Source organism: Botrytis byssoidea (assembly GCF_014898295.1).
Source record: "Botrytis byssoidea strain MUCL 94 chromosome Unknown BBYS_002, whole genome shotgun sequence".
NCBI lineage: Eukaryota > Fungi > Ascomycota > Leotiomycetes > Helotiales > Sclerotiniaceae > Botrytis > Botrytis byssoidea.
In genome coordinates, this window is record NW_024065843.1 from 2,091,284 (window position 1) to 2,231,946 (window position 140,663).

A 140,663-nucleotide genomic window follows, 5' to 3' on the forward strand; every position below is an offset into this window, starting at 1 on the left:
GTTGTATGTATGTAAACAAGGTTGGATGAATGGATCATGGGTGTAGTATATAATATACGCAGTAGGTAATTATTATAAGTTAGTCTCGGGACTAACCTAACATATCGTGCTTGCCCAAATCCCTAGTAATGAGTACTAATGAGGAATGACATCCATCCCACTAGACTTCTACCTACTCTCCCGTCTGCCATAAATTGACCTTTTCCTCTCCAGCATCGAGGTAAGGAAGAAGCTGGTCTCTCGGTCGTAATTTGATGAGAACGCTGGCAAGTACATATGTATGGGAGATGAACGAAAGAAGCTTCCATTTTCCGTGCAAGTCATCCATCATACATGAATGAAGTGTCAAGATTACTTTGTGTTACATGTCTTCCTTTTCTCTTCCTTTTCTCTTCCCATGTCCATACTGGTTGGGGGAGAGAGGGGGGGGACTTTTTTTTTTTTCTTACAGCTGGTGCAGAGTGGTGCAGGAAAACCCACAAAATCCCTTGTACACGAGACCGTTGGAAAATGGAAACATAAGACGGGAACAGTGGGTACCTTGTATGTAGGGTATTGCTTCTAGATGTTTTGAAGCTGTGTGCTATGCTAGCCCGTGAGAGTGTGAAGACTAACTCAGCATTTCAGGCTCTCAGACTTTTGGGAGTTGGTTCATGATTGGAGTCGACGTATTCGGATGTGAGGATTATTTTTGTATACTAGGTACCGGTAGGCACGGAGCTCGGAATACATGCAATGGAAGGTTCCTAGGAGTTCTGTTTCATATTATGTGAATCGAGACTGGATGTTTAAAAAGGACATGTTGAACACACATCCATCTGGACCAATTTCATGCTTGAATCTTTGGCTCATGGCGTCGTATACTTTCAGAGAATGCCGGCTGGCTGTCAACCGTTGAACACCGTTGAACACCGCTGAACACCGGTACCTCATAGCTTCCTCTATTTCCCATGGTTCCTTTGCATGGGTTGAATACTCCGAGGGAAGGAATTCTTCAACAGCTCACTTGGCTCATTTATCTGCTACCTATTTTGCTACTGCTCTACGAGACTACGACTCTACTACTCCATAAGTACTTGACACCAACGCACTCATACTTCATTCATCCCCCCTGTGTTTCAAGTCTTCACATCTCAATTGTCAGCAAGCACATAGGGTTTATCGAAAGAACAACATACATATGCCAAGCATGCGTAGTGATGGCAACATGAATGATTTCCTTTCGACCGACCAGGTATATGATATATCACACACAGACTAATAAATTATGGCGTGTCAATGACCACTTGAACTGGAATATGGCTGGCCAAAGGGGGAAATCCGGCACACCCAGAAAGAGTCCGTCAAAGTTCTTCTTGACTGACGATGGATGAATCGAAAATTCAATTCCACATTCGGTGATAAGGAGCGCGGGTAGAAAAGTTTTGTGGATCGTAATCTTCCACATGGCATGTTTTTCCATCACACGCTTCGCATTTCTACAGAGGTATCCCTTGAAAGAGCCTCATAGGGCGGTGGGACGAATACGGAGTTATGTACTCGCTAGCCTGCGACTAGTCACCTACTGGCATGGTAGCGGTATGTATGGTGGTTGTCGCCGGGTCAGGATTGTGCAATATTGTATTGTACTGTGTTGTATTTGTATTTGTATTTGTATTTGTATGTATAACATTTCGATGATCTGTGGGATTCCTTTCTCATGTCATGATCACTCTTTGGGGGAGAGCATCGCAAGTCGAATCAAGAAAATATTGCTTTGGACATTAGTAATCATGAAGATCACCTAGGTACCTAGTCGTATTTATCATGTGATATTTCCACGATACCTGGGCATTTTCTTACACCACAACGGTTTATTATAGTAGTGGCAGCGTATGGATAAATATATTTTATCGTTTTCGAGGGACAGATGTAGATAATTGTGAGCCAAATTGCACACAATACAACACAATCAATGCAATGCAATGCAATGCGATCAATACATATCAGCCTACCTAGTACACCCATTTAAAGAGAAGAAAAAAATTCACACACAAATTAAAGAAGGGGGAAAATGGCGCGATAGGGTTCTCTCCCATTTACGCCAATGATATATATACAAATCCCAAAAAAGACCCTGAAAAAGGAACTCTGACGAAAGAAGCTGCACGATGACTTCATATGTCTTACCTTACTATATGCCTCAACCAATGAAATGGATTCCCGCGCACACTCCCCTGAAAATGGGCGGAGAATCCGTAAAGTTGTATAAAGGCATGAACATAAGGAAGGTATGGATGGAAGTGTAAGCCAAAAAGTACTGAGGTTAGGTAGGTAAGGCAAGGTCAGGTTGAATTGGGTGGTTATGCAATTGTGCTCGAGCAACTAGTCATCAATACCTAGGTAGGACCAGTAGATGAACGGATAATATCGAATTTAATATAAAAATTTCATCTTCCTATCAGAATTGGTCGGATACCTAGCATTTGGGTGTTCCATGTATATATCCATCAGGACGGTCGGATATCTGTCGTACCTGGTCTACCATAGAAGCTTTCCATCATCTTCTCTATCTAGTATCTACTCAGACTCAGTGCCCGGTATGCAAAAGTCTATTGCATAGTGACATGGCATACTACCGGTATCTCCCTAGTAGGTCGCAGTCCTTCTTGGTAGGTACTCTGTGTATGATTGCGCGGGAGTGGAGGTTTCTTACATATCTTACATACAATTACTAGTGCTCCTGTATCTGTACAGGCCTATTAAATGATCATGAAAGCAGGAAGATAAGCCTTCACCTGCCGACCACGACCAGAAAGGAAGAGAGTCAAGCCCTTTCCACCCATTCCCATTGTCAATCCTCTAGAAAGGGAAGGAATCTTCAGATCTTTTTCCGCTTCCAGATTACTCGGGGGTTTTCGATGAACGTGCAAATTTCCAAATGTCAAATCCAGTCAGATCGATCGATTGAATAATCGACTCGACAAAGTACTGGGTCAGCCAATTGATTGATGGATGGATGGATGGATGGATGATTCACATTCGACGAAATGAAGAAGCACGCACGGTATCAAAAAGAAGAAGAAGAAGAAGAAAAACCAAATTGGTGAGGCGGTCGTCATTTTCTATCATATCAAGGTCTACCTGTGGAACCGGCGAATTCTCGTACGATCGTGTACACACACCACGCGCCAAGTACGTTGCTAGCATCTGAAGAAAATCAATCCCGAATGAATGCCGTGTAATTAATTCATTAGTATGTAGGTAGGTAGGTAGGTAGGTAAGGTAGGTAGGTAGGTAAGGTAGGTAGGTAGTTAATTATTGTCTTTGAAAACGCTGTAGCCGCAGGGAATAAGAGACGGTGTATGTATCTGGTGTGTATATTTAGATGTAGATATATAAAGTGGTTGGTGTCTGTCTCACCACAAAAGTAAACATATGATTTCCTGGGATGGGAAGATTGATTTGCAATGAGGAAAAAGCACAGAACTCCTTGTACATGTCAAGATTGTCAAGGCGGCGATGAAGATTACTCGGTTTGTATCACGAGATGGCTTACTCTAGAGTATAATGAATAGGTAATAATATTATATCTCCTAGGTACCTACCTACTGGCTCGCTATCTACGTAAAATTGCAGTCGATATCAAGACCAACTTCATCTCCAGCATCTTTCATCCACCGACACCAGTAATCATTACACTGTCGGAAGCCTTATGATATCTTTCTCATGTTCGGGTGAGTCGGCTTGACGAATCGTCGGTCATGATTCACAAACAGAGGGCTACGAGGTAACTAAGGATGAACTTGATAGAAGTTTGTCTGCGTCTATGAAAAGGTTTCTCAAGTTCTCCAATCACCGGTGAACCCATGAGTGAGATTTGATTCCATACATATCAAGCATTGGACGACATGTTTTGCCAAGGGGTTGCTCGGATCTATCCCCCGGTTCTTCCTTTCCTAATTTAGCTGTTTCAAGGTCCCGATAAGGAAAGAAGCTCTCCCCGCTTTCTGGTGTTCTGCATTGATTCCCTTCCCCTTCCCCAGCCATTCTATATCGTAAACACTCTCTATAACAATCAGCATTGAGCATTCATCCTTTTGCTCGACCTTCCTACTTCTTCTCTTTTGGACAATTCTGAATCTTTTGGGGGAGTTTGTTATTCATCGTAACAATCTCCGACGATCTGGCACGCAGGCAAAAGAAGACTGCTGCACGTCCGAGATCTTATCCGCAACGCCTTCCTCTTCATTCTACTCCTCCACCTTCATCGACTCTCATCCCAAGAATACGAGCAAAAACTAAAGCCAAAAACACATTCGCAAATTTTGTTATTCCCCTGGCTGGGCTTCTAACCGCGGTGTCGACGCGTCTATACGATATGGGTGCCTCTACCCAGAAGCCGCATGCACAAGGACATGTTGGCGTAGCAGAACGAGTACTAAATATGTGCTCTTCGTCGCCGAGACAAGGAAATGATGAGGATTCCGAAGAGGCGCCACTTCTGCGAAAGGAGGCCAGTAGTTCCGAGCACTCATCTTATTCGACTTCCGACTCTTGGAAAGCCAAAAGTCAAAAGGCAAAATTGAGATGGTTTGTTCAAAGTACCATGGGGGTTGTGGGGGTTTTATTGGTAACAATGATCATTGTCACTGCTTCCCTGTTCTTCACCGGTATGAATATTTCTATTCCTCTCAAGCACCATTACATTGCCTTCATCCAACTCTATAATTCAAGCATGCCCTCGATACCACCTTCTTGTAGCACTATTCCTGTATGAGATGTGATCACTGACATTTATATCCATGCCTAGTTCGTTCACCTTCAAAGCAAATCTCTCAGCAAAGCACATGCGACTCCGCAGCATGCGTTCATGCCGCTTCCGAAATTCTAAACAACCTTTCTCCCAAATACACAGAGCTTGATGCGTGTTCGAATTTCGAAGAACTGGTCTGTGGTGGATGGAGAGATCATCATGATTTGAGACCTGATCAAGGTGATGCTTTTACAGGAACAATCATGAGTGAGAATTCACAAACGTTGTTGAGGCACATACTTGAAGGAGATTATCCCAAAGAATCTAAAGTGAGCATTTTCTGACAGCAGCCATCTAACGCAACTAATTCTATGATAGCACTCGAGCTTCTCTCCCGCCATGTTGTCATCATCTCCCGCTTCCCTGGACGAAGAGAATTTTGATAAGCTTAAGGCAGGCTATAATGCATGCATGAATGAAACCAAGATTAAGACTGTCGGCATCGCTCCTTTACAAGAAATAACGCAGCAAGTAACAGATATGTTTTCGGTTAAAGACTACAAGCACTTGCTCATGAAGTCAGAGGACCATAGTAGTCTTACAGACACCATAGAATACATGGCTAAATTGGGATCTTCGGCACTGATATCATCCGGTACCGGACCTGATGACAAAGACCCCGACACTGTCATCGTTCAAGTAGCACCGCCCTATAGAATCGGCCTTCCATCGAAAGAGTATTACGACAACGAAAAGGTAGTAAATGACTATACTCAGACTATTGCACAAGTCATCCCAAAGTTTCTACCAGAGCATCCAGAAAATAAGGGTCTTGATCGTAGCAGCATTACTGCACAAGACAAAGCAACAGACCTTGCCCGTGATGTAGTTGCTCTCGAAAAGAAGTTAGCTGCTGCCTCTCCAAACAACGAAGACAGGGATGATGTCACGAAAACTTACAACCCAATGTCCCTCCAAGAGGCTGACAAGCTGACACCACAAATTCATCTATCCAAAATGATTCATAGTTTGATTCCTGCAGATGTTAAACTCGATCGATTGATCATTGCATCGCCAAGTTACATGCACGCATTATCAGAAGTACTAAAGACTACTCCAAAGGAAACATTACAAACATACTTCGTATGGAAGCTTATTCAGACATTCTATACAGAGATTGAAGCAGATGAATTGAAGCCATATCGAAAATTTATCAATGAGCTTCAAGGAAAGGATGCGGATTCTCAACCAGAACGTTGGAGAACTTGTGTTTCGCATGTTGATGATGGACTTGGTTGGATTTTGAGTCGATTCTTCGTAGAGAAGGCCTTCTCTGCCGATGCCAAGGACTTTGGTGATCAAATTGTCTCTGACATCAAAGAGATGTTTATTGAAAAACTCAAGGCAACTACATGGATGGATTCTAGTGTCATTGATTTGGGCATTGAGAAAGTACACAAAATCGTTCAGAAGATCGGATATCCTACACAGGTACATTTAATATCCAAAATGATGATGAAAGAATCTATATACTAATCAATGGAAACAGAGCCCAGATGTCATGGATCCCGAGAACCTTCACAGTTACTATCAATCTGTTCAGGTATCGGATTCGGCTTATTTCAAGAACTCCTTGAACATGAGACGGTTTGATATTGCACGTGAATGGTCAAGTCTAGGAAAGCCAGTCGATAGAAATGAATGGGGTATGACGGTACCAACAGTGAATGCTTACTATAACCCACCTGGAAACGAAATCGTTTTCCCAGCCGGTATAATGCAATTCCCAGTTTTCGACGTAGCCGTTCCTCAATATCTTAGTTACGGTGCTTTCGGCGCTGTTTCTGGACACGAATTATCCCATGCATTTGATTCTACTGGTCGTCATTATGATCAAAATGGCAACTACACCGATTGGTGGACACCATCTACTGTAGCTGCATTCAAAGAACGTGCTCAATGTTTCATTGATCAATATGGCAACTACAGTATTCCCGGTCCAGATGACAAACCTCTTTACGTCAATGGTAAACTCACCTTGGGTGAAAATATCGCAGATGCTGGAGGACTTTCTGCTTCTTTTGCTGCATGGAAGAAACGTCAAGGGGAGAGTAATGAGAAGAACCAAAATCTTCCAGGATTGTCGGAACATTTCTCACAAGATCAGTTGTTCTTTGTTAGTTACGCTAACTGGTGGTGTGGAAAGACCACGAAGGAAACGGCAATCAATAGACTCTATACTGATCCACATGCACCAAAGTGGGCAAGAGTATTGGGTACAATGGCTAATAGCCGAGAATTCAAGGAGGCTTTTAGTTGTAAGGAGAAAGAACCGGTTTGTGAGTTGTGGTAGGGGACTTTGGGAGTAAGGGTTTGATGGTATGATTGAAATGGGTGTTGGATTGTGGGAGTTGTAATATGGAAACCGATGGACAAATTGTATATTGGTATGTGTATGCTTACGAATATGGCTATGGGGAGTATGATTCGATTGGGAGGGAAATGGGTTTGGGATAGGTAACAAAGATGGTTAGGGTCATTGGATGAGGATTGCCCATGTACGAATATATTATATGCACAGGAATTGAGGTGTTATTGTTCATTACTGTGATAATTGTGTTGGTGAATGTGTTTGTAGGGATTTATTGTATTGAAAGTAGTAGATCGGTAGGTGGTAGGTATCATACTTGGAGAATTTTGAGGTAGAGAATGTGTTTCTTGTTTTGTTCCGTGTGAGTTCTCGGGGTTGGTGTTGTGGTTGTGGTTGTATTGTGATGTGATGTGATTGCAGTGTAATGGAACCTACCTTGTATGTCTTGGAAATATTAATCACGTTGATGTATATTAAGTAGTTAGTATCGTATATATATAAGGTAGGTAGGTATTCACCATATTATATCCAGAATCTCTAGGTAGTAGGTAATAGTAGATTGGGTGGGTATGGTTGTTAGTTAGTTAGTTAGGTTACTCTTGCGAGGTTTGAAGGGGAGGGGGGAGAGGGAAAAGAGGAGGAATCCCCGTATTTTTAGTTAATAGTTAGAGACTAGTAGCTACAAGCTAAGATGTGAGGGAAGATGTGAGGGAAGAAGGGAGAAATAAAGGGTTTCGGATATTATATACTAGGTATCTAGGTATTCTTGGTGTTGTTGTTGTTGTTGTTGTTGGTGGTGGTGGTGGAGAGGATGATGTATGAATGTATGAATGTATGACTCTTTTCTTTTGGGAGGGGGGGGGGGCGATACAGGTGATGTAGGATTATAGTTTTGGAGAATTTGGAACTTGGGAGGATTTGGGGAGGATTTGGGGAGGAGGGTTGAAAGTTAAAGGTTGAGAGTTGAGTATTGAATATTGAGAGTTGAAAATTGAAAATTGAAAATTGAATACCAGAAATGGCTTTGAGCTTTAGATCTCGTTCGTATTCATATAGGAAGGAGTAGATAGTCTGTAAGCTACCTAGGTAGGTAGTAATAGAGATGTTATGTAAAAATATATAATATACAGTAACATAGTTTAACACTGAGTGGCCCATATCACCAAGTAGCCCACTTTCATTTTAATTCACATTTTCAAACTCATATTACTCAATAACAATTAAATCAATTAACTAAAACTATTAAGAATCTAATAATTTAGGATCTATTATATTATTTTGATAAATTCTTATATTATATTCTATTTTTTTATATTTATTATAATATCAATTAGAAAATACTTTTCTATCAAAATTATCTTTTTTTTAATATTTATTATATTAAATCTAAATATTAATTTTTTATTAAAATAATATATTAAAAGTCTTTTATTTAATAAATATTCCTTTTTAATATAATTAAGTTTTTTTTATATATCAATATTTATTTAATATTTCATTTATTATTTAAAATATATAAATCTCTATATTTAAAAGTATATTTTTATAAATTAATTTCTTTATATTTTTAGTTAAAATTAATATAATCTTAAATATAAATATAGAAGAATTTGATTAATAATAAGTTATTTAAAATTTAATTAATATTGATTAAAAAAGAGCTTTAATTAAATTATAAGGGGTTTAAAAGATTTATTAATCTAAATTGAAAAAAAAAGAGATAGATATATAAATTCGAATATTTAATTTTGAAAATATAGTTTTAGGATTAAATAGAATTAAATTTATTCTTTAAAATCCTAATTTTACATTCTGAAAAATAATTGATTCTTTATATATAATTTTGAAAATTATAAATAATTCAATTTTTGAAATATAATTAATATATATCTTAATAAATGTCAAGGTACGGGTAAAGACTTATATTGTACTATAAGAGTAGAAGAGCTATAGAAAAGTAAGGCCCTATTTATAAGAAATAGAGCACACTAATAATCTATACCTAAAATATAAAAGCAACTATAAAACATATAGTTGGCATTATAACAATATCCTTCGCTCAAAGTAATTGATTTATAATCACAATCAAAATACTCTAATTTCTATTATTAAATTAAAATAAACCTTTTTAGAAACAATAATTAATTAATAAAGTTTTTTAAATCTATTTCAATCTCATTTTGAAGATATATTTAATATATTTAATATAAGTATTAATAAAGAATCAATAGAATTAGAAGTAATAAATCTTTTGAAACTGTCACGGATCGCACCCAATCGCAATTGCGATCGCTCACGTGCGCACTTGCGCACGTGTCTGATCACGTGTACATAGCTAGTATATAGGAGCGCTCTACGAGCGCTTTGCTCTCGATTCTGTAGTTGTAGATTCTAAGGATAAATTGTACCCTGCTCTCGCAGTTCTTCTAAGGCAAAGTGTCACAGAAACCTATTTAAACTAATAGATCTGATTTACTTGGATTTACTAAATAAAAGACAATAATTACATTTTCCTAGTTATAAAGATTTTCAATAAATTACCAAAATACTAAATAATATTTCTATTTGATTTAATAATAAAACTTATTTTCATTATAATAATCGAGAATTTCTTTGAATTCTTATTATTTAATTTCTTTATATATTTTATTATTTCTTTTAAGAATTCAGCCTTGATTCTTATATAATTTGATAATATTGATAATATTCTAATCTGATAATCCTGATAAGCAATAGAACAATTGAAGTAATAAATTATGGAATACTAAAAAAATCTTGAAACTAACTAAAAGTTGAAGTAAACAAGTATATTTGTAAACCTTAAGAATCTTATAGAGATTATTCCATTTATTATTATCCTTTTTTATTAAATAATTGATTTTTATATTCTTTATACTTATCTATACTTTATCATCTTCTTTATATAAAAAAGTATTAATATAGATTTTGTTAATATAATCTTTATATTTCTAAATTAATTAGATTATAAATACTTTTAATTTAATTAAAATAAAATCAAATTAATTTATAATCTTATTAGCTTTAAGAAACTTTTATTTATTTTTATATAATAGATTTGATGAAATAAATATAAATAGCTTAATATCGAAATATAGATAGAAACTATAATTAACAAAAAATAGGAATATATTAGTGATTTTTGATATAATATTATTTAATATAAATTCTATAAATAAAAGTTAATTAGGTTAATTATTCTAATAAAAGTTTATAAAGATATAAAGATATTATTTGATTATAATATTGATTCTTTTTGTTTAATTATTAGATTTAGAATAAAACAAAAAAAATCGTTTTAAAACAATTAATAAATATTTGAATAAATATTTCCAAAACTTAGAAATAAATTGTAAACTTTTATCAGATATAATATTATTAAATATATTATATAAGCAATAGATCTTTTTAATAAATCAATCTATAAGCTTCTTTATAAATAGTTTTATAATTAATATAAAATATTATATCTTGGTTAGATAATAGATAACTATAATAATATATTAATATTTCTTTTCATAATATTTATTGATTAATAATAATGTAATATAATTAATAGAGATATTGAATTAGGAATAAAACAATATTAATAATAATTCAAGGAATCCAAATATAATAAAACGGGAAACTTTTATTTGAAAACAAAATTAATAAGTTTATATAAATATCTTAATCTCTCTTGATATATTAGGCTATTAATATATACAGAAAACAAAATCAATAGTTTTAATATAACCAGGATATTCAGCTAATTTAATTGAATATATTCAATATATAATCTATATATAAAATTTAATAAAAAAGGGAATAAAAAGATAATTATAATAAAAGATTTTATTATTTACTAATCTATAATCTTATAAGACTATTCAAAGATTTTTTTGGATTTCTAATAATTAATAACAAGCAAAGGGATTTCTAAATATTGTATATATAATGATAATTAGTTTAAATAATTTATATATTTTATTAATAAGATTATTAATTAGTTTATTGGTATTGGGAATAATCATATTCATTAGGATTATAATCAGATCTAAATTATTGTTTGCTTATTGAATAGTATTTTTGAATATAATAATATTGAATATTCTTTTTAAAAGAATTATTTATAAATGGTTTTTGATTCGATTGTTATTAGGATTAATATATATTAAGTAATCTTTTATTTTGTAATTTAAAACATTAAGGCAAATAGCTTTATAATTGAATTGATATATAATATAAAAGTTAAATCCAGATAAGAATTCAGTTTATTTAGTTTATTATTAGTTTAATATTTTTGTTAATATAAAGTATTTGAGATTCTTATAATTAGTAATAATCTTGAATAGCTTTTAAACCCTATATAATTCTAGTTTTTATTTCTTTAATAATTTTATAATAATTAGGAATTTTTTTGTTATAAATCTTATAATTACATTCAATAGTATTATATTTTAATAAGAAATATATTATTAAATATAGATATTTTTTATTATTATATTATAAAAAAACACTCTCTACAGTTTAATTAGAAGTATTAATTTCTATAATTGTATAATAACAATAATCAAATATAATAAGAATTAAAATAAAGAAAAAGGCAATTTTCAATATTTTGAAAATATCTTTTTGATTAAAGATCTAATTCTATATCTTTTCTTTTTTTAGAAGGCAATTAAGGAATTCTATAATCTTAGAAAAGTTATAAATAAAATATTAATAAAAATTAACAAAATCGAGAAAATGCTAAAGATTTTTAAGCTTAATTAATAATTTTCAATTGAGTATAATATTGATTTTTTCCAGGTTCATTTTTATATCTCCTAAAATAATAATCAAGCTGAGATACTTAGTTCTTTTTGTTTCGAATTTATATTTATTAATATTAATCTATAATCCAATATCAATTAATTATTGAATCATCTTATGAATATATTTCCTATAATTTGTAATGTTTTTAAAGTAAATAAGAATATTATTCAAATATATTATATAAATCCTATCTAAGAGATCAAAAAGAATATAATTGATAGTTCTAAAATAAGGCAAATATATTATAGAATTCGAAAGATATTATTAATAATTTAAATAAATCGAAACAAATAATGAAAGCAGTTTTTTATTTATAGTTTTCTATAATTTATAATTTATTAAAAACAATAATAATATTAAGCTTAATATAAATTTTAATATAATAAAGAATATAAAGAATTTCTTTAATTAATAATAAAAGATACTAATTCTTAATAATAATATTATTTAGTTTTCAATAGTTTTAATAAATTCAAATATCTCCTTTGGATTTGATAATTAAAAGGAATAAAATAATTGATTAAGAATAAAACTCCTAAATGAATTCTTTATTTAAATTATTATTAAACTATCTATAAACAACTTAAAGTTTGACTAGGGATATTAAATAATCTTTATTATATAATAATTTTTTATTTAATATAATTTCAATCTTATAATTCTAAAAGTATTATAATAAAAATTTATTAGTAAGAGAAAATAGAAATCCTAAATATAGATTATAAAGCCAGAGAGATAGTTTATCTTGAATCTTTATTATAAAAGAAATAGATTGATTTGTTTTTTCTATAAATTTGTTAATATTGTTATTTATTAAGTTATAATATAATTGAATAATATTTTCTATAATTATATAATATAATTTATAAACTTTATCTAATTTATCCTAAAACACTTTTGTGATATAAGCATTTTGATTTTTGCAGAATTATATAAAACTATTAATTATAAAGAACTTTATATTCTATATTTCGAATTAAATATTTTATAGAATATCAAATAATTTGTTTAAAGAGTTTAGTAATATTAATATATATAATGAGAATAGAATATTTTGATTTTATAATAATTTTCTATATATTCTGAAACTAGTAATTATTTGAATCGGAATTGATTTCAAAATTAATCAATTCGGAATTATTTTAGTCTAAATATCTGCTTTACTATTAATATAATGAATATAATATAGATTTAATTCAAATAATACTTTGAAATTAATAATATCAGAATTTCTTTGAGTATTTAAAGTTTTAATAAATTCAAGGATTACGAATTAATCTCAGAATAATAACAAAATGTTTTTAAAGCTTTTATTAATGATTTCCTTTATAGAAATTGATTTTGAGATAAGCTTTTATAAGAATAGTTTAGAATTGATTAGTATAATTTTGCTACTTTTTAATAAAATTATTTTTTGATTATTGATTATATCAGGAATAATGATTACTATAGAATTAATAGAATAATAATATCTTGAATAATATATAAATATAAATTTGAATATTATTATTAATTAATTAATAATAGGGTTATAGTATTAAAGCTATAGAAAACCAAGGATTATAGAATCTATAATTAATAAAATAGTGATATAGAATAAACCAATCTCTTTATAATTATTGATTTATATATTTAGAAGTATATATTAAGAAAGAATATTAAAAAGCTTTTCATTAATTAGAAATAAATAATAAATATAAAGAAAAGGATATATAGATATATAAAGCTTGAAAACAATTTTTCTATTAATAAAGTTATAGCTTATAGCTCTACTATCTATAAAACTAATAAATAGAATAATTATATTAGATATAAGAGAAATTTCTATTGAGATTTTAAAAGATTTGCTATTTATTAATTTAAGATATAAAGAATCTCTAGATATAATCAATCTTTTAATCTACAAAAATAAATTTCCTATAAAAAACCTTGATTTGTAATTATAAACCAAGATTAATCTTTTAATATATTTAGCTAAAGAATTGAGTTTCTATTCTTTTCCAAATAAATAGATTCCTTGATATATTCTCCTAAATTAATTTCTTAAATAAAATTAAAAGGAATTGGAGAAATATAGTATAACAATATAACTAAAAAATAATTAATAAACAAAAACAAATTCTAGTATAAAAGGGTAATAGTATTGTAATAAGATCTGGGGTTTTGATATTAATTAATTACTAGAAAATAATTGATATGAAAAATATATCTTATATTAATATTAATATTAATATTAATATTATACTTTATATTATTAGCTCTTTTTTCCTTATAATTTCTTTTAATATAATTAGATTTCTTATAATAAAAATAGAGATTAAGATTAATATATTATTTTCAAATATAATAAAATAGGGGATACTGATTTTATTAAATAGTATTTAATTATATAAAATTGCTAAAGAGATTAGATATAAAAGAAAATATAATAATAATCTACTTTTTATTATAAGATTTTGATTATTTATAATTAAAATTAATATCTTAGTTCTTTTATTGATTATCAAAATAAGTCTTTTCTTCCAAATTATTATAAATATCTTGCTACCAGATTATCTATAAATCAATATTAATAATAGAAAGTTTATTAGAATAATTAACTAAAATATTAATCAATTCTTATAAAATCTTAAGCTTGAGATTAATAACTTATTATTCAATAGTTTTCCTGTATTTCATAATAAATTGTTTGAATTTGATAATAAAGTTACTAAACAAAATCTTTTTTATTTTATACTTATTATAATCTATAAAAACCTTATATAAAAAATCAAGGATTTGATATTGTTTATTCAATTTATATCAGATGCTTACTACAATACACTATCTAAAAGATTAGAGATCAGAATTATATGGGTTATTAATAATTATATCAAAATATATCTGATTATTTATATAAATAGAGCCAAAAAATAAATTAATAAGGAATATAATCTTTTGGAATTTCGATTTATTTTTATAATCTATAGTTAAATAATAATCAATTATATTATAGAATATTATATATTAATCCTAGCGTTTTATAATATCTTGCTTATTATTATTAAACTTTTCAAAAATAATAAACATTTTCAGTAAAATAGAATTTATAGATTATTGTGAATAGCAATTTTCAATATTTCAATTATATTCTTCAACTCAATAATCTTTGAATAAACATTAACAATTTAAATTTATACTATAGCAATTTAGGTTTATAATAAGCTTATAATCGATTTAATTAATTCAAATATAATTTAAGTAATTACAAAATATATAATATTTGAATTATTAAATAAATCTATAAATAAAGAAATATCAATTTTAATAAAATTGAGAATATAATTCAAAAAAAGAAATTATAGAAATAAACTAGATATAGATACTTAATCAACTATTTTTGAAATATTTCTGCAATTATAAAACAATCTTATAGAATTCCTGAACAATAATAACTAAAATATATAATAAATCAGTAATAAATATAATTAATATAATTGGATTATAACTTTAATAGGGATTTAATTAAAATAAAGCTATAATAGTTTTTATAAAGATAATACAAATTATCAAAATATAGGTAAAAATTTATATTATATTATAAGAATAGAAGAATTATAAAAAAGTGAGGCCCTATTTATAAGAGATAGGGCACACTAGTGATCTATGCCTGAGACACGAAGGCAACTATAGAACATATAGTTGGCGCCGTAACAATAAATCCATTAATCTGAATATTATATAAACATTTTAGATTACTAAAATAATTTGTATCAAATGATTAAATTAAATGATTAAATTAAATAATTTGAATATAATAATAAATATATATATTTAATATTATTCTTTTTATAATATATTTAAAAAGCTTTTGATTTATAACTTTTATATCTATTTAATATTAATATTCGATATTTGCTTTTTCTTTAATTCTTAATATATTTATCAAAATATTTCAATTATTCTAAATCTATTTCATTATTTATTTATTTATTAGATATAGATTTAATAGTTCAATTTATAGGAAAATCGATTTTAATATATCAATTGAAAAGATAAATCTATTCTTGAATTATTAGAAATAAAAATATAATTTTATTTTCCTTATTATTATATATAATTACTATAGCCCATTTCTTATTACCTAATTATATTGCTTTACTTCTATCATTTCATTTAATATTAATTATTATTATTCCAAAATATATTATATTTATTATAAAATCTATTTTATTGAAATTATAGAAATTGTAATTAAAAATATTGTATTTCGCTTATATATTCAAAACTAATTGAAATCACTTTTTAATAAACTTAGGATCTTTATAAAAAGCTCTTTGAAAATTATAAATACAATTAAAATACATTTTTAATTCAATTCAATACTTTATAAATCAATATACTCAAAGCTTTCCAATATATTTCGCATTTTTTAATTTAAGAATATAATTCACTATATCTTCTATATTCTTTAATTTTAATAAAAATTCTTTTAAATCTATATTAAATATATATTAAATAATCATTTTTTCTTTTAATTCTATAATCTTATAATTATTAATTCGAATTTCTATATAAAAAAATAAATCTTTTATTTTATATCGAAAAATTATATAAAAAATATTATAAAATATAATAGTTTTTTGAATATTTAGTTTTTTATTTTTATAAATAAATTCAATAATAAGAAATATATAAGCTTTTTGATTATTCGAATTTATTATAGATTATTAATAAAATATATATTGAAAGAGAAAGATATAAATTGAAATGAAAGTGGGTCACTTAGTGATATAGGCCACTCGGTATTAAACTACGTTATACAATATATAATAAACACATTATATCATCCTCATCTCCATCTCCTTATCTTTTGGTATTTCCTGGTGAGGGTTGATTTTTGCTATTTATTTATCGATTTATATAACTACTAGGTATTAATATATATCTATATCCGTATCATGTCCTCTCGGTTTCTTTATTATTTGAAATTGCATCCCTGAGTGCTGATGTTTATATATATTAATATTTTTAAGTCTCTAAGCCTTTAAGCCTCTAATCCTCAATTTCTTAATTGCTGAATACCATAATACCATAATACCTAGGTTTTTTCGAGAGAGGGAGAGAAAACTTAAAAGGGATATACGATGTATGTATGTGTGTACGAGTAGAAGAATTGAAATAGGGATGAAGGAGATGGAGTGGGGGGGCGGACGGAGGGAATAGAGAAGGGGGGGTAAAGAGAAGGGGGATGGGATGGGATGGGATGGGCTAAGGAATGACATGGAGCAGGAATAGAAAAGAGGAGGGAATAAGAGGGCTTGTAAGATAGGGGAATAGATGGATGAGGGGAGGGCAAAGTAGAAAGATGGAAAGGCAAACGAAAGAGAAATATAACGTGGTTTATCATCAAATGGGCTATATCATTGAGTGGGCCACTTTTCCCTTAATTTATATTTTTAATTTCTATACACGATTTATCAATTAATTATTATAGAATCAATTAATCAAGAAGTCTGAATCTTTTTTATTATTAAAGTTATTTATAAAGATAAAAAACTAAGTATTTAAAAAGCTTTTAAATTCTATAATATCTTTTATATAATTTTTCAATATAGAATGGATAATTTATTATCTTATATAGAAATTCGGGTGAATTATTATAATATTATAGAATTAAAAGAGAAAATAATTATTTAATATATTTTTGATATAAATTCAAAAAGTTTTTTATTTAAATTAAGAAATATAAAAGATATAGTAAATTATATTCTCAAATTAAAGAATATAAAATATATTGGAAAGTTTTGAATATATTAATTTATAAAGTATTAAATCAAATTAAGATATATTTTTAATATTATTTTATAATTTTCAAAGAGTGTTTTTATAAAGATTTTAAATTTCTTAAAAATAGTTTTGATTAATTATAACATCCACTGCAATATCATCTTTTGACTCGCGATTCTATACTTTCAATAACATAAGCTTTATAATAAATATAATGTATTCCGAATAATTATAATTAATATTAAACACAATAATAAAATAGGTAATAATATTAGATAATAGAAAATGGGTTTATAGTAATATATATAGTAATAAAAGAGTAGTAAAATTATATTCACTATTTCTAATAATTTAAAAATAGATTTATTTTTTTAATTATATATTAAAATCGATTGTCTATAGATTAGATTATTAAATCTATATTTAATAAATAAATAAATAATGAAATAATTAGAATAATTGAATATTTTAATAAATATATTAAAAACTAAAGAAAGAATAGATATAAATATTGATATTACATAAATATAAAAACCATAATTCGAGTTTTTCAAATATATTATAAGAAAAGAATTTATCTATTTAAATCTAATTATTATATTTAAATGATTTAATTTATTATTTATATAAATTGGTTGTGGAATAATCTGAAATATTTTATACATAATCAAATTAATGGATTTATTAAATAGATCATCAAATTATATTTCGAAAATTGAATTCTTTATAAGCTTTTAAAATTATATATAAAAAATCAATTACCTCTTAAAATATGAAATTAGGATTACAGAAGAATAAATTTAATTCTATTTAATTCTAAAACTATATTTTCGAAATTAGATATTCGAATTTGTATATCTATTTCCCTCTTTTTTGATTTAAATTAATAAATCTCTTAAATTTCTTATAATTCATTAAAACTCTTTTTCAATTAATATTAATTAAATTTTAAATAACTTATTATTAATCAGATTTCCTTATATTTATATTCAAGATTATATTAATTTTAATTAAAAATATAAAAAGATTAATTTATAAAAATACACTTTTAAATATAAAGATTTATATATTTCAAATAACAAATAAAATATTAAATAAATATTAATATATAAAAAAAACTTAATTATATTAAAAAGAAATATTTATTAAATAAAAAACTTTTAATATATTATTTCAATAAAAGATTGATATTCAAATTCAATATAATAAATATTAAAAAATAAAAAATTCTAATAGAAAAATATTTTTTAATTAATATTATAATAAATATAGAAAAACTAAATATAATATAAGAACTTATCAAAATAATATAATAAATCCTAAATTATTAGAATCTTAATAGTTTTAATTAATTGATTTAATAATTATTGAATAATATAGATTTGAAGGTATAAATTGAGAGAAAAATAGCCCACTCAATAATATGGCTCACTCGATGATAAACCACATTAATGGAATGATATGAGATAAACGAGAGAAGAGAGATGGGAGAGTCAGTATAATGAAACGTATTCAGCAATTTGCTAAAGTCTAGTACGCTATCATCAAAGGCTAGGGGCTAGGTAGTATATATAATGGTCGGATATGTGATTGTGATAAATTATATTGTTAGAGATAGAATGAGTTGAAAATGAATTGAGCCACTAAATTCCCAATCTGAGATTTGGATTCATATCCGATACATCTGCTTTCAATACAACTTATAGTCCACTCGCCACTCAAACGCCATCCATACGCCGAAAAGCCGAACCCCCCAAAATTATCATCGTCGTGTACTCGTGCATGTATGTCATGACACACAAATCATTATACACCTTCTCTTGTCCCTCTCATTACCTAAAGCCCCCGGTTAATCGAGAAAGTCATGTCCATTTCCTTGCTGAAACAAGATGCATGTCCCGCCACTAAAATACTTCAATATCTAGAGGATCCCAAACCTAATTTCTGTTTCTTAATTCGTGGAATAATCCCAATCAAGACCAATACAGCACAAACAATAACGGCCCAGCTCTTAATATGCAATGCGTTAACATTAAAAGGTGTCCACGTCGCCGCGGCGATTGTAGCCAGCATTAGGAGAAGAACGAGGTATCCACTTAATCGATGATATTTATAGATGGATTTTGCGGTTGAAATATCGCCGTATAGAGAGGGGGTGAAGTATTGTGTGAAGCCGACTAGGGATTGAATTAAGAGGAGTATATAAGTTATCAAACCCACTAAAATTATTAGTATATTTTCAGCTCTAAAATCTGATTAGAAATACATACGAATAGCATGAGCTGATTCAAAATGTGTTCCATTGTGTGCGAATTTATTGACTTCGATAACGACAAGGCCGGCGATTAGAAGACTACCAGCTAATGCATTTATTCCCGCATGTGCGATTGTACCCTGACGTTTCTGTGTAGCGGTATGTGTAGGTTGTAGAATGAGGATTCCTTGAGTAAGAACCAAGAGGGCGGCAGAATTGAGAAGAGGATGTGCTGAGAAGAGCATTAATGGGTAGAGAAATATGCTGGCCCAGATATGAGCTACGAGGAGGAGAAGTCCAACTTGAGTTATGATTGCTGTACCTATTGGAGAATTTGTATTAGCTATCGCTTTGTGTTGAATTGAATTTTGTGAAGGGTTGAATTACCAAGTGCAAGATTCCAGTAGAGTGGACGTCCTTCTTGTTGTGATGCATCGCCGGCTCTTCCGATTAAAGGCTCATCTTCTCCATAACCAGCTTCGTAAGGATCTGGGAGTTCTCCTGCAGCTACTCGAGGATTTTGTGGTATTCCTGTTGAGGAAGCCATATTATTGATGCTCTGAAATTGAGTAGTTCTTCTCAAATGCTTGGATGTATGGATTCCAGACTGAGATGAAGATTGAGATAAAAAACGAAAATGAAAATGAAAATGAAAATGAAAAAAAGATAATCGGGTAGTATATGTCCTACCTATATAAATACCTGGTACTTATAAGATCCAAGGCAGCATGAAAAAATATACATACATTACATGGATTGATAGATCGCCAACTTGTTTGTAGTACGATTAAAAGTAGTATAATGGCGTCAATGATTTGGATTGCGGGGAGAATGAACCAATCATTGAGCTTGCTTCTGTAAGCACTTTCTATGTTGAGATATTGAGACATTTCCATCCGTCTATCACGGAGTCCGGTCGCATATTGCGTGTCATTGAAATACGAGGATGGGGCGAAGGGTAATAAGTAAGGAGAAGAATTGGAAATGTTATACATGTAGTATATCTTCATCATATCCATCTACCTAGTAGGTATGAAGAGAAGAGGCGAGAAGAGAAGAGAAGAGAAGAGAAGAGAAGTGTAATGTGATAAGAGGAAATGTGATGAGCTGAAGGACGAAATGATATATAAACTAGTATGTAAGTACTAATCCTGGAGTTCCAAGGTTGAAGATGTCAATCCAGAATGAAGTATCTTTAGGTTACTCTCATCGTCCTAAGTTCCCAAGCTGTCACTCAAACAGAAAAGTACAGTAGTGTTGTCCATATATGTGGTGAATGTCATCAAACAATATATACGACAACGACAGGATTCATACATTTTATCATACACTTCATCGGATCCAGTTCAGATTAAAGAATAATAAGGTTAAAGATGGATAAATGTTCTTGCTTGATAGCGGGGCTTATCGGAGGACTTATCGGAGGACACCGATATAGGAAAATGGTATTATTACTCGATGGAAATTGTAAATTTCCAACATCATCTAAAACTCTCTTTTGTTTACTTTCTCTTCTTCCTATCCTTCTTCTTCCTCTCTGGTCTCTTCCTCAAACTACTTTTCTGTCATCCTTCGCCGTGAAATCTTTTCTTCAATACCCAATTCAATATGACTTTCGAAACCGAATACAAGACGGAAGATGTTGCTGCAACTTTGGTGGCTTCAGATCAGATTGATACTACTTTCCGCTCATCATGTATTGGTAAGTGATACTTTCCAAGGTTATCTTCTGTCGCGTGGCTTGAGACATGAACGGCTGGAAGTTTCACAAGCCATAGATCACTCAAGGATAGAAGCTTAAGAACATAAGAGGAAACTCTTGATTCTTTCAGTGAACAACATGTACAAGTCTATTAGGCTAACCCTCCACTCTAGATCTGATATCTGGAACTCTTGGTGGAAAAGTACTTTCATTCTCAGATGAATGGTTTGCGGAAGCAAACAATCTTCTTACTCCTACCCCACCCATCAGCCAACCAGGAAAGATGGTATATTCTGGTGCCTGGTATGATGGATGGGAAACACGTCGACATAATACTGAACCTTTTGATTATGTCGTAATTCGTCTCGGGGTTGCTTCCGGAACAGTCGAGGGAATTGAAGTTGACACAGCTTTCTTCTCTGGAAATAATGCACCTGCTATTTCCGTCGAGGGCGTGTTTAGTGACAGTGATGAAGAAGTAATTGGATGGAAAGGTGGTCGAGGAAAATGGGAAACAATTCTTGGTCTACAAGAGTGTGGTCCTTCTCAACGATTCGGATGGAAACTTGCCGTTCCAACCACAAAAGCGTACACTCACGTGAGGCTCAATATGTACCCAGATGGTGGAATTGCTCGATTCAGACTCTTTGGCCATGCCGTACCGGTTTTCCCAGAAGATAAGAATGCCATCTTTGATTTGGCCGCCGCTCAAAATGGAGGAGTTGCTGTTTCTTGTAGTGATCAGCATTTTGGAGTCATCGCCAACCTTATATTGCCTGGACGTGGAAAAGATATGGGAGATGGTTGGGAAACCAAGAGATCTAGAGGAAAAGATCATGTGGATTGGGCTATCATTCGATTGGGAGCACCAGGAACCATTGAGAACTTGATTGTCGATACAGCATTCTTTAGGGGCAACTTTCCTCAAAAAGTAAAGGTTGAGGCTATAAACTGGAATGGTGAAGGGGAGCCAGGTTTTTCAGCTGAAGGATGGACCGCAGTTGTTGAGCCCAGTAAGACCAGTGCTGATAAGGAGCATGAATTTGAATCCTTGGCGAAGGATAAAACCTTTACACACGTCAAGCTAGTTATGATTCCTGATGGAGGAGTAAAGAGAATTAGGGTTCTAGGAAAGAGAAGTGTTCAAGTGAATCATTAGAGGCATAATAGAAATGTTCGAAATCCTCTGCTGTCACACAAAATTTTACTCTCTTCGATGACTTTCATCTCTTCACTAGTGACGGAAACTTTGTCGCAAAGCAGTACTAGGTATTTTGTAAACTTTGAGCATGGCATTCCCTCCTCTCTGATACAATGGTAAGCAATTAATTGAACATTTTCAATCGCCTGCCTTACATATGTTTGAAGTCTTAGAAAGATTCCACATGTAAACATTGAATTACACATTACATTGACAGAAAACAAAATAAGGCTGAATACTGCCCAGCCGAGCCAGCCTGCATCCTTCATGGTGAAACCTTGTAAACGCTTGGACCAATCCCAAGATGACTTCTATTATGCGACCCTTCAATCAAACATGCCCCCGGCTCCGACATCATAATAAATGCAAGAAAGTCCAAGTTACAACTTACCACAGTAGCTTCCCTGTGGAACCAACAACAGTTCCAGAATTTGTTACACCTCCTTGAATGACAAGATCTGCAGGAAACAAATTCAATTCTCATAAGGTCACAACAGATGTGTACAGGTTGTATGCAGTCTTTCTGCTGTTGTGATGGACATCGAGGACCATAATGGAGATATAGGTGGATTCGGGGAGGAGAGGGTAAAACCACGACCACTACCTGATGATTTGCCCAAGTCACTTGACGATCGAAAAAATGTATCGGCAGAGTATGCACCTGAGACTGAGATGTATGATGCATGGCAAGGTATGACAGTTCAATGTAGGAGGGACAGAATCAACCAACTAACATCTTTAGGACAATCGCAATTCTTAACAAATCCTGTTCTTGCTAAACCACTCGAATTCAAGAATCTCTCACTCGGAACTGACGAATTCGAAGATGATATTACAAAACAAGAGATAGGGGAGAGTGATAATAGACTCCTGGAAATGTTGGCCGCTCAAGCAGCACATCGGGATGGCTCAGCTAGTGAGGATGAAGATGCTGTGGCTACTGATGAGAAGCTTTCGCTCGAAGAGAAGAAGGATATATTGCAAAAGGCTTTGAATATGGCAGCTAGCAATGGAGATGTTGATCGCATAGAGAGGATTCTTCAAGGTAAAGCAAAAGACCTTATTGATTTGGATGCGCCGGATGAAGAAGGTACAGCGCCATTAATTTACGCAAGTTGTTTTGTGAGTTCTGGCCACGTTTGTCATCTAGTATGAAGCAACTAACGATTGCGCAGGGTCATGAAGCCGTTGTAACAGCACTATTAGATGCTGGCGCCGATGTCGACAAACAAGATCGAAATCAATGGAGTGCTTTGATGTGGGCAATGACAAATCGACATAAGGGTATAGCGAAGGCACTTCTAGATAGGGGCGCATCTAGAGATGTTAAATCGTCAACGGGTAGAACAGCATTCGATTTTATCGCTCCAGATAGTGAAATTGCCGATTACCTTCAGGATGGCGGTTATCACATTGGCAATGCTGGAGTAACGGACGACTTTTATAATCCTGGATTCTCCCAAGACCGATTCGAGGAGGAAATGGCAGAAAATGAGATGAGGCGGCGAATGATGATGGAGAGTGCTAGAGATTTAGAGGTTGACTTGGGTAATATGGGTATTGATGATCAACCTGAGTCACCAGAGGAGCTAGAAGAAGAAGGACAAGATTTTGATTGGAGTCGATGTTTACATGATCAAATGTTCGTGTTCCAGGAAAGCGAACTTGGTCGAATCCTGGATATTATCATCACCAACATGTCTCCTCAACGATCGCCATCTCAGAAACCTGTGCCGGCGAACATGATTTTCCTCAGCGCCAGGTATGCTCATTATCATGCAAGTCATGATCTTCTTGCCAAACTCCTCATTAGCGCAATGGATAAGATTAATGATGTGGTTGAAACGCACCAATGGGACATGACGATATTGGCTTTCTGGATTTCGAACGCTACATTATTATTACATTATCTGAAGAAAGATGCTGGGTTATCTGAGTCAACATCCGAATTTCAACTTCAGCTTGCGGAATTAATCAATGAGATATTTATCTTGATTATTCGAGATGCTGAAAGGAGAATGGACAAAGTCCTTGATTCTGCCATGTTAGAACATGAAACTATTCCAGGATTTGAAGACGTCACATTTCAGAATGAATGGAAGCTCTTCAAAAGAAAAACGACCGTCAAAGAAGTACCGATTGAAAAAAGATTCCGACCACCTTCTCCAAAGGCAAGGGCTAAACCTTCACCTCGCAATGTCACATCTTTATTATCCTCGACTCTTTTTGTATTGGATCTCTATGATATACATTCTGTCATTACTTCTCAAATATTGGCGCAACTGCTTTACTGGCTTGGAGCCGAACTTTTCAATCGTATCATGTCTAATCGAAAATACCTAGCACGAACCAAAGCAATGCAAATACGTATGAATGTATCTAGTTTGGAAGAATGGGCGCGAACGAACAATCGACAACCTGAGCATTATGAACATGGTTCCATGACTTCCAGTGGAGAAATGACTGTTGAGGCAACGCGGCGACATCTCGCACCTTTAGTTCAGTTGCTACAATGGCTACAATGTTTCTCATCTTTGGGACAAGATGATCTGGAAGCGTTAGTTGGAACATTACAACAACTCACTCGACTTACACCCCAACAACTAATACATTCGGTAAAACATTATCGAGCCGAAGTTGGAGAAAAGGATTTACCAAAAAGTGCCATGAACTATTTAATCAATCTACAAGAAGAGCATAGATTAAGAAAAGAACGTCAAAAACGCAATTCTCAAGGTCTTCGCATGAGTGCGCCATCTACACCAGCTAGAAAGGGAAGTAGTAAACCCTTACCTGATACCCCTGATTCGAACGGTCGTGGTGGAAAACCTCAATCTCTAGATGATGAATCGTTTGAGGAAGATGACGGTGCACCCGAACATCTTCTTCTAGATCCAGCCCTTATGCTTCCATTTTCGTTACCCTCGAGTACGGATATGTTGATTAGTTATGGAGCGGGATTTGGAGGGGTGAATAGAGAGAGAGAGAGAAAATATATACCCACTGTTCCTCCGGAGTTTTTGGCAAAGTTGGATTTGAGTGGAGGAAGAGCACATTCAACGTATCATGAGAGAGATTGGGAGAATGAGGAGCTTTGATGAGTATGAGTGGTTGAGGAGAATAAGTGGAAAGTCGGGAGATAGAAGATAGCATTTATCGGTGGGCAGGCAGCATGGCGTGGCGTTTTTGTTGGCGTTTGTCATGATGGATGATGCTGGTGCTGGCATACAATGCTGAACAGTGTCAGATAATTTGACATGGATTTATGTCAAATGGTGGAAATCGTTTTTCTGTGCGCTTCTTTGGAATGAGAAGAGGTAAAAGAAGAGATAGAATTGGAAGGGAGTTCAATGCAGTGTGATTGAATAGCATATTCTTATATGGCATGATATGAATGGAAGCTTTTTTTGTGTTGTACGCAATAGAGATTTGCATTTGAATTGTGTGTAAGAGGAGAGGGGGGTAGGGGAGAGATATAGAAAATTTATCAATCTTTCCATTATTTATTTTTGACTTTTTTCTTGGAGAAGAAATTATGATGATTTCTGGCTGCGGAATTGATAGGTATGTATATGTATGTGCGTATGTGTATGTGTAATTATGTGTACATAATATGTGCATATATGTGTCACGCTCGTACTTCGGAGCCGGAAGGAGGATTTTTATTTGACTTGATATGATATGACATGACATGACTTGACTTGACATGATATGATATATATAGCACGGGATAGGATTTGGAGCTTGGAAGGAGGAATGGATGGATTTATGAATATATGGATGGATGGATGGATGCCCGACGGGTAGGTTAGGGTAATGTAGATTGGTGATATAGGTAAATAGTGGCGGGTTTGGTGGTATGCTGTATACTGTGTGTGCGTACCATATCATATCGATTGCGTGTATATGTGTGTATGTTTGTAATATATGTATGTCGGAGTGACATTCTCGTGTTTTTCTCCGAGGGTAACGTGAGGATTTGTGTGACTTATTTTGTAGGTAACGTGATTTATCATCGAGTGGACCATATCATCGAGTGGGCCATTATTTTTACATACAAAATTCGTCTGTGTGTAACCATACACTTTCTTTATTTATTGATAGAATTTTTTAAAAATTAAAATTATGAAATTTAATTATATAAATACTACAAAAATCTTATTATTTATTAGAAATTCGAATTAATATAAGAATTATTATTAGGAATATTTTTTTGTAATGAAAATCGTGACAATTTTCACATTTTTTAATATAAAATGAAAATATTAATATAAAAACTAGATTTTTAGAAAACTAATCTTTTATTATTATTTAATCTTTTTTTCTTTTTCTAAAATAATGATTAGTTATTAAAATACGAATATTCAAAAAGCCTTAATTTTGGTGTATTTTGAAGTGGCCCACTCGATGATATAGTCTACTCGATGATAAATCACGTTACTTGTAAGGGTGGATTTTGTGGTTGTGGTTGTGGTTGTGGTGTATAGGGTAGGGTAGGGTAGGATAGGATAGAATTGGATAGAATTGGATTTCGCTTGTGTGATATTTGATTAGGTGGTGAGAGTACTGGGTAGATATAATGATGATGATGATGATTGTGAATGATGAGGTTATTGAAGTTTAGGGTTTTGTTATAACGTGGTTTATCAGTGAGCGGGTTATATTAGTAAATAGATCATTTCGAAAATCATTTAAATCAAGCTTTTTAAAATATTCATATTTTAATAAATAATTTTATTTTTTATTTGAATAAGAGATCTTAAAAAATAATTAAAATATAATTTTTTTATTAATCTAATTTTTATAAAATAATTTTATTGTTTTCTATAAAAAAAAAGGAAATTGTTATGATTTTCATTACAAAAAAACTATTTTTATAATAACAACTTTATAAATTCGAATTTTTTAAAACTAATTAGATTTTTAAATTTTTTATATATTCAAATATTTTATATTAAATTTTCCGAAAATTATATTTATAAATAAAGAAGGTGTATAATTATATATAAATGAATTTTGTATATAAAATAAGTAATCAATTCACTGATATAATCTGCTCACTAATAAACCATGTTATACTGAGTACGTTTGTACATATTGTTTAACTTGGGTGTATAGGTATAGGTACTTGAGTAGATAAATAAGTGGATAGGGAAGTAGGTGACAGCTTGAGATGATTGTTTGGGTCGAGATAGGATGGATAGGGGGTTGGTAGTTGGTATAATGAATTGGATACTCGTATGATATTGGGAATCTAATTATCTACTAGGTACTTAGGTACTAGGTAAATTGGTGGTATACGAGTAGGTAGATATCTTGATAAAGTTCAACAGCAATGAATAGGTTACTAGATAGGATAGATAGGTACTTATTAAGATATTGGAGATGAAATTTGGTTTGTACAAAATTCATATAGTGATGTTATATGTTAAATTATTTGTTCCTTTTTCAAAAGAATATTGGCTTTTCCTTTTGAAGGAGGTGGATGGCGTGGATAGGTAGTAATGTGATCTTCCATGTCGTGAGAGGTTGGGGTAGAGGTAGCGAGAGTATGAATGACTAGATACTTAAGAATTAGTTAAGTTAGTTATTTTGTTCATGATTAGAGTTTGGGCTTGCTTGGTTTCTTTCTGTGAGATATATATATATAATATAAGCTTTGTGGGTGCGTGGGTGCTAAAACTAGTCTTGAGACTTTGGAGAAGGTTTGGATGTTTGGGGATTGGGAGTTGGTGTCTAGGTACTAGATACTAGATACTAGGTAGGTACTGGTGGTACGAGTGGCCACCTTCTGTTTTGGTAAGGGCTGAGGTATCGAGGGTATCTGGTTTGTCTGTGCATGGATGGATGGAGTTGGTGTTGGAGGGAAGCTGAATGGGAAATCAAAAGGGAATGGAATAGAGAGAGGGCTGAAGGGCTGATGGGCTGATGGGGAAGTACTAAATAGATAAAGAGGCGAAATATAGGAGACTTATATCCTTATATCTCCAGTAGGCGCCTGAGTAAGGATATATAATTTGAGTGAAGGTGCTGATATTGCCTTGTGCCTATTTACTACACAATATAGATATCCATATATATAGATTTCGTATAACTTATATGAAATAATACATATTTAATAGATGGGAGATTTACTTTTCTACTTTCTTTTCTTTTCCCCTTTTTCTTTTTCTTCTTCTTCTTCTTCTTCCTTTCCTCCATAATAGAGTTCTAAATCGACCGTGACCAGTATGTCAAAAGACATGATAATGATGTATGTAATACCATGGGACCGACAAACCCGCGTATGGCCTTTTTTCATAGCGATCATATATGTTGAAATCACACATTATCATGATATCATTGTTGATCGGATGATATTAAGTATATACTTCAACACGTTCAACATGAAGTTGGTATATCATGATATGGATCGTTGGCATGACTGGTGATGGATAAAAATGACTATGAGAATTTAAAGAGACGGTCATGAAGAAAGCCACTTCTTGATATTGATCAGGAAAAGGTATGGTGAGAAGACTGTTCAGAGGGAGTGCGTGGTCAATGTTAGTCCACCAGATTCTACCAAAAAAAAGTCAAGATGGGAATTTGATGTCAACTATCCATAGGTAGTGCTGTTTCTTTCTATTGAAGAGTAAATGATGTTTTGCTCTTTCTTCTCTACTGTATATGAACGAACGGTGACCTCGAAAGAATAAGTCGATTGGGATAATCCATAATCGAATAGTTATCCAATATCGATTTCAAGAATCAAATTTCCACCTCAATGATTTCAGCTACATAGGTCCAACAGAGGAAAAACAAAACATTGATCTTTTTACTATCAATACTCTGTTTACTATCTATTGATCGAGTACACGGATCTCCAGGTTACATCTCTACAGAATATATCAGAGGTTCTTCCTCTAATAAGAACAACTGAAATCTACATCCGAATTACCTCAAGCTTTGGGAGATAGATATCAAGCCGAAGAGACGAAAGCACCTCCTCCAATCCAAATATATATTTCAACCCAAGCACTTATTCCAATCCGCCTGTCTGCCTTTCATACCTACATGAAGCTTGCCCAGGATTACAACACAGCACTACAGCATTACAATCATCATATCAAATCACAGAGAGTGCCCACCTGCAAGCCGTTGCATAGCATAACACAACACCCGCATCACAACATTGATATCTTACGACCAGAGCACCGAAAAGTGACATTGCTACATGCAAAAAGCGAAGAAGAATTGGTCCATCTAATAATCTATCAGATTTTCTTCAATTTTCCTCAATTTGTGTTTTCGGGGTGAAACTTTCTAATATACGAGTTACCTTGCCGGCATATATTCTTCGGGTCTTTTGAATCTATCTTTCTTTCTCTCTCCCCCTCTCTCCCTCCCTCCACAACAAAAACAACTAAACAAACAAACTCGAATCTCTTCACCTCAAATAATGAACCATGGCACTCAATGTTCAAAGATTCGGAAGTTTTAGAAGTACTCGCAAGAAGTCATCTAACAATACCAAAAACAACATTAATACTAATAATACTAATACCGGTACCCCACAAGTTACGACAAATATAACAACCAATAATGAGGGACTACCAGGGCCACCGTCAGAGCTAATTGCGATGAGATATGAAGATATGTTCCCTGGAGCAAGGGCACCAATTCCCGTTACTGTTGCACCTCCACTTTCTCCACCTACAGATACGCATCCTGCATTGCGGCCACGATCATTACTTAACCAAGGTCATGAACTAGGAGCTTTGAAGAAGGAGGATAATACAAAGAGAGATTCGGGTCTTGCACCTACCACCAGCACAAGTGCTCGAGATTGTGAAGGAGGTTCTATTAATCGTCACTCTTTTAATACCGTCGATAATGACAATGTCTTGGGAATCAATATAAACTTTGATTCAAAAGTAGCCATGGCAGAACCAAGCAGCACAAGCTCCACTCCACAAGTTCAATTGAGCGATGTGCAATCACCCGCATCACTAAAATCTCCAAGTTTTATGAATAATGAAAGCTTGGGGTCTTCTGCAGGGTCCCTGAAACGATGGAAAACGAAAAATGGTAATTCCAAAAGCCCTACCAAGACTGGTAAATCGATGGAGATTCCCGACGAGCAATTTTCGCCCATTACCACTCCCATCCCAGGTGAAAGTTTATTAGAAGACGATTTTATGCAATCTATGTCTTTTTCCAAAAGAGGGAGTATCATGTTAGGGGGAAGAAAGCCAATAAATGCTCAAGCGCGCACAAATGCGACGCGAAGGTGGGTGGGATCAAAGCCCCGTAGCGTACCAGCTAATTGTGCTGACGAGAGACATTCATTAGACAACCTAGCTTTTCTATGTTAGCCACAACGTCGCCATCGATCAAAGTATTGTCGGACGATTTGGAAATGGAGTCGCAAAAGGTCAGATCTATGTATGAGTCGGGGTCGGGCTTTGACTGGCGCGATGGGAAAGACGACACAATTGATAATCGTTTAGCAGCTGGAGGGGATTCGATACCCGAAAGACCTGTTACGTGAGTGTGGAACTGCTTACTGATGATTCCGCTCTCCACTAATTAATTTTAGGGCAAACAGTTACTTGACTCCCAATGGCATTGGCGTACCACAACGATCCGCGAGCGCATTGTCGAATAGAAGACCTGCCGAGTTAGCTGGAGGCATCGAAGATTGGGAAGATGTGAATGGGAAAGATGTCGATAGATATGGTTTCATTAATAGCGGGAGGACTACCACCAGACCTGGCACACCAGAACCCAAACCACCACAGCGAGTGTCGACTGTACTTCAATTGGCTTCCGAGGCACCACGAAGAAAGCGAACATTTGGTCGATCGCCATCTACCGCGAATGCACAGAAGGGATTCAGGCGTGCGCCTAGTCGGAAGGTTTCTGCGAGGTCATTGAAAAGGACACAGGGGGATAATGCGTCAATAAGAAGTTCGCGAAGCTCTCAACTCAGACAAGCTGCCAACCGATTGCCAGGAAATAAAGATAGAAGGTGGATGGACGAAGCTGGTGACATGTTGACTCTGCCTCCTGGCTTGGCTGATATTGCTGAAGAAGTGGAAGGGGGGAAAGGGGCAGAATTAATGAAGAAGAAAGAATCGGAACGAACAGAGAAATGGAGGAGAATGGCTAAGATAATAAAGGGCAAGGATGGAGAAGGAATGGTTTTCGAATTCGACACCAAAAATTCCAAATTAATAGAAAGGACATGGAAAGGGATACCAGATCGTTGGCGTTCTGCAGCATGGTATTCTTTTCTTGCTAGTTCGGCAAAGAAGAGGGAGGATAGCGCACAAGAGGGAGATATAATCCAAGCTTTCCACAAGCTACAAGATCAAAGTTCGGCAGATGATGTTCAAATCGATGTTGATGTTCCTCGGACGATCAATAGTCACATCATGTTTAGACGAAGATATAGGGGAGGTCAGAGATTACTCTTTAGAGTTCTTCACGCTTTATCACTATACTTTCCTGCTACTGGCTATGTTCAGGGTATGGCATCATTGGCAGCTACTCTTTTGTGTTATTATGACGAAGAGAAATGTTTTGTGATGCTGGTACGCATGTGGACTTTGCGTGGACTAGAGAAATTATACGAACCAGGATTTCCGGGTTTGATGGCTGCTTTAGATGAGTTTGCAACTACGTGGCTAGATAATGGCGAGGTTTCGGCTAAGCTGGTAAGTACTTGATGTCCTACTTCTTACATAATATACTGACTGTGATAGAATGAACTTGGCATCGAACCTACAGCATACGGTACTCGATGGTATCTCACTCTCTTCAATTATTCTATTCCTTTCCCAGCTCAACTCCGCGTGTGGGATGTCTTCATGCTTCTTGGAGATGAAGATCAATCCTTACCCTACAGCAAAGAAAGACCATTTGCAGGTGGCTTGGATGTTATTCATGCTACTAGCGCAGCATTGATCGATGGCACGAGAGACATACTACTCGACAGCGATTTCGAAAGTTCAATGAAGGTCCTCACCAGTTGGATCCCAGTCAAGGATGAGGAATTATTGATGAAGGTCACGAAAGCAGAGTGGAAGTTACATCGAGGGAAGAAGAGAAGTTGAATTTTGATTCAATAGTAGAGAAGAAAAGATACCCCATTCGATTTTATATAATCGATATCACATAGTCATACATCTTATCAGTGTATGACTGACACGATGAATATTTTCCTTTGTTTTAATGCCTTAATGTTTTGGTGGTATTTTGTCCACTTCTTGTTCGATTTTGTTTTTGTTTTTGTTTTCGACGGAGTTGTCGCAAGAGCGTGTTTTTACTACTGCATTATACCATACGTGTTTGGGATGGGATTTTATTATAGTTGTTTAATCTGTTGGCCTCCTTTGAGGAAGAGAGGAAGAGAGAAGGAGATGATGGGGATTATTTCTTTACTGTATTTTTATAATCGCTCAGGAAAAGAGCGTTTCCAAGGGAGGATATATGGTCGAATGGCCATAGATATATCTGTTTCTTTTTGCTTACAGGAGATTGACTGCCTGGTTATTAATTGGAATGGACTGGGAGTTGGATGGATGGATGGATGGTTAAGAGAAGAAGAGAGGTTAATTAATGGATGGAGAGAAGAAGAGGGGGGATATTGGGGTTAGTCGATTCTTTTTTAGAGGGATGTAATTGTTACTTTTGAGATGAAGATGAAGATAAGGATGAAGGGGAATGATGTGTTAGATTTGAGGTGCGTGGATCGTGTGATGTGGATCGTGGATTGTGATGAGAGGAAAGGGGGAAGGGGAGATTGAAAATGTAGTATGGGGGAATGATGAGATCGGATGGGATACAATGGAGAGCTTTAATTGTATTATGTATTCTATCGTATATCGTGAGATATTATGAGGGAGAGGGGAACAGAGGGGAGAGGTAAGGAAGTCGAATGGAGATAGATAGTATAGTAGATAGCAGATAGAAGAAATTCAAAAGAAAGATATTGAGAGAAGAGAGATTGTATTTGAGCGTGTGTTGCTTTTGATTGATTGATTGGTTGGTTGGTTGGTTGGTGAATAACTGAGTAGTAGTATTACCTTTTGGGGGAAGGGGGAGGGGGGAGGGGGGGAGGGGAGGATTTTGGGTCTTTTTATGAGGGGAAGGGAAAGGGGAGGATAGAGAAGGGAGGGGGAGGGGGAGGGGGAGGGGGAGGAGGAGGGGGAAATTGTAATGTGCTATGATCTGTGTGAATTTGGTTATAGTATTTCGGAATGGAATGGATTGGGTCTGTTAATTCATTGATGTATTGATTTGAGAGAGTAGATGAAAGTGTAGGGATGATGGAGCGGAGATGGTGGGATTGAGATTTATGTATGTATGTGTGTATGTGTGTATATAGTGAAGTGTGATATAGTGAGGGTGATTGGTGATTGAATATTATTTTAAAGAAAAGAGGAGGGGGTTTTAGGAAGGGAGGAAGGAGGGGAGGAAGGGAGGAAGGGAGGGAGGGAGGAAGGGAGGAAGGGAGGAAGAGAGACTATGTTTATTATATGATTGGTTGGATGGGATAGGGTAGGGTAGGGGAGTGGTGCATTGGGTGTATGATGGGAGGGATGAAGGTTGAAAGGTTACTAGGTGTAGGGTGGGAATGTAGATGGGAAGATGACAAAATGGGAAAATAGGAACATAGAAAGATGGGAAGATGGGAAGATGGGAAGTTTAAAAAGGAAGGAAAGGGAAACAAGTAATGTATTATTATTATGAAAAAAAAGGAAGATATTTTATGGATTTGTTATATAAGGAATGGAGTATTTTAGGAGGGATGGGGAGGATGGGATGGGTCAGATAGGGGGATGGGCTGTTGAATATTTAGTAGTGTGGAGGATGGATGAAAGAAGGAGAGATGGGGAGATGAGATGTGGTTTGAAAGATTTGGGGTTTGAGGTTCATGAGAGAATAGGGGAAGGGAAGGGAGTTGGTTGTGTAGATGGAGAGTGCGAGTGGGAATGAGAATGAGAATGGAAATAGGGGAGTAGATGGTGATGGTGATTGTGATGTGTGAATAACGTATATAGTATATTATAGTGAGCAAGGTAACCTGGGGGTTGAAGAGGAGATTGGATATCAAATTTGGTATTGAAGAGAGCGAGGAGGTGAAAGCTAAGAATTTTAAGTTCTACATTTTAAGTAATAGGTTATAGATTATAAGTTTATCTGAACAAATCTGAGGGGCCGGCCGGAGGGTATTTGATGATTAGGGATTGTATATGAACATACAATATATATTTGAAATATACAGAGAGAATGGAATAAAGGAAAGAAGATAGGATTGCATGTTCTGTATGTCTATTGTATTTACCTCTATCTACTAGAGAGGTGGAGATTGCGATGGAAAATTAAAATCTCAAATAGGGGTAAATGGGGGGATGTAAGATATATATGATTTACGAAAGGAGTATTTTTCACAAGTGATTTTGGGGATTTCTTTTTCTTGTGATGGTGATGGTGATGGTGATGGAGACGTGTGTGGAGGAATGGGAGGATGGGGATGGAGATGGTAAGTGATTGTGTTGTTACTTGGAGGAAGATGGGGGATGATGAGATCTGAGAGGTTCGAGGGAAGCAAGTAGAGGAAGAGGAGAGGTTGTATGTTTAGTAATGAGTATACAATGTAGACACTGAGGAGTGATTGTAGCTAGGATTAAATTGTTTGAGTTTCTCACGTCTCGTTATTTTCTATCGGGAGTCTGTCAGTGAGAATTTTCAGCATTGAGGAGGGATATCAGGACTGCGATGCTGTTTTTATTTGTATTGTTACATAGATATATGGTTATTGGTATAGAGCCGTATGTGTATATGATGCGTATTTGATTGGTGGAGTCGAGATACATGTTTACTTATCTAGGTAGGTAGGTAGGTAGGTAGGTAGTGTATGATGTTGTATGATATGATATAATATGGTTGAGAATCTTTGATATTAGGTAGAGGAGAGGGCTCAGAGGGTTTAAAGGAAGAGGGAAATGGATATCTCGTTTTGTCTACTCTGTTAGTAGGGGGTGATGATATAAGAAAGGAGGTTTGTGATAATGTAGGAGATGACGTGGTGATGTGTGTAGTTTGTTACGATATCAATTGGAAGGAGTTTGATCATTCATGCCATGAATCATGATAGACAATTATATTATAGGAATAAGGATATTTCGATGAAGAGCCTGACATAGATTCAGAGATTCTAGAATTTCTAAACGAGAAAGCAAAGGACCAGGGAGAAAAAAATCCTCTAAAAATTATGAGAAAACATCCATACCAAGGTCCTGTGAAAGATTTCCGCACTCCTCTTTTCGTTATTCTGGAGAGGATATTCTAAGTCTTGTGGATTATAAGAATATTTTATAGAAATGGACGGGTACAATCACTACGGATGAACATTTAAATCGAGAAGAAATATCCACGAGGTCGAATATTCAAAATTGTTCCCGAAAGAATCATATTTCAATTACTGGAATCAGAAGAGAAGGACTCTAATGGGCGTTGCACACACTGTGCAAGACCTATTGTACTCAGGATTATGAATATAAAGAGGAATGCGGGGAAAGCTTATGAGATTTCAGAGATCGCACAAGGGCAGGGCTTCAATGAGTGTGGTGCTTGCGTGTGTACAAGGTACTTGATGTGTTGTTTTGTCAAGTTGGTATGGGTTATGAGGTCGAGTTGTGAATTTCGGACTATCGGTAGAGTAGTCTATGCGAGGCGCATGTTGATCTTGAGAGATATTCCCTCGTAATACATGTCCAAGAGATTGCAGAACATGCCAGCTGATTCAACGACGGTATGAGTTGGTAGGAGATCAACAAAATTGCATTCATGCTTCGTTGTTCTGGATTTTCTCAATGATTTGTTGTTTCGCGCTTGAGAAGTGGTCGGGAGATTTTTGCGTATTGATTTTGAATTAGAAACGTATCTTGAAGTGAAGAGAAGACGAAGAAGGATACCATCTTAGGTGGGATACACGATAACTGATCGAGAATCTTGATTTATTTCTAATTTCCGCAGCGATTATCTCATACTCATGGGTCGCTTGTGGATAGGTAGGAAACCTCTTCAAAGCAGATCCTGCAGATTTCAAATATGTGTATATATATAGGCACCGCAAAGATACTCGGCCTTCCTACTAAGCATTGGAGTTGTCACCGAATGAATGCACCTAGACCTCCGCCATTCAATTCTATTCCACTAGGAAGAGTTGATTTTGTATCTAAGGAACATTCATGCTACCTCACTGTCCGTATCGGAACGAAAGAAACGTAACCTGTTTGTCAAAATATGTGAAAATTCTTCTTCTAGGCGCAACGGGAAATCTAGCTTGGGAAGCTCATCAGTCTGAATGGATGTCTTTGAGTCTTTGAGATCGCGGAAGGAAACGTTACGAGTAGACTCGATATCTATCCTAACTGCCGTACGAGGGTATACTTTGTAGAAGATCATAAATATAGCAGGTGTATAAGTCAAATGGAGACAATCTGGACAATTAAGTAAACCTGCACAAGAAACGGTATGCGATGTTGTTATTGTAGTAAAAAATAGAGGATAGGAGGGTTGAAGTATTTTCTTTGTCGTGAGATGAGCATTATGGAGTATGAGAGGATGGGGGCATGGGTGAATTTTATTGAATTTTATTGTGAGTATTGGCATGATGGATTCCTGTTATCCAATCAGAAACCATGCCTACATTATAGTATGCACAAGAAATCATGGAACAATATCGAGCTACTTGTGACATTGGAGAGAGAGTTCCTACGGGGCAAAACTATGTCGGTGACTGCCATGTGTTGCATTCATGGCGCTAATCGATCACCAATAAACCAGAAATTTAAAAACGGGGAACTTGAAGATACACTGCAATGTTATGATTTGCTGTTCTTGCAAACACTCCTCCAATGTTTGACTAGATGGTTGCTGTATAGTTCTTGGGCCAGATTGTGTCTAGACTTCTGAGTTAGTTTTGTGGATGCACATTGAGGTATGAGGATGTTGCTGATCGTACTATAGGAATGGGAATGGGAATGAAATGCAAACAGGATTTGAGTGGGTAAAAAGGCGGGTATGAAGTCAGCAGAAATTGAAAGCGATTTTTACAAATGCTCCAGGGAAAGGTGATGTCAGATTACCCATCTCAAGCCCATCGATCCTCCCTGGTCGCAGAATTTGCGCCGAGTGTGGCAGAGGAAACTTCGGAGATGGACATTATCCACATGAATTTTGTGCTTTCAAGCAGGGCTTTTGGACGCATTAGAAGAGAAAAGCCTTTTGCCTGTCGTTAATCAGCTAGCCAGACTAAAACGTGAGGTGGACTAGCAATTTCACCCTCCTCGCCGTCTACAGAACGCTTAGGTATTCGGTGTGGGAATGCAGAATATCTTGAAACACAAGAAGACTGAACATTTGAGGACCTCATCTCCGCTAGATATGCTATCCGTAATATTCGAGCAGTTCCAAAGTCTTTACAAGATGTTGTACTTGCATAGTGACGATGTCAATTGTACCGTGCTCGTATTTCAGCTACAACTGAGAACTTTGTTGTGACTGAGCATCAGAAGTAAATGGCCGTGGTTTCGATTGACTTTGTGCTATTTTTCGTCCTAGCCTTCTTTTTCTCATCAATACAGATACAAGCGCACCAGAGCCAAGACGTTATCAGAAAGATGGAGAATATGAATCGAGCTTCGATTCGAGACAGACAGTACTTACTGTTCTCAAAACACGGGCTTCAAAATTAAGGAGAGGGAGGATGTGGGTACGATTAGAAGTGGCAGACGCAATCTTTTGTGGCTCAGCTATTGAGGCTTTTTGACGTGGAAACTGGTGTCATTAGAATGGATGGCAGTGTCGATCTCAGAGCTATGCAGTCACTGAACCACTAGGCTCCAGGTGCTTTCCGAGCACATGGCTGACTCGTAGCGGCATCATGGCAGTTTAGGGCACCGGTCACTTGGAAATTTTCCGGGGCAACGTCCATTCGCACTCTTCCCTAAAGGCTTTCTTGACCGGTGTTGAGTGGCGCATAAATAATTTGTGACTAAGATGGAAGGCATCATTAGACGACGACAACGCTCGTTCTGGAAGTGGTAAGATGATCATCATTGTTCAAGGCTGAATGCGTGTTTTTGAGGTTACCTGAAAGTATAGTCTCATGTTGGCGCGAAATTGTTTATGAACGTTGGTGGTTCAACAGGCATTCGTATTCACTGGGATCCATCGTGGTTAGCGATAGAGTATTTCTAGACACATCCCTATTAGTGTGGAAATATCAGGCCAACAAATCAGCATTTCAAGTCCTCAGGCACACGAGCTCTCTTTTCCTTTTGGCGGTTGGAGGGGAGGAGGGGTGTCATCGTCCCAGGGGCCCCAGTTTATGTCAATCGAATCGAAGCGGGGTTTCCACATGAGGAGATGGACCGGGTGAGGCAGAGATTTGGTTGAGGACGTGTATCGTATCAAGATCGCATTGGTCTGTAGAAGACGTCTTTAGCCTTTCTGAACTACAGCTAGAATGGATTTGGTATCTGATCGACGCAAAAACTCCAAAGATGGGTTGTTGATTCGCCACTGTTAAGGATCTTCAAAACTCAAAGTTAAAACGTTACGAGTGCAAGGCGAGAGAATGATCAACACACAATGCGATTTGGCGAGGATGCGCAGATTCTTATCGGATGGCCTGTCAAATGGCGTCGGCTGTGATAAATCGGGCACGGGCTTTCGCCTAGACTTGCAAACTTGTAGATCTCCGAACACCTTGTTCCCCGTTCCGAATGTGTTTCTTTTGGGCAGTAATAACAGGTGTAAATAAAATACCTAGGTATTGAGTAAAAACTTTCTCATTGTGGGTTTTTGTCCCGATTTTTAATATAAAAGAAAGAGAAATCGTATGATTCAAGAAGATCTACATTGTCTAGAATCGTATGATGGTAACGAGATCTACAACATTTGATTCGAAAAGTAGATATTCTCAATCTAGATCATCTTTTACACGTGACGGAGCGGACTGACAGCATCAAAGAGGTTTGGTGACTTTGGCCAAAGATACCTAATGAAGTCTGTATGTCGAACCCCGCTAGAAGAGTGCTTCCGAATTCGGGCATCACAGCTTGAGCTTTCTGGAACTCAAATTTGAGGACTACGTCAGTGTACGAAGCATTCAAGATCAATGCGATAGCAATGTGTGAGCGTAAAGATGTAATCAAGAATTCAAAAAACATAGACAAAGGCCAACAGTTCTATTCGTCAACGGCACGGTTTTATACATGAACGGGAAGGCTGAAATTACTTCAATTAGACTGGCACTTTGACCTTTTGGAGGCTCGAGTTCTATGCATAATCGTCCCTTCGCAGTAGCAATCTCATAAGCACGAAGAATGAAAGGATAGCAAGGACTAAAAGGAACGAGGAAAGCGTCAACCAGGTTCATGGGATACAAGGTATTGAACGGGTGTTTGAGAACCTCTACTTCGTAATGTCTCAATTTGAAAATCTTTTCAAAAATCGAAGTAATTTGATAGACTTCAAACTTTCATGCTTTAATAACAGAGCTCATTAAAACTCCAACTTGGTTCTGGTTTCGGTAACTTCCGAGGTTTCGGTCATTCATTTTACATATTCGAAATACTTTGGTAATGTTTGAGATTAGCCCCCCAAAATGCGTCATGAGAAGAATATTCTCGAACATTCAATATCGATAGAATGAATTGTTTTATTATACTTGGATGGGATTCAGTGTGTTGTAATAGTATGGCTCTGCTCTTTTTTCTCGAGAACAAATCTGTTTTTCCACAACTACACACCGCCTCACCCCTTTTCTATTCATGTCTTTCTTGAACCAACGGCGTGAAAATTAATTTGATCGATTTAATATCAACATATGCACACATGAAAAATCTTGAAGGCAAAGATATAGACGGCATCACAAAGCTAGTAAGCTAGCCAGTACCTACGTAGCATTTCGGGGATGTTGCATCAAGCTTCAGTACCAAAAATTACCCGACGCCCCTTCATCTCTCACAAAGTTGGCAGGCGCCAAGCCACGGCACCCGTGATCTTCTGAAATTTAATGTTGCTTTGGGATGCTGTCCGTTCGGAGAAATTGATTGCATCGAGGAGATTCGGGTTGGTTACTGTATTTTGCAATTATTTTGTTCTACAGTAAAGGAATAAGCATGCAATCATATGCAACAATCCCACGCGCTGTTGTTTCCCTGCCAATGATGATTGCTATTAGAAACAAAAAGGAAACAATAGAAGCCTAAAAACCCCTACTTCATGTAACCAGCTGAATCTAACGCCGACCTCGGGAGCTCAACCGTGCCTATCATAGAAGTTTCGACAGGAATTTACCAGGTACCAGGTATCCAGATATACAAGAATGGAAAACAAATCTTGAAATCAAGTAACACGAGCATCGAAACTTTGATACTCACCAGTCTTTTGCTTTGTGTTGACGCGGTATGCCCCAACTAACAAGCTCTGACCATTTCACTATAAGGAGATTGCCAATCAATGGAGACTCAAAGAACCTACAGTCCTGGCATATCACAGGATAGAACAGTGCATTGTCGGAAAATAAGAATTCTCCATATTTGGTAATTAGAAGTCTCTTCTCTGATGTCCAACTACTAACCTAACATGGCTTGTAGCTCCTAACTCCTAATCAAGTATTAAGTGACAAGCTCTAAACAAAGTTGGTAAATGCCGAGGTAATAAGGTTTCGCCTACTACAGTAGTTAATCTCTTCACAAATCCTGAAATGAGCACAAGTGACAAAAGGATATTCCATCGCCATCATCATTATCAGGTCAGATTTGATTATCTGGGAGATGAAGTGGTCCTTTCATAACGGAGCTTAGCGAAGATTTGATGCTTATTTGAAGCGAGACCCTATTTGGTTGGTCCAGACCCGGCCCGGTCGAATTTGATGATCTGCCTTGTGTTTCAAAGAGACAGGATTTAACGACCACCGATGAACGATCAATACAGATCTTTCAAGACAACCAATCAAAGCCTGATTATAAGGGACTCCAAAGCTGTAAATCATACAAGGTAAGAGATTGATGTGGGAGCTAAGTCAGTCTCGCAATTGTATCGAGTATGGGGCGACCTGACATATGGACACTAAAAGATGTAGACCAACCAACTACGTTTTGAAATGCCAGTGATGAGAAGAACCTTCATCCTGGACGTGATCGCGCACTCCAAATGGATGACAGGCGGCCATGCACCTCCCACCTCCCACAACCCTTTATCCCTGCAAACCTTGAGGTAGGTGATCGCGCTTTGAGTAGCCCCTCCTTCAACCAACGAACGGGCAGCCTAGTCATACGTATACCGTATTGGGCGAGTGGGTGATCACTCTAAAATATGAGGAAATTTCCTCCTTACCAGCTTTTAGCTTACATACATCGGTAATGCTGTGATTACTCAATTCCCTCATCAGGAACACATTCCCTCGAGCACCCGAAATGGGCTCTGACCATTTAAGACCCTAGCCTTGGCAGGCATAAGCTTCCATTGATGCATTCGACTGCTTCTTCTGTGGCCCTATGGACAACCTCCCCAGTCCATAAAGATACTCCGCTACTTCGTCTCCACCCCAATCTCAGCCCCAGGCCTCGGGATCCAGAACCTAGCTGGTAATCGACCATTGGCACATTACACTTTGTATTCCAACCTGCCTTAGTGAGCCAGCAACACAAGCACCTTCCTCTCACACGCACATCTTTATGGTCTACCACTGCCATTTCGGATAAGGCATCATTCCATCCGCGTCATAAAAAAGATCGGGAGCTTGTTCATTTGATACATTTAAAAGCCTTGTTATTACCCTTTACAGACATGGAAAGTCAAAACAGTAAACTCGAAAAGCGAGGTTTTCACTTGCCCCACCATCCTCGTTGTTTGTAATATCGGACCTCGACTTACCCCTGCGTATTTTTTATTCCGCACTATACAAACAATCTCGAGCTCAACGGCAATTTCACTTGCCTATTCCAAGGTTGTTATCACTATCCGTACCGAGCGTTTAGTGGGATCATTCTTCAACGCTTGCCTCTCCGCTCTGTTCTTTCTGGCTCACAACCAGTCGATCTTGTACTTCTTTTTGGCAAGCACACGACTTTTGTGTACACACCAACTTTTTCCCTGGCGATCGTCCCTGCAATTAAAGAACCTTTCTGTCAATTTCCAGATCTAGAGTCAATACTCGTAGCCCTGTGATTGGCGAACCCAGATCAAGCTCCACAGTCCCACAGATTACTAGCATCCCGAATCCCGGATTCACCTGGAGTACTTGATACTCACGGCTGAACCTAGACATTCAATTACAACGTACGAGTTGACAATTATGGGTGAGAAGTGTGGGGGGTGATTCTGGTTCTACATAAAAGTTCGACTGGTCCATTTGCTAGCATCTGCCTATTTGCACCTCGCCGTTGTCACTTTAAAGGTGCTTTTTCTTTCACACACACATTTATATTCCCTTCTTTTGGCTTCAGTGAATGCCTACTTCCCGACATGTTACTCACGATTAAACAGCCAGTCCATCACGGCTACACGTCTTTTCATGACTATTCTCCACCAACACCACCATCTAGCTCTCGTTTCCCCCCGGCGGTGACAACTACTAGCTCTTCAGTCTCTTTACCAACACCATCACAATCTCTTCCTTCTTTAGCACTTACAAAATCAACAAACATGTCCACTCCTCATCGTGGATTACCCCCCATGACACTACCGCAACCACCGCAACCCCCGCAGCAAGCAGTCCAGGCATTGAATCAGCCAACGGGCTCTTTACAGTTACCAGCTCCGCCTCAACAATGGCAAGGCGCTGAAGAGTCAATGAGGAATTGGCTTCAAGCAAAGGCCGAAGAGGATAAACGGAAGCAAGAAGAAGAGAAAACGAGGCAAGAATCACTGAGATTGGAGCAAAGAAAAATCGAGCAAGATATGCTACGAACGTCCCTGACGGGAGGAATTCCCCCGTACATGATTCCCATGGTGTTTGCCGGAATGGGTGGTGGAAATTTACCTAACGCTAGCTTAGAATGGGCCCAACACTACATGGCTCAAGCACATCAACTGCAACAGCATCAAGCCCAACAGCAACTAGTGCCTGGGCAGAGTCAGCATACTTCACCAGAGCAATTGCAGCGTGGAGACTCTCGGCCGGTATTTGGAAGTCAACATCCAGTTCCTGTCACTTTACCCTCGACACCTATCGGACCTACCGGCCCAGGATTTCTTCCCAATTATCAAATGTCTCCTGCCTCAAGATCTAGGCAGACTGCAGGATCTCTAGCTAGAGCGACTGCAAATTCTCAACTCCCAAGATTAAATACAGGAGAAATGCTCATCCAGCCACCTCCAGCAGCTTCTAATATGCAAATATTACCAGGACAATCGGGTCATCCATTAGCACAATCGCAAAGCGCCCAGCAGCAACAAGAGCCCCAGTCTTCGCCCTCAATTTACTTTCATCATTGGCAACCACCCACATCACAAGCAGGTACGAGCAGCACCCATCAGCCTCCGACACCCTCAGGCAAGCTTTTATAAATCTCCTTTTATTCATTGTATTAATGTTTGACTAGACCATGTTTCTTCACCAAAGAAACGAAAAGCGACAGGGCCGCAACAACCAGCCCCGCATCCAACATCACTGCCACAATATACTTCCCCTTCGTTCTCACAGACAGGATCTTCGGTGTCAGGTACGCCATCAAGCAGACGCCGTGGGCATTCAAGGAACCGAAGTGACGTTTCAGCCCGTGGAGCTGATTCATACGGCCGTCCTTCGAGTCGCCATAGACACACTGAAAGTGGTTTCAGTACTCAAAGCCTAACTTCACCAGTTCACTCACAGAGCCAAGAACAAGCTTCAAGGTCTGCAGAGCCACGCAGGCATTCAGGCGGCTCGAATACCGTGTCATCTTTGCTCGAACAAAGCGATTCTAGACCACGCGCGCACTCTCAAACCCAAAGCCAACAAAGTCAGTCTCAGCGAGACCGAGAACGTCACTACTCTGGAATGTCGGAGATTGGACGCGATGAAAGGACCATGGAGGGAGACGAGGCACGACGTTCTGGAAAGCGAAACGATGGAAGAAATTAAACACGTTTCAAAGACCTGCCGATCATTTACTTAACCGGAAATACTATTCGCCAACGAATTTCCCCAAAGCCACAAGATTTTACAACTTTTTTCAATTCATCATCATCGAATATGCTTTGTCCATATACAGATGTTCAATTTCTCTTCTCTTCTTCGCTTCGATATTGATTGTTTAGAGGATACCCATTACTTTGCGCGCCTTTTACCTTTGAATTTTACTTAACACTTTACCTTCTGCGCACCGAGCTCTTTTCTAGGGCGTTTTTTTACATTCTGTATATCATCTTTATTACCTGTTGACAGGGAATTCAATTCTTGTATCACTGATCCCTTCTAGTCTTCTTTTTTATCTTTAAATTTTGGTTCTGTGTCTCAGCAACACAATTTCTCTTCAATCCCGGCACTGGAATTCACAGGGCTGGTTCAAATTACATGTACATACTTATTTCTATTCTCAATCTTGTGGTGGATGTATATCCCAATCCGGGCAGGTAAATATAAAGGTTCAGGTCTCTAGTCAGGAGATTGAGGTGCGTGGGAAACCAATCATAGGTAGTCAGGTGCCAAAGAAGGACCTACGGGGTTGGCCTGCACATTGTGTCAAGAACATAGGCAAATCGCCCCAAATGAGAAATCAAATTCAAATAAGCAATATCTCAAGAATCCTTCGTTCCAAATTTCCCAATTCAAAGTGTTCAGGCGTCAAGAATCGTGCCAAGTGCGTCATGGAGCCTAATGAAGGCAGGAAAAACTTACTTCTTCCTCAGTCAGCCACTTCAACCAAAAACGCGTACTTTCATCCTGGTCTGGACCCGGAAGAGGAAATGGTCATCAAGACCCATGTTTAATAAGAGCCGCAAGTATTAAATGGCAGGCTGAAGTTAAACAGTAGAGAAATAACGAATATAATTATGCGTGCTTCAGCGCGCAGGGAACCGAACCGTGGTCAGCGCGGAAATGGTAAGCAGGGGTTCTCACGGCTTATATATTAACCTTTGTTGAGCTAAAGTGTATGTAATTACAATCTTCACCAAGTTAGAAAGCAACATGGTTGTGCAGTAGTTTATACATCAATGGGCGCGTACAGATACCTTTCGGTATCATGCGTACAGGAAAAAGCAAAAAGGGTGGCTACAGGCCAGGTACAGTGCATGTTCTAACGTATTAAGCTTCGCACGAGTTAGAGTCAATGCAGAGTATCGCAACTCATCCCATTGCTTCCTCCTTACCTAGCGATGGATTAGAAGAGGGGTAAGAAGATAAGAACGGAACTTTGCCAAGCTTTCAATCTGCCAATCTTCGACTATGGTCTCGACCTGCACTGTCAAATTTGAAGGTCTCCTGGCTCGAATTAGCCTTATTAGCAGGGTTCCGCAATTTCGTGCATCGTGGAACGTTCACATTCGGGATGCTACCATGGGTGTATCATATCCTCATCAGGATATCCGCTCCAAAGTCGATCTGTCAACGTGTTTTGCTACATACAGTACGAATACCACGGTGGTGCAAGAGCATGGATCTCTCGTCTTTCCCTCATGGCTACTCAAGGATCTATACATTGTCAATTATGCTGTTTTCGTATTGTCGGGAAACTTTCTTTCTTCATCACATATTACCAGCCGTGTTATATTCAATCTATATAATTTTAAAAAGGTAAGCAAAGCACTATAAAAAACAACCTAATTGGAGAATAAACATTCTAATCAGTACCAGGCCTTGTAGCATATAGATTGAAATTTACATAACTTCAAGCCACAAGCTACCCAAATGATTTCCTGACCCCAATTCTAGACGTTCCTCAAAAATCACGAAATCAAAACAAGATCGCACTTATCGCTCTTTACCCCCTTTTAGGTCTGGCGTTTCTCGAACGGAGATGATCCGAGAGATTGGGCAATGGACGTGTTCGGCAGGGCTGCAGATCCTTGTCTGGCACAAGGTTTGTTAGATTAGATTGTGAGAGATTACCCGATTTGTACGTGGGGTCTAGTGGAGATCGTGTTTCGAATTAAGTGATGGTTCATCTCAAAGCGGTAAATTGTGATGAATTCATATCGTTGTTTAATATGTTTTTTGATTGCATTTTGTGAATAACTGCAGGTACGGTTGAGAAAAGGAAATTTGATCGTGTATGCGAATGCTACTGGATCGCACATGGCCAAGGAAACCTAGAGATGAAATGAGGTGATGAATCTTTCAAAGGGATTTCTACCACATGTGGATTTGATTAGAAATGGGAGGATGCATTCTGGAACGGGATAGTAACAAGATATTTTGGCCCTTCGGTAACACTCGAAACGGAAAATAGCTGCATACATTTCGGGACGAGAGACCAGTCTTGGCGACCCAATCTTACCCGTCACAAAAGCATTGTCCATAGGCAGTTGAGATATATGATACAGATTGCATGTATATTATTAAGCCTACAATTTGACCTACATCTACCCGGAAAATTTGAGATAGCTATTGATAGGATAGGAACGTTGCAATTACGACATCTAACAGTTCTTATCGGTGTTGATCCGACAACATGTCCATGTTACCATTCCATCATCAACTTTTTTATGTATCTTACTTCCAGTACTACTTACTGCAGGTTCAATCCCGAACGGCGACGTGCCTTTCTTCGGCAACAATCCCCCGACGGAACAATGACACGAATTTCAAACTTCCGCTTTGTGTGTACACAGCATCAGACTTGTACATCGTAGCTCGCAGCATGAAAACACCGTGCAAAACACGTGTATTTCAAAGCGTCAAATTGTACTACAACATTGATATCCTCCAAGAACGGTAGGTCGTGGGGAATGGATTTCCTGCTCAATTAAGCGAGGCCCCTTTCACTCCGGCTCACATTAAATAGTCTTCACCTGTCAAAATAAATGTTGTACTCGGAAACAGTCTAATTCTATCCGGAAGGCTCAAATGACAAACGTGTCAAAAATAAGGTCACAGTCTCGAATGATCTCCTCGAATTACTAGATTGGAAACATCCGTTCATCAAACATACTTCTCTAACTCTTCTGGAACCCCAAATCTTCTATCTCAAACCTTCTTCTCCACGGACGCGCGCCTCGTACCACAAAGGCTTCCAAACACCCATGAGATCAGATCTACGCCAAGTCATCACATATAGGGTAGAAAATATGTCTCTCAATTTCTCCGAAAACCCTACGTATACCGGTAGATGAGTATGTCATCAAATAAGGCTTGTTTGCCCTTATTGTCTCAAAATCTTATTGAGATTTGGATGTGTGTAGATCAGTGGATCTGATTTCGAGGTGTAAGCGTTTCATATTTACGAAATGTCGTAAGTACCGAGACGACGACTCCACATTGTAGGTAGACGATGTAAATCAGTGGGTCGCGAACACGAACTTGTGAGTCTAGATTTTGGTCCCTTGATTTTTGAGATGAGAGAGACGGAAAAATTGTTTTGCGATGGTGTGGAAAGAGATGTTAAGTTGATCTCTCTATTGTAGATACTAGATAGAACATTCTGTAGGTAAATTGCTGGTTATCTTCCCTCGCGGAATGAACAATTGTGACACAATTGGCATGAGTTCATTTGGAAACCCCACTTTCGATGCTTTTCTGTCTAGAGAGAGGGGTATCTGGACTCTGAATCTGATTTGGGTGTATCATGTATGAAATTTGGCTCAAGAACAAATTTGGCCGGCTCTATCTCTGCTTAATCTCGTTGTGTGATCAGTATCTTACATGCGAATGGTACGAGTGTGCTGTGCTTATTTCGGATGATAAATGGAAGTTCAATTCAAGTCCCGGAATAAATACTCGCGGATAGACAAACACGACTGCGCGAATTTGAGTACTAAATAAATTCGAGGAAGTTGGTCTGGCTTTCAACTGCTGAATATCAAGGGATACCGAGAGAGACAAGTCTATCATAGTCAAAGGGGGTCTTCAGCCATAAGCTGTGTCGCTCAATTTTGTATCATACCAACTGTATCACCTTACAAGCAGATCAAACATAACTCACTTAAATCCCAGCATGAAGCCTAAACTGATATATACGAGGTTTACATATATTTTGTAGATATGTCGCCCTTAATACCACAAGGTATTACTTTTGCCGTTATGATGGTTGATTTTCAGCAAATTCTATGTCTCAGTCATAGTTCCTCCTGCCTGTTTTTGAAAAGAAGCAATGATGTCTTCTCCCCTTGAAACTCAGTGTATTTGCTGAAACTCCCACCCATAAACAACATCTACACCGCCCTGTCTTTACGCGTCCCATTAATTCTCATGCCTCTCCAGTCATCTTCTAATTCTGCTCCCGCTTGGCTGGCTTATAAAGAACGACCATGTCTGTCCCGTTTTTCAACCCATTGATGCCCTCTTCAAGCGTACGTCCACCCTGAATCTTATATTCGAAAATCGTATCTCTTTTTGTCGATTTCGAATGATGTGGTTTCTCCTGTCTTGTGGAACCTGCGCCGGTTTGGCATGTTGTGGATGCAGCAGGCTGTTGTGTCATCTCAATGGCGGTAAAGTGAGGAGGATTTGGGGACATGGTCGTTGTTTCGATGATATAATTGCCCAAGAATATCCTGAGGGGTCGGAAAGCAACGGTGCGATAAGATAGTGAAGATTTTGGTGTCAGGATCAAATTGTTGTGATCTTTAAATGCAAGTTGGGATTTAAAATTGTTTTTCTGACTTGCAGGCAATAAAATGACCTTTCAAGATGGGAGTTTTGTGATTCTCGATGAGATTGATACTAGTGCGGAGGAGGGCTTGATTCCATTTTGTTTATTTACCCTCATGGATTATTCTTAATGTTATATGTGTGACTTGGCTGAAAGGAATATCTGAAGAGTCATGTTTATGAATCATGAGGCATGAGTAAAGTTAAACTGTAAATGTATGTTTGGTCAGATTTTGCTAATTCACTATCGGTAGTGTACAAATTACCCATGCTCATGATCAACCAAATGTTTGAAAGTTTCAAACTAGAGTGATACAGCTTCCTTCCTTCGTTTCTTTAACAACCTCTTCATCTATTGTGTCGTCAAGATAACAATCCCCAATAAACCTATACAGCCGAGCATTACTACTTTCACTGTCAACTTTTCTCAATACGGAAGGCGAGTTGGAATTATTCAAGACCCAGACCTGATCGCCAGTCTTTACCTGCGGGTAACAAAGGCCCATCTTTCCGTTTCTGGTGACGTAGAAGCAACGACCCGTGCTGGCTATCTCAAATGCCCTTCTGTATTCTTCTTGTAACGTCCACACATCTCCGCCCAAGAATTGGTTCCACTCTTCCATACTGGGAAGATCGCTTGTCTTGATTTGTCTCCATCCACGGTGACGTCCATACAGAGACACTCCGTCAGCTATTTTGGAAGCACATATGGCACGGGATAGAGCTATGCGAGCAGAAACCTCTCTACAAGCTCCTAATATACTTTCACATAAGCTTTTCCAATTCATTAGTATACTCTTCAGCGACTCCGCCGGAATATTGACAGTCGGCAGTAAGGAACCTACGATCGAAATCGTGTCTAGCCACCGGCCTGATACTGAGAGTTCTGGTCCGTGAATTTGAAATTCTCCGAATTTTTTACCCGAAGCCTCACACAACGTGGATGATGAGATTCTTCGGATCACAGCTTCGACTTCCACGAGCGGTATGGTAACTGAAAAATCAGGAACCCATGAAGGGAGATTTGAATGATCCGAACCAAATGCAGGTCCTATCATGCATCGATAATCATTACCGGTCTCTTGCAGCATCAGTTTGAACACTTCTGTGTACACTTCGGTCAATTTGGCGCTGTAGTTAGGCCGATACGACTTCATGGTCAATGACTGAGCCATAGCAAGAACCGAGAATATTCTATCCCGCGGCTCCATACAAACTCTATTTGAGAATGTCAGAACAATTTCATAGAAAGGGCGACGTGTTAACTCTGGAAACGCTCGTATCGTGTTCTGGTAGTAGAGAGAGTGATCTTGCAACGAATAACCTTGCCTGTATCTTTCAATCAATTCAATCTGCAAGAAAAATTGGTCAAGGGTTGTGATTTTGAATCTAGAACATGACCCGAGACTGTTCTTGCAGTATTGTGTTTCATTAAAAGTATGGCATTTACGGTTTCTTCGAGCCGAGATCAACGTGTCAAGACTCGAACGCCAATTCCCGTAGCATAAAACAGGATTGGGAGATAAAACCGCCTCTTGAACAGTCCATGATCGCGTAAACCAGGTGCTATTGGCTACTAGCAGAAATCTGTCCCAGAGATCGTTGAATTCACTGTTCTTCCCCAAAAAAATCTATCCAGAATTTGCTTTGTAGTACCCAACTAACTCATGATGGTGCTTGTTATCCGAAAAGTTTTGAATCAATTGAAACGGATTCCCTGTGGCAGGAATATTATTGGGTGGCGCTCCAAGCCATATGTAAACAAGTGAGCACCTCGAAAATATCTCTCCTAGATTTGCTATTTGACTAGCTTTCTCATCCAGATCATTTTGGTCTACGCATAGAGCATCAATCCAAAGAACTAACGTCTCTTGCGGCTTTCTGATGTGCCGAAGACTAGTAAGTAAGCTCTCATGGATAGAAATTTCGTCCCCGTCAACCTTGATGTGTTCTGTGGAAATTTCCGTACCCCAGACATAGGACAAGCAGATGTAACCATTGGCGGCTGCAATGTCTATGTCCTCGACATGGATCGTCGCACAAAGTTGTTGGTTTCCAGTTCCAGATTCCAAATGCAATAGCCTGAACTTCGGCTTGGCTAAGCCTTTGTGATCTTTGTTTGTGGTTGAGTTTTCCATGGTTCTGTTGTCTTCCGGAGACGTTGGAATGATGCCGATGATTTTGAGAGTTTCAAGGAGATGAGGAGAAGCAATGCTGCAAATTGTTTAAAGAATAAATATTTGATGATAACATGACAGATGTTCTAGTATAGATGCCGAACTGACCCTATTTTGTTCTGAAAAATTAACTTGGGATTGTTGTATTTGAATCTGTTCGGAGAATCGCCAGTAAATCTATGTACCAATGTCTAAGTAAAGGAAAATTTCCATAGGGGTTCTTACTCTCACATTCACAAACCCATAGTAAAGCAGAATCAGAATCATGAAGGCATTGATTCATTCATGATTCCTTATGACTGTGTTTCATGATGCCTCAATATAGGCTAACTTGCCGATTTGAGATTTGGATTGAATCGTCATTATGACTTGAAGAATCGAGCCTTCATTGAACAGTCAGTCATTGCTACAGTCACATCACATTGGATTCATCGTTACTAGTTTCGAGTTGTCTTGTAGAAGCGACACCTGACTCTATGTAGGTAGTACCTGTATTATCTCCTACCTTGAGTCCATCGCGAACAGAGAACATTATACCAACACACATGCACACTCATGCCAGGATCCTGTCGTCAAGTCGTACAGTCAACTAACGGCCCCCGAAGCGAGAACTATGGCCTTGGGACACCAGGAAGGCTCAAGAAATGGCATTCATAGAAGATCTTGACGTGCTGTGCCTGGCTACATTCTACCGGCACTTCAACAACCTTTGCCTTAAGCATTTGCGGAAGAAGACTTGTCGACCATCGATTTCGACCGCCGGAATCTCGAAAGTCGAGCCATTTTCATTGGTTTCGTTGCTGAAATTATAGCACCAAATATGTACTTGTGAAAGTCTCTTCGCAAACTGGAAGCTTCGAACTGAAGAATACCGTTATTGTTGCATTACCGCGTGTTCTCGCATCGCATAATCATCGGGGCCTCTTTTCAAATGACGAAGTACATCATTTCACTTGTAAGATATCTCATGAAATAAAACACTCTGACAATTTGAGTTTTCAATATCGTCGTCGTAGTACAAATCCCACTTCTCTTGTGGTCAGTTCATGCTAGTCTATATAAGGCTTAGCTCATCCGCCCCGCTTTTGCAAACGTCAACGGACTGACAAACTTACAACTCCCGAACTTTGAGCTTTTACCGTCAAATTGTATGCTCAAATATCCCTCAATGACCATAAGGCGACTTGGATGCAAATTAAAGAGTTGGAATGCCTCCAGAGTATACAAGTATATCGACGCTGAGGAAAGTTTGTGATCATTGTCGAAGAAGAAGTAAGTCTTTTGCAGATACCCACACTTTTTGATGCAGTAAAGGAGTTCCGAGCATTGACCAATCAAAGGAATACGATGTGATGGGAATTTCCCATGTAAGCAATGCGGGAATGCATCATTAGCATGCAAAAGAGAACACATACCGAAGAGAAGGGGACCCAAACGTGGAAATGGTAGAGTGATCAATGAATTGAGAGCTCAAGATGGCGGGGATATCGAAAACTTTGCGGAAGTCCGTGTCTCGGGCTTGGGTGGAAGCAGTACCGGTCCAGGCTCGTGAGTAATTTCAAGTAGTTCTCCTAAAGCAAGTTGTATTATCCCAGGCTGGCAAGGACTGTTGAACTCGAGAAGGTATTGAAGAAATGTTTGAAATTGGTCAAACTTCAACAATCGTCACGGGGATTGTAACCTGTGGGAAAATTCTCTCTATACCATCCCATTGGCAATTGTCCATCAGCTGATAAGTATTATAGAGTGGATATCGACCATTGGGTTTCGGATACTGCTAGCTCTTCCGCCGCCCAAACATATGTGGGAAGACTTGCACAAGATCCCATCATGTCGGATATCTCGACCATTTTCAGTGATGAGCCAAATAGTATATTTACGACCGATCAATTTAGGCCCATATGTATTAGCTACATGTATCTAATCCCGAAATGCCTTGATCTTTTTCTTGAGCATATTTACCCAATTATGCCTCTAGTGCATATGCCCACTCTACGAGCCTCGATAAATCGGCCATTAGAAATGCACGAGAAAAACCTTCTTTACTCGTTATGTGCCATCACTTCAACCCATATGTCGGGTAAAAGCATATCAGCTCCAGGACCTCCTTCGTGGGAAATTGCTGGAAGATTCTTCCTTGACGAGTGTATCATGATTCGACAGGCTTATGACTTCATCGAAGACAAATCGTTGTCTGCTGTTATATCTTCATATTTCGTATCGACTGCATTTTTCGAACTGAATCAGTCTAGAAAATCTTGGTACTATTTGAGAGAAGCAATGACAATGGCTCAAGATATAGGATTGCATGAAGAGCATAAATATTCTGGTCTTCACCCTGCTGAAGAACTGTGTCGTAGACGAACATTTTGGATTCTATATGTTACAGAAAGGTAAGTCCACTCCATCCAAAGATATGAGGTTCTAAATTGGCCTTAGGTCTTTTGCGATTCTACGTCACAAGCCTCTTACCTTTTCGAAGACACCAGCTCTGCCCTCAACTCTACACGATTATGAAAGTCCAGAAATTCATTCTGGGTTTATGCACCTAGTACAATCTTACCATCTGCTAGACTCTAGCTTTGTAGATTCTTGGAACGAAGCCTCTGATGCGCCAGTCTCGACTCTTACGTATACAGCGCTTCAACAACAATTAAATCTTCCTCACCCTTCTCACTTGTCCCTTACTACCATACAGAAAGCTGATATTCTCGTCACCCAGCAATGGCTTCGCTTGATTGTTTGGCAATCTTCAATGCGTCAAGGCTTGCTCTCTTCCACTGCCGTCGATGAAAGCATGACTTTTCGATATCCTCTAGACATCGCTCACTCTCTCCTGAGTGTCATATCCTCAGTACCCATAGCAAGTATAGAAGTCCATGGAATGGGTATCTTCGAGAAGATTTTCGAGATTGGTAACTCTATGGTAGACGTTATGCAAGCTTATGGATCACAAATTCCACACGAAATATATGGCATTTGCCAAGACCCATTTGATATGTTCGTGAGGACATTGAGCCAGACACCGAACTCTCAACGTCAATATGCAGCTCTTCTGCTCGCCAAAGTAACTGAGAAGCCGGAAATCCAGAGGTTTTCTCATAATTTGACGAAAGTGCTATCCATAAATACCGTTCCTGATGCGATTGAATCGAATTCAAACTTGGTGCCACATATGCGCGAACCGCAGTGGAGGGGAAGTATTGTAGGCGAACTTAAATCTGATGACGATGATGCGGTGCGCAGGGTAGAGGAAGAACGCCACGGACAGACAGACAGCAATCCGATAAATGGCATGGCGTCATCAGCAATTCAATCTGGTAACATAGGGAGCAGAGGAAGCGAGGTATTCATACTGCAAGCTCCTAAGTGATCCTCAAGGATACGCTCACTACTTGCGCGAGCAGAACTATCGTTGGAATTCCTTACCAATCCTTCGATATATCGATAGTAGCCGTTCTATCATTACATCGTTCTTTCTAAGATAGCAAAAACAATATTTGCTTCGGAAAGCTACGGAAAAGTATGCGGAACCGACGAATCATCATCAATTTTGAGCTTAAGCTGAGTTCTCTAGGGCCACTTGAAGAAAGATAGACTTCGATCTTCCGGCCGCATTGGACGGCCGCGAAGGATTATTCGACATGTTTGATCATCTGGGCCTTGAGGCTGGGCATCGAAAGGGTGGATTGCACGAATGTGGGTTACGTTAAGATTCGATGGCACGAGAACAGTTTATTTCGAAGCGAAAATACCATCGTCACAACCGTGATCAAATCGTGCTCGTTGGGTTAACAATATAAATTCCTCTTTCAAATAAACATTAGACGGACAAATTAATCAAACACTAACATTCGGATACATACAACCCGAAATAACCGAGATCTCCTTTTGCACTAGAAGTGAATGAATCTTCGGAAATGGAGGATTAGATGGGAATACAAGCGAGAGACATTGAAACATTGGCCCATCGCACGTTCCAATACCCCGGCAAGACAACGTTAGAAAAGTGTCACGACGGTTGCATTCCGCCTACCGACGGTCTACCACCATTTTCTGTGTTACGTGATGTTATTCAGGTGAAACAAGTGTGTTATCTTTCGCTCGTCATGGACAGGAGAAGCTTGCGCCATAGCTCGAGGCAAACTTCCGGTGTAACATCATCACGTTACTACTTACTTTCTTTTTTTTGGGTTTCCCAAATATTTCGAACTATACATAGATATCCGTACACTTTGCTCGTGATCTTCTTACTTCATGCATCCCCCCTGTACTGATGGAGGTTTGGTGTGGCATCAATTGTGACTATGAGGTCATTATCGCGAATCATCGACGTAGCTAAAGCTTTGGTACAATGCTTTTTTCAAGCGGATAGTTATCTTTCCGATTCTCTCGGCTCCAGCGAAGGATGAGGCTGGCCCGACGTTGATGTAACGTAATGGCGAGAAGTATCTCTATCAGACCTATATCTCGGGGTGACAAACTATTCATTTGGCTGATTGAGTGACCCAAGTAGGTTTCTACATTTCGATGTATCCGTAAATTTCGATTGTGAAGGTTATAGAGAGTAGAGAATAGCAATGTATGTAACTCTTACTGTCGTCAATTGAAGTGATTGCGGCAGTATAAGATCTCGCTTCCTCCCCCATTCTCTACTATCAAACATAAACCTCTCTTCCCTTGAATAATCATCTGGGCACTTTCTTACACATGCAAAATGGTATCTAAGATCAAATTCCTAGCGTTCATTGCTTTATCTGTATTACCCATACAAACACTCGCATTTCCTGCTAAAGCTTTCGAGGCAACTACTATAAACTCCAAGATCGCTTCATTAGCCAAAGCTGCATATGAAGAAAGACGTGCAAAACGCAGCTCGCCTGGGTTCAATGCTGCTGCTCAAATTATAAATGTGTCCGGGGAGCATGCGTTTGTACCCCCCAGCCCTAAAGATATGGTGGGTTTAATCCTTCAGACCTCCGCATTTTTTGTGCTATAGTGAGTCAACAGTATCGATTCTAATACTTTCATTAGCGAGGTCCTTGTCCAGGCTTGAACGCGTTGGCGAACCATGGCTTTATACCTCACAATGGATTTGCTACCATTTCTCAAATAATTGATGCCAATGAAAAAGTATTTGGAATGGTAAGGATTACACTTCTAAGAACTGCAGATCGATACTAACCGTTCCGAAGGGAGCAGATTTGGCCATATTCCTCACGGTCTACGGCCTTGTCATGGACGGCAACCCTCTCTCTCTCAATCCAGGTTGGAGTATTGGTGCAAGCCCTACTCAAGGACAAAATATTCTCGACAATCTCTTCGGTCTACTTGGTGCTCCTCAAGGTCTAATCGGCTCGCACAATAAATATGAAGGCGATACCTCACCCACTCGCGGCGACCTTTTTGTCTATGGTAACGCCTGGGTTCTTCAAATGCCTCAATTTCAAGAACTATTTGATCTGCAACCAGATAAAGAGACTGCCAATTACGATATTAGCATCATGTCGCAGCTTCGCCAAATCACTTTCGAGAGAAGTGTCCGCACAAATCCGTATTTCTTCTATGGTCCTTTCGTGGGCATGGCGGTCAGTAATGCGGCGCAGAGTTTTATCTATAGATTCATGGCAAATCATACTGCGGCGCACCCAGAGGGGATATTAGACCAGTTCAACCTGAAGAGTTTCTTTGGCGTCACTGGAGAGACTGGATATTTCGAAAAGAAAGACGGATGGGAACGCATTCCACCTGGTTGGGGACGACGAGCTATTGGTGACGAATATGGCATTCTAAGCTTAACAGAAGATATCTTATATTTGTATATCCCATCCCTCTTTCCCTCCTCCTGCCCCCACAACCAAAGAACCAAAAAACATAACTGACCTCCCCTCCCCCAAAAGCGCATCCGAATACCCCAACACCCTCACCGTCGGCGGCAACACCGGCACCGTCAACTCCTTCACCGGCGTCGACTTCTCCGATCTCACCGGCGGCGTCTACAACCTCGAATCTCTCTTCGAAGGCAACAATCTCGCCTGCTTCCTCCTCCAAAACGCACAATTGACCGCGCCCGATTTTCTAAAAAATGTCTTTAGCGATATCACCGAGCCGCTGGGTATCTTGTCGTCGACGACCGAGGGCGTTTTGGGCTCCATTGGAGACTGTCCGCAATTGATGGATCCGGATCAGTCGAAGTTTCAATTTTCTTCGTTTCCGGGGTCGGGCGCGACGCTGTGAAAGGGTGGAGTAGGATAGAATGAGATGAGATTGGATAAGGAGGAGCAACTTGATTGAGCATAGCGTGGGAGGATTTGATTGTATTGGTGGATGAGTTTGCTATTTACGTTGGATGTGGTAGTGCCTCTAGTTTATTCGATATTTACTCCGGTTGTTTACTCGGTTCGTTTTTTTCTCTGTTTATTTACCTATTAGGGTCTTTTGGATGAATGAACTCGCATTAGTTTATATCCTGTAGCATATTATCAATCCGCACTCTATTCATAAACACTATTCTGAACGCACGCATATATTCGTGTGTATACCCAATCCATACAATTCAGTACAAGTACATTTGCCTGCAATCTCTGGGGGAGGGGTATGCGATGAGATCAAATCATGACAATCACAAGAAAGGCGACTAGCTCTTCGATCGCAATGATCAAAGCGTCAAGAAGACTATGATCATAAAATATAAATTCGTTCTATTTGGAATCTATTTCTAAAGAGTAGCTAGCAAAAAAACAAGCTCTTCAAAGTAAAACTCTCGCTATCTATTTTTCAATAACAAAACTAGTATACGAGTATAAATCGCATATGTGTGTATCTAAGTCGCAATAAGCAAACACCAGCCAGCAGATTCCAGACAAATCTAGGTGCATAACAATGCATCCTCTCAAACTTCACCAAAGGTGAGAGGTATACAGTAATTTTCGGTAAACTCTTCCCGGTCTCTCGACTCCTCTATTCTTCTTCCAAATTTCTGAACGTACACCTAGTTGGCGAGACGTGAAGGTAAATCTTTGTTTTGGAAAGCCTGAGCTCCTTCAACGAGTCTTCTCTCAGTGTTCTTTCTGCCGTTAACGAAATCTGGATAGTTGAGAGTAAGCTCAACAGCTCCGTTCACAATGTGGTCAGCTGCCTCAACACCCAACATGAACGAGTGATCTTGGTTTCCAACTTCGTATCTCCATGAACCGAAACGCCCTCTGGAATAGATATCTTTCTCTTGGAGCTTTGGCAAGAGTTGAGTCAAGACACCTTCTCTCTCGAGGGATGGGGTTGGGTAGCCGTGGTCTATAGTAGAGATTAGCATATGTCGGTATGTAAATAAAGTTGAAGAAGATTCTTACCGAAAGCTCTGTGATAAGTGGAGACGATCTCATCGGTAGATTTGATCATTTCAGTGTTAATGAGACCTTGAATGGAATCTCTAAGGATGTTTTCAACATCGACTGCCTTCTTGGTGGATTGGGAGATTTCCAACATAATAGACCAGTAAGGGCCCTCTTGAGCCTCAGAAGACTTTGGCTTGCTTCCATCTGCGTGGTATAAGGTAGGGAGCTTGACCGATTTCTCAGGTTGGTTGTGTGGGGAGTAATTTGAGAAGATGGTTGCTCTGTAGAATGGGCAGTCGTCTTCTGGGAAGTAGAGCTGTGGAAAATGTCAGCACGTGAAATCGGGTGATACTCGGAATTAAGCAAATAAATTTGAGGGGTCACCGCTCTGGCAGAAAATAATGTCGAGACAAAAAAGTGGAAAAGAACTTACCCAGCATTTGTCGCCAATGTTTGCTGGTCGCTCTCCTCTGATTCCAACACCAACAACGTGGGTTGTTGAGTAGAACAGATCCTTGCTCAAAGTGATGAGTGCCTTGTCTTCCATCTGCTCGACAAGTTGATCAACAGCCATGGTGGTAATCAACTTCTTGTAGCCAATGGTCTTGCCACTGGATAGAGTGACAGTGTGTGCATCAGCGTTGACTTTCTTAACCTCTCCTTCCTTTCCAAACAAGGTCTTCTCCTTTGGCAAAGTCTTTGCGACTGCAATCCAAATACCACCGGTACCATCGCGAGCAGGGAAGCGGAAAGTGGCGTTAGGACCCCAGTTTCCAGCAGTCTTGTTGAGAATAACATTCTTGACGACAGTCTTCACATCTGGAGCTGCGACACGCTCACCCAGCCATGCACATTGCATCTTTTGTATCATTAGCATAATTTTGTGTGACAGAGTGAAAGAGGAATACAAACATCAGTGGTTGGGACTGCCCAGACCTTGTAATTGTATGGTCTCATAAACAAGTTTGCAATTCCCTCGCCCATATTTCTAACGATCCACTCGTCGAAATCCTTTGGTTTGGTAGTAGCAGTGCGAGCTGCTAATGCAGCATCAACCATGCCATCAACACACTTGACTTGTTCCTCCTTTGGCAGAACGGAAATATTGTTTTGAAATGGGTAAGGAACCCAGAGGTTCTTGCAGCGGACATAAGAGACACGCTCGTGTGTGTACCAATCATCTTCTTTTGGCAACGCCTCATCAATGCAGTCGTCAAAGTATTTATAATGTGAGAAAATAACGTGTCCGCCAACATCGTACAGCTGTAAATAAAAAGTTAGAGAATTGTATTTGCCACATTTGCCATTGAATATTGAAGTAACTTACGAAGCCCTCAGGAGTGGTATCTGTGGAAGCAAGTCCACCAGGAGTTTCATTCGAATCAATGATCATCCATGATGCAGTATTCTGCGATTGTGATCAGTCAAAAGGTTCTTCCAAGTTGGCGGTGTGTATCGCTGGGTAGAAAGAAACTCACAAGTTGATTCAAACGCTTTGCAGCTCCAAGACCAGTTGGTCCAGCTCCAATAACAAGAACATCTACGTTGCTACAAATACCAATTAGCTCGAGGATGCAGCGAATGGAGATTTCATTGTGCAGATGATCGTGTGGCGAATGAGGGGGCAAAGGTTGATGTCGTGAGAAGGGTATACATACATATCGGCCATGTTGTCAGTCTATAGAATTTTGTTTGAAGGGTATAATTGGATATAAATTGGAGATGATTCTTGAGAAGAGAGAGGCGGATGAGAGGACTTAATAACGGATTAGAAGTGTAAAGTAAAGGTGGCTAGATGTACTGGTATCTTTTTCCCTTATACTCGCTCGATCTACCAACAGGTATGAAATGACAGCACTTGGGAAAATTATGGAACACACCAATTGAAGAATCTCGGTGGGTTGTTAAAATGAGGGTGAAATAGCCCACGTACCTTGAACAAGGATTAAAGGGTCGAAGGGGATTAAATTCGACCTTCCTGGTGTTCTTAACTTATTAAACTAATTACCTATTTGAACTAGGGTGGTTGTTAATATTCCCGTCCTCTCTCGCCTCTCTCATCTGTGAATATCGAGCAAAGCAACGCTTCTGGACCGGTAGACGGATAATGATGGTAAACGCTACAACCAAATTTGGATAAGAATGAAATGGAATCTGAAGCATGGATCATGCAAAGCTTATCTATTGGTGTAGTCTCGGCATCAACCCTTGAAAGATTGATTCTCGAACCTTGGGACAGGATATTAAAAGAATATAGAACTTCATCTATGAGACTACACTACAACATCGGAAGAGAACTTGTCAAACATCAAAAGCGGTAGTATTTCATGCCTTTCCCTCACTTACAAGTGATGTGTCTTTAATAACTTTTATTGTATCCTTATAGAATAGAAAAATTCCCCAAAACAGTTGGATCATCCCAGGTTTCTTCGAATTCAAAACTGTGGAATCCGTATATTCTTGGAGACGACGATATCTGAAGACTTTAATCTATTTGCAGGTTCACAATGGGATCATCTTATGATTTTGATGTTGTTGATTTTATGATGGAGAATCTCCTTCTCCACAACCTTTGGGGACGTCTTGGCCGAGTCTATCCTCCAACTCCTTCCCGTCTGTTGTACGCCCTCACCGTTCACCGTTTATTTACCGCGATGCAAGAACCCCTCGGGAGTCGGGAAGCATCATGCATGTTACCGGCGTTGTGATAAGAAATTCCTTTAATCACCTGGGAGCTTGGTTCCCTCGACATTTCTATAAACTGCAATCTATTGGCAGAGCATTCGAGTCAGACTTTCATCAAATGAATATCGACATGGATAATCCGCCGATCTCCAAACATCATGAGCGATATAAAAAGGTGTGAAGTCTGATACAAATGAAAATCGGTTGCAAGTAAACTTCAGGCGAGGATGAGATTACTGGGAATATCCTCAATAATCGTATCAGCATGTCTATTAGGGTTTCCGGATCTCATCTCTGAGACAAGCTCACGAGTTGAACTTCTCCACAACTTTGGAAAAAGTTAGTTCGATGTATATGCTAGACCGACCTTTTTGCGGTGACTATCCGCGAAAGTCCACATTTATCTGGCCATCCAGTGGCAGACACCAGGATTGACGTTGACAGAAAAATACATGAAACGGATCAGCACATTCGACTAATCTCTCAAGTAAATCAATCAAATTATCATACAGTAGCACGGGAGTAGCCAATTTACAACATTGAGCTTTGGTCCCTCTTGTTACCCCTCTGGAGAACGTCAATATGGGACCAATTAATTAGATTTAGATTTGAGTATATCGTGAGTGAACAAGGGGGCCAAGAAGGCCAATGATGATGATGCCATGGACAGATCTCTTGGTGTAACTTTTGATCTTCGCAGACGAGCAAGGGGAAGGAAAGCAAAGAGATTTATTCAGGGGGTGGCGCCAGAGCTTCACAACAAACGGCTTAGGGACACAAGGTATGGGTATCACCTTTTCCAAATGACGAGGCTGAGATTGAGTACATTTTAGAGTCAAAAGGTTGTAGATCTACTGCCAAAAGCTTCAATATCTCTCTCTAACAAGTCATCGCATATTCGATGATCAGAAGGCTGTGTAACGATGTCACTGTGATGGAAATAGAATTCTCTTTTTTTACCTTGGACGACCCAAACATTCATGACGATGATTTGATGAAGAGCAGCGGGATGTTGTACTTGATTTTGGTATACAATCGTCGAATTGAGTTACGGTCATTCTAATAATTTGGATTGCACCCCAATACATAATTAACAAATACATAGCATTCATTGTCATAACCCTGCCATTGCCTTCAAATAAAAAAAAGGGGGGAAGATCAAAAGTGATTGCGCGTTTGCCGGCCCTTTTTTTTTCGGACGGCGTACTCTAACTAGTAAGCTCAAGCCACAGCTATCCAATACATACTGGTACCTACTTTATTCAGCTACCTGATTGGTATGCTCAATTCGATCTGGACGACTCGTTGTCGGGACCTCCCTAATAGACGAAAAGATTCATTATCCCCAATGCTGTTAGACAATGTTCATTTGCATCTAAATAAGGATTAAAGCTTTTGTATTCGCTTCTTTGAAACCTTCGAGAAGAGGTTGGCTTCTAATCAAGCTTCGAATATATAAATAACTTGGAAACGAATGAAGAAGTAGATGAATATCTAGTATCTACCTAGGAATGGAAACGATAATGAAAATATACTTTTCCGGTTAACCACACCAGACGTTACCTACCTACCTAGGTAAGCGACCCAGTACATGAGGGACAATAAGCGTGAGAGCGAGGATGATAACTAATGATAATGATAATGATAATGATAATGATAGGATTAACTTAACTTATAGTTAATTATAATATATTTGATTATTGACCTTCTTGACAGAGAGTTACGTATGATGTGTAATTTAATCTGGGTCCAGAGGTTTTCTAGCCGGGTAGATGAATATCCACTTTGAACCTTACTACCCAGTATCCATTTTAACGGAGGACTCCAACTGGAGTACGTAGATATTAGGTATAATGTGTACTATCTACCTCTTATTACCTAGTACTACTATCTAGATATCTGTCTGTACCTGTCACGTCGAGAACTTGACCTCAAATCAAAGAGGTACCTGATTATATTATTGAGTCCCCAGTAGATCCATTCATAAGGACATAAGGACATAAGGGCCAACTTCTCTCACTCATTTCAATCCTTTCTTCTCTTGCCATTTCAATCTTTTCTCCTCTCAATTGACTTCTTCACCTCTTCTTCATTATTTTATTCCTTTGGTAAAATAATACCAAATTCCAATCCTTTAAGTCTTACAATTTCGCATCATAGCGAGAAAAAAAAGTCGATAATCGTTCTCCATTGGGAATTCTAGCCTTTCCGATCGTTATCTAGTGCTTGGCACACAGGAAAACGCGTACAACCCTTATTATTGTCCTTACATCTAGATTGTGATCTTTCACATTAAACATCTCCAGCACATTTGAAGAATCATTCCACCAATTCTTCAACAACACAACTCGCGATCATGGCTGAAGAAAAGGTTCGAGTTTCCGGAGAGATCTCCAGGTCGGCAGATTCCCCTGTCCTCCCTACAGTTAATCCTGCCGCCGAGAAATCAGAGCCTCCAAAGGCTGCTGTACACCCAGCATTTTATGTTATGTAAGTTACAATCTCATCATCAATCAAAACAAACAAACAATTCGCTGACATCTTCTCGAAAGGACATGGATTTTCTTCAGTTCCAGTGTTATTCTCTTCAACAAATGGATCTTATCAACGGTCGGATTTCGTACGTTTTTCCTAGCTTGGTCGCCTCCTGCGATTGCACCATTTCTGCTCGCGACCATGAATTAACAGTTTTGCAGATTTCCCAATCTTCCTCACATCATGGCATCTTGGATTTGCGACTTTGATGACGCAAATTCTCGCACGAACGACCAAACTTCTCGATGGACGAAAGACGGTTAAGATGACGGGTCGTGTATACTTGAGAGCCATCGTGCCTATTGGAATCTTCTTCAGTTTGAGTTTGATCTGCGGAAACTTGACATATCTCTATCTCAGTGTTTCCTTCATTCAAATGCTCAAGGTATGTTGAATAGCTAGAGATGGAATGTCAATGTGCTAACGCTCGATTGTAGGCCACTACTCCTGTCGCAGTCTTGCTCACCAGTTGGGCCCTTGGAGTTGCTGAACCCAACATGAAAACCCTCTTCAACGTCTCCTTCATTGTTATCGGTGTCGTTATCGCATCCATTGGAGAAATTGACTTTGTTGTCATTGGTGTTCTTTTCCAAATTGGAGGTATCATCTTCGAGGCTATTCGAATTGTCATGGTTCAAAGACTTCTCAGCTCTGCCGAGTTCAAGATGGACCCATTGGTATCCCTTTACTATTTCGCTCCAGTTTGTGCCATCATGAACTTCTGCGTTGCACTTTTCTGGGAAATTCCAACCATGACCATGGGCGATTTCTACAATGTTGGATTCTGGACTCTTTTGGCCAATGCCATGTGCGCATTCATGTTGAACGTTTCCGTTGTATTCTTGGTAAGAAAATCACATTTGGTAAACACAAAATTCATTACTAACATCATATGCAGATTGGCAAAACCTCCGTTCTCATCTTCACTCTCTGCGGTGTTTTGAAAGATATTCTCCTCGTCTGTCTTTCCGTCATCATCTGGGGAACTTTCATCACTCCACTTCAATGCTTCGGATATACTATTGCTCTCGGTGGAATGGTTTGGTTCAAGCTTGGCGCTGAGAAGATCAAGGGTTATCTTGCAGAAGGTGGACGCCAATGGGCAGATCTCGGTTCCCGTCGACCAGTCCTCCGCAAGGTTATTGTCTTTGGTCTTATTATTACCACCATTTTCACTCTCCTCGGTGGATTCGCACCCTCATACGATATCCACGCAAGCGAATATATCAACGCCGCGAAAAACGCTGTTGGAAGCTCATAAAGTGTTTCTTTGTTAAATACCTTGCCGAAGCATATTTCTTTTCGCTTTGGTAATGGACAAGAAAAGTTTGGTGTATATCGTTCTCTTGTAATCCATATACCATATGATATGGCTCAATGGGTTGGATCAATTGAACCATGAGATATCTTTCAAAAGTACATACTTGACGCCCCTGCATATTGTGCTCTTATGCCATTATACAAGTAGCTTAGTTAGCTCGGTCTGGCACTGGCGTTATTATTTTCTTTGCAATACTTGATAAGAATTTTCTTTCCGATAATTCTTTTGCAGAAGCGGGCATGATGTTTTACAATATCGTGTTTGACATGAAATTACAGTATCCTTGATAGACGAATGAATGGTATAGGGTGGGATGGTATAGGATGAGGAGTGCACGGATATGCATGTATTTATGTATAAAATGGGGGACAGTGTAAGATTTTCTCCGTCGATTGTGTGAATAGCGAATTACTATAGAATTAAAGCTATATATAAATGTATTTTTTGGGACTACATGGATTGTGAATTTACTTGCTTGGTTATTGAAATGGGTGTTTTGAGTGAGTAGTTGGGAGTTTGTGATGGATAGTAGGTGGGTAGATAGGGTATCTTTATGATATTAGTATGTATGCATGTATGTATTTATATGGATGCATATTTAAACAATAAGAAAGTATAGATATTCGGTAGTTATTTAATGGAATTACGCTGGGTATGAATCTAGAGGGAAGAGAGCGTATGTGATGGATATGGATGTGGGAATGGGAATGGGAAAGGGAATGGAAATAAATTCGATATGATGATTGATGAAGCGGAGTTGGATGTGAGGAGGGTGGGTTGGGATATGAGAGATGGGAGATGATATTTACTTTTTGCATGAAAATAAAGAGGTGTGGTGAAGATGATTATCATGGATGTTGATATGGATGTTGATGTGAATATGCATATGAAATTGGAGAGGAGAGAAGATAGAAGATAGAAGCGAGAGAGATGTTGAAGCATGTTTCTATATCTATATCTATCTATACTTTGTCCGAAAGGATGGTTGGTTGGGAATCCGATTCACCTCCCCTTCTCTCATTATACAGTTCGTTTCTTAAATGTTGGGGTTTTAAGTTTTGGTTGGTATGTTTCATTGACTTTTTTGACTTTGTTTTCTTCTTGAGAGGGGAATGAGGAGGAGAAGAGAGAGAGGAGATGCGAATATGAGTTTGGATTTGAATTTGGATTGCAAGAGGACTTAGGGTTCGGGGGAGGGGGAGGGGGGAGGGGGCTCTCTATGTCAGGTATGTTTGGATGAATGAATGCTTCTATCTGGATAAGATGCGTAATGTATTTTGAAATTTGTAGGTATTGTATAAATTTATATGATATGAAGTACCGGTATTGATATTACTCACTTATACTTTATTAGTGATTAGATAGAGAGGTGTGGTTTGGTGTCGTGTGGTGTGATGTATGAGGATGGGAGGAGGCTTGATGGAGATGGTGATTGTGATGGTGATTGTGAGGAGGAGTCATTGTGATGGGGAGTGTTTGTATATATTAGGTAGGTAGGTAGGTGGGTAGGTAGGAAGATCGGTAGGTAAGCTGATGGGGATCTGGTGTTTGAGAGGGAATGGGAGGGGGGACTAGCTATGGGATGAGGATTGGAGGGTTGGAGGGTTGGAGGGTTGAGGAAGGCTTGGGGTTTATAAGGAGTTTGCGGGGGTTTTGATGGTGGGGTGGAGAGGGTGGGCAGGGGGGAGGGGGGAGGGGGGAGGGGGGCCGGAATTTGGGATATGAGAGAGGGAATGAGAGGTGGAATGATGTGTGTGTATATACCTATACATATATTATGTGCGTGGACTTTTTATTTATCTTTGTATGTTGTGTTGTGATGAGATTTTGGAATTTCTATTTTGAAAATTAAGTACGGAGAGGAAAGAGGGCGAGAAAAGAGGAATCAAGAAGGAGGAGATAGTGAAGAAAAGGAGGAAGGAAGAAGGAAATAGGAAGGATACTATGATAATATGGGATTGAATAGTATGAGATGGGTTGAGATATTTTTGTGGTAGATTATAGATGTTATCATTTATGAAGTGTATGAGAGTTGTTTTGTATATACTATTAACTGTGGGATGAATGAAAGCGTTGTCACTTTGGTTTTGGGGCTTTGGGTATTGGTATTGGTGTTGGTGTAGATTTTGGGTTTTCTGAATGATTGGTTGGGGTTTGAGGGTTGAGACTTCGCGTTTGTGAGAGGGATTGGAAGAGGTTGAGGAGATGAGATGAGATGAATGTATTTGCATATTTAGTTTGAAGTAGGAGAAAGGAGGAAAGGATTGGATGAGTATCAGATGTTCTATAGATCGAGACAGGTTTCGGTCTGAGAATGGAAAATTGGATTGAGACTTGAGGGATAGGGGATGGGGGATGGGGGATGGGGGTTGATGCTTGACTTGTCGTAGGTTGATATTTGAAGAGGATTGGAGGTATAGAGAGGACTTCAGATTCGGAATGGAATGGAATGAGATAGGTCTTGAGAGATGTGAAATAATGTAGATGTATGAAAGAAGGAAGAAGTGGAGGAAGAGGAAGAGGAAGAGGAAGAGGAAGAGGAAGAGGAAGAGGAAGAGGAAGAGGAAGAGGAAGAGGAAAAAGTAGAAGAAATAACACCAGTTCATTTGGATTCTTTATTGATATTGATTTCTAAAATATAACAGCAAAGGAAACAGTAACTATCTTACACAGTTGATCTCTTCGACTGCTGATCAAATATGAGATTTAGCCCAAGAGCTCTAGATGAGAGGATATATATATCTAAGTATACTAATTTATAAAGAGACCAGGAACGCATGATTGGCCAACAGTTTGAGACGTGTAATTTTTTGGTCCTGATATTTATATTATGTATTACTAGTGGTGAATTTGAATGTATAAATTGATAGATGGGAGATATCTTGGAATGATTGATATATTTCTGATGAACTGGCGTATAAACAAAGACCAGCTCCAATCTTGGACTACAGGATACCGCTTGGTTTTCGCAAATCTAGCATGTTTCCTAGGGCCGCGTTGTGGTGATGGTTGAATTATGTATTGCCTGGGAGGTGTTGTGAATAGATTGATGGATGGAGAAAATTGGCGGAAGGCTGTGATGTATTTCCAATGATTTGGATATGGTATGGGGTTTGGGTGTAACTTTTATTTTTTATTTTTGCAAAATTGTAGGGGAATGTGATATTTTATGTGTATAGATAGTTGGGGTTGATGGAAGTTGGAGGAGAGATGTTGAAATAGGACGATTGGGAGGAGAAACTGCTAATATTTCGGGATGAATAAAAATGGAAACTGATGAGATTGGGATATGGAGGGGGGAAAGGGATATGGAATGAGGGATATGAAGAGGTGAGATGGAGGTGGTCATCAATTAAAGAGGTGAGTTGATATAGATTTAAGAGTGAGTGATAACATCAAAGGAATAAAAGGAATAACAGGCGGAAGTGCTAAGGGGTAAGCGAAAATATATCAGAGTAAATGTTAGTTCCAAGGGGAGAAGGTATAGGAGAGCAGATTATAAACATGAATGAACATAGCCATCAAATACAATGAGTATAAGAACTATTGTAGAGGGAGGATGTAGGTATCATGAAAGCAATGAGAATCTTGAATCTTCAGTTGAAGAAGGGGAATAGATGGTAGACTGAGGAGAAGATATGGAGAATTGTAAATTTAGTTTGCTTATCAAGCCATAATCATAATCGTTGGATGGAAACCCCTAAACCGGATAAAACGGATAGAGCTGATTGATCACTTGATTTTTATATGGATGTTACGTAGGTAGATAATTGAGCATACATATAGGTACAATTTGAGAAATTCAGATAGAATCAACTGTATTCGTTATGTTTCGATGAAGATAATGTAATTTTATTAATGTAAAGATCTTTCCTTAATCCTAAGAGAAGCTAGAAATGGCTGTAAGAAGAGATGGAAATGGTGTTGAGAATATACGAGCATATGAGAATATAAGGATAAGAGGATAGGAGGTTTCGTATTGAAGAAGTAAGATAGGTAATGATTAAATAAAATGGAGAAGCAGGTGGAAGTAGTTTTGGAAATAAGCGAGAATGTTCTTTCATTGAATGGCAAGTTAAGGGGAGGAAGAGTGGTTTGATATTGGGGTTACAAGAGTTCTCATGTGCTCGATTTGAAGTGGAGACTGTAGATATTTAGGTGTGAATCTAAATGGTTTACAGTATTCATGGTGCGCTTTGATTCTGATGTCTAAATGCCAATTCAAGTCGACATAAGTGGTTGAAACGTGAGAGAAGTAGATGAAAGTTACCTAGTAGAGAACGTTGAAATTTGTAGGTATTATATCCACTCATGATATATTTAGGGTTTTGCTAACAACATTACCCCGTCTCAGCCTGTGCCCTACCTAGTTATCTAGATCTTTCACGATTCAAATTCGAACTGGTGGGCGGACTTCAAAGATTTGCCGAAGTCTAGATGCAGATGCAGAATGGATACCAGTATGCATTTGTTCAAGTACCTAATGGGAATTATACATATTGCGATGTTCCCCGCCATTACCGTCCTAATATCGATAAGGGGGTGAATAAAATGGATAACATGAATAAAAAATGAATAAAAAGCCCCAGTTTTCGAGAAAAATCTGACCTTGGTACATATTCCAGGTTGGGGTATCTCAATAGATGATCAATTCGCCGCCGGATGATCATCTCCGTGCAATGTCGTGATAAGCCACTGTGAGGAGTAGATATACCTACTGACCTACTCGTACCGGTATATGTATTCGGATACCTAGGCACGGGAAGTTTTCGAACTTTGATACAATCTATCAAGAAGAAATGCCTGACTAGATCACTACCTATCTAGCTACACACTCCTTAGTACTCTACAGAATCTAAAAACCTTCTAGATGGTTTTGAATGCGTTTCTGCACCATCTGCCCTGTAGTACAAATACACCAATGACTATCATATCGTATCACAACAACAACATTGTGAGGCGTCAAGGCGTCTGGATTTTCTCGATTAAAAAAATAAACCTTGCTCCGTATCCAGTGATTTTCCCATTTTATATTATCCTGTACTCAGTAGTGACGTAGATCTTTCTACTAAGCTATTTTAAATCAGGCGCATTAACGCAACAACCCCAGTCCCGCCATCGAGCACATCGAGCCCGTCTCTAAAGACAAATCCGCCACAGGTCGAAATCCCAAATATCGATTTCCTCCGAAATCGAAGATTTGTACCTGCTACCGAGTTGCTTGACCCCTCCCCCTGTGTTTCGTCACATCAATTTTATCTTATCCGATCAAAACGATCTTCGAACTTACGAATAAGGCAATGAGAGAAAGTGGGTGAAGGGTTTTGGGATTTGGTTGGCGATACGAGCAGAATTCAAGCTTTCCGGCACAAGGTATGGAGGGAATTTTGCCCGTGGGGGATGATTTCAAATTTGATGGTGTTTTGGATCCGCCCCCGAGAATATTCGAGAGACTGGCCCAGATCGCTGGCTATACTTGGGACGAATCGAAAGAACCTTTTCACTCCAGTTATGATAATTGGTAAGTAGAATAAACTTCATCCAGGAGAATTTCGTGGGCATGGCGTAGATGAGTAGATGCGCAGAAAGGCAGATGACGGATGAGCAAACTGGGCGGATTTGAGCAGCTGGTTACTTCGGCGACAATAATACTGACGAACAATCTTTACAAATAGGCAGGTCAACGGAACAAAGCATGCTTCCACCCAAAGTCGACACAGCAATACAACATCGCGATCCGAGCAAAATTCCTCTCGGCCTGGAACCAGAGGCACAAGTAGGACGCGTAACGCAGATAGTGAACATGGAGGAAGTGATTCCGGCATTCTTCACGACGATGTTTCCGACCACGGGAGCGTCCAGAGCGCACGTAGTTCGAGTGGGATACCAGTCATCGCGCGCATTTCATCTCACGCCCTGAGAGAGGAGAGAGCATTTCACATATGTCAAAATGTAATAAGGTCCGTGGATCCGGATGGCAACCATATTATAAGACCAGTAGATCTGGTGAGGTTGCCGAGTCAACAAGGTGATAAAGGTCCTATTGTGGTCTGCATCTTCGAACATCCGGGATACAACTACCTGCAAAAAATGGTGGATTATGGCCCCGCTTGGTATAAAGGAAGGAAGGTAGGGGATAGGCATGAGGCATTTCGGGACGATTCTTTCTCGCCGAATGAAGTGGTGCCATTGCAGGCTTTTCTGGACTTTGCAGTGGGTGCCACCGAATGCTTGGAGATTCTACATCATGGGCAGCGTCTCGTCCATGGGGAGATCAGGGGAGATGCTTTTCACATGAATGTGGAAACAGGCCGAGTCAAATTAATCAATTTTGGTTCGGGCCTGCGAACTTTTGAACATGGACTCACAAGTACGGGATGGTCTACATTAACGAAAGAGTTGGGCGCGAAGACGAAACTCACATATATGTCACCAGAGCAGACCGGCCGTATGCCTGCTGAACCTGATAGTCGGACAGATATTTACTCATTAGGGATATTGTTTTGGACTATGCTCACCCAACAGCCTGCTTTCGAAGGAGAAACCCCGATGGATATTATACAAGGTGTTTTAGGTCGACGCCTACCATCGGTCTCGAGTATCAGACTAGATATTCCCGACGTCATCAGTAAAATTATACAGAAAATGACGGCCAAAAACATCACGGAAAGGTACCATTCCGTCTCAGGGCTACGACACGATCTTGTAGAAGTACGGAGGCTTCTGGGAGCTGGCGACTCCACTGCTCTAAAGAACTGGAATATTGCTACGAAAGACGTTTCTTCATTTTTTATACTTCCTTCTATTATGATTGGACGATCCGACGAGCATGACGAGGTAGTCAAGATTATCGATAAGGTCTCTCGACGTCATCTCAACTTACAGAGACAGGACATTAACAGTTTATCATCTGGTTCCAGTTTGTCTGACGGACGTCTCGATGGATATGATGCTATGGCCTCGGGAAGCTTCTCCAGCGAAGAGAACACGAGTTCAGCGGAGGGAAGGTCAAATTCGCTCAGTACTAACAACATGTTATTTCCTACGGATTACAGAACTCAAAGAACCAGTTCAAGTCAATATCGATCCGCCGCAAATTCTCAAGAAAACTCTGTAGACGACTCTCACCGTTCAGGTACAAATTTAAAGGTTTGGGAGAGGAATAATTCATTATTGTCACTGGATACAAAAAGTCCTGTAGATAGTATGGCCGGGGAAAAGGGATCTTCTGAAGGGGCGGGAAGTTTGATGAGTACACGGAACACCACTAAATTTCGGCGCAAAGGGAGATGTGAGGTTATAAGTATAGCAGGAGCAGCTGGACTTGGAAAGAGTTGTCTCGTGCAATCTGTCCATATAGAAGCGAGGCGGCGGGGGTATTTTGCAAGCTCGAAATTCGACAGTGCTAAGAAGACACCCTTCGGACCAGTGCTTAAACTTTTATCGAGTCTCTTTAAGCAAGTATTCTCTGAAAGTAATACAGACACCCCGTTTCACGCGCTGCTGAAGCAATACGTCAGACCTGCATGGCCACTACTCCATAAGGTACTAGGACTGCCCGAATTTTTGATTGGTCCCATGCCGTCAACCAATCCTTCCGGGCAATTTTTGCAAGGGTATAATAAAAGTGTCAGGGCAGAATTCAAACGCCGTGACTCTTCACCTTCGAGCCAAGGTAGCCTTTTCAATCTCACGCTGGGCTCCCAGAGTTCTCAAGATTTTCTTCGGGCAGGATCTTCGACTAAATCGGTGCGGTTGATGAACACATTCCTTGATGTACTTCGAGTTTTTGCACAACACAAGTTCATATGTTTTTGTCTGGATGATCTACAGTTTGCGGACGACGAATCTTTAGATCTGATAGCTCAAATTATATCGGCACGCATGAAAATGGTCATTATTGTAACTTATCGACCTGAAGAGACTCTACCTGAAAAAATCAAGGGAATATTAGAGCCTCCGGGCGTTGAGGGTATCCGTTTGCATGCCCAGACTTTTGAAAAGACGAAGAGTGCTAACTTTATCTAGGGCACGTTAAACATAATGGTATCGGAGTTACTCGAATAGTGCTCAATCCCTTGACTGAAGACGATATTTTAGAGTACATTTCTGCCACTCTTTGTCGACCAAAGAATGAAATCATTCCTCTATCCGCTGTCATCCAATCTAAAACGGCAGGTAATCCGTTTTATATTCGTGAGATGTTAGACAGCTGCCACAGAAAACAATGTATATGGTATGATTACAAGGAGAATGTTTGGAAATACGATCTCGATAGGATATTCAAGAACTTCGAAACCAAGAGTTATGACGAGGTATTGAATACCGAATTCGTCACGAGCCGTCTGAATGAATTACCTCCAGCCTCTAGGTCAATTCTTGCCTGGGCTTCCCTCATTGGAACGACATTCTCATTCGAATTGGTTCAAAGACTGATGAGTGGCGAGTTTGATTCTGAGAACCACATGGTTGAATGTCCGCCGGATCGATACTATCTTTTATCACACACTCAACAAGATACCATTGGCGGGCTTCAAGCCGCGATTCAAGCTTATATTATCGTCGCAACACAAGATGATGATCGCTTTCGTTTTGCACATGATCGTTACATTCAAGCCGCATCATCATTACGAGAGTGCAATGGCCCCAAAATGCATTTTATCATTGCGCAAACGCTTATGAAATATTATAGTTCTGATGAGCGATCTCAAGATGTGACGGCCTCACATATCTGTGAATGCGTTGATGTTATTGTTGAACGGGTGGCACACAGACGTTCATTCAGGAAGTTACTCTTTGATTGCGCTACCGCCGCTGCAGAGAGTGGCGCTCGGCCGACTGCTGCAAGATTTTATGCCGTGTGCTTTCAATTATTGCAAAAGAATCCATGGAACAATGATGAGCCTGATTGCTATTATGATGAGACGCTTCAACTATACACTAGGGCTGCAGAATGTTGTCTCTACATGGGGCAGTACCAGGAAACAAAAAGACTATTGGCAATCATCTTCCAAAACGCAAAAACACCGGTTGATAAATCTCCAGCGTGGGTACTTCAAAGTCGCACTTTTTCACAAGAAGGCGATTCAAGGAGTGCTTTTGAGGCATTGAAACAATGCTTGGCTGCCTTGGATATCGAGGTTGATGGGAATCCTAGTTTCGAAAAGTGTGACTATGATTTCAAACGTCTCTCGTCGGAGATTCAATCGATCGCTGCGACACTCGTTATTGACAAACCAATGATGGAAGACTCTAATCTTGCTGCTGTCGGTGCCGTTTTGGTAGAAACCATCAATGCTGCTTTTTGGTCCGATACTTTAACTTTCTACCAAATGACAATTGTCATGGTCCAGACTCATTTGAAGCGGGGCAGTTTTCCTCAAGCCGGGATGGCGTTTCTTCACCTGGCTACTATAGCAATCACGCGATTTAATATGATTGAGTTCGCAAGCGATATGGGTAATGTATCATTGGCACTCATGGATAGATGGCGAGACATTTACACCTTGGGCCGTGGTGGGACCATTTACTCTCTCTTCGTTGGGCATATCCACTGGCCGCTTTCTCAATCACTTGGTCAATTGGAAAGAGCATTAGAGTATACCATTCAAGCCGGCGACAGAATGTCGACGATACTCAACTTCGGTTTCGTAGGCACACTCAAATTTTTTGCCTCAGAGAACCTGGCAGATCTTGAATCATTCTGCACTTATGGTTGTGAAGAAGTGCCTGATTGGCAGGTGGACAGCAGAGGAGGGACCATGCTCATCGTCCTTAGGCAAGTTTGCAGAGCGCTGCAAGGCAAGACGATAATTACTTCACCAACAGAATGTCTCAATGATGCTTCGCATAATTCTTTATTGTACAAAGCATGGCTTAGGAATACCTTGACCAATAGTGACCGGTCGATTATGATTTATGAAGGATTTGAGATTGTTCCTCTATTTTTGTACGGCCACTACTCTGCAGCCATCACTCTAGGTGAGGCATTCCTGGAGCAGGTAGATTCTTTATGGTCTATTCGTAACACACGCTTCACAATCTTCTTTCACAGTCTTTCCTTGGCTGCATATCTCTGGGCCAAAAAACAAGAATCTGTTCAAGCCGCGACTCAAAGTCCCAAAGGAGATAGTGGATGGGATCTTGGCAAAGCATTAACCGATACTAAGGAAAGAGTCTATTATTTCCAGAAAAAGATTGAGGATTGGCAGGTTGTTTCGGATGTTAACTATCTGGCTTGGTCAAAGTTACTTGCAGCTCAAGTATCCGAAATGGAGAATGATCATGGAGGGGCACTGAGACATTACGAAGAAGCTTTGGATCATGCTTCTTCACATGACTTTGTCTTCGAGGAGGCTTTAGGAAATTTTCTTCTTGCGGGATTTCTCTTACGCGCCGGTTCGCGAAGGCCAGCAAAGGCGGCTTTGCAAGAGACAATAATGTTGTACCGACAATTTGGAGCAGGAGGAATTGCCAGACATATTGAGATGGAACATAGCCTTCTTCTGCAAGGACCCACCCGCAACCTTCGATATATGGAAACTAGCACGCAAACAGATTTTGCTGGCGATTCTGCACCCACGCCATATCGTACTCTAGAAGGGGACGAGAATGACGAGCGGCAACGGGCTCATGAAAATGATTCTGAGACAAAGGGCGATAGAATTGGGGCCTGGCAAGGAGGTTCCGCGAGACCTGATGCCGGTTCTGGGCTTCCAGCTCTAGATATGCTGGATTTAACATCCATTCTCGAAAGCTCGCAAGTCATCTCTAGTGTTCTCCAGGTCGATGAATTGCTTAAAACTATGTGTGAGATTATTCTGCAAAATTGTGGAGGTCTGGCGTCAGTCGCTGCAATCGTCGTTGAAGAAGAAGATCCCATTGGGTGGAGCATAGCTGCTAGTGGTGACCCGGAGAAAGGTGCTGTGGCTCACATACCTGGGCTGCCTCTGAGTGAAACGGCACTGGTTGCTGAGGGGGTCATTCTTTATTGCACTCGATTTCGCGAGACCGTATTCCTACCTGATCTCATTAATGATGAAAGGTTTAGTAATGTTAATCCTGCTTGGTCTGCCCGCAACCCCCTGGGGAAATCAGTCATTGCTATTCCGATATGCCACGGTATCAAACCATTACTTGGGGTTCTCTATTTGGAAGGTCAGCCAAACGCTTTTACTGATAGAAATCTCACGGTTCTCCAATTGCTGGTCAATCAAATCGGCATCAGTTATTCAAATGCCTTGACTTTGAAAGAAGTAGAAAAGGTTTCGGCTTTCAATAACTCTATGGTTGATGTGCAGAGAAGAGCTTTAGCTAAAGCTTTGGAGGCTGAGACAAACGCTAATTTGGCAAAGGCGGAAGCACTTCGCAACGTCAAATTGGCTGAAGAAGCTGCTAAAGCCAAATCTATCTTCCTGGCAAACGTGAGTCACGAATTACGCACTCCATTGAATGGAGTCATTGGAAATTCAGAGCTTCTCCGTGATAGCGATCTTCGTAAGGAGCAAGCGGAGATGGCTGACTCGATCCGCGTCTCTGCCGATCTACTACTTACCGTCATTAACGATATTCTAGACTTCTCTAAGATGGAAGCTGATAAGATGAAGCTTTTTATCGTAGCATTCAATGCTGATGAGATGATACGAGAAGTTGTCAGATCTGTTTCATATAGCAACAGAGATAAAAGGAGCTCTCGAAATGTGGAAATCATTCAAGATATAAACCTTCCGCAATCTCTAATTTATGGAGATCCGGTCAGACTTCATCAAGTTCTTGGTAATCTTATTGGAAATAGTTTGAAATTCACTGAGAATGGTTCTATCACTGTCGGTGCTAAAACAGATTGGGAAACCAAAGATGCCGTTAAGTTGACTTTCTGGGTCAAGGATACTGGAATTGGCATACCAAGACAGCAGCTGCTCAAATTGTTCAAACCCTTCTCTCAAGCAGACAATTCTACAGCTCGTCGTTACGGTGGATCTGGTCTCGGACTCAGTATTTGTAAGTCGCTCATAGAATCGATGATGGGTGGACAAATAGAACTCGAGAGTGTCGAAAACCAAGGCACGACTGTCTGGTTCGCTGTGACTTTCAATAAAGCCAATCCGGAAGTCTCTGCAGGAGATACTCAGTACGAACCTCCGCGTGAAGCTATACAAAAACCCATCGAGGCCCCAGGAGTACAACCAGTTCCTACTGAATTCAACGATTTCTCTCATATAAGTCGAGATGCTTTGCGTATCTGTATTGCCGAGGATAATCCTATTAATCAAAAGATTGCTATCCAATTCATGCAAAAATTGGGATTCAAAATTATTGACGCTTACGACAATGGAATGGCAGCCGTTGAGGGCATTAGACAAAAGGCTCGCGAAAACAACCCATATCATATCGTTCTTATGGATGTACAAATGCCTGTTCTTGATGGATATGAAGCTACCAAATTATTACGCAAAGATCCAATTGATGCAGTCAGAGGTATTCTTGTTATTGCGATGACAGCATCTGCCATCCAAGGAGATAGGGAGAAGTGCTTGGCTTCTGGTATGAATGATTATCTGGCAAAACCTGTTCGATCGGGAATTCTGAAGAAGAAATTGGATCAATATCTTCAGCAGGTTAGTTGTATGGAAGATGTTAAGAGGAAAAATGCTAATATCACCTAGACCCCACTCTCCCTACCGAACCTTAACGCAGATGCGAAGAAAGTGGCACGAGACATCCTTCAAGATGCGAAAGATGAAAAAATCACAAATGGTGCAAGAGCTCCTTCTCTCCCTAACGCAAAGGACACCTTTATAGATGAAAACGAACGAAGTGCTTCTTCTTCTTCACCTGCAAATCGAGCGCCACGAACAAATTCTGTTGAAAGTAGTTTTTCACCCTCACCTTCAAAGCGATTGCCATCAGCATCACATTTATCTGGAGAAGCTACACCAACTCCCCTCCATCCGTATGGAATGGCTAAAAACGAACCCCATCGATTATCTGTTACACAAATGTGTTTGGATGATGATAAAACACCTACTGGAGAGGACCAAGGCCGTCAATTGACTGATGGGGTTGATGGGATTCACGAGAATCGTGCTCTGAATGGATTGGCGAAGGCTGCTAGGCCTGGTGATGAAGAGTTGTCGCCTAGAAGTAAACCGGCATCATGAGAAGTCTTGACGGGTAAACAAATCTCGTGTTGATGAAGATGGATAAAGGAAATAATACAGCTTGATTGAGCTTATGTTCCATAGCAGATATTGGTCAAACGCGGATCTGAACGAAAGGTTGGTGCAAAACAAGGAAAACAAGCAAAAGTTGATAAGAGAGAGGGGAGGAAGGCAAGGCCAATATGAAGGCGAAGAATTCTTTATACATGAGACGATCGTTACGAAGAATGCATTTTTTTTGTACAAAGCCGTGAGTTAAATGGTGGCAGCGGAAGATAAACACGTGGAGACTTTAGATATTCCTTTGTGATACATTGTTTGGTTTTTGATTTATCAGACTTTTGGGTGTAGCGGTGGCGTTTTTGGGCATTGCGATTACAAGTTTTTGCATGGCGATTGATGCGGTGGATAAGAGGTGGGAAGAGTAAGGAAAGGAAAAAAATTGGGTCGGAATGAGAACATGAATACGAATCTAATAGGATGGTTCGTTGGATGGACAGATGGGTGAATGGCGTGCTTGATAGTTTTGATGGGTTTGATGGATCTTTTTGAGGGGAGTAGAGTCGCAGAAGAGATGGGGAAGATAGGCGAGATGAGGACGAGGATGTCAGTGGGTGGTGGATTGGATGGTTTGATCAACGAATATTATGTTAGTAGAATAGCATGAATGATACCAGGTCGGGAAATAGTATATATTCATTGTAGACAATTAAAAAAGGAATATCTGCAGTTGCCTTTGAGTGCAGTTTTTTTATTTTCTTATCTTCGAGTTTGATCAGATGGTATCTAGATGGAGAGAAAAGACACAGAGGACTTGACTTGTAACTAGGCGATGTGACTTCCGTTTGATAGGGGATTTTGGCTCCTCGAGATCCACTTCTTGATCTAGAATTAGATCAGAATATAAAATTTAATTTTCCATTCCTTTGCATTGGGACATACGTGGATGCACGGTTTAGAGAACGTGGCTTCGTTTAACAAGCCATGGTTTATTTTGTTTCGTTTGGCGAGTTTTGCATACACATATCTGCATATACATGATGGGTGAGTATTTGAAATTCGATCGACTGTCTTTGGTTGAGATGGTTAGTATGGGTTCTTGATGGTGGATGAGGGCTTGTTGGAAGTTGTTGGAGGGTTATATGATTAGATATCTGGTGGGTGGTTGACGGTTGTTGTTCTACATAATTATTGAATCGATGAGGTGGAGAGTGAGAAGACTTGATGGTAAAAACCCCGAGATCGTGGATGCTGATGAAAAGCATATTTGTGAGATCAGGTTTGTTGGAGTGTATCGTATATCGATAGAAATTGGACATGTGTTGTGGAGTTTGATTATGCTGCTTCTTGATTGTTCGATGCGAATGGAGGAAAGTGGATGGAGACTGATTGGGATGGGAAGTGGAAAAGAGAAATAGATGGGGATGTAAGTTCTTAGATGAAAAAAATTAGATTATTTCCGTGCTATTACTTTTATGTCATTGAGGCTGAGATATTTTTGCTCTTATATCATTTAGATTATAGCCTATTTTGTATTCAGAATGTATGCATAAATTCTACCTTTGAGTTAATTATAAATTCTATTCTTTTAACACTAATTTCTGATTTTCAATTGTGAATTCTAGCTTTCAGGATTACAGATTCTAATTTTTAAACCCTATAAATTCTATGTTAAATACATAGATTCTTACTATTATCGTAGAATCTATAACGCGAAAGTAGATTTAGTTCAATTTTAGGGGTATCAAATAAAGGCACAGAGAATAAAGCCATAGTTCGTTTTTATAAGTGAAATTCCAAGTCAATCGTCTATATAAAAGATGCACACTACCCCGAACGTCTACTCTTCCATCAAACCGCCACCTCTGCATACACAGCCTTCTCAAATTCTTCAAACATCTCAATAGTCTGCTTGTCCCCAGTAGGAATCAACTGACTTCCATAAATTCCACTAACACCTGCTTCTCGATCAGCCCACCAAAGTAAATTTGGCAATCCAGTCCAATACATTGCCCCTTTTCTTCTTCTTCCTTCCAGATTCTCCAGAAGTATCATTCCTCCTAACCCATAATCGAGTTTCGTATCGACTGGAATTGAGGGGGTCATTATATAGCGCATTTCCGGAATCTGACGTATGTAATTCAAAGTCGCCAATTGGGGCTCTGTTAACTGCGCTTCAAACATCTTGTCATTCATCGTCTTGCTGAGAAGTTTCTCGTCTGAAATCGTGATGCTGTGCAAGACTTTTTGGTAAGACGGAATACTCGTGTACACCCCCGCTCCGCCTGAGTCGTCGATTTGCTTTGGTGACCAAAAAGTGTCCGCGGTGTAGACGAGCGCACCGCTGGTATCGGCGGCAGTACCGAAGGGAGTCATGCCTCCAACGCGAAAAGTCATATCAACCAAGCGTGAAAGCAAAGAGGGATTTTGGTCAATGTGGAATGTGAAATCAGTGATGCCAAGGGGTGCGCATATGTGTTTATTCATGTATGCTTCCAATGTCATGTTGTTGGCTCGTGAGATCATTATACCGGCCCAATCGAGTCCGGCTATTTTTGTGAAGTCTTGTTAGCTTTCATGTTTGTTTTTTGGAAAAGAGGGGAAACGTACTAGAATAAGCCCAAGAAGTCCCAGGTTCAAACATCAATGGGGTTTTGCAACGTGATATCACGGTTCCTTTGTCAAGCGTGGCGACTTCACCACGTGTTGCTCGCCAGCGGATCAAGTCAGGTGTGAAGACATCGTATGCTAGCCCGGATGTATGGGTGAGAAGCATACGGAGCGTGATGTTCTTCGTGGCCTTTACAAGTTTGGGCTTTTCCTCGGAATCAAAACCTTGGAGGATATCAAGATCCTCAAGTTTGAGTTCAGGGAGAAGTCGAGAAACATCTTCATCGAGAGTGAATTGGCCGCGCTCAACACATTGGAGAGCGGAAATTGAGGTTAGGAGTTTGCTGCAGGAGGCAATTGCAAGGATGGCGTCTGTTTTCAAAGGTGTGGATGAAGCAGAGTTAAGGGAGCGTGGTCCGTAGGATGAGGCATGAGTGAACGATCTCGTAGCATTGCTGGCAGCCGTGACAGCACCTGGAATTTTACCTGCAGAAATTGCAGACTCAATTTTGGAGTTGAATGAATCCATGATGAGGTAGGAGGAAGTGATTCTTATATTTGGATAGATAGCTTGTCAAAGTAGAAATAGAGGAAGATAGAAGAGTGTAGTCAGAATGATACCGATGTCAGATAATGTGATTTCGAGGGGGGGAAGACTTCTTAAATAGTGATTGGAGACTAGCTAGGTAGGTAGTTGTCGTTCTCTCGGTCGCATCTTGTGTGATTAGTAAACAGCCAGTTTTGAGATCCGTTGAGCCTCGCAACCACATTTTACCACGACGTTGTTATTCTAACACCACGTTATGCGTCAGCACGACTCTCATTCAAGACCAACATTACCCACATGTGTTGTTTAGCGAGCTCGAATGATATTATCCAGCATCGTCTCAAATTGCCGTTTCAACCAATGACAGTCCCAAGAATACTGTTGTCCTAGTATCAATGAACATTACTTAAAGAGGAAGATGAGAACCAAAGAAATGCTTTGAAATCGCAGACTGTGTTTACCACTCTCGTCGGACATCTCGGGTATATCCCACATGGACAGGGCGTACCGTCGGATACCGATACCGTGTGTTTTCCCCGTGATTTCGTCCCTATCTCAGAGTTTAATTAATTGAAGCTTGAGATTATTGCTGACAAACCCAGCGCTCAAACTTCAGGACATTTTGCGATTCTCCACAAAGTACATAACTAGGTCACTAGGGAGAGCCCTGCAAAGATAGACAGAGTCACGGGGTATCTTGGCTCTAATTCTAAACTACGAGCGGGTCAGGATTGGATGCTGTTTCTGTTGGCTAAAAGTTAATTATTGAGGATAGAACGTAGAGCTGTTGGTTAAGCTTAATTATAGCCTGGTGGAGATCAAGAGTTTTGTCCGCAGGAGGACATAGCGATGTTTTTTTGAATATATGTCCGGAAGGCTGGACCCACATTGCGGCCTCGGACATTCTTAAATTCCCCTTTCTCCGTTGATTTGGTTTACATAGACTACAATAGTTCTTAGGAAATTTGTTACGACTTTTCTTTTCTATGAGGAAGATTCAAGGGCTTGCTAGTGATCAATGAATACACTCTTGATATTCGCTTGTCATTAGATGGAAATCGGACAGTGATCCGGTACAAACGTAGTTAAGGTTATGAAATCTAAGTCCCGAGCATGGATAGAAACCACGAGGAACCACGAGCTCAGGTCGAATTTTCCGTTGAAAACTAACCGTTATTTCTAAATCGGTACTTGTATACCTAAATTCCCACTGAAAACATTGAAGATCCCCAGGTCTAGCTTAGTGTACTTATATAGATCAGAATGATGGATGAAAGCTTGAGGTATAGTGGAGTTCGCTTCAGTGGAACGCTAGCTTTGCATGCCGCAAACTACGAGTGAACCAAAAGTTGGGAAGCTTATTTTTATTGATTGGGAGAGGTATGATAGAGAATGAGACAAGTAAGGCTTATGGCCATTGCTTACTGTGGATGCTTAGATCCGTATATTTAGGGCAGCTCTAGAATATACAGGAAGCGCTAGTCTCGATCATTATGTTGAATGTGTGCTCGACCATTATTTTGGATGTGTGGCCACGGAGTAATTGTACATGAGATAGCATTGTGTTGAACAATGCTTTGAACCAATAAAGTGCCGTTTTCTATAAGAAATAATCTACCAGTAGTCAAATCTTTTAAGTCGAGCTTCCTAAGCTTTAATGTTCGTTTTGAATGAAACTTCTTTGTGCATGGAGGATACTACGCATAATAAGTCTAGCTCGATGAATCAAGGTTCCAAATTCGAAGGGATGGTAACGTCTACGAAATGACAATACCATATGTCTCATAAGGAAAATCTTCCAAGCTGGGAAGAAGCTGGCCCCAACCGTCATCAATTTCACCCAATTGCTCTTCATTTCCAACCATCATACCCATTCTCCCAGCCAACACCTTTTTCTCCTGTCCTTCATACTCTGCAAGTAATCCCTCATGGGGAACCCAAACAACTTTCATCCCGGCTCTCCTTCCCGCCTCTACACCCGGCACCGAATCCTCAAATACAAGACACTCCTCTGGTTGAATTGGCCTCTCGTTCTCCCCCAAACTATCATTAATCAGCCTCAAAGCCAACAAATAAATATCAGGCGCAGGCTTTCCCCTCCCCTTCTCCACTCTCGGATCATCTCCCAGGACCCTTCTCCCTTCTCCAAAAACCTCAAGCAAACTCCTAGTCTCCTCTTTACTAGTCTTTAACCCAAAGTTGTATTTCTCACTACTCGTAGCCAATGCTATGTGTACTTTATTCCCCTCAACATCACGTGCCGTACTCAAATCCTTGAGCAACTTTTCAACACCAGGTAGAGGTTTACAGGAGGGAAAATGAAGCTTTTGCTGTTCGCGTTGCTCTAATGCGTATTGTTCTTTGGAAATAGGTAGTTGGGCCCAATCTATGAAGACGGAACTGGTGGACCCGCCGGGGACGCCCATGAGTTTGGCTTTGATGGACCAAGGGAGGGGAGGACGGTTGTATTTGGCAAGAACATGGTTCGCGCATAGGGTGTACATGTCTTCGGTGTTTATCAGGAGACCGTCCATGTCGAAGAGACATGCTCGGATGGGAGGGGATCTGGGATGGTTAGTATATTTCTTCGACTCAAAAGAGCATAGTCTCTGATGAGATTGGTGATTCATCTTCTTGGTTACATGTTCTTGACTAGAAGAATTCTCAGCTTACTCAGTTTTGACGCTCATGATTGGTATAGACTCTAGGGCGGTTGTAGTATCGTAGAACGTGACACAGTAGTCTTCTTATTGTTGTTTGCAGTTGCCAATCTGAAATCGGGTGAAAATTTTGCAAACCACCTTTGAGTCTTGCTCTCTTTGCAGGTTGTATTTTTCCTGAGGCGATAAGAAATTTCAGGATACTAAACTTTACCAGTCCAGTAACACAAAAAAGACAGTCACTTGAAGACAACAGATTCACTCATATGGACATACGAAAGTAGATATTAAAACCCAAGTACAAGCTCCAGGGGTCATTGTTCGGAGTAGCTTCGGCTAAATAGCCTCAATCTGTTACCACCGATATTTTGTTTGTTTTGGTCTGTCTCTTCTTTCGACATCACAATCAAACCTGTAATATTTTGTTTTACGTCAGTTTTACCTATTTGAGGAAGTTAATTTATGGTATCAAAGGGCTTTGTGTCTGTGAGAATCTAGGAATTCCGCTAGGGAATAACGATACCTTTGAATGTATTTGGAGTATCGATTCGCAGCTTTCTGCCTGCATCAAGCAAAAGACCCACCTAGAGATCAGATTTCAGGTGGAAGTGCATCATTGTTCACTTTGTCAAGACAGGAAGTTCTGTATCAATTTTTTTAATTCATTTTTCATTTTCTGATATCTAGCGTTTTTCAAAGTTCTAACTGCCTTCACTTCCCCTTCGTTCCCAGGCACCACATTTCATGCATCGAATGCGCTTGTTTTGAACGCAGAGGTGGGATTTTGTTGTCCAAAAGAGCTTCTGATCACTACGCCCGCCACAGTGCCGATTGCCTCTTCCACGATCAGAGCCTCCTCGATGTGGGTTGCTGCCACGCCCTGCATTTCGATCTTGGCTTGGTACCAAAACACCAGATCTAGTATCAGAAGATAAGCCTGGATGTATTTCACCGATAACATCTGATTTGTTGGATGTCGAGTACATGGATGGCGATGAGCCCTGAGGCTTCCGTCGACAATCTCTTGACGTCTTAGACTTTGCATATGTAAGCAGTCATATAAAGAAGCTCTCCAATGTCAGATGGCAGCGGAGAGCTTTTGTAGCCTTTGTCTTCCGCCACCCTGATTATAAAACTGCAAGGAAGGAAGTGTTGACCCAAGAAGGGCTTGCTTTACCAGGCACTGACATGCTTGATTTTAGACCTGACTTTGTACAATTCAAATGAGTGTCATTTCGTTATCATCACCCTCTATAATGGCGAGTTCTTGAGCTAAGGAAGTGCAGCAAATACTTGACAGTACTGCCAATTGTTGCGACCATTCGCATACTTGTAGTCAGCTTTGCACTCTTGTACACAGGTTGGAGACTGGCAGCAAAAACTGTCGAATCACTTCTCGGCAGCCCACAAGGGAAATGTTTGAACATGACCCGGATCTTATAAGCGTAATATGCTTTCTACCACTTTTGTTTCATGCTTGCGGTGTCTGAGCAGTTCCCGCTCTCAATTATGAGCATTGGTAGACCGTTTGCATGGACATGCTAACAAAGCTCTCCGGTGTGTAAGATAGTTCGAAAGTCGTTTAAGACATCGACATCATCACGAGCAAAGTCATTCTGACGAATTTAAACTGATTGGATATCCTGGATTGTTGTACCGATCAGGAGAGTTTGTTGATAGAATGGCTTGGTCGCGTTGAACTCTTTATCCTCCTATATACACCAAGTGCAGATAGACTGGGGACAGAGAAATGTTGGCGAGCTCGATGCTCGACTTTTGAAAGTGTGATTCAAAAAGCAGAATCATAAGACCCAACAAAGTATTGGTAGCGATCGAAAGCAAAAGAAGCTTTGTGGAGAACTTGCTCCCTATCGATCTCTTTTCTCTGAAATACAGGAGGAGACATGTAAGCGGTCATATAAAGAGGTCTTGAGCCTTAGTGCGATGTGGTTCTCAAAGGAGAACGACCTGGTGTAGGTCCAAATGGGGTTGGCGGATGTATATTAGCACCAAGGAGTCTCTGTTAGAGTTCGCTATGGGCTAGCATGATCGTCACCCAGCAAACTCATCTTCGACTTGTCCTGGGCTGGAGCTTCCACCCAAGCTAGGGCAGGTAATCCAAGGCAAGTCTTCCTCCATGACCTGTGTGCAGGTAAGATGTGTAAGCGGTCATATAAAGAACTCTTCGAGCATAGAACATCTGCGGGGTGATATGGCTCAGTCCTGAGACAACAAGGTTGCAGCAGAACCAGCCATGAACAGACCACTGCACATTGAATTCCATGGCGGCTGGTAGTATTCATTATAAATTGATGGAGTGTTGAGAGTTTCTTCACGGCTACCAAATGATAAGGCACAACAATATCGTCAAGATATGTGGCCCGAAACCACACCGCCAGTGATAGTATGCTAAATTGAGCTGCTGAGAGGATATCAGATAAGAACTTGCCTATCTCTTGGGAGCATGATTTCCACGCACCCCTCTGAACATCCACAATTTCTCGGATCTGTGACCTGTGATGCGGGTAGGGCAAATTCACCACATCATTCCATTTTTGTCCACGGAATAAGTTGGTTCATGGGAGACTATTTATCTCTATATAGAGTGGTCTCCAAAGATCAAAATTCTCACTGCTGCCCATGGGGCTCTTGAAAGACGTGCCATTGATGTTTGGCCATTCTTTGCCTTGGTATTCTCTTTTACCTAAATAACTATGAGCGACTGGGATATTGAACGAGTATAGGGAGACTTACATTGGTAACTTGAGGTTTCTGGATTTTACTTTGAGAAGCTGGAATGCCGATTTCCTTTGCAAGACGCTTCGCACAAGCTTTAACAGCTGGTACGATAGGATGACTGCGGTAACCGGATCGTGAGCTGTTGAATGACAGAGGAGCTTCTAATCGAATTTGCGATTGTGATCAACCGTTGAAACTCCGAAGACCGACAGGATTGGTGATAGAACTATCATATCGCATGGTGATTGATGGATTCATGACTCTCTTGCTCATTTTATCACTCAATGCCTCTACGAAGCTACTGATGAAGAGTTCACAGTCTTTTCGAGAGTTTTGTCAGCGCCGATTGGCTTGGCTGGGAGTCGCCCGCATGCTGGTTAAATGTGCAGCAACACTGCTGTTGTATTGCTCGAATGTCTTAAGAGCCGTGATATGCGTAAAGCAAATATTTATTCTGATTACGTACCAAAATCGAGAGTGCCTATGTAGTCACTGCTAGTGCAGTTGTAGCTGTCTTTGTCGTGCCCAGAGACGGTGAGTGAAAATAGGATAGCATAAATCCACCGATGCTGTTTTTGAAGATGATCGAGGATAGAAACCTGGGGCTTCATGTTATCCGAGATCAGAACAGCGACTAGTGGTAACAGTCGCTTCGGTCCTCAATCGATTCCATGTATAATGGGAGATTTGAATCTGGGATTTGATAGTTTCTGCAGAATTTGATGTAGGTCAAGTTGTCCACGAAAAATGAAGCGACCTAGATGCTTTGAAATGCAGATTGCAGAGGTATACCTGGTAATACACTAGCAGTTACTCAGGCCTGAGGGCTGTAGCTTTGCTAAGAGCCGTTGAAGGCTGCTGAGGTGGGTGCTTTGTCATTGCCTCACTGAAGGGTTGTCAGTACAGAACAAATTTGAAGGATTGAGACAAACTCACATTATTGAGAAGACGAGTCCCCGATCAAGGTCATTGACTTGCTTATAGGATGCCAAACTCCACTCGTAATTGTGGAATCAAGGTGGCGTATCGAGCTTCCATTTCCAAGGGATGAATGCTTGGATACAAAAGGTCGGGTCGTTCATTTCGACCATCAATATACGTCCCTTCAAGTGGTTGGTCGCTGTGCTAGTTAGCAGCTTCGGCAATTGCGTACGCTTGCGAAGTAGCTGCTAGTTATCAAATTGTTGAGGGATCCCAACAGCAGCTAGAATTCGGGATTGCGTTGGTAGTGCCAACCAAGTACAAGATGTAGTTTACTGACATTTCGGTCGTGTTGCGATTCAGTTGCTTCTGAGGAGCTTGACGGCGTCATTGTTGCATGCTGTGAGAAGTTTGAATGATCATATGTTGCCGAGTTGAGTTTAAGTGAGCAAGGCCAGAATCCTGGTATTGAGGAGTGGATAAATCACCACTGCAAGCTCTCGGAGTCAAGTCTTCACTTCTTGAGTCCCGAAGAGCCAAGTGGACGTTGAAGCTGGGGGATTAAAAATGTCGAAAAGACTGAATATTCCACGACAGGGACTTCTTGATGGGACGGCAGAATCAGTCGGATCGATCTTGTTTGGTGCAGTCTTCCTCAAAAGACACCAAAAAGTATTAGTTCATCTAGACAGCACGTTATGAAGCCTGAAATCGAGCCACCACCCGTGGTCTTTTGTTGATGCCGGTTGTACGACAGCAGAGCTACCCACGCCTCATTCGGTCTCCTGTTCAGCTTGCTTCGCAATCTTTGGGGGTACTTGGTGCCAGACGCAGCGATCAATGGTACATAGACGATGGTCTTGGTTATTGCTTGGAAGAGGTACAGTAACGACAAAGTACCACTTCAACCCTGACTGAGAGCACGTCGCACATATCTTTTGAAATGCGGATTGGCTCCGAGAAGCCTTCTCTCGTCTCATACTCTAGAGTTCTCTCGAGGCGTTGGTATACTGCAAGATTGTTAGCATCAGTATTAGATCTCAAAAGCATGGAATGTTGAGTACCTTTCTGGGTTTTCTCTTGGAAGTTTCCATGTGTTGAAGTAGGTTATCAAGGACGTCTGTTCGATCTCTCTCGCGATGGTTTGGAGAACGAGAAAAAATTTCATTTCAAGGAAAAACGATCTGTTGCCATTCACATGTTATATATAAATGGAATGTTGCAAGTGCCAACAATACCAGCTTCACGAAAGGTGATATCGAGAAGGCACGCCGAAGCGGCTGCGGGAAACATAATGTATTAATACAGAAACGAATACAGCTAGCATTTCAAATCCATTGCCACCCACTCTGGTCTCAAACCCTTTTATGCCTTTTCCTTCATACTGTGCTATCTTGGATCCGCATTGTCTGGCCCAGAGCTTTACTCGGTACTCCTGCTAACAAGTACGTCAGATCAGTCTCCATCACAATTAGTTGCTTCTGGTCGTGCCAATTTTCATTGCTGCCACTGCGCCTTGAGCACACGCCATCGCGAATCCAGAGTTTCCGTGTTATTCTTTTGGCTTATCTGTTCTGAATAGGTGCTAATTCCATTTGTGGAGAAATTCTCCACGTCGCTTTAGAAATCTCTGCCCACTGGGGACCGGCTTCAAATAATGTCATCGGCAGCATCATGCGCTTTGCATATGCTTCAAGCTTGGTTGAAAGGTCGTCGTTCTCTGTTTCAAGAACAAAAGACGTGAGTCCAGTTTCTTCATCCTGTCTAGCAGGCAGCATCAAATATTGTCATCGGCACCAAGATTTCCTTGGTCGGAGGGTCGAAACTGAAAGCTCGGCTTTATGCAGACAAATTAGTAAGTTTTCTGCAGATTCAAGATTTATCAGACGTACCTTTGCTCTGACGTTATCGAAAGATGGAGGATTGACAGTCGAAAGGCAAGTTTAAAAACTTCTTGGTTGGATTAAGAACCCAGGTACGTCCCCAAGAGACTTCCCGTTCTCTCTTCAATTTTCGTGCCTGTAAGTCCAGCGCTACTATTCCCGCTATACCTATCTCTTGCTCTACTCTCAGTACCTAACAACACAGCACCTGCAAGCTGATGTAAACAGTGCTGTGAGGTCTGCGGCGTCTTAGGCTCGAGAGTGAAAGCCTCGTCATAGACGATCCACTCGTCTGAAATATTGAGATAACCGTTCAGAAGGTTTGAGACCCATTCACGGTCAAAAGCAGTACATGTTGCGAATGGACTGGTTGTTGTTGAGATGGTGAAGTACTTGGAGCTCCAGGCTCTGGGTGTTACCAAGAGTCTGTATCCCCACTTCGAAAGCCGCATAGCTTGGCCCAGCTGCTGGAAAGATCTCTTTCGAAGCTTGGGTGAGTAAGCACGTGTACAACAACTAGCAATGATAACAGAAGGCGGAGGCGCGGTACGTACATTTTAGAGGTTACAAAGTACCAAACATGATGAGGTTCCAGGATATCTGCATTTCTTTTGTCAGTCATACTTTCTCAAGCCGAGATTTCCTGCTTACCATTCAAATAGCTGGCTGTATTGAAACACAAGCGTAGTAGCTCGGGACTTGGTCGTAGGTTTCACTGTTTGGATTACCAGTTACACGTGTTGGTGGCGTTCACCGGTGTAGGTGATATTCTCTAAAGCAAAGTTAGCATGGTTTCTGCAGTGAGCGGAAGAGAGAGGTAAGGCAGAATGTGTCAACAAAATCTTTGCGATAGACTTCACTGAAGTCCCGGTATCAAGACCAGATACAGAAGCAATGGAATTTGAACTGATTTAAAATGTTGTAGCTGGGGTGCAAATGGTCCACTGGCACATTGAGGATACATTTTTGTCTCAACCGTATCTTCTGAACGAGATCGAAGAAGGGTGTTGATGACCTTGTGGCGACCTTGACTGCTGCCATGGCCCACGAAAAACGAAATCAAATTTTGGCACTCACATTTGAAAACCACCAGGAAATTCTTGAATCTGTATCGATCACCCTCGGTCTCTACGGATTTGAATGCGTCGAACGCGTTCTAGAGACCGAGGGTGATTTCCTTCAGTGGAGTTACTTTCAGCTTGTAAAGCCGCATGACCATGGCCCAAGTGCTGGAAAGAATGCTTCTATCCCGATATGAAGTTAGAATTAACCTCACTATATCGGGAAAAAAAAGGCTTTGTTGTGAATGAAAGATGGAACAGTATTGATGGGAAGAGCTTGAAAGGGGTAGAAATAATCTTACCAAAGACTGTGACTTGACAACAAATGTCTATGAAAAAGAACTATGAGTTTGTTATTGAAAGAGAGGAGGATTGAAAGTTCAAAGAAAGATTAAGAACTTGAACTAAATCATTAGTTGAAAAATCTGTCTGGGCTAAGGATACCCTCGAGGGTACAGAAGATGTATCCAGTGAGAGTCTTCGAATGGCCGACTAAGCAGGAATCTTAGTTCCAAAATAATCCCACAAACTTCTAATTCTATTAAAATGTTTATTGAAGTTTGAAATTCCTTTCCTTTCAAAAGAATCGATTTCTTGGCTTTCTCTTTATTCTCTTTAACTTTCATCTAGAGAAGCTAGACCTGACTAGCGCTTTTCTAGCCATGAATAGTGCTTTTAGTTCTCCTTTAATACCTCCTCTCAACCCTAACTTGAAACTTCTTTCTATTGTGTTTCTATTCATGGCCACATATCCATTACCACTATGAAGTATATCAATGCGAATAAACTTCAGTTGTTACAATCCCATCCTCTCATTTGAAACTCCGAAAAGTCTACCAAGGTACATCGGGTGCTCACCATAAGCCGACTTTGATCAGTACGCTGGAAATGCCAGCGGTTATAGTATGAAATCAATCTCAACTCTTTGCTTTCAGTCACTGATCAAATAGTCGTCTTCTGAATCAGAACCGCGACATCTCTCTATTTCAACTTGATGATGATGCAATAGCAGTTTGATTGTTGTACGTAAGTAAGATCAAACTTCCACTCCCTACATGAGTGAATCAAGTACACACTTCATTTTCTGCATACCATGACTAACAGTAATCTTGGAAAACAGATCCACACCGTGCAGCGAAATTCAATTTACGTCTGGAGCACCAATTTCAAAGACAATCAACACGAAGAACTAACTTGGTTGATCACTACATCATCGTAATGAATGTGCTGGAACTAGAAGGTTTGCTCTTCCCTTTCCATGTTCGGCATATTTCTAACCATAAATAGTAACCCGCCATACTACATCATCTGCTTTGACACGTGGTACATACCTATCAGAGTCCAGAATCAATTTCTTCGCACCAACATTATCAAGATGCAAATAATAGTGCGAGTACCACTTTCCATATGGTCTCACAAAGCCTTGTTCTCAATAACTTGATACAAATATAGAGTGCACCTCGCCGACTGCTCTCGCAGGACTGGTGGTGGTTGTGCTTTTCTCTCAGGTTCCCAACGCCTTCATCTCAAAAGTTTCCACGGTGGTCAACTTCACCTCGCGACAGCTCTCGCAGCTGTGTGCTCTGCCTGTTAGTCCTCACAATTCATTTTCAATGTCTTTAACGAACATCGAACTCACCTCGCGACTGCTCTCGCAGAGCTGGTTGCCGTTCTGTTTCTATTCGTCCAGGTTCCCAACGCCTTCACTAGGCTTTCAGCATAGCGTGGAGACCGCGGACAAGCTATCATCAACCGCGATGAGCGGCGATACAGCGAAGTACTGAAGCGAAGTCGCGAGCCTTGTCGATCTGTTCTCGCAGGACTGGTGGCGGCTGTGCCTCCCTTGACCGAGGTTTCCAACGCCTTCATATGATCTTTTGGAGATGGCATATACCTCGTCGACTGCTCTCGCAGGACTGGTGCTGCTCTGTCTGCCATTCGATCCTAGTCCATTTGCGCCAACAACAGCAACATGCTTATTCATCGGATTCGAAATGCAGTCGATTCACCTTCTACATAATCGCAGCCGCAGGGAACTGCACTCGCAATTGCCGTTCAATTGTTCATAAAACTCTCAAACCACGATCATCGCCGATCTTGAAGTGCACAGCGAAGCGACAAAAACTTATCGCCGAGCAATCTGCAGTTGTCAAGTCCGTCGTTGGCTCTCCTGGCTACATAGCATTCCACAAGTATTTCCCCACGAATCACACCAAGCAATCTTGTTTGGTAGAAAACTCACGAACCTCCATTCTTCCATCAGAGCTGATATGCTCCCAATCATCATCTTCAATGTCTTTAGAATATGCTATATCAAAAAGCAACTTTCATGTTGCGGTGCGGTTCCAGCGGGTACCCTGAGGAGAACCTCCGACAGAATCAATGTTGGCGGCTCCCCAGGATCCGTTGGTCCGCACCAGGCTATATTGCCGGGTCTCCATGAACCGCTCCGAGTCCATGGATTCCTCCGCCTCGCATTTCATTCCTTCTCAGCCTACAAGCCACAACAAGAGGGAAGGGATTTCGTCCCTTGCAGCAGTCCAGAGAGAATGGCAGGAGAGGAGATTACAGCTGGGGAAAGAGTACTGGGCTGTTCCTACACTACAGACCTCTTTTGATCCTGACCACACTCTACCTCTTTCACATTACAGCAGATTTTCGTTCTCGAGGAGAAAAGGGTCAAGAAAGAGAAGAGATAGATATACAAGTTCAAGCTTACATGCGGGAGATTCGTCTGCTTGATAGCAAAGATTTTCCCGAATATCGAATGGAAGATTAATGTGGAAACGAAAATTCGTTTTTAGGGGTTCGGAAATCGTCGGGTATGAAATATGTTGTCTGTACTTCCTGGCTTTCGTTTATATAGATATGGTAGACAATGATGAATTCTATACCCTCATACATAAGCATGATGTAAATTCAACGATGCAGATTGTGCGAATCCCACAAACTAGATGCAAAATAGGAAGATGTGTATAATAAATAAGTTAATCCCAAGCAGCCAAAAATACATTCTCCAAAAAAAGAAAGAAAACAGACCTTCCACTCGAGCATAATATGATCCATCTCAACATATCTCCAACCCCGGTGAACTTTTCTCAGATACAGAAATTCATGCACATAATAATCAGTATATAGTGCACATCATTCTCGAGTCCCCCACGCTGCAACTAGTTCACCACTCGTCTACTCAATCCACTTAATTTAGATAATCTAGCCATTTCCCAAATCTCCCTCTCCAAATCCCCTCTCCAAATCGCCTCTCAAAATCCCCCTCACCACCCACAATCCAAAAGCATCATGATCCCACACCAATTCATTCATCTACTTTCCATCCTTTGTTCTCTTCTCCGAATACTATCTCATCTCCATCTAGTCTCATAACATTTCTCATCCCCCTTCCCCCTTTCCCCTTTTCTGTTCCCTCTTCCCACACCCCATTTCATTTTTTTATCTTTTCTTCACCACTACTACCTATCAACCTCACTCGCCCACTAATTCCTACCCAAGACAACTTACCATCTCGAACACTACACATACAAGCAACTAGGATCTCCAGATTCCACAACACATCTTCCACATCCACATCCACATCCTCGCCTTCAAAACCTGAGACCCATACTTCAAGATTCAAATTCCACACTACCCAGACTAAATTACAATCTCGCTAGATCTCTAGATCCAGGTCTGTATCCTGTTTTCTCATGGTACTTGACACTCAGTCTTTACTTGTCCTCGTAATAGAACAGGACAGAGTACAATACAGAGCAGTAGGACAAGCCTTCTCATTTCATCTCATCTCACATCACATCAAATCAAATCAAGGACTACAATTCCATACATTCCATCTATTCCACACAAATCAAATACACAAAGAAAAGAAAGAGAAAGAAACATTAAGCTACCTGGATAGGTAAGCAGAAATTGGCATCAATTACCTAGCGAAAGGAGATACTTATTACTTGTTACTTGTCACTTATTACATACTCATTATTAACCGATGTTATTTTCAAACACCTAATTACAACAAACTGAACTGAACCAGATATGTGGAAATCTTGTCTATGTATAGATGGTATAGCAAGTATAGATGATATAGCTAATGAATGAATGAATGAGTGTATGAATAGATAGAATAGATAGATAACTAGCTAGCTAGCTACTCCTCATCCCACCCCTCGCTCCTCTCTCTTTCTCTCTTCCCTACCTATCCACCCATATATCCAACCTTCCAATTACTCATCATCACCACCTACCTACCATACAGCCAACCAGTAGATACTAATTCCCATCCACTAAAACACCTCCCATCCAGATCCCAATCCCGATCCCAATCCCGATCATTCCTAAATCTCAACTGATTCTTCCCACCCAAAAACAAGTATATAAATACTAAATTTGAACACCAAATTCTCACCACAAAGGCTCCATCGTTGAGTACGTACATGCCACTAGCTACGCTGGATGCTATTTTCCTCCGATAAGGTATCTGCAGAGCAGTAATAACTACATAACATAAATAGCATCCAATCCAGACACTGAGTGAAATGATATCGAGCGAAACGAGTGGAAAGTGCCGGAGCTAACAGCGGGAAGACTTTCACTTGAGTGAGTAATGTGATTATTCCGTAAGGTATGAGATGTTAATCTTTAATTACTCATTTATAAAGAAAAAAAAATATATATATATATGCAACAATCCATATGATACTTCATCTCATTCCGAAGAATTATGCGAACAAGGTGATGAGAAAAGAGGGTGAAGATGAATCTGATGAATGATGCAAATAATAATCTCGAATATTAAAAATTCATCATTCATTTCCATTTCCATTTCCATTTCCATTTCCATCTCCCTCTCCGTCATGTATACACGATATGAATATCGCCAATTCCAATTCATCTTTCTCAGATATCTTTCTCTACCTATCATGAACACACCCACCGATCCAACAACCAAACCATCAAACAAAGTCCTCACACCATCAGAACACACATATCAAACCAGTTAGAATACTGTCCACTCTAGCAATGCAACTCTCCATCTGCGTACTACCATAAAGCATATAGATAGATCGATAAGTATTAGCTATCCTCTCACCAAATCCCGACTCAACATCTTCAGCTCATAACGACAAATCAGCACAGGAATAAAACACTAGCGTGATTATCTCTGCAGGTACTGTACTACTTATATTTATGTATGTATGTATGTATGTATGTATGTATGTATGTAAAGCATCGAGTCTCGTCTCCCCGCTATTGGACGATTCATGCTTCAACGTTCACGTAGGTAACCTGAGTATCTACTTTTCGTTTGGCGAGTGCTGTGTGATGTGATGTGATGTGATGTTGGTTGGTTTGTGAATGTGGTTCGATTGGTTTGCAAGACAAGGTTATATACCTACCTACATATCTACAGACCGGTTATTTCACGGTCCGAATTTGGGGTTTCGAAGTCCTTGCCTCTGCGCGTCTCGAGTTGTACAAGAGCTGCAGAGTTCTACTACATTGTTGGTTTATATGTATAGATATTGAGAGGATAGTTTATGGAGGTACTGTACTTTGTATAGTGATTACCCGACTTGCCGAAGAAACGAGACACTGCGCTGTGTAATGAATGGGTGGGGATATGAGTTGTTCTAATGGTTGAATGATATCTATGAATGTTTTGAATTTGGGGAAAACTTCATCCCCAAGAACAGACAGACACACAAACACACAGACACGTGGAGTCGAATTCTACAGGAGAGGAAAAGAAAGACCGATTGAGAGTCCGTAGAAAGTGTGGTTCTCAAAATCTAGACTCATCGTTACCATTTCCGGTGTAAAATAATTTTCTCATTCGAGGTAAGGTACCCCTCGTTCCGAGAGACATTCGTGTTCTTCCGGATAATATGCAAACAAGAACAACAACATGCTAACCGTTATTAACCTTAAACGAGTCGGTCGTCTTCTCAAGCTGGCGTGCGTAATACGAGCGGTCAAGAAAGATACAGGAATATCTATCTTATCGATAAGCCTAGAATGATACAAACTCACACTACACTACGGAGTATGTCGCGCTTTAACATGTGGTGTTGTGGGAACCCATGTATGGATATATTAGTACGTCGTCACTCTTTTCCTGACGTGGATAGCAGCGGATTGAATGTATGGAGATTTTTGGACATACAGAAGTTTGCTGGACTAAGTAAGTACTTTATGACACATACTCGTTTCTCTGAATTATCAGTTGTGATTCATGCGGGGGTTCTAGTAACGAAATAACAAATTGGAAGGAAGAATGAATATATGATACAAGTAACATCTGCATCAAGATGGAAAGATTGAAAGGTTGTGCCAAATTCTGTCAAATTCAACAAGTGATAAATGTAATCTTACTGTTGGTATCACCATGGGGATGGAAAAGACAATATAGTACTATGGTTCACACTGTTGTAATATTGCTTGAGGTTCTAAAAGCTAAGGCTAGTGCGGTCACATGATCACTGTCCCGACACTTACCATTTCATATTTTTGGTTATTGAAGATGTTGCCATAATTAGTTGATTCATATCGAAGAGACTTTAAACGACCTCCTCTATCCATTTCAAGGTTGATCATCAAAACATGTGAAGATATCCACAACTGAGGGAGAATGTTGAGGGATGGTTGCACATCAAGACAAAGTGCATTCAGATCCTTCCTTTTGAGTTTATGATTGGGTATTAATATCACCTCATCAAGTTTTTGTTAGTGATGAAAACCCAATACCGATACAAATCTCTTCTCTGCACTCAATCTTTTCCCCAACATAAACACAGTCATTTTCTTGGAGACTTGTGAAAACGAGAGGGAAAAAGGTGATGGTTGAATGAATGAATGAATGAATGAATGGTATCTTACGTACCTAGGAAAGATGATGAATTAAGCGGCTCAAGAAATCTTGATAAGGTTAGAGAGATAACACATATGGATAAATGATAGGTCCGAATATATTGATATAGCCATCAGTTATCTTTACCTAGCTAGGTATAGATTTGATGATAAAAATAGGTAAAAGGCACAAGTGTCTCTTGTCTCTTCTATTGAGTGATTCGAGTCAGACAGACCGAATATTGTTGAAAGACCTACCTAGGTAGCGAGTTGATATCCATCTATCGGAAGAGAAGGGGGTAAATGTCCAATCCCAACAGATCTCGATGGAGATGCAATGCATACGAAATGTACCAAGTCGGTTGTAACATCACATTACATATATATATATATATATAGATATATATATCATGTCAAATGAAAGCGTGGGGAAAGGATTGTTGGTTGTGATTTCCATTCAACGGTCAACGGTCTACTTGCTTTGTTTCATTTGATACGTTTATTCGTAAATATAAATAGACTAAGGTGACTTGATATGCAGGTAAATACTGGGAAATATATGTATGTAACCATGTCAAGTGAACTAATGATATCTTGGTATCGGTCTGGCTGGATGAAATGGAAAGGGGGGTGCGCTGTCAAAGTCAAAGTCAAAGTCAAGTCAAAGTCAAAGTTAAAGTTAATAATACATCAATGACTAGTCAGTTAGCCAACGGACTTTAAATTTGATAGCTCGAATGGATGGTGTGGATGGTTTGGATGGCTCGGTTGGGTGCTTTGAATGAGTTGGATGAGTTGGATGACTAATCTAAAGAGTGACAGAATAAACCAATCGGACACGGATATTATCATTTCAATCCCTCACCCCCACCTTACCTTACTTTGAGCCTTAAACAAGCCAACATGGGAAAAATTACCCCTCCATCATTTCAAAATATCTGTGAGGGAGTTCGATGTAATATGTACGAAGTATGTTAATTGTTTGCTGTGGAAGAACGAATGAATACATACGGTTGATCAAGTCTTTCAAAGTAATCCCATAGCTAGTTAGTTATTGACATCTTAGAATCAAAGATGTGAATCTATATATATATAACCTGAATTCTATGTTTTAAATACGATAAACTAATAATACTTAGACCTCTTGTGTCGGTAAGTAGAGATATAGCATATAGTATATCGTTACATTGTTGACTCTATATATGGATCGCAAGTACATACGATATACTACATATAATATATATACATACATGACGCTCCGCTTGGCCACTGCCGTGGAGGCTTCTTCGCTTCGCTCTATTGGAGAGAGAAAAGGATAGGGGAGGAGAGGAGAGGTTTAGAAAAGAAGAAGCTTTTGTGTGTGATGGATGATTAACGATAGTATGTGATCCAAGCTAATTAGACCAAGAAACTTGTAATTTTCTAGTCTTATATGTTCTTATTTACTACTACAGCTTGTACCAACCGTCTCTCTTCTCACTCTATTCTATTTGATAGTCGAAGTATATGAGTCTAGACAAAATAAGACGAGAATGGAATGGCTGGTAACTTATTCTTACCTACCTAGGTAGTATTCTCTCCTCACCCAACCATGCCTCATTCATATTAGACCTCCTCTCTTCTAATTCGATATCAATACCAATATCAAAACGTCCACCGCTTCATAAATGCAGCAAGCAGACTAGATAACTTCGCAGTAAGCATGCATAGGTACATACACATATATACATACATCTACCTACATGTATAATATACGGTATGTAACCAACCTGGCTCGTCTAGTATGTATACAAGCACGATTCAGAATAAACCACCCAACTGTCTATCCATTACCTACCTATCATTCATCTATCGCTCACCCATCCATCAGCCATCCATCACCTATCACTTCACCATCTTTTGCATGAAAAGTGTCCTAGTCCCTGCACAAGATGCCCTAGTCCTCCTAGTCCTTCCCGTTCCTAGTCGTATTATGTGATTAGTTTACACACACACAACCTTACCCCTCCAAAAAATCAATCTAACCAGTAGTTTCCCGAGCGTTGCCGCATTTCGCATTGTTCGCATATTCCTATTAAAGATTTTTTTTTTCCTTTCGAGTTAAATCAAATTTCTTGCTTGGTACCTAGGTCCGTATTATTATCATATTATACCCAACCAAAATACATCACGTACCATCCTCTTTTTTCCTTTTCCCTTTTTTTGCTTTCTCTCTTCTCTCTTCACCATGTCGACTTCCCCACAATCCCCAGAGTCAAATCAACCACTTCCCAACGCCCATCCTACTGAAGAAGTCCAAGATGCCTCCCAGAGACGAGAGTCCGAGTCCACCACCCGTTCCACCGAACTCTCCAGCGTCACCTTAAAATTACGCAAGGCCCTGCGCAACTTCCCCGACTTTCCCATCCCGGGCATCGATTTCGTCGATATCTTGCCGCTCTTCGCCAACCACGATCTCCACGAATCGTTAATTCGCGCTCTCGAGTTGCAAGTCTTGTTGGTGAATGGAGGAAAGAAGCCAGATGTGGTTGTGGGTTTGGATGCCAGAGGATTCTTGTTTGGTCCCTCGCTGGCTTTGAGATTGGGTGCTGGATTTGCTCCCGTCAGAAAGAGAGGAAAGTTGCCGGGCCCAACGGAAGAGGCAAGCTTCGAGAAGGAGTATGGTCAGGATTATTTCCAAATTCAGAAAGATGCTATTAAGCCAGGTCAATCGGTTTTGATTGTAGATGATATCATTGCTACTGGTAAGGTTTATCCGATCGATCACTCACCCACGAGAATTTACACAGACTTGTGGAATGAATCGTCTTGACAAACACGAATATGAATATGAATATGAATATGAATATGAATATATGCTAATATTTCATTCTAGGAGGAAGTGCTCAAGCCGCCGGAAAACTTGTCCAACAACTCGGTGGACATTGTATGGGGTATTTATTTATTTTGGAGTTGGATTTCTTGAAAGGACGTGACAAACTTTCCGCTCCCGTCGCAACATTATTACGCGATTAAATACTCACCAGGGAGGGGGAATCAAAAGTCACAAAACGTGTTGTTGGGCGTTGGTTGAGGGTACCAGGTATATTCATCACATAGACAGCATTGCATTATACATGATGAGGAGGATTGCTTGCACGAGGAGGTTCACCAGAAGAGGTAAAATGGTTTCTTTACGAACGGGAGGACTTTTGCATAAGGGTGCCAGATGTCTTTATCTTGGGGTTGACACTCATCCAGCGGAGAGTATTCAGCGAAGATAAGAGTAAGGACATTGACTTCGGATCAAATATTATCTTGATATCGATTTGGATGATATTTTGGGTTTTGGGATGGATGGATGGGTGGATGAATGGGGAACAGAACAGAAATATGGCAAAATCCAAGGCGAAACTCATAGATTCAATCCAAGTTATCTACCTGTCTTATCTTACCTTGCTATACAATATCATATATATCATCTATGGGTATCTATCATTGTAAACATTCACATGTTCACATCCATACGGCTGTGAATAACTTCAAAGTCATACCTACTCGTGTATCAAAGCATCATGACCTCTTCTTATTCTGTTCCTTTCCTCCGATCCCGTCATTTCTTCTCTGCCACCTAGTCTATCTTTCTACACATTTTCGCAATATAATCAATCCCATGCATCCCTCCAAAAATGTAATCTTACCAGATACCACCAGCGAACCCACAACATTAACACACAAGACAACACACACACACACACAACCCACACAACTCACTCACCCCATCCTTCACATCCCAATTTCCCAATCTTCTCGAAAATCCATTGTCTCGGAGAATATTCATATCGTCACATCATATCATCAGGCCTCATCCCACTTCACATTCCTCTCACGCTTCACCCCTCCAAAATCCCACTTTTTTTTTTCTTCACTTGTCTACGATACTCGTAGTAAGGTTACGTGCTTCATAGACTCCAAAGTCACCTGGGAACTTGTCAGGTTAATAAGCTCAGCAGTGGCTCAAGCCATCCATCAATCAAGTCAATGCATCCATCCCACTCATCCATGAACCCATGAACCCATCAATCCATCAATCCATCAATCCATCAATCCATCAATCCATCAATCCATCAATCCATCAAGCAAACCAAGCAAATCAAGCTCTCACCGATAAGGAAATCCAACCCAAATAAACTTTCACACTAAGCATTTCCCTACATACTACCTGGGTATTCACGGTATTCACGGTACTCTCAATCCCAGCATGATTGTAATTGGTCAGATAGCGCACCCTTTAGTAAATAAACAAATCCAATAAATAATCCACCCCGGCTGCGGCGCCAGCCTTGTTGAAATAATTTCTTTCTTTCGGTGAGGGGGGTGAGGATGGAGAGAGAGAGAGAGAGAGAGGAGTGGGAGAATCACTTGACGGAGTACGTCCCCTCTCTCTAATTAATAAAGTTCCGTTATTACTACCTACCGTGAGAAAATATTTCTCTCCATAAGGTTATTCCGCTTTCTGTCTGCAATCTGCAATTTGTATCTAAGATCAAGGGTATATACACACACACATATACACATACATAAATTTCAAATATCAATAACTTTTCTTTGCGCATACGAAGTACATAAGGTTCTCTCTCTGCTTCCTCTGGACTTGGTTTGTATTGTTTGTCTGTTTGTTGCTTTATATTGTTTCTTTCCTATCGTATACGCAAGTTGGATTTGGATTTGGATTCGGATTCGATAATACAATATACAGTTACGATTACCCTCGCAATTACAACTTCTCACAATACACATACATACATACATACATACATTTACATACATCCATATACATACAAACACACCGATACAAACTTCCTCAATCCACTCTTGCGTTCAGGAGGATCGAATTCGGATCTCCATATACCGACTTTCCTTCCGATCCAAAATATCCAGTCTCATACATCCGATACTGATATCCTACCCGTCTCATGGAATAACCTACAAAGAATAAGCAAATAAATGCCTTCGTTCTTCACCTTCGACCAAGGACGCGACCGCTTCCAAACCGAATCTTCTCCCCTCCTGGGTCGTTTCCGCGCAGTGCCAAATGCGTATACCACGAATGGGCGCACGCGCAGGAAATCTCTCTTAGGGTTCTCGATCGATGGGTTTGGCGGCGCGTTTGGAGGCAGAGATGAGGGGGATGAGGGAGGAGTGGATGGATATTATTGTGATGGGGATGAGGAGGAGGAGGGGGGAGTGTATGGGTGGAGAGGGAGAGTGCGGAAATGGGGAGGAGAGTTTCGGGATACGTGGATAGAGCCGAAGCAGAGGAGCGTGGCGGGGTGTGTCGAGAGGTGGTGGTGGAGGTGGGGGGTTTTGGTTGGGTCGCCGAGTGTTTTGGTGAGTGAGATGGAGGGAGTTTCTTTGGTTTTTTGGGTTTAGAGACTGGAATGCAGATTTTCATGCGGTGGAGATTGAAGGGGATAAATGCTTGGTTTATGAGAGGATATTTATAGGCGCAAGATTTGATGGGTGAGGCAATGCTTCTAGATCAATGTTCTTACGGTTCTTGATATTCCATCTTCTGATTTTCTACCTATGCTGTAGTGGCGGAGGTGGGCAAAGAAAGATGATGATACAATGGGTGGGAATTCCTCAATGTTAAAGCTTCTCTGCTTTTTGTTATCCCGCACTATACTATTCTGCACCCAAGCCAGTGTCTTTGTTAGGTAGATGATGATGGGGGCTAGCCCCCAAACCCCCATAGCTCGCTGCGCTCGGAAGTTCCCCTATAACATGTTAGTCAGCCTCCGCGGCAGTGGCCCCCGGAGGGCCAGCGGAGCGTCATTCAATGTTGAGCGGAAAAGCTGTCATGGTTTATTTGTTTATCTCTTAAGAAGTCACGAATGCTCAGATATATTGAAGAACTTCTACTAATCATTCGAGAATATTAGGCTGTTGCATGGTGTGCGCTACCGTTTCCACAATACGAATTTCCAGACGACGACAACATAGTGGATTCACCATTGGCCATCTTTGGACACAAGATACCAGGTCACGGAGAAGCTAGAGTTGAAATTAACTTTTGGTTCTTTCTATTCGTATATTATGGTTTCTATAACATAACAGCATTAATGTGGATTACGAAAGTCTTCAACATTTATTCGCTGAATTGGTATATTTGAGCTTCTTGGAGTTGATCTGTATATACACTAACATGTACTAGGTGGCCTAAAAGTCTTGGGTTTCCCCTCACAGTGTCTATTATTGCCGCAATGTCAATAGCAGCTCCAATACCTTTTTATTGTATACCCGAACTTCGATACATCACATCGCACAATACAGCATGGATATGCTGGACATTCTTCGCCATGGCAATGCCATTATTAGTTGCATTTGCTATCCTTCTTAATCATGAACGACATCTCGGTTTACGTAATCCTCTTTCGGAAACTCAACGACTTTTTACTTCTTCATGGTGGACAGGTGATAGTGATACAATAAACGCAAGGGATCGGCCACGAAGAGCAAATGTTATTCGAAGTCAAAGTGCTTTTGATCCAAATGCTTCTCTAGAGGTGGCTTTAGCATCAGATGATATTTATCGATCAAGAGATGCTCAGCGTATGTTGAGAAAACGTTGGTTGCCAGCAAGTTTTGTGAGATTTATGTGGTTTTGCTCGGCTCTCCTAATAGCTATATTGACTTACCTACTGGGAGAGACTTACGCAGAGATATACTTGCGAACATTACCACATAGCACGATTGAAACGCTCGTGTATGTTTATAGTTGGGTTGTGACGGTTCATTTACTGGATGGATTATGTGGGTGGATTTTAGGGGGTAACGAGGGGGAAAGAGTTGGCAGTTACCCCCTTGGTTGGATTTTTAAACTGTAAGATTCCTAATTCGTGTATTTCCTTGGAAAATTACTAACATTAACTCTAAGCTACTTCGCTCTCACCTACCAAACTTACGTCCGCGCTTTATATGCTCGTCTTCGATCACCACAACAATTCATCTACCTCCAAATAATGTCCTCTTCCTTCCTGATTCTCCTTGCTCCACTTACAATCTCCGCGCCCTTTCATTCGCTTCTCACTCTTCTCGGATTAAGCGGTCAATCATATACCGAATACCAGAAATTCTGCACTCGAAATATCTTCCTCCGAGGCTTGACCGAAAACGTCTCAATGCTTACTTTTCTCGGAAGTATCTTGGTCCTCCACTACGGTGCTAATAAAGACGTTTACCCCTACTTCGCTTTCGATACTCCAATTGCTCCACCAACAAACCAATCCCTCTCTTCAATCACCGAAAAATTCTTCCCTTCCATCCCACACATTCCTCATCATCTCCCCGCCTCAAACTCCCCTCCATTTAACGCACCTCCGCAATATGATTTCCGCCTCACGTTCTACGCGTCGACTGTAACGTGGGGCTGTGAAATTGTAGCGGGCTGGATAACGAGGAGAATTCTTTGGTGGGGATGGAAAATTAATGTGACGGCGGAGGGGAAAAGAGATTTGGCGGCGTGGCCGGAATTGTTGCCGACAGGTGTGGTGGTTATGGTGCATGTGTTGCAGAATATGCTGTTTAGTATTGTGAGGTTGGAGTTTCATTAAGGGTGGGGGTGAGGGAGAGAGATGAGAGGTAAGAGAGAATAGAGAAGGAGAGGAGAGAAGAGGTCGTTGGATATTATTATGAAGGAATGAATGAATGCATTTTTACTTTATGGTGTTTGAGCAGGGTGTTGGCTGGATTGTTTGCTTTTTTGTTGCTTCTTGTTTCTTTGTTATTTTTTCTTTTCGTTTTTCTTTCTCTAATTAAAATGTCCTCCTCGAAGTGCATTGCGTTGTGTCATCTCTCTCTCTTTTGAAAAGAAAAATTCTCGTTTCCCGTTTCGCGCTCTGAGATACCACTTACTTACTTAGATTGTTTAGTATAGATTAGATCAGGTTAGATTAGATTAGTTTAATACATGATGAAGAAATGAAGGAATGAAGAGTTACATGATGAGATGAAGAGATACATGATGGGATCATGATAAAGAAATCATGTATGTATGGGGATTTGAAAGGAGAAATTGGATATCGGAGAGGTTGTTTTGGAGAGGGGGGAGGGAGGGAGGAAGAAAGGAAGGGGAGGGGATTGGAAGTATAGGATGGAGAGCGAAGAGAGGCTGGATGAAATCATTGATTGTCCAATTGGTTAATCAGTTGGGCAGATGAAGAAATGAAGAGATGAAGAGACGAATAAATAAATAAATACACTTACAATTATAATTACATCTATCTATCTATTCATTCATTCATTTGTTTCCTAAGTTTTATTTATTATATTATGTCTATATATATATTCAGTTATATATCCATTTACATATCTATCTATAGACCTATCTATATACATCTATCTATATACCTATCTATATATCTATTCATATACTCATCTATATACTCATTTATACATCTATTTATATACCTATTCATTTCTCAAATCCTATTTTATTATACCTATCTATATATCTACTTATCTATACACCTATTCATACATCTATTTATATACTCATCTATACACTCACCCACACAACTATCTATTCACCTATATAGGAAAAAATCCAATCACTCCAACTATAGAAATGACATTCAAATTAACATTGAAATCTAAATCTAGGTAGGTAAATAAAGTAAAGATATAATACTATAAAAATCACAAGCGGGAAAATCTCATGTATACATATATACTATTTCGCTTGTTTTAGTGATTAATGTTATATAAGAATTATAGCCCCAGCTTATCGCACAGCACTCTATTTCATAACAAAATCCCAGCAAAAATATTGTTTTTTTTATATAAATTAATTTTTTTTAATTCTTTAATAAATCAAAGATATAATTTGAAAATTAATTATATAAATATTAATTATTATTAGTTTTTTTTAAAAAAATGAATGAATTATTTTTAATAATTTTTTGAATAAAGTTATAAGTATTCAAAATTGGAAATTTTTTGAAATCTTTAATGTATAATACTTTTTTTATACAAAAAAAATCACTTTTTTTCAATTTTTCAGAAATTCTAACTTTAAAAACCTACAATTTTCTACAAAAATTTATCAAAAATATTTTATTTATTTTTTTGAATTATTTTATTAATTTTTTATTATCAATATTAATTTTAATAATTCAATCTATTTATATATCAAAATAATATATAATTAAAAAGTTGAAAAAATAAGGATTTTTGGTATGTTTTTGCTAAGTGTGCGATAAGCCGGGGCCACAACTCTTATATATGTTATTAGATAGGTGGATATGTCATACATGTTAAATGTTGACTCCTTCATTTCAGAAATGCGGGGGGGGGAATTACAACGCTCATCTCTTGATGTATGTGCATGTTATATTTTTTAATATGCGACTTTGGAATCACATACATCCATACATACATCGCTTCTTATCATTCCTAACCTCTCATCTCCCGTCTTCATCTCCCATCTGTCATCTATAATCCTAAATTTAAGTTCTCCTCTCATCTTTGACCTCTCATCTCTATCTTTATCTACATATCTCATATCTCATATCTCATCTCTCATCTCTCATCTCCCTCAACCTCAACCTACTCCTCAAACCACCTAATCAAACTCCCTCTTCTCTCCCAACTTCCCCCAACCCTCCAATACATCCCTGTCAACATTACTCGCAAATTCCCTCTCGAAAATCTCTTCTCCCCCACAAACCCTCACCACCTCCCCCAATCTCGTCTTTACAAATTCCCACGCATTAACCTGATGAACCGGATCCACCATATTCCATTCCCTCTTCCTCTTATCTTCCTGAGTCTCACCCTCAAATACTTGTTGTTCTCCCCATATCAAATTATCTCCTCCGATATCATCTCTCCCCGCCATCATCTCACTAACAACACTCGTCCACATCGCAAAGAAATCCTGAAGTTTCGAAAGAATGATTTGCGTCATTGGCGAAGGTAATTCCAAAAGACGTGTCAGAGCCAGACAGCTCAATTTTTGTCTGTCGATGTTGGCCATACTGTCGAAATGACGGAACCACTCTTCACTTAACCATTTCCAGATATTTTCAAGATTGTTGTCGATACTCAAGAGGAGATTAGCGAAAACATTTGGATCTGCTAGTGCAATGCGAGCCAGAATGGTAAAGTAATCTGTCTCAACTACGTCATCCAATTTAGGATATTTACGCTCGGGGCCAGTAGTTTGATGAGCTTCCCAAGCATCACGAAGTCCCGAGAAGATTTTTTCCGTATATCCAGATTCGTGGAGATCTTTTGTGATTTGCGTAACACCATTGGAACCTCCTAATTTTTCAGCAGCACGAATCAAATCCTCGACGGTTGTTGTGACAAGGCCGGCCAAATCGCGCTTTGTAACTCCTAGTAGACTGGTCATATACGAGACAATTCGAAGTCGATTCGCATCACCCAGCATAGCTTCTGGTGCCAATAAAATATATTCGTTCACGATACCAAGAATGACTCGAAGATTATCAGAACCAAGTTCAAGTAAAGGAAATGCGCAATCGATGAGGGCTAGAACCTCGGGAGATGCAGGTGATGATGATTGGGCGAGGATTTGTGCCCACAAGTCAAGAGCTTCTTCCATAAGGTAGACTTGCATTTCTGAACCGGGTTCCACAGCGCGTTGAATTAGAGGTAAGATTAGCGAGTGATATCTTTCAGATTGACCTTGCATACAAGATACAAGAGTAGACATGATTGTTAATATGGCCTGTTTGAGGAGATGTTCTTCGCCAGAAGCTTCCCAAAGACCTGGTAGAATAGAAACAATTTGATCTGCATATGGAGAGATATGAGTTTCTAACCTGATAGCAATCATTCTAATTGTTTCCAATATTACCAATTTTGTTTCCGTATTCTCAACCTCTTGAATTAAAGCCATAGTGCGACCAAGTATATCAGGAGCATATGGTAGAAAAGGTTCAACGTGAAATTCGAAATCATCGACAATCGCCTTGAATTGACGAGCTGCAGTAATGCGAACGACATGATCATTGGTTTCATCTTCTGATTTAAGTAAGTGTTGAAAGATTTGATATACCAACGGTCTATTAGCTTGTGATATTCTGACAGGAATCCACTGGCCAAGTAGAATAGCAATTCGTCGACGAAGTACCTTCCAGCTTTGACCGGTTTGTTGAACATCATTAACTAAGGTTGAAGTAAGGAAGGTATCGAAGTCAAAGCTTTGATGTATAACGGCAGCAGATAATCCCATGGCAGTATACACAGCATCCTTGGTGACAACGGCTTGCCCATTACTACCTGTAACCGATTGGAAGTATTGTAACAGCGGTGCCACTAGAAGATCTTTGAAGTTGATGACGAGGTCCATGAATAACTTTTCCGCACAAGGTCGGACTTCAAATTCCCAAGTATCTCCACCACCTTCTTCACGTATCTCCCATTCATCCTCATCTTCTTCCCAAGCTTCCAAATCAACTTGACGAAAGACGAAGAATTTAGTAACGATAACACTTGCCATTTCGGCTATTAGTTGTTCAGAAAGCAATTGCGATTTGAGGAATGCTACAGCTTGTCGCTGTTCTTCTTTGACCTCGGGAGTTCGGTATTTGAAAGATTGTGTTGGACTAAATACCATCTTCATACAAGCTCGCAATAGAGTGAGACCTTTTAGACATAATTTTTCCATGATCGGTCTATCTTGTTTTGATCCATCATCAGTTGCCAACGCTTTGGCACTGAAATCCTGTGTTGCTGAGCCATAAGAATCTCCAAATTTAGAAACGAATCCCCAATATCCTCTTACCAAATCTATAGAATTAGGCAAGAGTGCGAACGCAGCAGGATGTGTATTTGACATTTGGACATGTAGTTTTGCAAATTGTACGAGGTGCTTCTCAGCTAGTTCCTTAGCAGGTGATGCCAAAACTGTGGATTCTTCATTTACTATTGTGAGGAGTTGACCAAACTGTTGTTGCGATTGTTGCCATATTTGTTGAACATCTTTATCATGATTTGGACTTTCATAACCCACAATAAGAAGTCGTCGAAGGATTTTGATCGCAATCAGACTGTTTTCCATAGCATTTATAGCACCCCCTTGATCATCTGAAGAATTCCCAGAGAGTAAACCAAGCCATTGTGAAACCTTCTGTGTATAAATGCCGCTCAACAAGAATACCATCTCCGGCGTGACTGATTGTAAGCTCGTTTGGGATCTCCTCAATCGGGCGGTAGCCAACTCTTTCACAATCTGTAGTAATATCAACATTCCTCTTTGTAGATGAAGTTGGTTTGTTTCGTTGGCAGTTCGCAGCATACTAATCAAACTCGTGAGAACATCCGGCCAATCCATAGGATAATCCACTCGGACTACTTTCGAAATCACCAAGGCATTTTGTAAAGCAAGTTGAGGATCGGACTCTTCGAATCCACTCTCCAGCAGATGTGATCGAATATTCTCTTTCTCTTCCGCGGTGATAGCATTTGGAGCTGTCTTTCGCCAATATTTATCGATACCATTTTTCAGTTGTATGACCGCAAGATATCTTACTTCGGAGGGTAGGGACTTATCGAGATATACTGCCTAAGCCAAAGTGTTAGTTGGGGTGCCCAAATTCCAACATTCATGGAGAAAATACCTGCAGTAAAGTATAGTATCCTCTCTGTGTCTTCCAAGCTTCTAGTTGTTGTGTCCCAGTTTGGATAGCTAGCTGTTGAGAGGACCCTGCCGACTGCAAGGCTAGATATACCTGTTGAGGGTTTAGAGGAGCTGCCTCACCAGGAACTTCGATCGCAAACGCCATAACGAAAATGTTTAAACTTTCACAAGATGTCAAAGAATGCAATGATCTTCAAGAGACGAAAGAAAGTTGTGTTGTATTATTGAAACTGCGCCCCACCACGAGCTGTTTTTCTTGAGGGTCTCTATCAACCTTACACCGAAAGGTTAACTTTTTGTTCGAGCTTCTTTTTTTGAGTGACACTTCACTTCAGCCTCGTCAGTGTCAATGCTCCACCAGGATTCAGCAAACATGAGATTTTATTATTCTCAACGTGAAGCAATAATTGTACGAAATTGACATTCGAGTTTCATAATGAATTATCGTCAATCGTCTCATATGTTTGTATCAAAATCATCCGAATTATGGAAGGACGTTCAAATTTTTGAGGTTCCGATTTGGCACCCATATCATCCTAGAACATCTTTTCGACCCCAATAGATGAGGGGAACAATACGAGTTCCCCTCATCTCTCAATGATTATGACGATATTATACATGAATACCTAGGGTATCATCAGGTTACATTTCATCCAAGACCAGAAAAGGAAACGAAACGATTGTGAGGCCCTGGCAACATCAACAAAAATCTAAATCACTTATCTGTATCTTCACAATTTCCAACCATGACATCTCTTCCTTCAACTTACAAAGCTCTACGCTTCAGTACCCTTGCAGGCCCTCTTACCATTGAGGATCAGGATGTCTCATCACTCCAAACTCCGAAAACTCTCCTGATAAAAGTCCATTTCGCGTCTATAAATCCTGTTGATACACAATTATGGCGTGCAGGAATAGTATCCGTAGTCTCTGGCTCGAAAGGCATGGGGCGTGATTTCTCCGGTACCATTGTAGCCATTGGAGATCAGGTGAAAGGAAATTGGTCTATTGGAGATGAAGTCTTTGGGTTGTTATTTCAAGTTGTATGTTTGTTCATCTGTTCATATTTTGGAGGGACTTGGGAGACAATTAAGATGTGTTACTGATAGGAACAGTTCGGCCAAGGAACTTTCAGTCAATACATTGCTGTTAATCCAGCTTCAGACCCAGTGGTCAAAAAACCTAATTGTCTATCTCATGAAGCCGGTGCATCGATTCCTCTCGTTGCATTAACCATGTTTGCGGCTTTGGATTGGCTTCCCGCAGTTAGAAGTGATTCACAGAGAAAAGTGATCGTACGAGGAGCATCAGGAGGGTGTGGTTCATGGGCTGTTCAATGTGAGTGTTTCTTCACTCAATGTTGGGATTTCTCCATATATTATAAAATGACATTAACACATCTTCAAGTGGCCAAAACCCTCTACGATTGTCACGTCACAGCTATCTGCTCCTCTAAGAATATTGAGTATGTCAAAAGTCTAGGGGCAGATGAAATAATAGATTACACCTCCGACCCAGTTCTCCAAACATTAATCAACAGCAAGAATACTTCAACAGAATACGATCTACTAATAGATTGCGTGGGAGGACCAGACCTCATACCTTCCTACGTGCGTCCTCCCCCCCTTTCGCCAGATCTCAACCCCCCCCCCCCCCCCCCCCCCCCCCTACTACCTTCTCCTCTCCCCTCCAATCCCCCAATACCTAATACTATCCCTTAACACCTAACACCCACACAGAAAACTCTCCTCCACCCCCACGGTGCCTACACAACCATCGTCGGTGACAAAACCGACGTGAAAGGTCTCGGCGGACCCGTGACATTCTTCAAAAATCCCATACAAATCTGGCGTTACATATCGGGCTTCATATGGGGTCCTCGCTATGCCGTGATATCTCTTCATACCAAATCCGAGTATCTGGAAAAGATAGTTGGATTGGCTGAGAGAGGAGAGGTGAAGATTGAGATCCAGGAGGTGATTAAGGATGCGTTGAATGAGGAGACGGAGGGATGGAAGAGAGCTATTGAGATTATTGAGAGTGCAAGGGTCAGAGGAAAGGTTGTTCTGGAGATCTTGTGATGTGGAGGAGTGATTATAAATTATACGATAATAATATAATAATTAATTCTCGTAGTATAGCTTTCAGTCCAGGAAATGGATCTAGTTTTTGGTCCCAATTGAGACAACTTGCATTTATAACTCCTGTTAATCGTCCAGCAATTCGAAAGTAAAATTTCAACATAGGAATCATCATGTGTAGTGTGATAACCGAATACATTCTGTTTGTTGATGTAGTTGGGAGATCCAAGTTTCATATGAAGAACTTAAGCATATGAATATGCATGTGAATCTCATAACTCAGCCACAATCTTCTACCTCTTTTTTCACTTCATTCAATCCATCTCTTTCTTTTCTTCTTCGCTCAATCCAGGACCCCAATTCTCCCCATATCTTCTCCTTTTCCGCAGGCGACAATGATGCTGCCAGTCCAGACGTACTAGATGCCACAAAAAGCCTAGCTCCTCCCCATGAATCTCCAACATTTATCACTCCCAAATTCTCTTCTTCCGATTGCCACCCATACTTGAACTCATCCTTTGCCATAGGTTTCCCCTTCTTGACTCTCCACACACTCTCCCAGATACCCTTCCCAACCAATGCCACAACCTCCGGTCTATAAGCCCTAATCTTCTCTTCCAACAAACTCACTCCCTCGTCCATTTCTTTTTTCGACAACTCCCCTCCATTTCTTGTAGGTCTTTCCACAATATTTGTATTTCCTAAAGAATATAACTCTGGTAGCTTGAAATCATCCTCCGCCTTCAAAAGTCGAGTGGTACAACCTGATGAATAGAGTAGTTTCCAAAAACGATTAGAGGGATGTGCATATGCGTGGCCAACTTGAGCGGTTAATAAACCTGGATTAAGACCTACGAAAAGACACAAAAGATTAGGTGCTATGACATCGGGGAGAAACGAAAGATGCGCGTAGTGAGATGGAGGTTTGTAGCCTCCGCCAGCGCGAGAACGACGTTTTTTTGCTGGAGAGGGCTTGCTTGCTGGGGTTGCGGAAATTGACTCCAGCCTGCGTTTTAGAGGAGAAGGGGTTGCGTTTACATATTCAGGAGCTTCGACTGGGCACATTGTAGGTGATTGCCTCTTTCGAACACTTGTTGGTACGGGCGAAGTCATAGGGGAGGGCGTACAATCGCCACGCAGCCCCATTTCAATGGATCGATCATGCTGCTCACTCATTTCTTGAGGGAAATTGCACCCAGCTTCATTATGTGACGTTCCATATTCATGCTTCCTGTGTTCATGCGTTCCCTGCTCAGGCGATTTGCAATTCCAAGCTTCCAACCGGTTGCTTTCGGATTCTGATTGAGAGCCTGCTGTGACATCGGGAGCGTCGATACAGAATTCCTGCTTCAGAGGAGAAAGAGATGATTGTGAGGTTGATGAATTTGACAGAAGATTACGGGGAGTTGTTCGGGAACTATTTCGGTGAGGGCGTAGCGGCCGGCTTGGAGAGTATGTGAATGAAGAGAGATCTAATTTTCCTTGAAAGCTTGGTGCTGTTATGTTAGGTGCAGCATCTGCTTCTATCTCTGTCTTCTTGAAGTATTTGGAGTCCACTTGTTTACCCATATTGTTGGGCAGTGGATACGATGTTAGGGTTCTGATGAGTATTCGAATAGATGTACAAGATAAATCTGCCGAGTCAGCATTTTAAGTAGGAGATAGCAATGACGTCTGTCGATACGACGAATTCTCCAGAAGAGTTATTACCACAATTGCGATACAAATATAAGTAACACGAAGGTTACTCGTATTTGTTGCATGCAAAGCTTTTTAATATCCTCAGCATACTGACAATGCATGAAGAAAAAAATCCAAATGCGTCGTGTCATGTACAGAAGAAAGAAAAGAAACGATACCCAATTAATATAAATAGAATGGTAAGTTGTTCTAGCGACCCTCATTATTTACTTATTCGTATATGACGGTGAGTGGATGGTGGGGCTGGGCTGTGCGGTGCCTTCCCTCAATAAGACACATAGAAACAAAAAGTTATATAAATTCCATTTCCCCTGATTTAATTGATTCTTGAATTTCCCAGTTTCCAAATCCTTCATCCCCTATACATTACGATACCATTCTTTACATAAGACGAAATCATGGAATCCGTTCAGAAAGTCCTCGATACATTGCACATTGGAGGCAAGACACAAACTGCCCCTCCTAGAGAGCCCAGCTCCACCGAATTTGAACAGCTTAAGGAGAAGTACACCAAAGCAAAGCAAGACCAGGTTTTTGCATTTTACGATACCCTCGAAGCTGCAGAGAAAGCTGCTCTCTATGAACAACTTTCCAATTTCGATCCTGAATATATCAACAAAATCACCGATGCAGCTCTCAACCCACCCAAGACCCAAGATGCCGACAAAGAAACTGGTCTCGAACCACTCCCTGAATCTGCGACTGCCAGTATCCTCGATTCAAAAGCTGAAGATATTGAGAAGTGGTATGAAACAGGTTTGGACTTGATTGCTGAAAATAAGGTTGCAGTGGTACTCATGGCTGGTGGCCAAGGAACCCGTTTAGGAAGTTCAGCTCCAAAGGGTTGCTTCAATATTGGTCTACCTTCCGAAAAATCCCTTTTCCAAATACAAGCAGAACGTATTCGCAGAGTTCAGAGATTGGCACATAAGAAGGCTGGTTATGCAGCGGATAAAAAGGTGATTGTTCCATGGTATGTGATGACCAGTGGACCAACTCGAGGACCTACCGCAGATTACTTTGAGGAAAATAAATACTTTGGTTTGGAAAAGGAGAATGTTATTATCTTCGAACAAGGTGTTCTCCCTTGTATTTCGAATGATGGTAAAATTCTTTTGGAGAGTAAGGGTAGGGTTGCTGTTGCACCAGATGGAAACGGTGGTATCTACCAAGCCATCGTCACATCAAATGTCATGTCTGACATGACAAACCGGGGCATTCAACACATTCACGCTTACTGCGTAGACAACTGTCTCGTCAAGGTAGCAGATCCAGTATTCATTGGATTTTCAGCTTCTAAAGATGTGGACATTGCTACAAAGGTTGTGCGCAAGAGAGATGCTACCGAATCTGTTGGTCTGATCCTTCTCAAGAATGGCAAGCCAGATGTTGTTGAATATTCTGAAATCGACAAGGAGACCGCAGAAGCTAAAGATGCCAAGCAACCGGATGTCTTGAAGTTCAGAGCAGCAAATATCGTTAATCACTACTACTCTTTCCGATTCTTTGAATCGATCCCTCAATGGGCTCACAAGTTGCCTCACCATGTTGCAAGAAAGAAGATTCCTTACGTGGATACTGAGAAGGGTACAACTGTCAAACCCGAGAAACCAAACGGTATCAAACTTGAGCAATTTGTTTTCGATGTTTTCCCAATGTTGGAACTCAACAAATTTGCTTGTATGGAGGTCAAACGCGAAGATGAGTTCTCACCACTGAAGAACGCGAGGGGTACTGGTGAAGATGATCCAGATACTAGTAAGAAACATATTATGGATCAAGGAAAACGATGGGTACAAGCTGCAGGTGCTACTGTTGTCGGTGAGAGCACCGATGATGGTATTGAAGTTTCTCCATTGATCAGTTACGTAAGTCAACCATTCACTTGTCCTATGCCGCTCGATTCAACAAAGCTAACATGTCTATAGGGTGGAGAAGGATTGGAGAAGCTGAAGGGTCAGACCATCACTGCCCCAGCTGTCTTGGAGAAGGAGCTCTCATAAATAGCTTGAAAAGGTCAAATGAACAATCTAGGATATTTTTGGTTTGGCTATAAGCTCTGATAGCAATACTATCATTCAATACAAGCGAGATATTTCGAAGCAAAGTTGATGATTAAAAGTTTTAATACAAGATATCAATAACACCAGAATATCTACCGTAATTTTGGTGACTGTCCAATACTTCCCATATCCATATCCGAGGAGAACAATCAAGCTGCGATCTCAGCCCTTGAGGCGAGAATCAGCTCAGACTTTTGGAACAAAGAAATACTTCTAGTGTGTATCCTAAGCCTCCATTGCTGAACTAAGAGGATAAGCCTTGCTCCATGACCATATTTTGCCTCCACACATCTTTTGAAGATTTTCTAGAAGATTTCTAGTCTAGTGGTCATGCATTCATCAACAGCCAGCAAGCGTACCCGTGGAAAAACTACCGGTTATAACAAAAAGTCCAGATGATCAACCCCGCCATTGTGATTGGTAATCAATGGCTACATAAATCGGATCTATGTATCCGTCGCTCATCTCCACATCACGTGTTGGAATTACACGATACGATGTAATTACCGTATATATGGAAGCTGGGAAGAGAAGTGCATGAGGTGGAGATGGAAAACTGGGAAAAGGTGGTGGAGGCATCGTGCTACTTACTGGATATGCTTAAATTTTCCTCCGTCTTACCCCTAGATTAGAGGATCTCACTTTAATCTTACATCACTTTTTTGATTCAAAATCAGAGGGGGATAGATGGGATGGGTGTGGAAACTTGTTTTACATAAGGTTGGTTACCTGAGTATTCAATCAAGATTATGGTTGCTATCAATCAATCGTGATCAGAAGGGAAGGGACGAGAAACAATTGATGGTTAAAGTTATGATGATTTGTTAGTTCGTGCTATTCTACATCCATCCACATCTACCATATCTACCGGTAATCATCGTCTTTACCCTCCTAGGTAGGTATCGTATACTCATCGAAAAACATCAAGTAAGACGCCCGCTGGCCCGGTAATAACGATTAACTAAAAAACTGTTATACTTTTATCACGTGTAATTACTAAATTAGCTTAGCTTAGATTAGCTAATCCTGTGCCAATATCTTGGCCCTTGGCACCATTCTAATTCTACATCTTTTATTCCACACTTAAACCTCACAAAAACCTTCCAATTACCCTAAATGACATCTGCCAAGCCACTCGTGGCAGTGCCAGGCAGCGCGTCCAAAGAAGTGAAATGGATTCCCAAGAGAGGTGTGAAATGTGAAATGGGAATGTGAAATGTGATCCATGGATGGAGGAGAAACTAACAAGTGATGCAGGTGAGGCGAATCATAAGGCAAATCTTGGCGGTGCTCCGGATCAAAATCGGGAACCCTAAGAGGTAATAAGTTATCAATGATGTAGGTACTACGATAGATAGGTATATATCAACTGACTTCCCCCCGGACGCGATTTTGCTGGAGATTTTTCTAAATTGCAAGCAAGTGACGTTCGAAAGTGAAGTTTGCAAACACATCAGCATCACGAATCATATTCCGGTGAAACAAAGCGCACTTTTGGAAACTTTTAAAGTTTGAGTCGCATATCGATTTTCTTATCGGTGTATTGTATTTGGTGTTTACATCTACATCTACATCTACATCTACATCAATATTATCGATTCCATTTTATTCAACTGGGGAAGAATAATATTTTAATTGCTTACTTCTTTTATCCTTCAAGTATCGCATTACGATAGCATAGAACTCTTCAGCAATCGATTTCTCACAAGAAACACTAATAAATATCCTCACCTAATCAACCATGAGGACGGATTTCTGGACCGTAGCACTGCTACTCTTCTCGTCCACTCCCTCATTTGCGCATCCGCAATATATTCCCTCTGCAGAATTGATCACACGCGATGCAAACGCACAGCCTGTAGTCGAAGCCGAAGAATTCACATACTATTCTCGCGAGGAGAAACGGGGTGGCGATTTGTTTAAACGCAAGGGTGGAGGAGGCGGTGGCGGTAAGGGAGGAGGTGGAAGTTCGAGTAGTGGCAGTAGTAGTAGTAGTGGAAGCAGTGGAAGCAGTTCTTCTTCAAGGTATGTTCATGGGAATTTTCTTCTTTCTGATTTTGAGATTTATGGAATGGATGACTGTGACGAGATGTGATGCGAACGAATTTTGAGAAGGGCCATTGAGGGACCAACTCGGCTGTTGGGGGTAGAGCACCGAGATTCGGTGTTTGGGCGGAATGTACTGGATTGAGTTCGGAAGAATCAAGCTCTAACATGATAGTAAAATAGTTCTGGTTCTTCGTCTGGAAAGGGAGGTGTCACATCATCTTCCTCTTCGTCGGGTGGTGCTACGAAAGCTGGCTCGGGTCCCGCGCCTGCTTATGGTGGGGGGAGATATGTATGTACCTTTCCCAAAGATTCAGGTATTGATTACTAACACACAAATAGTATGGCGGAGGAGCAACAACACCATATTCCTCCGGTGCTCGTTCACCTCTCGGAATTGCGCCTGTCTTCCTCGGTTTGGGTGCGCTGTCCATCTTCCCCGGTCTCTGGCTCTACGGCGCCTACAGCTATCCATACCACAATCCCTATGCCTTCCGCAACCACTCGGCTACCCGCAACGGCACCAACACCACATCTGCCACTATCGAAACCCGTCAAGATTCAGACACGACGGGTGTCGACCAGAAAAAACCAGTCACATGTCTCTGTGCTGCATACAGTGAGTGCGGATGCGACGATAGTGGAAACTCGACATTCCTGGATCAGATAATCGGAGATGGAAGTTATGACGCCTTGAACAAGTCGCTCGTCAATGTTGCGGATGTCAATGGTACATCGACGATTCTAATTAATGGTACGTTGCCTAATGGAACGACTGCGAGTGGTGGATCGGATTCAGCGGCTGGGAGGACGATAGTAGAGGGTTTGGGTTGGTGGGTTATGGTTGCGACGGTTTTCGCTACTTGCTTTGCTATTTGATTTCTTCCTTACGATATGGAGAATCAAAAGAAACAGAATTGAAGAATAAGTCAAGATAACCTGGGATTTGTTTTCCCAGTACACTTGCAAGCAGTTCAGGGGAAACACGAAATTTCATTGTATATTTTCAACACAAACATGGGCGGTATCATTCTTCTTTTCTGGCGTTTCAAAACGATGGGAAAGGGGGATTGAAATGAAATGGAACAAACTGGGAAGATGGGAGATGAAGTTATGACCCACGATACGTTTGTATTACTAGTATTCATGAGATCATGGCGGTTTGGCGATGTTATTGATGGATGGCTGAGGGATGAGGGATATATTTGAGGGATAAATATATCCCTCAATAGAATCCCTCAATAGAATATAATATGAGGGTAACGTGAGCAGAGCAGTAAATGCTGGGATAGGCGATGGCTTTTGGATAATATAAATTGTGTGTTTCATTTCTCCATCTCAAGCTGTGAGCGAAAAATGAACGAATGAACGAATGATTCGAGTGAGGTTTGTGTATATATTAGTGGAAGTATGGACGCTTTATTTAATGTTCAGCGACTCCTTCATCGTTCGGTTAAAAAATGGGACAGAAAATGAGGTTGTAAATATCGTCTCGCGGGTGTTCCTCTCCGTGAGATATTTTAGATTCTATATGTGTACATTTTATTCTATCTATCTATTTTGTTCCGTTTTATTCCATCCAATTCTATATTACACCCCTCACGCCGATGCAAAACTCCTCGCTTTACGTCGTCGAATCAATTCTCCTAACGGTATCTCATCTTCATCCACAATATCCGCTTCTTCATCCACCCCATAATCTCTCAATCTATCACCTTCCGAATTCGTCCAGCCTTCTTCTCCGTCGAGTCCCTCTTCATATTCTTCACTTTCATCTTCATTCTCCTCCTCTGCGCCATCTTTTTCATAATATCCATCTCCATTATTGACAGTGCCTCCTGCATCATCCTTCTTCCAGCGTTTCAAATCCGCTTCTTGACGCTGTCTAAATGCATCTCGTTCTTCCTCTACACTCCCATAGACTTTCTCTTCCATTGGGATAGTTTCCACACCCACACATCCCGCTCTCCTCCCCAACTTATCCGGATCCGGAGGCGGCCACATGCCCACCCTATCATTAAATCCATTTTCCTCCCACGTCCCCGCACTCTCTAGACTTGGTCCGCCTGCAAGCGGATTGAACCACATAAGGATATTCGCAGCCCCCATCGCTTGCACAATATTCTCCCAAATACCTATATCGAAGGGGAATTCCACTTTGTGCACTCTGACTTTGCGTCCTCCATTGGCATACACATAGCCGCGCATATTTCTCGATTTCGAGCGCTCGATAACCGCATCGTGGCGTTCGATTTCCCAGGCTTCGATCATGTAGATGTTTGTTGCGAGGGAGTAGACGGTGCGCAGAAAGAGGAGGGACATGGCGAAGAGGGAGAGCCCAGCGGAGCAGATTATTACGAAGAGAAAGGTGAGGGAGGTGGTTGAGGGTCCTAAGTAGGAAGGAAGAGTACTTTCGGAAATGACGTAGCCGATTCGGATACAGAGAAAGTAGGCGAGGATGAGGAGGGAAAACACGGCGTAGAAGAGAAAGCGGACGAAATGGGGGAAGGTGATGTGGGAGACGCAGTTGTTGGTCCAGGGACAGTGGTGGTCCATTTTTGGAATGCAGCTAGAGGGTATTAATACTGATACTTATTCAGAGTTGACTTAGAAAAGTAGAATGAGAGACGGGGAGATATACCGTTTACATTGTTTACAATGATGTGCTCTGGGCGGCTTCACCGCATCACATTTCTTACACCATCTCACATTTTCCCACTCTATCTTTTCTAAGCCTTCACCTTCTCCAATAGCCTTCTCATCCCTCCCGTCCTTCTCCGTTTCCTTCTCAATCTCATTCGCAACTTTATCAACCCAGCCCTTTTCCCCCGGATCAACAGAACAGGTCTTCCAATAACACCATATCATAGCCCACGCACTTGCATTGAAAACCACCGTTTCCCCGGTACTCAGAGCCCCGGGCTCGAGATAATGGAATAGTATCTGGGATCCATAGACGAGAAATATCATGTGGAAGTAACAAAATGGTTGTGCGAGATCGGTTATCTTATTGATTCGGCATTTGGATAGAAGGGAAAGACGCGTTTGCGTCATGGCGAGGTGAGGTGTTTACATGAACTGAATTATTTGTGTTAATGGATATTGATATTGATATCGAATCTTGAAGCTTTGTAAGGAATATCGGGACGAAACCCCTAAATTCATGCATGTATGCGAGTACGTACTAGGTACACATGTAGCCTTACAGCCTCGCTCCCTCGTACGTACCACCTAAACTCGGACACCCTGACACATTCAGGCCCGAGATTAGATAATAGCGTCAGGATGGAACGGACTTTCCATACCTATGCGTAATTGGTCAGCTCGTTAAGCATATCACGTGCGGCAGGACTAATTATACGACGCAGCGAAACGAACAAATGGATGGGAGTCGGAGCAATCTTGGCCCGTCGGCGCATCTACTGATCTTTCTTCAATTGTCATTCTCGCATGTATAGAAGAGATTAGCGGGACATTCGAGGTGTTACAATTATGGAAAACACATGAGGCTACGTCCCCACGTAAATAAATAAAAAGGAATCCGAGATCTCCTTTCCCGTTCGAACAAGCTTTGTAGACAAGGTGCAAGTGCATTTTTTGTTACTGGGAATGGCGTTTAAAGTGGGCTCTAGAGCTAAGGAACCATTGTTGGGAGCTGGGACGGAGCGTTTGATAGATTGATGGATTGACGATAGGCTGAAGTGGAGTTGAGACGGAGCGATATGGTTGGTACGAACGTATGTTTTTCGTCTCCCTTGGAACTGCGATTAGAAATGTCTATGTTTTGAGAATTTGCTAGGATTTAAGAGGTTAGTTCGTTTTTTCCTGAGATCTAGGCTGGATGACTAGATATATAGAGATGCATGTCCGAGTCCGTATTTTGAATTATACTATGTTTTGTTTGAATCAAGTCAGCTTTGTATTGTCTTAGCAAAGCTCTTCCCTTTCGATACGTTTTTGCATTACTTGAACATTCATTTTCCACTATCACATTGATCTCCTCGATTACCCATCGCATCATATATGGTATTTTCAACCATGGTAGAATCCGCGAAAACTCCGGACTTAGAGAATTCCATAATCACACCAGCAAGATCTTCCAATACCAGTGCTTCAGATCCTCCTGTCAGTCTTCAGGAGAAACCTGCCGCCACAGATGTCCCCATCGAAGCAAAAATTGAATTCAAACCAAGCACAGCCTTCATCCTTGCTTTCTCCTCCATATGTCTCATCACTCTCGCCGCCGCACTTGATGCCACCTCTCTCAGTATCGCCCTGCCGATCATCACCGCGAAACTTAGAGGATCAGCCATCGAAGCTTTTTGGTCTGGCACATCGTTTTTACTCACTTCTGCAGTATCTCAGCCTGTGATTGCGGGATTAAGTCATGTTTTTGGCAGAAAGGAATTAATACTTGGTTCGGCTTTATTGTTTGGTATCGGTAGCATCTTGGCAGCCGTGGCAACGAATTTTACATTGATGTATGTGTTGTCTTAGACTGGGCTGAGGGATATTTGCTAATCGTGAAACTTTAACAGGCTGGTGGGTAGAAGTGTTCAAGGCATTGGAGGAGGAGGAGTCTTGTCTTTGGGTGAGATTGTCATCACAGATTTGGTACCTCTTTCTGTTAGAGGTGCTTATTTTGGTTATTTGGGTATGGGTTCCTTCAGGACATAGGATATTATATCAACTAACTGTATAAACAGGTGGTATTTGGGCTATCGGAAGTGTTGGTGGTCCATTAATGGGTGGTGGTAAGTTTTCCTCCATCCTCTTGCACATACTCGTCTAACTTCTTCGCTAGCTTTCGCAGAAAATGTCTCTTGGAGATGGATCTTCTGGATCAATATTCCCCTCATTGTATCCGGAGCAATCGCAATCATTCTATTTCTGAAAATTACACGTACGCCAGGGAATCTGTTAGCAAAAGTCAGAAGATTTGATTGGCTTGGTTCCGTCGTCTTCATTTCTTCAGCAATATCTTTCTTGATTCCTATCACATGGGGTATGAATATCCATTCAAATCTATAACCTATATCGCTAACAAGACTAGGCGGTGTAATGTACGCTTGGGATTCGTGGAGAGTACTCTTCCCTCTCATAATAGGCGTAGTAGGTTTAATTGGTTTCTCCTTCTATGAAAAAAGGCTATCCGATCGCGCATTCGATTCCGAAGGCGAACTTCTACCGGGAGATAATGTCGAGCCGATCATCCGTTTCAGTATCTTCGTTACATGGTCATCGATTTCCATATACTTTCAAACAATGATTCACGGAATGGTTCTTTGGTCTTTGTTGTACTATCTTCCATTGTATTACGAGGCCGTTCAGGGTTATTCACCTATCGTCACCGGTGTTGCCATCTTACCCGAAACCAGTTTCGTTGCTGTAAGTCATACAAGTCTTTTTTCTCCAGCTCCTCAAACTTACTAACACATCCCCAGCCCATGTCAGTAGTAGTCGGTGTCCTTGTTTCCAAAACAGGTCGCTACAGATGGGCACTCTGGTCGGGTTGGTCTCTCGCAACTTTCGGTTCTGGAATTCTCTATCTTCTCAAGCCATCAACTTCAATTGTGCAATGGGTATTCATCAATGTTCCCATCTCAATCGGTACAGGAATGTTATTCCCGGCCTTGGGACTCGGAATTCAAGCCGCTTCCCGTCCGCAAGATGCAGGCCACGCAGCTGCTTTCTACTCCTTTGATCGTGTGTTTGGTCAAGCGATTGGTGTCGCTATCGGAGGTGTTGTATTTCAAAATCAAATCAAGGAGAAACTTCTCGCCTATCCACTTCTTGCTAGTATGGCAACAGAATATAGTAAAGATGCAACGGCATTGGTGAAATTGATTCAGAATATGGACGAAGGATCAGAAAAGACTCAGTTGAAGGACGCGTATGCGGATAGTTTAAAAATGATTTGGATTGTCATGTGTGCGTTATCTGGAGCGGCGCTGGTGTCGAGTTTATTCGTCAAAGGATATAGTTTGGAGGTGGAGCATAAGACGTTGCAGGGGTTGAAGGAGGAGAAGGAGAGTGATATGGAGGCGGTGGGGAAGAAATAAGAGAGTGATTGGGTTTATGATTTAATGATGTGGGATTTATGCTTTTTTATTTATTTCGGGGAGGGTCTTGGTATAATATAATAGATATGGGACAGCATTTAGCATGTATAGAGTAGAGGTTGGACGGATAGAAGATGATAAGGAGTGGGGATTTGGTACTCTCTTTTCACGGGGTTACTCAGACTTCGTAGTAGGATAATAGTAATCTCATTACTGTCAAGTTCCTGGAATATCAACACTAATGAAATGACAATACCTCATGTAGTGAGTAGGCGCACAGTATTTATTCTAACTCAGAACATCACACATGATAATCGAAGGACTTGATATGCGGATTGAAGTGATATATGTTGCTGCCGCTTGGTGCAATACACATCTTAGGAATATCAGAATCGTTCTTGTTGTGGATCTGTCATTGGGAGTAACTAAGCCAGATCTTTATTTGCAGGTATCTGATTTGTAGGATTAGACTACAGTGTTATATTTCACGTGCATTTCACTGCTATCATACTTCGTAGTGCGCGAGTGCCGATTTAATATATAGTTCTTGGTATAGATAATTTCAAGTACCCCTCCGAAATTTAGCCATAAACTTCTCTTTGGTATCAAATTCAGATGTAGTGTAGATAAACTCCTCTAGATGAGACTCTGATTCCACACCATCATAATGTCTCATCTCCAACGCCTCGATATCAAATTCAAGTCACACTTATTAATAATTATCATTATGTAGTCAAGAAATTCAATATGAACATTCAAGCTGAAAGCGCTACACAGGATATCCCAAGAGAAACACCAAGCCAATCAAGCGAGCTTCTGTGTTCCACACCAATAGGGGTTTCAGCTACCCCACCACGGAAACGTCATCATCTGCATGATTCCCCTCCTTGAAATCCAGCGCTGCTGATCCAGATTTCCGGGTTCAAAAATATAACAAGCTCCTCTGCGTGCATTAACGATTTGTTTCTGTTATTATAGTATTATACACAAAAGACAACTCTTTCTTAACACATCACAAGAAATTCTATTACGAACCTCAAATAGTAAGTTCTAATCAAAGGATACTATCCGGATGTTGTCTTTCGGCGAAAGCTTTAACGGAGCTCCAACATGACCCCGCACAAGCCACCTCAACAAAACAAACACATCTTCTGTTCTTAAGTTCTTGACTGACAGAACTGCATTTATAGCATTTCCCAAACCAAACAAAACTCAAATCAAACAACAACAATCATGTCTGGCTACGGAAACGAAGGCTACGGTGGTCAACAAGGCGGGGGATATGGAGGTGAAGGTAAGAATTACAGTGTTGAATATGGGGGGTCACCGGGGCCTTGAGGACGGAACGCGCTGACTAGGATCTGTAGAGAGAAGAGAACATAGCCGCAGAGATGAGGAGGGCTATGGTGGACAGCAGGGTGGTGGATATGGTGGAGAGGGACGACAAGGCGCCGGATATGGCGGTGAAGGTTTGCTACCCAATATCCATTCCTTTGTTTCTCTATGTATACAGCATAAGCTTACAAACTCTCACAGAAAGAAGAGAAGGCCACCAAGGTGGAGCAGGCGGGCCCGGAGGAGCATTCGGTGGCGGAAACTTTAACGAAGATCGTCGTCAAGGAGGCGGAGAAGCCCAAAGCTATTACGGAGGTGGTGGACAAGGAGGACAAGAAGAAATCCGTCACGGCGGCCGCGATGAGAGATATGGAGGAAGTGGAAATAACCCATATGGAGGCGGTGGAGGATACGGTGCCGATGATGAGGATTTGAAGGGCGCAGCTCATCATGCTCAAGAACATGCCGGTGATTCTGGAGATTCTAGCTTGTTCTCGAGCGTCTTGGGTTACTTGGGCCAGAACAAACAAAACATCGGTAATCAAGATGTCGATGAAGAAGGTATGTCATTTCAGCTACATTGCTACTGTCTAACCTACAAAAATATACTAATAACATAAAAATAGAAGCTGTAAACTCCCACAAACAATACTATGGCGGTGGCGGCTCTTCCGGCGGTTCTTCGGCATCTTCATCTAGCATGGGCAGTGCTGCCGCAATGCAAGCACTCAAGATGTTCAACGGTGGCTCATCCGGAAACTCCTCGTCCGGAAACTCTCAAAACGCTTTCGTTGGAATGGCAATGGCACAAGCCAGTAAATTATTTGATCAACAAAGCAGTCAAGGAAATGTCTCTTCTGGTTCTTCTAAGGAAAGCGTTGTTCAGCAAGCTGGTGAAATGGCTCTTAAGATGTATATGAAGAGTCAAGGTGGTGGGAGCTCTGGTGGTATGAGTGGATTGATGGGACTGGCAAGTAAGTTCATGTAAAGGAATTGTTCACACGAATGGATGTTAGGTGCTAGGCTGGGAGGATAGTTTATGATATGTTATGAAAGCATGATTTTGATGAATGAAGCGATGAAATACTTAGTAGTTAAAGCGCCTCGAAATATTTTCTACCAGTTCCTATGCGTACGGTTAAAAACTATGTGATTTATCATAGGGGATTGATAGCTGGACTGGAGCGTCAAATCGAATGTTTGTCAGAGTTGGTTGAATATTTTTGCTTCATGGATTGCTTCTTGTCCTTTTCCGAGATTGTGTCTAGTTTTTCTTCGAAAGTGGAAGAGACGAAGGAGGTCTGTGGTGATAGATAGGCCTGGCGATTTCCTGGTTACTCTTTGGGATTCACTGGATTTGATTGAAAGACAACGATGGCTGAGTTTTGGCATTTCTGGAACAACTGGCATTTACCACAATATTTTGGGAAATAATAGAACTTTGTACCTGCTTGACACACTGCTGTGATAATATACGCCAATTATTGGTACATTCTTGTGAGGATCTTGATTCATACATCGATTTTATATATCAATTTTATATCTACTCTACTCATAATGCGCAAACATTCTCGATCCCAAGAATGCAAGATTTTCGCAAAAACCAAGGTGACCTTACCATGTAAAGGAATCTCCGAGTAACCTTGCATTACAAACTGAGTAGATCAGAATGAACCTATCAAGCTGACACAATCAAAGCCATGTACAGTGCGGGTAAGGGATCGACTTCTTTTTCGCCAATTTCATACGTCCACGGGTAGGTATGTGGAACATTTGATTTATGGCTGAAGGCGAAGGACTACTTTCGCTTTATCAACCCAACGCAACAGGAGACATTGAGTAATTGAACCTAGCTTGGCTACTCTAGATATCAACGTTGTAGATTCACTGCTCCGGTCTTATTATACCACGTTCGACCATCTCCCACTAGTCATGTCTAACTTTGGAAAGCGTGGTTTTAGGCTCATGTTTATGGAAATGATTGGCATTTATAGAGAAAGTCAGACGTGGAACTGATGGATATTTCCCTAATTGAGTAGATCTCTTCGACGTCTGGCATGGCACTGTGAAAATCTTAGTCAATCTTACATCGTAAGCGTTGGACTGGACGCACTACATATAGTAGCGCAAGACTATCACGTGAATAAACTTTAACGCCGGCGCCTAATTCTTAGCGCCCATCGCAGCCTTTTGGAACAAGGAAACCAAGATAAGACTTTCAATTCAAATATCTTCTGGATATCGACGAAAATCCACCTTGACGCCTATCGTGAGAAAGGATGTTTTCCTCTTCCGTTCGAAGAGCTGTTTTAACAGCACCGCCACTACCGATAATCCTACCTGTCTATAATGTCGCACCACGAGCTGCTACTTCTCAAGCCCTTTCATTCCGTTCTCATCAACGGAGATTATCCTCCTCCTCTTCGTCGAAACCTTCCAGTCCGGCAGATGGATCAAAGGGAGTAGCAGAGGGGCAGGCGGTTCCTGCATCTCCATCACAAGCAAGACCTGATGGCGAGAAGAAAGCTGTGAAAGCGGGGAGAAGAAAGGCAAAGGATGCTTCACCCGGGTCTGCGAACAAAGCCGACACGATGCACAATCTACCCAGTGTACCTAGTACCAGTCATATTGCGCCGAATCGTGAGTTTGCACACTTACAACCATTAATAGGAAACGTTTTAACTTACATATCGCAGAAATTGCCGCATCCGCATTCTTCTCCCTACACAGACCTATATCCCTCACTATGAACTTCCCTAAAGCCGTTACCGACGAAGCGTTCGCCGCTATCTTTGCTCCACGAACACGATCCAATAAATCGCAAGATGTGATAGCTACCCTATCAAATACACTTCAAACACTTGACTCTGCCACAGGGTCCCTCAAACAACTTAATATCCAAGATCAATGGAACGAAGAGACAGATGAACTCCGCGCCGGGATCACCGCCGACTCCTACCGCGTTCAACATCTTGACAACGCCAACGAACTACCCCGCTCTATGTTCGCCCGCAAATACACACCCTTTTCCCCTCCCCCCGCGCCCGTCCCAATGAGTACAGAGGAATCTCTTGCAGCAGGCGCAGAAGCCGCCGCTGAACAAGCAGAAGCGCATCTCCCCCAGCAACGTACCTACCACACCCTCCTCGCCATCACCGAATTCACGGATTCAGCCGGTGAAGTAACATATACAGCCGAAAGCGGCCCTATAGTATCCGAAGATCCACCCAGAAGTTATCTAGAGCGTTCTAGAATGCGTCGCCGGGAGAGAGCGACAATGTGGGCTATCAGTGTGAAGAGACAGCGGAAATTAAAGATGAAGAAACACAAGTATAAGAAGTTGATGCGTCGGACGAGAAATTTGAGACGAAGATTAGATCGTAATTAGTTTTTTTCCTGCTCATTATACAGAAATGGAGACTATGATTATGATGCTAACGTTTCCTTGGCTTACGTGGGGGGCTCTGAGCTCACTTCTGAAATTTTGGGGCATTTTGAGGAATACTTGCGTGCATATTGGGGTATTGGGTTTTCCTTGATCTCTATGGGGCTAGAATAGGGCTATTGGTGGGGGTTGGAGATGGCGTGAGACATCATGAATGAGTAGCCAGCTACTGGTTTTGATTTAGCAATAGCATCTCATAGTTTACGAGAGTGGGCATTTGTCACTAAGAAATTCCGCTTTCACAAACGTACCGCTGCTCGCTCGGTAACCCTATTCCCTACTCCCCTTTCTATTCCAGTAGTAGATCATATCCCCCTACCCCTATAGTTTATCCTCAATTAGTAAGCCAAGAAACAAATGTACTTATACTATCAATTAATCAAATTGAATTGAACTATGTGTTGAAAACAAAACTTGTATACAAATAAAGCATTTCCCTTTCTATCTGTGGAGAACCTTCTGCCATACCCACCCCTTTCTTTCCTCCCAGACTATAACACTAGCGATCTCTGTCTTTCTATATCAGAAAACGCTCTCAAGCACAATGCATACGAAAATTCCGCATCAATGCGAATACAGGATTTTGTAGAAAATACCGTCCCTTGACCTCGCCAAGTTGCACGTAAAGAACAATGGTTTTGCTTCATGTCTTCATTCTATCTGCTTTCCATATACTTCAGTCTCGTTTATCTTGTCCTGCCCCATCAGCTAAGAACCTTTATCACATGATATCACTTTCTTCCTCGATTACCAATCATCTTCATCTTCTTTTTTAGCATTTCCTTGCATTGCGCTTTGCCTGGCTCGTAAAGCTTCAGCTAGACCACCAGCTAAGCTTGGAGTGGGAGTGCTCCGGCCACTGTTATTACCACTTCCATTACTAGAAATACTCATACCAGAATCACGGGGCGCAGGAGGAGGGGCTGGTTTCCTACCCGCTACTGGGCGTTTGGCAGGCGGTGCAGGCGGAGTAGGCTTAGAGCGAACTGCAGCGCCATTTGCACCGTTCATTTTCGGAGGTCCAGGGGGAGGTGGTGGTGTTGGACGAGAGGCGACAGGTGGTGGTGGTGGCGGTGCGACTTCTTCAAGGTAAGCAGTAGGTGCCCAACCTTGACCACGGACATTCTTGGTGAGCCACCAGCCTGTTCGTTGTTAGTTCAATTGGCGTTATCACATAATGATTGGACTAAGCTTACCATTTGTCTCCTTTTGGAGAACAGTCACTATCTCACCCTGCTTGAGAGAAAACTCATTGGCACTTTGTCCAGCAAATTCGTAGAGAACGCGGTATTGAGGCTCTTTCGATGCTGGAGCCGGGGGAGGAGCAGGTGGGGCAGGTGGAGGAGGTGGGGGCACAGCTCTCGTAGATTGTGCTGATTGTAAAGAAGGATTCCTTGTATGCACTGGAATAGAGGCTGCAATAGGATTGGCTGCGGGAATCGGCGCAGGTATCGGGCTTCTTGCTGCAGCTGGTGTAGGCACAGGTCTTGCCGCAGCAGGTGAAGGAACTGGCTTGGGGATTGGTCGGTTTCCGTTCGTCAATTTTGAGGGTCGTCCTCCTGGTCCTCCAGGCTTGATAAGACGCCCGGAGGTGAATGGTTTCGGCGCGACAGGCTTGCCTTTCGGCAAAGGCTTTGATCGCGAATTGGGTGGCTCGCCTGCCTGAGTGTGAATAGTTCCACTCTTGTAATGATCTTGAGCTTGTTGAGAGTCTTTGACTACCTTGATTAGCTGCATCTTGTTAGGCTTCTTGGCATACTCGATCGAATCTCCTATTTTAAGATTAAAACCGCCACCAGGCATTGCTGCTTGCATATGTGTAAATAGTTCGGTCTTAAAAACGCAGGTAAGAAGCGGATCCGCCTCCTGTGGTGAGCCAACGCCCAGGGAGAACCAATCATCCCGACAAGTCGATACGCTAACGAACTTGATAGCCCCGAGGGGAATGGCCTTTTCCACAGCAATTTGAACCTGCTTATTTACAAGCTGCTGACTGACTATATAGAACTTCGCCTTCGTCATGATGAAGATGCGAGGACTAAGCTTACTCGATCGACCGAATTTTGTCTCGAGAATCTCACCGCGGCAGGAGAAAAGGGTGACTTCATTAGCTGGCAAATTGATTGAACCGCGTATTTTTGATCCAGGTCCTGTGGTTGCTGCAATTCCAAGATAATCACCCATGAATCGTCTTGAACCTAGAAGACTGTATCTTCTTCTCTCTTTGCGCCCTTGTAGAATTTGGTGACCCTTCTCTCTTAACTCCAAAAACTCTTTACCCTCTCTCTTCTTCCTGAACATCCTTTGAATTCGAGTGGCGGCTTCGATTCGGATTTGTAAGAACGCTCTCCACACACGTTGAATACGGGCAGCCATGTTGTGCCAGTAGCGATCTCGCATGTGTTCCAGGGCAAACAGGGTTTCGGGTGCCTTGATAAATGCCTTGGTCACACCCATCTGATATTCTTCAACAGGTATGTTAGTGTCTTTCAGAATTTGCATTGCTCCAGTTTTTGAATCTCCTGTCCAAATATAGTCGCCTGCATAAGAGGTTTTAGGGGAAAGTAGGTAAAATCGTTCAACAAATTTATCAAATGTTTGACGATATGCAAATCCGGCACGACGAATACGAACGTTCTCTTGTAAACCAAGGTACTTGACTTGATGCAGGACATTCTTCTCATTATACTCCGTTGGTGACTTATTCTCGTTAGGCTTGATAGTACGGATATATGATGGTGTTGCCTTCATCAATGTTGCCACTAAATCATTCGCCGAGGCCTTTATTTTATCACCGGCAGATGGAGGCTGTTTTCTGTTGTCCTGATCGACTTGGTGGGGGAATAATTCGTGAATGAACTGATTTTTGCTTTGTCCGAACAGGTTGAGTAAGCCCTTAAGAAGTTGATCCTTATTCTTGTCTGTAATTCCCTCTACTGTATAGCTCACATCACCAGCATAATGCTTGACAATGAAATTGCCTTGTCGAGGGGTAAGATGAGGATTCGACATTCCGCCAATTGCCTGCATGAAAGTACGATCACATGCAGCTGGATCAGCATGGGCTGTCTTAGTTGCATCTTTCATGGCGGAAAATATACCTGGTGGTCTTGTAGCTTCGATCAAATCACAAACAATCTTGTTGTCAAAGTACTTGATTGGCGTCCATTGGATCTGTTCCCGGGCATATTCCTCTTGTTCAGTCTTTAATGTTAGCTGAATAAAGATCTGTTGCAATTTCTCGTTGACATAGTTGATACACAACTGCTCGAAACTGTTCTTCTCGAAAATCTCAAACCCATAAATATCGAGAATGCCTATCGAGTTCGATGTCGCCGACCGAGCAGTAAGGGATTTGTTTACACGCTCGACGATCCAATCGAAGAGGTTATTGTAGATTGCTTTAGCGAGAGCATCCCTCGTGGCCAGCGCTTGAGGAACATTCGCGGGTGATTCAATGACTTCCCCGTTCCGAGGAGTAAGAATTCTAATAGTGATAGCTTGAATAACATGGCCTGCATCACAATCCAGCAGGTATGCCAGGAAGTCAACAACTGATTGATCCACAACTGCAGCATATCCATCTTCATCTTCACGAAATTGAATATTTCCAGTCCACAAGATAGCAGCTAGCATGCGGAATATCTCATCCTGTTCAGCTTGCGACAAACCGATAACCTTCATGGCATTCAAAGTATCCTGATACTCGGCGAGATCGTCAATTCCATCAACATCAAAGCACCCGGCTTTGCTTGTGTAGAGATACTGCGACGGTTGCTGAATACCATAATTCTCCCTGTATGCCTGTGAGGCCCCTTTTGTAAATTGGTAGAAAATGTGAAAATTCCGCTCATCCTTGATTTGAGTGACTACTCTCGTCTTCTCGAGAAGGTAATTTGTTATGTCCGCCCCTACCGGTTCTCCTTGCGCATTGAACTGCAATTGAAGGTATTTTCCAAAACGAGAGGAATTATTGTTCCGTAATGTTTTCGCATTACCAAAAGATTCTAGCAATGGATTCGTCGCCAAGACCATGTCCTTAATCTCCTGAATGGATGAGTTGCTGCCTCCAGAAACATTGGCAATGTATTGCATAATTCGCTTTGCTGCCTCTGTCTTTCCTGCTCCAGATTCTCCCGAAATGATAACACATTGATTATCTTTATAACCATTCATATTATAGTAGGCAGATTCGGCAACGGCGAAGACATGAGGTGGCATCTTAGGTATTTGTTAGAAACGCAGGTATCCAATGTGTAGTTCGGTGTTTACTGACCTCCAGCCGATTCTTGCCTTTGTAACTATCCAAGACTGCATCTGTGTAAATTCCCACTGTGAAACGTTAGATGCGCGACCTCGAAGAAGTTGTGTTTTACTCACAATCTCGAAAAGGATTGACGGAAACAAGCACATGCCCAATGTACGTCTACATGAAAACTGTTAGCACTCATCCTCCTCGGGAACCCTCCCATATCCGTGTTCGCTCGTCGCGAAGAGGGGCCATACATAGATTTCCCTATTATCGAATCTTTTCTTAAGATTCTCGTTGATGGCTTCATTAGAGACCTTACTGATCAAAGTAAGATCCGACACACCGACTTCCTTCTTCTTGGTTGTATCGAACTGGGCTTTCTGGATATTCGGCTTCCCCGACGGGGCACTCTCTGCGGCAGAGGCATTATTATTCCCCTTCGGACGACGACTGATACCCTGTTCCAATAGATGTTATTAATCATGCCGGCTTTCTGAAGGATGCAAGAAGGCCTTTGTTGTTCCATACCATTTTGAAGTTGAGTCGACCCTGGTTATCAACCCCCCTTACAGGCGCAACGGTCCGCGCTGATAACAGTAGATCTCAAGGAATGATATTGAGCTCAGCGAATGTGAAAGAGACTGCATGCAAGAGTCTATCATGAAAAGACCAGAATCGCACGCTCAATGCACAGATTTTGGCAGTTGGTATATCGTCAAGTGTTAATAATTACTTCGAAATCGTCACTTGTAGATAGATGATCGGCTTCGCTACGAAACGCCCGTTCCAATTAACAAGCGCTAAATCGGAACGGTAAAACTTAAGGCTTTAAACTTCCTAATTAGTGGACTCAGCCTTCTTGACCACGCATTCCTTTTCGTTTCTTTTCGCCGCTTTGAAAACTTACGAAGCATCAACAAAGACTTGAATTGACATCTGCTTACCTCCATACACGAAGAAACATCACTCCTCTACACATCTGGAAGAATAGCATTAACCTCAAGCTTTACATGTCATCATGCTGTGATGGAGCACATATGGAGCCCACGGGGAACGTGGCATTTGCTATAACATTGGTTGCATCGATGTGATCCACTTGGCAAATTATTAATACTTTGATAGACAACCAAAAATAACCATCCATTCATTCAAGTCCTCGGCCAAACATTGTTTTTCATGATATCACTTCAACGGAACTTACTGCGAGTTATGCCTGCTATTGTGTAATGTGGTTGTCCCATGCTAGTTGCTCTCAGAGTTCTTGTCTTTCTAGCATTGGATAAAAGCTTCTGGCTCTCGCATTGCTATCATCCAATTGCTCATTTCATTTACTCCTTCTCGTTATGCGAAGAATCGATCCAGCATATACAAGTGTGTTTGCTACAATTTTAATTCTCCTGTTTTTGAACTCTAACCCAAGTTTGTACAATTTGAAATTACACCATGGTCGCATTGCTCAAGCAATACTATACAATACAATCTTGCATTCCCATATGAGATTTGGTACAAACGACGGCCATCGATAATCAAGTATCTTAGTGAAAAGGGCTACCAGTATTGTCTTTAGACTCGTCTGTCCTAAGAGAAGGACTTACAGTACTCATGGAGTCCAGATATCATCTATAGCCACACCAAATGTCACCGAGTATCCATCGAGCTACAACCTCCTCAAAACACGACTGGCCGCTGTGTATGGAGTTATTCAGGCAAATATTAGGATCTGTATCATTGTCTCCAGCGGATACACGCAGCTGACGGTGTTCCTACGCTCTATCGACGACAACGCATTTTGCATGCTAGAACTTTCAGCTCTTTCGCACATGGCAATTCGAAGATCGCTAGTACACTCTAGCGATTTGAATTGCGCCTGTGGTTATGGTATGTGTTTATGGCTTTTTGCCGATGCCAAGGAATTCACGAGAGAATAATTTGATCGACTTCAAGACTCGAATGAAATCTATATACAGATTATTATCGGTACATCGTGTCTCCGTTGTATGTACCCTTTGTTGATGAAGCAAGATCTCCATCTCTCAAGTTATGGTTAATAAAGTCACAGGGAACAAACTTTCATCGACAGCCCCTCGATGGACGTGCCCTTGTTGACGAAAGACTGTTTCCAAACCAGTTCTGAAACGACACATAATTTCGCCTCTCTGACCTCGCTCTAGTAAAATGATTTTGCCAGATACATTTATCGGTACAAAATAGCACAGGGGTCCTGCTTTTGCCAATTGACTGCTAGAACTCCAATTTTTTTGGTCATGATTTCCTACTCGAGTACTGCGCTGATAAGGCATATGATACACCCACTGCATGGCTGGCTTTGGTTTGGTGCTTTGTACTGTGCCTTCTAGTCAGATTTGGATTGACAGTCAATGCTTGACAAGTCCGGGGCGATGAACTAATGAACTAAGGTGAAGTGTCAGCCCCTTCGCCAACAATTCTGCTACAGACCTTCGTGAAACCGTTTTATCACGTGATTTTAGTATTACCCAGGATAAGGTTTTGCATTTTTGGGACCTGCAGGAACGGCGAAATGGCGGGAAACGAATATCACTGAAGTAGTTGGACGAACAGAAGTTCGGACGGCAATTTAATTCAATGACGGTCTACTCGTATTAACACGCAGGTACTTTATACTTGTGAACGCTCAGATATCATTTACATACCGGTATCAAATCGCACTACTTCTGACTGTAATAACCTTATGGACTTCGCCATGGTCACTTTTCTGTCCAGCCGTCCAGCCCTAATTATGGACCCAGACCAGACTCGATTAAATGCCTACCAGCCCAGGACCCAACGTTTAGCTCAGCTAGCCATACATGACAGCTTCGTTCGATAATCCTCTATTTGAACCAAATCTCAATATGATACCGAAACGATTGAGACAAAGACTGGTTTTTTTTATAGACCTATGGTCACAGGGTCGACTGACCACATCGTACCAATGTAGCCTTGCATATACTGGTTTAGGATGTGAACGATGTCACCACAAAATCATGTTCCATAGTTGCCCCGTCCTGCACACCCATCCGTACATATATGAATTACAAATTGAGTCGAGAATGTTACCCCATAGCACCTTATCTTCAAACAAGGGTCAAAATATTCGACACAACAACACTTGACATCTACTATCTACGGTGAGGGTCCTTTGTACTGGCTCATGTATGGAATCTTAGGTTGGTGGATCCAAGGGAGCTATTCTGGTAAAAATCCAGAAAGAGACCTTCTGTGGAACGAGGTACCAGATGGATTGATGCAGACGACCAGGACTCGTGCATAAGGGCTGCTTCTATCAATACATTCATCCAATCAAATGTGATTGTCAAGCGCCTGGGGTAGCTTGATACCCTGGTTATTCAGAGACGGGTGACAGTGGCCATTCTCAATATAGAAAACCTCGAATTCGACCTTGATTTCTCATTTCTATTTCTTTCATGAAATTTATTCACTCATAAATCCAAAAAAATCAAAATCTACCTCGGAAATCATATTACATCCGACAACTTATTTCAATCTTTTTTGAGAGTCAGATTTGATTCCTTCGTACCCTCCTGATCGATCAATTGATATTCCGAAGAAAAGACGTACGGTAGACAAATCTATTCCCCTCTCGAGCTCCTGTTCAAACGTCTAGATAAGATCGGATATTTTGCAACACCATTCATCGCTTCTTTAATGCTTCTGGGGTCACTTGCAACAACATCCGTCTCAACTCAATCAGCAAAGTTTTACTATACAAGCTCAATTGATATCTTCTCATCCTTCGTACCATACGAAACCATAGCCTGCTTCTCATTATCAAAATATCGGATCGATCTGATACCGTCTTATACCTTCCGAAACGCACTGTTACATCCCAACTACTCCTACTTGATTAAATAGCTCGGATGGCATTTTTCGACATACAGTGATTTTCATACCTATCAACGGGATCTCTCCTTGAATTTCATATGGAATAGGAAATCGAAAAGGAAAATCAGGTATTATTGTACAAATTTGCTGGGATCTTTCAAGGAAAATCTGTCATCCGAATTCTTAGATTTGCGCCCGCAACAAACGGCTGTACGAGCGTTGGTTTCGAACCTAATAAGACTTTCTCACAACATACCTAGTACCTATCCTGTCATTGAAAGGATCAAGTGACTAGTGTGGTAGACCCAACGAGTAACCTTTATTACTCCAGGCTTGCCCACAAACCCTAGCTTTTGTCTTCTCCTTCCTCGGCGTCGTAGAAGAACAAGACTTCCCTCTCCAAACATTCTACCCAAGCTTTCCAAGCTTTTGGCTGCTGGCTCAGATCATTCTTTTCTTGTTATGAACATTCTTTTTTTACACATTCTTTTTGGAAAATACCTTATTTAATATTTCTACCTGGGATCAGAAAGTTTGGTTCCTCTTGTCAATCACAAAAAGAACAACGGGTTCACTCAACTTTCTTCATCGATCTTGTCGCTGGACGACCTTTAATTCTTGGGATATTTGGATATAGAGAAGATGGGGGCTGTACAGTTTTTGAAAGAGCAGACTCGGGGAACTAAGTTGCTATTTAATTTCCTCTTCCATGGCTTTCACGTTGGCCTGTTTGCTTTTGGATGGTGAGTCAGCTTCCAGTATATTTGCTATCTTCCGCTAATAAGTCATGCAGGTGGAAGCAAGCTAGTGACCCCAGACTAGCAGGTTTGAATTCTCTTACATTCTCAGTATGGATATCGAGAGGTGCCGGTCTGGTGTTGTCTGTAGATGTTGCAATGATCTTGCTGCCCATGTGCCGCAATATCTTGAGATATATTAGACCAAAGGTCAAATTCTTACCACTTGATGAGTCTCAATGGTTTCACCGACAAGTAGCATACTCGTTATTATTCTGGACCATATTTCATGTAGCTGCTCACTATGTGAAGTAAGTACTGCAAAATCCGATTTTTACTCAAATACTAACTTTCAGGCAGCTTCTTCAACGTCGAAAAGACTCAAATCAGACCTGTGACCGCAATTCAAATTCACTATACCGAAGCTGGTGGTATTACAGGTCATATTATGTTACTATGCATGATGTTGATGTATACGACTGCGCATGCTAAGATTAGACAACAATCTTTCGAAACATTTTGGTACACGCATCATTTATTTATTCCATTCTTGCTTGGAATGTATACACACGCTACGGGATGTTTCGTCCGTGATACCGCTGACCCGTTTTCTCCATTTGATGGCGAGAACTTCTGGGGACATTGCTTAGGGTATGAAGGATGGCGTTGGGAGCTTTGGGGTGGTGGACTTTACTTCCTTGAACGCGTGTATCGAGAAATCAGAAGCAGAAGAGAAACTCAAATTGTTAGAGTTGTTCGTCATCCATATGGTACGTTACATCCTAACAATCATCATTCTAAACTAACAAATTACAGATGCCATGGAAATTCAATTCCGAAAGCCATCAATGAAGTACAAGGCAGGCCAATGGCTTTTCCTCAACGTCCCATCTGTTTCTCGTGAACAATGGCATCCTTTTACCATCACATCATGTCCGTTCGACCCTTACATCTCTATTCACATCCGTCAAGTCGGTGACTTCACTCGAACCCTCGGAGACGCCCTCGGAGCGGGTGCTGCACAAGCGAAACTTTACGATGGTGTCGATCCCAATGGTATGTACGAAGTAGCTCTCGAGAACGGCCAAAAAATGCCCGATATCCGCATAGATGGTCCCTACGGTGCTCCTGCCGAGGATGTCTTTGAAAACGAAGTCGCAGTCCTCATCGGCACAGGTATCGGTGTAACACCATGGGCATCCATCCTCAAAAACATTTGGCATCTTCGTCACGGAACAAATCCTCCAGAACGTCTTCGTCGAGTAGAGTTCATCTGGGTTTGTAAAGATACCACATCCTTCGAATGGTTCCAAGTCCTTCTCTCATCTTTGGAAGCACAATCTCAAGAAGCCGCATCACAACCCGGTAATGATGGACAAGAATTTTTACGTATCCATACTTATTTGACCCAAAAGTTGGATATCGATACGGCGCAAAACATCGTATTGAATAGTGTTGGTGCAGATGTCGATCCATTGACTGAATTGAAATCGAGGACGAATTTCGGAAGACCGGATTTTACAAAATTATTCGAGGGAATGAGGGATGGAATCATGGATAAAACATATATGTCTGGTTTGGAGGGAGACTTTAAAACTAATATTGGGGTTTACTTTTGTGGTATGTTTTGTCCTGTTGTGTTTTTGTTTCATGTTCCTCTCCATACCAGATTCCGATACATTCTTCATTGAACATGGATATTAACATTCTGAATAGGACCAAACGTAGCAGCCCGCTCCATCAAAAAAGCATGTAAGAATGCCACGACTCGCGATGTCAATTTTTCGTTCTGGAAAGAACATTTCTAGATTGTCGATTGGGATTGTTAAGAGGACGGGTGGATGTTAGTCGTAGAGATGTTAAAATTCTCACGAATTACTCTGGGATATTATGAATGGGAATGGAAATTGGGAGCAGGCGCGGATTTTTGGATACGATATGATTCATTTGTTACTACTTATTGATATGATGGATGACTAAAGGGATGGGTGTAGATAGCGAACGTTTGAATGAATAATTGAGAATAGTACTATCTATGACAGACAATTTTCAGATGCTCTTGTAGCGTATAATGTAATGGTGATGAGATGTGAGGATGTGAGGATGTGTATATGAACCGACATCCTGATATGAGGTCGTTGCAATTTTTCTGGAAATCTTGAAGTGTTTGTTTTGCAAACTTGTGTAACTCTATGAGCTGATACTATAACTGTTCACTCTATTCGTGTATGCCAATATTTCAGTTTAAGTATCTTCTCTATCGAGGCAATTTCCAATAATCTCATAA

At 40.4% G+C, this 140,663-nt stretch overlaps 29 protein-coding genes across 29 annotated transcripts; 18 read left to right on the forward strand and 11 right to left on the reverse strand.

Moving 5' to 3' along the window:
• Window positions 1–3,831: 3,831 nt before the first annotated feature.
• Window positions 3,832–7,445, forward strand: EAE97_001389 (uncharacterized protein). The gene is made up of 4 exons (XM_038871900.1): window positions 3,832–4,652; window positions 4,793–5,064; window positions 5,114–6,226; window positions 6,285–7,445. The coding sequence occupies exons 1-4, from the start codon at window positions 4,361–4,363 to the stop codon at window positions 7,086–7,088; spliced, it is 2,481 nt and encodes an 826-aa protein (XP_038737801.1). The 5' UTR covers window positions 3,832–4,360; the 3' UTR covers window positions 7,089–7,445.
• An 11,659-nt stretch (window positions 7,446–19,104) lies between these two features.
• EAE97_001390 (uncharacterized protein) lies at window positions 19,105–21,024 on the reverse strand. The gene is made up of 3 exons (XM_038871901.1): window positions 20,332–21,024; window positions 19,961–20,266; window positions 19,105–19,909 (listed from the first exon to the last, which is right to left on the reverse strand). The coding sequence occupies exons 1-3, from the start codon at window positions 20,489–20,491 to the stop codon at window positions 19,605–19,607; spliced, it is 771 nt and encodes a 256-aa protein (XP_038737802.1). The 5' UTR covers window positions 20,492–21,024; the 3' UTR covers window positions 19,105–19,604.
• Window positions 21,025–21,552: 528 nt separating this feature from the next.
• On the forward strand, window positions 21,553–22,805 carry EAE97_001391 (uncharacterized protein; the record flags this gene model as incomplete). Its single annotated transcript, XM_038871902.1, has 2 exons — window positions 21,553–21,646; window positions 21,820–22,805. The coding sequence occupies 2 exons, from the start codon at window positions 21,553–21,555 to the stop codon at window positions 22,803–22,805; spliced, it is 1,080 nt and encodes a 359-aa protein (XP_038737803.1).
• Window positions 22,806–23,381: 576 nt separating this feature from the next.
• EAE97_001392 (uncharacterized protein) lies at window positions 23,382–25,945 on the forward strand (the record flags this gene model as incomplete). Its single annotated transcript, XM_038871903.1, has 3 exons — window positions 23,382–23,538; window positions 23,590–23,969; window positions 24,023–25,945. The coding sequence occupies 3 exons, from the start codon at window positions 23,382–23,384 to the stop codon at window positions 25,943–25,945; spliced, it is 2,460 nt and encodes an 819-aa protein (XP_038737804.1).
• Window positions 25,946–30,295: 4,350 nt separating this feature from the next.
• On the forward strand, window positions 30,296–32,947 carry EAE97_001393 (uncharacterized protein; the record flags this gene model as incomplete). The annotated part of the gene is made up of 4 exons (XM_038871904.1): window positions 30,296–31,119; window positions 31,182–31,376; window positions 31,429–32,548; window positions 32,597–32,947. The coding sequence occupies 4 exons, from the start codon at window positions 30,296–30,298 to the stop codon at window positions 32,945–32,947; spliced, it is 2,490 nt and encodes an 829-aa protein (XP_038737805.1).
• A 10,435-nt stretch (window positions 32,948–43,382) lies between these two features.
• EAE97_001394 (uncharacterized protein) lies at window positions 43,383–44,982 on the forward strand (the record flags this gene model as incomplete). The annotated part of the gene is made up of 2 exons (XM_038871905.1): window positions 43,383–44,412; window positions 44,462–44,982. The coding sequence occupies 2 exons, from the start codon at window positions 43,383–43,385 to the stop codon at window positions 44,980–44,982; spliced, it is 1,551 nt and encodes a 516-aa protein (XP_038737806.1).
• Window positions 44,983–49,267: 4,285 nt separating this feature from the next.
• EAE97_001395 (uncharacterized protein) lies at window positions 49,268–49,516 on the reverse strand (the record flags this gene model as incomplete). The annotated part of the gene is made up of 1 exon (XM_038871906.1): window positions 49,268–49,516. The coding sequence occupies one exon, from the start codon at window positions 49,514–49,516 to the stop codon at window positions 49,268–49,270; it is 249 nt and encodes an 82-aa protein (XP_038737807.1).
• A 433-nt stretch (window positions 49,517–49,949) lies between these two features.
• EAE97_001396 (uncharacterized protein) lies at window positions 49,950–51,788 on the reverse strand (the record flags this gene model as incomplete). The annotated part of the gene is made up of 2 exons (XM_038871907.1): window positions 49,950–50,868; window positions 51,316–51,788. The coding sequence occupies 2 exons, from the start codon at window positions 51,786–51,788 to the stop codon at window positions 49,950–49,952; spliced, it is 1,392 nt and encodes a 463-aa protein (XP_038737808.1).
• A 1,247-nt stretch (window positions 51,789–53,035) lies between these two features.
• On the forward strand, window positions 53,036–55,200 carry EAE97_001397 (uncharacterized protein; the record flags this gene model as incomplete). Its single annotated transcript, XM_038871908.1, has 4 exons — window positions 53,036–53,099; window positions 53,168–53,375; window positions 53,573–54,220; window positions 54,267–55,200. The coding sequence occupies 4 exons, from the start codon at window positions 53,036–53,038 to the stop codon at window positions 55,198–55,200; spliced, it is 1,854 nt and encodes a 617-aa protein (XP_038737809.1).
• A 1,344-nt stretch (window positions 55,201–56,544) lies between these two features.
• Window positions 56,545–58,064, forward strand: EAE97_001398 (uncharacterized protein; the record flags this gene model as incomplete). The annotated part of the gene is made up of 4 exons (XM_038871909.1): window positions 56,545–56,784; window positions 56,862–56,972; window positions 57,023–57,645; window positions 57,728–58,064. The coding sequence occupies 4 exons, from the start codon at window positions 56,545–56,547 to the stop codon at window positions 58,062–58,064; spliced, it is 1,311 nt and encodes a 436-aa protein (XP_038737810.1).
• A 754-nt stretch (window positions 58,065–58,818) lies between these two features.
• On the reverse strand, window positions 58,819–60,830 carry EAE97_001399 (uncharacterized protein; the record flags this gene model as incomplete). Its single annotated transcript, XM_038871910.1, has 7 exons — window positions 58,819–59,120; window positions 59,177–59,477; window positions 59,595–60,020; window positions 60,074–60,424; window positions 60,489–60,569; window positions 60,640–60,709; window positions 60,820–60,830. 7 exons carry the CDS (start codon window positions 60,828–60,830, stop codon window positions 58,819–58,821), a joined length of 1,542 nt encoding a protein of 513 aa, XP_038737811.1.
• Window positions 60,831–64,202: 3,372 nt separating this feature from the next.
• Window positions 64,203–65,642, forward strand: EAE97_001400 (uncharacterized protein; the record flags this gene model as incomplete). Its single annotated transcript, XM_038871911.1, has 5 exons — window positions 64,203–64,336; window positions 64,399–64,466; window positions 64,543–64,766; window positions 64,819–65,226; window positions 65,280–65,642. 5 exons carry the CDS (start codon window positions 64,203–64,205, stop codon window positions 65,640–65,642), a joined length of 1,197 nt encoding a protein of 398 aa, XP_038737812.1.
• Window positions 65,643–71,077: 5,435 nt separating this feature from the next.
• EAE97_001401 (uncharacterized protein) lies at window positions 71,078–78,862 on the forward strand (the record flags this gene model as incomplete). The annotated part of the gene is made up of 4 exons (XM_038871912.1): window positions 71,078–71,223; window positions 71,378–73,674; window positions 73,731–78,319; window positions 78,368–78,862. The coding sequence occupies 4 exons, from the start codon at window positions 71,078–71,080 to the stop codon at window positions 78,860–78,862; spliced, it is 7,527 nt and encodes a 2,508-aa protein (XP_038737813.1).
• Window positions 78,863–80,713: 1,851 nt separating this feature from the next.
• EAE97_001402 (uncharacterized protein) lies at window positions 80,714–82,001 on the reverse strand (the record flags this gene model as incomplete). The annotated part of the gene is made up of 2 exons (XM_038871913.1): window positions 80,714–81,411; window positions 81,473–82,001. The coding sequence occupies 2 exons, from the start codon at window positions 81,999–82,001 to the stop codon at window positions 80,714–80,716; spliced, it is 1,227 nt and encodes a 408-aa protein (XP_038737814.1).
• Window positions 82,002–83,403: 1,402 nt separating this feature from the next.
• EAE97_001403 (uncharacterized protein) lies at window positions 83,404–84,937 on the reverse strand. Its single transcript, XM_038871914.1, has 2 exons — window positions 84,693–84,937; window positions 83,404–84,584 (listed from the first exon to the last, which is right to left on the reverse strand). Exons 1-2 carry the CDS (start codon window positions 84,707–84,709, stop codon window positions 83,777–83,779), a joined length of 825 nt encoding a protein of 274 aa, XP_038737815.1. The 5' UTR covers window positions 84,710–84,937; the 3' UTR covers window positions 83,404–83,776.
• Window positions 84,938–90,302: 5,365 nt separating this feature from the next.
• EAE97_001404 (uncharacterized protein) lies at window positions 90,303–90,844 on the reverse strand (the record flags this gene model as incomplete). The annotated part of the gene is made up of 2 exons (XM_038871915.1): window positions 90,303–90,738; window positions 90,777–90,844. The coding sequence occupies 2 exons, from the start codon at window positions 90,842–90,844 to the stop codon at window positions 90,303–90,305; spliced, it is 504 nt and encodes a 167-aa protein (XP_038737816.1).
• A 9,524-nt stretch (window positions 90,845–100,368) lies between these two features.
• Window positions 100,369–101,156, forward strand: EAE97_001405 (uncharacterized protein; the record flags this gene model as incomplete). The annotated part of the gene is made up of 2 exons (XM_038871916.1): window positions 100,369–100,885; window positions 101,017–101,156. The coding sequence occupies 2 exons, from the start codon at window positions 100,369–100,371 to the stop codon at window positions 101,154–101,156; spliced, it is 657 nt and encodes a 218-aa protein (XP_038737817.1).
• A 1,971-nt stretch (window positions 101,157–103,127) lies between these two features.
• On the forward strand, window positions 103,128–106,211 carry EAE97_001406 (uncharacterized protein; the record flags this gene model as incomplete). Its single annotated transcript, XM_038871917.1, has 4 exons — window positions 103,128–103,511; window positions 104,066–104,286; window positions 104,338–105,006; window positions 105,061–106,211. The coding sequence occupies 4 exons, from the start codon at window positions 103,128–103,130 to the stop codon at window positions 105,734–105,736; spliced, it is 1,950 nt and encodes a 649-aa protein (XP_038737818.1). The 3' UTR covers window positions 105,737–106,211.
• Window positions 106,212–107,745: 1,534 nt separating this feature from the next.
• On the reverse strand, window positions 107,746–110,935 carry EAE97_001407 (uncharacterized protein; the record flags this gene model as incomplete). The annotated part of the gene is made up of 2 exons (XM_038871918.1): window positions 107,746–110,715; window positions 110,771–110,935. 2 exons carry the CDS (start codon window positions 110,933–110,935, stop codon window positions 107,746–107,748), a joined length of 3,135 nt encoding a protein of 1,044 aa, XP_038737819.1.
• A 601-nt stretch (window positions 110,936–111,536) lies between these two features.
• On the forward strand, window positions 111,537–112,871 carry EAE97_001408 (uncharacterized protein; the record flags this gene model as incomplete). Its single annotated transcript, XM_038871919.1, has 4 exons — window positions 111,537–111,833; window positions 111,906–112,128; window positions 112,198–112,400; window positions 112,530–112,871. 4 exons carry the CDS (start codon window positions 111,537–111,539, stop codon window positions 112,869–112,871), a joined length of 1,065 nt encoding a protein of 354 aa, XP_038737820.1.
• Window positions 112,872–113,150: 279 nt separating this feature from the next.
• EAE97_001409 (uncharacterized protein) lies at window positions 113,151–114,440 on the reverse strand (the record flags this gene model as incomplete). Its single annotated transcript, XM_038871920.1, has 1 exon — window positions 113,151–114,440. The coding sequence occupies one exon, from the start codon at window positions 114,438–114,440 to the stop codon at window positions 113,151–113,153; it is 1,290 nt and encodes a 429-aa protein (XP_038737821.1).
• Window positions 114,441–114,970: 530 nt separating this feature from the next.
• EAE97_001410 (uncharacterized protein) lies at window positions 114,971–116,575 on the forward strand (the record flags this gene model as incomplete). The annotated part of the gene is made up of 2 exons (XM_038871921.1): window positions 114,971–116,440; window positions 116,501–116,575. 2 exons carry the CDS (start codon window positions 114,971–114,973, stop codon window positions 116,573–116,575), a joined length of 1,545 nt encoding a protein of 514 aa, XP_038737822.1.
• Window positions 116,576–118,376: 1,801 nt separating this feature from the next.
• Window positions 118,377–119,560, forward strand: EAE97_001411 (uncharacterized protein; the record flags this gene model as incomplete). Its single annotated transcript, XM_038871922.1, has 3 exons — window positions 118,377–118,660; window positions 118,865–118,973; window positions 119,024–119,560. 3 exons carry the CDS (start codon window positions 118,377–118,379, stop codon window positions 119,558–119,560), a joined length of 930 nt encoding a protein of 309 aa, XP_038737823.1.
• A 607-nt stretch (window positions 119,561–120,167) lies between these two features.
• Window positions 120,168–121,868, reverse strand: EAE97_001412 (uncharacterized protein). Its single transcript, XM_038871923.1, has 2 exons — window positions 121,323–121,868; window positions 120,168–121,250 (listed from the first exon to the last, which is right to left on the reverse strand). Exons 1-2 carry the CDS (start codon window positions 121,733–121,735, stop codon window positions 120,281–120,283), a joined length of 1,383 nt encoding a protein of 460 aa, XP_038737824.1. The 5' UTR covers window positions 121,736–121,868; the 3' UTR covers window positions 120,168–120,280.
• An 851-nt stretch (window positions 121,869–122,719) lies between these two features.
• Window positions 122,720–124,743, forward strand: EAE97_001413 (uncharacterized protein; the record flags this gene model as incomplete). Its single annotated transcript, XM_038871924.1, has 6 exons — window positions 122,720–123,162; window positions 123,220–123,335; window positions 123,388–123,435; window positions 123,486–123,686; window positions 123,735–124,069; window positions 124,126–124,743. 6 exons carry the CDS (start codon window positions 122,720–122,722, stop codon window positions 124,741–124,743), a joined length of 1,761 nt encoding a protein of 586 aa, XP_038737825.1.
• A 926-nt stretch (window positions 124,744–125,669) lies between these two features.
• Window positions 125,670–127,267, forward strand: EAE97_001414 (uncharacterized protein). Its single transcript, XM_038871925.1, has 5 exons — window positions 125,670–125,786; window positions 125,934–126,037; window positions 126,111–126,212; window positions 126,280–126,639; window positions 126,705–127,267. The coding sequence occupies exons 2-5, from the start codon at window positions 125,977–125,979 to the stop codon at window positions 127,064–127,066; spliced, it is 885 nt and encodes a 294-aa protein (XP_038737826.1). The 5' UTR covers window positions 125,670–125,786; window positions 125,934–125,976; the 3' UTR covers window positions 127,067–127,267.
• Window positions 127,268–128,357: 1,090 nt separating this feature from the next.
• Window positions 128,358–129,466, forward strand: EAE97_001415 (uncharacterized protein; the record flags this gene model as incomplete). The annotated part of the gene is made up of 2 exons (XM_038871926.1): window positions 128,358–128,718; window positions 128,775–129,466. 2 exons carry the CDS (start codon window positions 128,358–128,360, stop codon window positions 129,464–129,466), a joined length of 1,053 nt encoding a protein of 350 aa, XP_038737827.1.
• An 804-nt stretch (window positions 129,467–130,270) lies between these two features.
• On the reverse strand, window positions 130,271–134,306 carry EAE97_001416 (uncharacterized protein; the record flags this gene model as incomplete). Its single annotated transcript, XM_038871927.1, has 6 exons — window positions 130,271–130,665; window positions 130,720–133,744; window positions 133,800–133,855; window positions 133,904–133,949; window positions 134,030–134,233; window positions 134,304–134,306. The coding sequence occupies 6 exons, from the start codon at window positions 134,304–134,306 to the stop codon at window positions 130,271–130,273; spliced, it is 3,729 nt and encodes a 1,242-aa protein (XP_038737828.1).
• Window positions 134,307–137,236: 2,930 nt separating this feature from the next.
• On the forward strand, window positions 137,237–140,470 carry EAE97_001417 (uncharacterized protein). The gene is made up of 5 exons (XM_038871928.1): window positions 137,237–138,382; window positions 138,433–138,687; window positions 138,737–139,146; window positions 139,193–139,996; window positions 140,093–140,470. Exons 1-5 carry the CDS (start codon window positions 138,282–138,284, stop codon window positions 140,182–140,184), a joined length of 1,662 nt encoding a protein of 553 aa, XP_038737829.1. The 5' UTR covers window positions 137,237–138,281; the 3' UTR covers window positions 140,185–140,470.
• Window positions 140,471–140,663: the final 193 nt, after the last annotated feature.

Bases quoted from the DNA above. Each gene is read 5' to 3' on its own strand.
- EAE97_001389 (XM_038871900.1), top strand. From the start codon at position 4,361: ATGGGTGCCTCTACCCAGAAGCCGCATGCACAAGGACATGTTGGCGTA. The intron at 5,065-5,113 runs GTGAGCATTTTC...ATTCTATGATAG, and splicing joins ATTATCCCAAAGAATCTAAA to CACTCGAGCTTCTCTCCCGC. The intron at 6,227-6,284 runs GTACATTTAATA...CAATGGAAACAG, and splicing joins AGATCGGATATCCTACACAG to AGCCCAGATGTCATGGATCC.
- EAE97_001390 (XM_038871901.1), bottom strand. From the start codon at position 20,491: ATGGCTTCCTCAACAGGAATACCACAAAATCCTCGAGTAGCTGCAGGA. The intron at 20,267-20,331 runs GTAATTCAACCC...ATTCTCCAATAG, and splicing joins CTACTGGAATCTTGCACTTG to GTACAGCAATCATAACTCAA. The intron at 19,910-19,960 runs GTATGTATTTCT...TAATAATTTTAG, and splicing joins TGAATCAGCTCATGCTATTC to TGGGTTTGATAACTTATATA.
- EAE97_001412 (XM_038871923.1), bottom strand. From the start codon at position 121,735: ATGACGCAAACGCGTCTTTCCCTTCTATCCAAATGCCGAATCAATAAG. The intron at 121,251-121,322 runs GTATATCTCCCC...AATACCCTCTAG, and splicing joins CATTGTAAACAATGTAAACG to CTGCATTCCAAAAATGGACC.
- EAE97_001417 (XM_038871928.1), top strand. From the start codon at position 138,282: ATGGGGGCTGTACAGTTTTTGAAAGAGCAGACTCGGGGAACTAAGTTG. The intron at 138,383-138,432 runs GTGAGTCAGCTT...TAAGTCATGCAG, and splicing joins GGCCTGTTTGCTTTTGGATG to GTGGAAGCAAGCTAGTGACC. The intron at 139,997-140,092 runs GTATGTTTTGTC...CATTCTGAATAG, and splicing joins TATTGGGGTTTACTTTTGTG to GACCAAACGTAGCAGCCCGC.
- EAE97_001414 (XM_038871925.1), top strand. From the start codon at position 125,977: ATGTCTGGCTACGGAAACGAAGGCTACGGTGGTCAACAAGGCGGGGGA. The intron at 126,038-126,110 runs GTAAGAATTACA...TAGGATCTGTAG, and splicing joins CGGGGGATATGGAGGTGAAG to AGAGAAGAGAACATAGCCGC. The intron at 126,213-126,279 runs GTTTGCTACCCA...AAACTCTCACAG, and splicing joins CGCCGGATATGGCGGTGAAG to AAAGAAGAGAAGGCCACCAA.